Source organism: Rhineura floridana, chromosome 9, assembly GCF_030035675.1.
Source record: "Rhineura floridana isolate rRhiFlo1 chromosome 9, rRhiFlo1.hap2, whole genome shotgun sequence".
NCBI lineage: Eukaryota > Metazoa > Chordata > Lepidosauria > Squamata > Rhineuridae > Rhineura > Rhineura floridana.
In genome coordinates this window covers 48,063,678-48,207,856 of record NC_084488.1, presented here as the reverse complement: position 1 = coordinate 48,207,856, position 144,179 = coordinate 48,063,678, and the positions used below count along the sequence as shown (strand labels likewise).

The 144,179-nt window shown below is 42.0% G+C and overlaps 1 protein-coding gene and 1 long non-coding RNA gene across 2 annotated transcripts; both read right to left on the bottom strand.

The window, feature by feature from the left end:
* Positions 1–28,598: 28,598 nt before the first annotated feature.
* Positions 28,599–70,213, bottom strand: HPGD (15-hydroxyprostaglandin dehydrogenase). The gene is made up of 7 exons (XM_061584517.1): positions 69,495–70,213; positions 68,314–68,437; positions 66,002–66,108; positions 47,785–47,881; positions 41,776–41,852; positions 39,962–40,125; positions 28,599–30,970 (listed from the first exon to the last, which is right to left on the bottom strand). Exons 1-7 carry the CDS (start codon positions 69,585–69,587, stop codon positions 30,832–30,834), a joined length of 801 nt encoding a protein of 266 aa, XP_061440501.1. The 5' UTR covers positions 69,588–70,213; the 3' UTR covers positions 28,599–30,831.
* A 5,354-nt stretch (positions 70,214–75,567) lies between these two features.
* On the bottom strand, positions 75,568–104,389 carry LOC133364193 (uncharacterized). Its single transcript, XR_009757873.1, has 3 exons — positions 104,319–104,389; positions 76,628–76,701; positions 75,568–75,659 (listed from the first exon to the last, which is right to left on the bottom strand). It is a non-coding gene; the product is annotated as an uncharacterized LOC133364193 (long non-coding RNA).
* Positions 104,390–144,179: the final 39,790 nt, after the last annotated feature.

The window sequence follows — 144,179 nt, the reverse complement described above, 5'->3', positions numbered from 1 at the left end:
GAATTTCAGAAGAAAATCACCCTGTGCTTTATAGATTACAGCAGAGCCTTTGATTGTGTAGATCATGAAAAGCTATGGAATGCTTTAAAAGAAATGGGGGTGCCACAGCATCTGATTGTGCTGATGCGCACAAGAGGATACTGTAAGGACAGAATATGGAGAAACCAATTGGTTTCCAATTGGAAAGGGTGTGAGACAGGGGTGTATTTTATCACCCTACTTGTTTAATCTATACGTTGAACGTATCATATGGAAAGCGGGACTGGACCAAGATGAAGGAGGTGTGAAAACTGGAGGGAGAAATATCAATAATTTAAGATATGCAGACGATACCATACTCAGCGAATGCTGATGAAAGTTAAAGAGGAAAGCACAAAAGCAGGATTAAAGCTGAACGTCAGGAAGACTAAAGTAACGACAACAGAAGATTTATGTAACTTTAAAGTTGACAATGAGGACATTGAACTTGTTAAGGGCTATCAATACCTTGGCACAGTCATTAACCAAAATGGAGACAATAATGAAGAAATCAGAAGAAGGCTAGGACTGGGGAGGGCAGCTCTGAGAGAACTAGAAAAGGTCCTCAAATGCAAAGATGTATCACTGAACACTAAAGTCAGGATCATTCAGACCATGGTATTCCCAATCTCTATGTATGGATGTGAAAGTTGGACAGTGAAAAAAGCGGATAAGAGAAAAATCCACTCATTTGAAATGTGGTGCTGGAGGAGAGCTTTGCTCATACCATCAACTGCGAAAAAGACAAATAATTGGGTGTTAGAACAAATTAAACCAGAACTATCACTAGAAGCTAAAATGATGAAACTGAGGTTATCATACTTTGAACACATAATGAGAAGATGTGATTCACTAGAAAAGATAATGCTGGGGAAAACAGAAGGGAGTAGAAAAAGAGGAAGGCCAGACAAGAGATGGATTGATTCCATAAAAGCCACATACCTGAACTTACAAGGTTTGAACAGGGTGGTTCACGACAGATGCTATTGGAGGTTGCTGATTCATAGGATCGCCATAAGTCGTAATAGACTTGAAGGCACATAACAACAACGATTAACAGGCAGTTGTTGGTGTCACCCAAAGAAGCATTTGTACATTTACTTGCTAGTTACTGCAGTTCTTTATTTGCCAAAAAGTATTACCTCGAAACTTGACTCTTGCATCACAAATGTACAGCAGAGCTACATATTTACAGAAACAAAAGCAATCCCTGTTCTGAAGAGTTCGTGACCTGCACAAGGTAATCCAGTGACTGTTGGAAGTATCACCTGCATTGCAGAAATGGTAAACGTGATGAGAGGGAAACTGGTGATTGGTTTATGACAGAAACTATCAGCAAGCCTAAATGGCACTAAGAGAAACAGGATCACATTGGCGGTCAGAAGGAAACAGCATATGAGCCTTCCCACATTATGATAATAACAAGCACTCTGTTGCATATTATTTTATGTCAAGAATTTAGACCCTCTGGAGCAAGGATTCCAAACCCCTAGAGGAGGTTTGTCAATATCTCTCTCTCCTGGTCTCCAAGGGAAAATATATTCCTTTTAAAATGATAGAATGTTCATTAAAACATTGGGACATTCTTAGAGCCACATTCACAGGGTAATGTAGAGAGTAGCTCAGACTGAGCATGATGTGTGGAAGACAATGAAGACAATGAAGTATATTGAGATGTTGTTGGATTCCAGTTTCCACCAGCCCTAGTTCAACCACATCAGGGGAGCCACAGGTTCCCCATCCCTGGTCTAAGCCAGTGGTTCTAGAATGCTTTAAGGAGGAAGTGGGTCACCAATGGAATACTGCTTGTCTCCAACAGCTGTCCTTTCTTACCACCTTCATATGCAGCAGCTTTCTGTTTTTTGTCTTTTCTACTCCTCTGTCCCTGACACTTACTGTGTAGGCCCAGTTGCCCACCAAGAGTGCTACAGCACATCCCCGTGTTATATCCCAAAACAGTATTGATTGATTGATTGATTTTGTGGTATTTTTGATATTGTGGCTTCAGTGTTCAGGGCTGCACTTGAATTTTTCAGAAAGGTCAAGTTTTCATTGTGTGATATTTTAAAAAATAAAGTTAGTTAAAGCCTGAGATACTATCAGGCTTTCAGTAGGCAAGCAGGCAGACTCTCTGTTTCTTTTCATTTCCTTGACAGGATGGATGCCAGCCTATTTTCTTTGCAGAATATTTGTTACTTCAGCACCAAACAGTGTCCCATTCTCTGAGTAATTTGTGCATATCTCTACCCACCCCGCCAAAACATGTCCCTGTTTTAGCTAATTGGCACTGACCTGAGTGCCTGTCCTCTTTGCAGAAGGCCCATACTAGTTGAAAATTATATTTGGGTCTATTTTAAAGCACAGTAGAGATAGTCCTTGTTCTTCTAACATCTGTTAGACAAGGGATAGCCAACATGGTGCCCTTCAGTTGTTAGACTACAACTCCCATCAGCCCTGATCGTTGGCAGTGCTGGCTGGGGCTGATGGGAGGTATAGTCCAACATCTGGACAGCGCTATGTTGGCTACTGCTGTTTTAGATAGTATCTTGACAAAAACAAAATTCTAGTGTCAAAATACATTGTGATGAGTGCTGTTGTCTATGTATTCCACTACATGAGGAACTGGACAGGAAAGAAATAACACAGCAGAAAGAAATGGGAAAAAGCAGGCGACAACTTATTGGGTTCACCTTATAGCAGGCATGGCATCTAGGCAAGGATCCTATTTCTGATAATTTGTAGGCTGTCAGAATGGTGTGGCCCAGCCTGTCTGCTGGATGAATGTTAGAAGGTGGGAGGATGTGGCCACCAACCACAAAAGTCATCCCTGTGATTCTTGCCCTCACGCTTGTGATGCTGCAATGGAACCAGATCCTGAAATGGATTTGCACATGCCCCATATTTATGAGTCCTCTTGTATGAATCAGCAAGGAGCCCTTGCTGCCTCAATGCTCGTGGATGCTGCCTGATGTCCTAGTGCCAAAGTTCAACTGTAGTAACAAGCTAATATGCAAGCAATAAATCTCTTTGGGCAAGAAGTATAGGTACTTACAGAGAATGCAGATAAAATTCCTTACCAGCCCCATCAACCAGTACATAACAAATCTTTAGCAATGTGTAGCACAGGTCAAGAAAGGAAAACAGCAATAATGGAAATATAGGGAAAAGCTAGGTAGATGGGTAGGAATTGACATTGGCTAGGTCCTGGTTTGGCCTGCCTTTAAATAGACCATGAACTGGGAGCCAGTGACTCTCTAGATCAGTGTTCTTCAACCTTGGGTCCCCAGGTGTTGTTGGACTACAACTCCCATCATCCTTGGCCATTGGCTGAGCTGGTTGGGGTTGATAAGAGTTGTACTCAATTACAGCTCCCATGATACTTGACCATTGGCAATACTGGCTAGGGCTGATGGGAGTTGGAGTCCAACAACGTCTGGAGGGCCACAGGTTGCCCAACCCTGAAAAAGGCTATGAGTAAACCAAAGCCAACTTGATCCAGGTCAAGTTACACCCTTGTCCCCAGCTATAGCCTGATTGGCCAGGGAAGTGGAAGAAGGGAGCCTCATGCATTAAGCCAAGGCAGAGCCAGCTGGTGGCAGCTGCCCACCTCATGCATGAAGCCCATGCCATCCTGATGTTGGATGCAAAGTTCCTCTGGTGCAAGCAGGGAACCCTGCCATGATGCCATCTTCCTCAGATGAGATTAGCACAAGGAATAAGATGGAGACCAGAAAATGTGTTACAGGTAAGTAAATTTAATCTCTGTTTTCTCTTACAGGGTTACGTTTCTCAGCTTTCCAGTCCATCCATCATCAAGCTGCCTTACAGTTGCTTCACTGTTCTCATGGACAGATAAGCCAAGCCTACAGGGCAGTGTGATGTGGCAAGGCAAATGTTCAGAGCTTGTTCTATTTCCTTACCCTGCCCCCCCATCCACACTCCTTCCACTTCTCCTCTCTATGACTCCCTCCCCTCCTTTGCCCCCTTTTTATATCCTTAGCTGTAGTCAATACAGGTCTCCAACAATCAGATGGGAGGAAGGGTTGGCCACTCCTTAGGTTAGCAGTTAACCACTTTGGTGAGGCATGTGCCTCAGGGGCATGTTTCTCTTTATGCCTAGGATCATGTTATCAGCTCTGGGCCTTCAGTAAATGAGTCAATGGGCTGCTCACATGCTGTTCTTCAATCTTTTTGGAGAATTTGGTTTTCTGTAGTCAATGGTGGCTCACATGCCAGAGCTGCAGGGAGCTACTGATAAGGCATTGTTTATAGAAGGATATATTCTGAATGGCAAAAATTGGACTACATTCTATAGCATTAGTAATGTTGGACAATATATTTTATAAAAGTGCTTTTAAATAATAGTAGGAGTCAGTGTGAGAGTGGCTTAGATTCAGGAGCCTCACAAAAGCCAAGAGATGAGTCACTTGCTCCAACAGAGAGAAAAAATAGGTAATAAACACGACCCTAATGTTTAATTTTGTCCCTATCTTCAACAAGGGCAAAAAGGAGGAACCAGGGAACTACAGACCAGTCAGCCTAACATCAGTCCCTGGAAAAACTCTGGAGCACATTACAAAGCAATCAGTCTGTAAGCACCTTGAAAACAATGCAGTGATTACTAGGAGCCAACATGGATTTATGAAGAACAAATCCTGCCAAACTAATCTTATCTCATTTTTTTATTGGGTAACCTCCCTTGTAGACTGTGGGAATGTTGTGGACATAATATATCTCGACTTCAGCAAAGCTTTTGACAAAGTGCCCCATGATATTCTGATTAACAAGCTAGCTAAATGTGGGCTAGGTGGAACAACTATCAGATGGATACTCAAAGAGTGCTTATCAATGGTTCCTTCTCAAACTGGATGGAAGTAATGAGTGGGGTACCACAGGACTCGGTCCTGGGTGCAGTGCTCTTCAACATTTTTATTAACGACTTGGATGAGGAGGCACAGAGCATGCTGATCAAATTTGCAGATGATACAAAATTGAGGGGCACAGCTAATACCGTGGAAGACAGAAACAAAATTCAAAGGGACCTTGATAGGCTGGAGCATTGGGCTGAAAACAACAGAATGAAATTCAACAGGGATAAATGCAAAGTTCTACACCTAGGTAAAAGAAACCCAATACACAGTTATAAGATCGGGGATACTTGGCTCAGCAATACAATATGTGAGAAGGATCTTGGAATTGTCGTTGATCACAAGGTGAATATGAGCCAACAGTGTGATGTGGCTGCAAAAAAGGCAAATTCTATTTTAGGCTGCATTAACAGAAGTATAGTTTCCAAATTGTGTGAAGTATTAGTTCCCCTCTATTCGGCACTGGTTAGGCCTCATCTTGAGTACTGCATCCAGTTCTGGTCTCCACACTTCAAGAAGGATGCAGACAAACTGGAACAGGTTCAGAGGAGGGCAACAAGGATGATTAGGACTGGTAAGAAAGCCCTAAGAGGAGAGACTGAAAGAACTGGGCATGTTTAGCCTGGAGAAGATAAGACTGAGGGGAGATATGATAGCACTCTTCAAGTACATGAAAGGTTGCCACATAGAGGAGGGTTGGGATTTCTTCTTGATAGTCCCAGAGTGCAGGACACATAATAATGGGCTCAAGTTGCAGGAAGCCAGATTTCGACTGAACATCAGGAAAAACTAGAGCCATACAACAATGGAACCAATTACCTAGAGAGGTAGTGGGTTCTTCAACACTGGAGGCATTCAAGAGGCAGCTTGGACAGCCATCTGTTGGGAATGCTTTGATTTGGATTACTGCATTGAGCAGGGGGTTGGACTTGATGGCTTTATAGGCCCCTTCCAGCTCTACTATTCTATGATTCTATGATCATGGTTATCCTTCGGGCTATTTGGAGGATAGCAATGCATGATTAAAGATGGGTTAAAGAGTGGAAAGCAGCATTAACAGACTGTTCCCTAGCTATGACATCAGTACTCTTAAAATATATGCATAGGGTTCTCCTTAAAATGGCTCCTGCACCATCTTCTTCACCAGCTGTTCTGATGTTCACTGCAAAAGTCCATCTGGCATTGGATTTTGTAAAACCGGAGGATAAGTATGTACCTAGATTGCAGTTTTTAAACATTTATTTTCTGCAGAATATTTTTATTTATTTACTCTATTTATATTCCATCATTCCTCCAAGGACCTAAAGGCAACAGATATGGTTCTCCTCACTCTATTTCATCTCAGAACAACCCTGTGAGGTCAGTTAGGCTGAGAGATAGTGACTGCCTCAAGGTCATCTAGTGAGTTTCATGGCCAAGTGGGGATTTGAATCCTCATTTTCCAAGTCCTAGTCCAACACTGTAACCACTGCGCACCATACTGGCTCATACTGTGATTCGTCTATTAGAGAAAAAATAATAATAATAATAATAAAATTTTATTTGTGAGTCGCCTATCTGGCCGAATTAACGGTCACTCTAGGCGATGTACACTAGCACAATAAAATACAATATAAAACCAAAGACCACATTCAATAATTAAACTAAACAGCAGTAAAAGCTAACCCATCCCCGAAATCCCATAGGCCTGCCTGAACAGCCAGGTCTTCAAGACCCGGCGGAAACCTATCAAGGAGGGGGCATGATGAAGATCGAAAGGAAGGGAATTCCAGAGGGTGGGGGCCACAATTGAAAATGTCCTCTCTCTGGTCCGCACCAGCCTAGCTGTTTTAACTGGTGGGACCGAGAGAAGGTCTTGTGTGGCTGATCTTGTCAGGTGGCATAATTGGTGATGCTGGAGGCGCTCCTTTAGATAAACTGGGCCGAAACCGTATAGGGCTTTAAAGGTCAACACCAACACCTTGAATTGGGCCCGGTAGACAACTGGTAGCCAGTGTAGATCTACTAACACCGGAGTGATGTGATCATGGTGACGGCTGTTCTTAATCAAATGTGCTGCCGCATTCTGTATCAGTTGTAATTTCCGGACCGTTTTCAAGGGTAACCCCACGTAGAGCGCATTACAGTAGTCTAAGCGGGAGGAGACCAGAGCATGTATCACCCGTGGGAGCAGATGGGCAGGAAGGTAGGGTTGCAGCCTCCATATCAGATGAAGTTGATACCAAGCCATCCGGCTCACTGCTGAAACCTGAGCCTCCATGGATAGCTGGGAGTCAAGAATGACCCCAAGGCTGCGGACTTGGTCTTTCAGGGGCAATTTTACCCCATTAAATACCAGGTCTATATCTCCCAACCTTCTCTTGTCCCCCACAAGCAACACCTCAGTCTTGTCGGGGTTCAGTTTCAGCCTATTCCTTCCCATCCATTCACTTACGGAGTCCAGGCACTTGGACATGGTATCCACAGCTAACTCTGGTGAGGACTTAAATGAGAGATAGAGCTGAGTGTCATCCGCATATTGGTGACACTGCAGCCCAAATATCCTGATGATAGCCCCCAGCGGCTTTACATAGATGTTGAATAGCATGGGGGAGAGGATAGAACCCTGTGGCACTCCACAGTTGAGAGGCCAAGGGTCTGAAACCTCATCCCCCAATGCTACCTGTTGATGCCTGTCAGAGAGAAAGGAACGGAACCACTGTAAAACAGTGCCTCCTATTCCCAATCCTTCCAGGCGATCTAACAGGATACTGTGGTCGACGGTATCAAAAGCCGCTGAGAGATCCAGGAGGACAAGAAAGGTGAATTCTCCCCTGTCTAATGCCCTCCTCATATCATCCACCAGAGACAGTAGGAGGACCACTCCTGAAGAAGCCCAGAAGATCCTAATAATTTTAGACCAGTAGCAAATGTCCCCTTTCTGGGCAAGGTTCTTGAGAGGATGGTTGCCAGCCAGATCTAGGTACTCTTGGAGGAGACAGATTTTCTAGATCTATTTAACTGGGATTCAGGCCTGGTTTTGGTACCAAACTGCCTTGGTCACTCTGTACGATGACCTGTGTCAGGAGAGAAACAGAGTGTGGCTCTGTTTATCCTTCTTGATCTTTCAGTGGCTTTTAACACCATCAGTCATGGTAACCTTCTGGGGCGACTGTCCTAGTTGGGTATTGGGGGCACTGTGTCACGGTGGTTCCGTTCTTACTTGGATGGCCAGCTCCAGAAGGTGCTTCTTGGGGAGCATTGCTTGGCTTAGTGGGCTGTTCAGGATGGAGTCCAGCAGGGGTTGGTTCTGTCCCCCATGTTGTTTCATATCTACACGAAACTGCTGAATGGAGTAATATGAAGTTTTGGAGTGCGTTGTCATTAGTATGCTGATGACACACAGTCCTGTTTCCCCTTTTCATCTTCTGCAGGTGAGGCAGTAGATGTGCTGAATCAGTGCTTGGTTGTGATCTTGGACTGGATGTGGGCCAGTAAACTGAAGCTCAATCCAGACAAGACTGAGATGCTGTTGGTGGGTGGTTCCTCTGATAGGTTGAGTGGTGTGCAGCCTGCTCTAGATGGAGTCACACTTCCTCTGAAGGAGCAGGTTCGTAGTTTGGGGGTTCTCCTAGATCCACTGCTATCGCTGAGGCACAGGTAGCCTCAGTGGTGCGGACTGCCTTCCATCAGCTTATGATGGTGGCCCCACTCCAACCCTATCAGAACAGGGATAACCTTGCTATAGTAATCTATGCTCTGGTAACCGCAAGGTTGGATTATTGTAATTTGCTTTATGTGGGGTTGCCTTTGAAAATGGTTCAGAACCTTCAATTGGTGTGGAATGCAGCTACCTGATTGTTGATGGGTTCAAGGTGAACAGAGCATTTAACATCTATCCTGTTCTGATTGCACTGGCTGCTTGTATGCTTCTGACCCTAATTCAAAGTGCTGTTTTTGACCTATAAAGTTCTTTACAGCCCAATATCTTCTAGAACGCCTCTCCCAATATGAATCTACCCTGACCCTTAGATCTTTTTCTGAGGCCCTTCTCCAGGTCCCCCCTCTGAGGGAGGCTTGGAGGGTGGTGACAAGACAGAAGGCCTTTTCAGTTGTGGCAGCTTATCTGTGGAATATGCTCCCCAGTGAGGTCCACTTGGCGCCTTCATTAGCATATTTTCGGCGTTTGGTAAATACGTACCTTTTCTCTCAGGCATTTGATAGATTGAGATGTTTTGTTTTAATATGCTGCCAAATCATATTCCATGGGGGTGCTATTGCTATTGTTTTGTTGTTTATTATGTTTTTATAGCGTGTTTTATTTTTTTTTGTTTTAACATTGTATAAGTTGCTTGGGGACTTTCGGGTATCAAGTGACTAATAAATCTAATGAAGAAGAAGAAGAAGTGAAATGAGCCTAGCACGTCTTGGATCCTGACTGAAGTGATGAGAATACTTGAAATAAAAGCAATATTTTAAAACGACAAAATATTTCATGCTGGGCAGAAATATTCAGTCAAGGTTTTTTTGTTTGCACATTTAGCGAGGAAACTGTTCCCAAAGACTGTCAAATCTTTGGGGGTGGTTGCAAGTTGGAACACTTTCAGGTCAGGGGTACTTATAATTCGACAAGGTGGCCAAGGGCTTCCTCCCCCCCTTCATTTCTTTTAACTCAAAACAAAGCTAACCTCCTGGTCTGAGCAGTGGCTTAGCTATGCTTGGCACTGGTCCAGCTGCCATTCCTTTAAAAATGAGGGTCAGAATGTACCATGGGAATGATGCAACATTGTGAGGCATTTCTGAGGGGGAAAAATGGCTGCCCCTATGGCCCACCTTTTCAAAGGAGTTGCAGTCGAGCTGACAAGTTAAGTTCTTCTTACTTAAAACAAAGCTAAATGACAACTTAGCTTTATTGTCAGTTGAAAGAAAGAAACCCTTGGCCGCCTCACTGAAGTAAGTACTCCCACCCAAAAGTGCTGATCTTTTACTCATCCCCCATGAAAATCTGTGAAAGTGGTGTAGAGAATTCTGACCAGCCCCAAGAGCCTTATTTTAAGAATAGTTCTCATTTCCATAGGATTAAACATGTTTGCCTAGGGCAGGCATACAGCTACTGAATTTGATAGAACTATTCAAGATAAGAATTGACACCTGGTCAAAATGCTATTGTTTAGAAGTGTATTTGTTCTGGGCACATATGAAATGTTTTGAGCAACCTCTATCTCTTTTTATCTTTTCTTGACGGCATCTGTTACTATTTCACTTATTGATTTTGATTGAGTTTGTTCAGTGTTACTGCTCTTTAATGGCTCTTTAGCTATGAGAAAATTTTGTGAATATATTTTTCATTATGGCTTTCTGCCCTGAATCCTTGATCAAGATGGAAAGTGGGGGAGTAGTATGAATGCTGTAATAAATAAATAAGGTTGTCCCCTATTTTGTGCGTGTGGTTTTTTTCTTTCTTTTTTTTTAACAAAAGATCAAAGTGCTGTACAAAGCGATCAGTACAAAGTAGTACTAACATCTAAAGCCAGCCCCACAACATTAAATCACATAGATTCAAACAACAATTAAGTAGATAAAAGAGAACAATCGAGTGCATTAAGTCACATCCTGGAAATCAGGTTGAAAGAGGACAGCTTTGCACACCTTCCCAAATACTTGCAGTGGCAGGTTTGACAGGAGAGCCTGTTCCGTAACACTGGCACTCCTCTTGGGAAAGCAGCTGTCAGCTGTCTAAGCTTCCTTCAAAGATGGGCCAGAGCCTTCACAACTACCCTCAATGGATGTGGGCAGGGATTAATTAAAACATTTGATTAGAGCCTCACTTTCAAATCCCCAGACAATCTTGAAGCTCACTGAATGACCTTGGGGCGATCACTATCTTTCAGCCCAACCTACCCAGGGTTGTTGGAAAGATAACGCAGGAGGGGTGGGGACTGCGCACAACATAAGCAGCACACCTTGGAAGAAAAGGTAAAGAAAGAATGTATTCAGGACCCAGGCTATGTGCGGAATTACAGATTAAATGCAAGTACCATGAACTGTTATCAAAAGCCAGCAAGCTGCCAGTGTGGTTTCTTTATCTTCAGTTATAGCACATTCTTTGCTCAGAAGTAAATCTAACTGGCTTGAATGGGGCTTTCTCTCAGGAAAGTATGCATAGGATTTGAGCTGGACTCTAGCTTTTAGTTAATTCAATATTTACCTATTCCCAAACCTCAGTAACAGTGACCCTAAAGGAAGAGGACAGAAGCTCTGTTCACAAGTTTTCTCATGCAAAGGCCACTCACATGTATTATTATTTGATTTCTTACCCACCCTTCACCACAAGGTCCCAGGGCAGGTTACAACAATTTTTTAAAAATACAATATTAAAACAAATTACAATCAAAATAATAGGGTGAGTCCTCTCCCTCTTTGCATACACACTCACACTCACTCATATACTCAACTCACTCATACACACACACACACACATCTCAGATGTCAAAGGGCAGGATACATCTTCAGCATGTGACAGAAACTACATAATAAAGGCATCAGATGTACCTCTGTAGGGAGGGGATTCTGCAACTTAGGAGCTGTCACAGAGAATGCCACCCCATGAACTTCTGGAAGCAGTGGAACTATCAAGAGGATCCCCTCTACTGATTTCAACTCCTGAAAGGGCCTGTAGGGAAGGAGGCAGTCTTTCAGATATTTGGGGCCTAAGCCATTTTTAAATACTAATACGAGCACTCTGAATTGTGTCCAGAAATGAACTGTCAACCAATGCAGCAGTTATAAAAAGGGGACCATGCTTCTAGCCCCAACCTGACATTGTATCATCAATCTTTTTTTGTGTTGAATAGAAGTCTTTGCATGGGCATTTACTCATAAATAGGAGCTCCATGTGAGCCAACCATCCGATTGTGTGAGTGCCACATAAGCAGCTGCTCACGCAAAGGGTTCCTTTTTCAAACCTCCATGCTTAAAACCCAGAGGTCGGGGGTGGTACAGCAATGGGGATGCAACATCAGGAGGGGGTCTAGAAGTGTAGCCCCACTCCTCCTGCTATACAAGAGCACCATGCACATGGATAAACATGTGACTAGGGCTAGAATCTGGAAGGATTTTATTTCTGATTTCTCTCTCCAGTACATATTTTATACATGAGCACTGCAGGGAGCTATTCCCCTTATTTTTTGGATCCCATCTTACCTGTTTTACTTTTAAAAGCCACACTTTTGTAGGACCAAACTGAGAACACATCTGCAGACATCCCTTTAGAACAGTGGTTTTCAAACTGTGTTCCCCAGAGGTTCCTCATGATAAGATTGGTAATGGTGCTTCTTAAATAACAACTTGTTCCACCACTATCAGTATTACCTAGTAAGGTGCAGGAGAGTGCTGAATGTAGTCTGCAGTGCACTCAGTTCATCTGGGGCAACAGAGGACCAGCCTGGCCTATGATAATTAAGTAATCACCTTTGAACATGCCTCTGCAGTGCATAGAGATTCCATGGTAGATGTGTCAGGTCTCAGCAAAGAACTCAATATAGGAAGCATTGCCTGAAGTTAGGTTTGAAAACCACTGCATTAGAAAACCATTTGAGAAGCAAGGCATGGTGACAGAACTGTCACAGTGTGAACCATTAACATACATTTAAACCTGCTTGACAGTATCAAACAAGGCTATAGAATCTTGACAACCTCCATTCTGCTGGGGTTGTTTGGGATAAGTGATGAAAGTGGCCATGCCATATTGTGATGCACATTATATAACTCTGGGACTTTAGCTATTTGGTTTTGTGTATTCTCTATAGAACGAAATAACAAGCAGTGACCAAATTGCACCTCTGGCAGCAAGCAAGTTCTTTTCTTAACATCATCCCTGGTTATTGGCCAACACTGGAGGGCCAAAGGTTCCTCACCCCTGATACAAAGTGTGGGATCATGAATGAGGTTAAGAGAGCACCTTCCTCTCTTACAAGCCACACATTTTTTAATTTTATTATATTTCTTACCTGCTCTTTACCACAATAAAATATACAACTATAAAATAAATAAAAGTTACAACCATAAAACAGTTGTGAAAACATTTAAAAACAGTTCCATACATAAAACAATTCCATATATAAAAACAATGCAAACATACAGAGGTGAATTACTAGAGAAGACATCTTTAATAGGTTTTCACAGATGTCCTCTAGTGTGACAGTCAGCAGAGCTCCATCCAGATTTTATTTGTTTAAAATTATTATAAATCTTCAAACTGAAATTAAAATTTTGTTTAAAAAACCCAGTTATTCTGTTGCAGCAAAGGTGATAAAAAGGCTTGTAGCACCTTGAAGACTAATAGATTTATTGTAGCGTAATCTTTCCTGGAGTCATTTCATCAGATGCAAATTATGAACTGGACCTTAGTTCACAAAAGCTCATGTTACTGTAAATTGCTACAAGACTGAGTTTTGGCTTGTAGCTCCTTTGGCTGTGATAGACCATTTCCCCCCCCAACTCTGACTTTACATGCTTACAACAACAAAAAATACTCAGATTTAAGTCATTATTTCTTTTCATTAAGATATCTAGGCACTATTCCTTGAGTCCACCGCCTGCTAAAAGTGAATATTCTAGCAGAACTGCAAAAATAAAATAAAGATCTTCTTAATCCACTTAGAGGAAGGTAATGGTAAACCACCTTCGAATATATCCAAAAAGATTCATAGGGTCACCATAAGTCACAATCGACTTGAAAGCATATAACAACAACAACAACAACAATCCTCAAGGGGTAGCCATGTTAGCCTGTTTCAACAAAAATAAAAAAGCCAATCTTGTCACATTTTAAATGTGCGAGTTAGATGTGACACAGGAGATCCCTGATTATAACTTTTTTTAAAAAGTTCATAATATTGGTGCTCTTCCTCCCAAATCTGATTGGGGGGGGTAACCCTTCTCTTCAAGCTGTTTTCCCAGTTAACCCCCTGCTCCCACTGCTATTTGCCCTGCAGGGGAAAACAGAGGGACTAGAAATTATCTCCTATACCATCTCTACTTGCACTCTCAGATGTATGAAGATCCATCTGCCGATGCTTCCTTCTGTTATTGCCAATTACTGACTCTGTGAACAATAATTTTACTTATCTTGTATACATTTGAGCTTAGCATAGACCAGGGTATCTGAGAAGCCATTATAGTCCACCCCATCGCTTAGATCTGTGGATGAAGATCTGCTGCTGGTGCCACACTTCCCTGGGGCACTAGTTCCCTGGAATTCTCTTCCCTCAGAAGAGAAGCAAGCCCCAACATGGTTAAGTTTTCAAAGTTCATAGGAAAAAATGTTCTTTTATCCCAATCCTTGCCAAATTAGTCTATTTTATTTTTGCAGGTTTTAATAACTGTTGATTTTTATGTCTTAATACTGTTTTCTAATCTGTATTATGTTTTATACTCTATTTCTGCACACCATTTGGGTACAGAGTGCTTGATAGATAGATAGATAGATAGATAGATAGATAGATAGATAGATAGATAGATAGATAGATAGATAGATAGATAGATAGATAGATAGATAGATAGATAGATAGATAGATAGATATTTTTGACTCCACTGTTTAAATCCAGGTGCCAACTGAGGCTATTATTTAATGCAGTCTGAGAAAATGACTATGTAGTGGGATCCTATGCACGCTTACTCAGTTTACTCTCCAGTGGGTGGTAGTCAATGCTACTCAGAGTAAACCCATTGAAATAAGTAGACATGACTAACAGGTTCATTAATTTCAGTGGGTCTCCTCTGAGCAAGACTTAGTTGAATATAAGCCATTGGGTTTGGAAATTATTTATTTATTTACATTTATACCTCACCTTTCCTCCAAGGAGCTCAAGGTAGCATACATAGTTCTTCTCCCCCCCCATTTTTATTCTCACAACAACCCTGTGATGTAGGTTAGGCTGAGAAACTGTGACTGGCCCAGTGTCATCCAATGAGCTTCATGGCTGAGTGGGCATTTGAACCCGGGTCTCCAGATCCTAGTCCAGCACTCCAACTGCTATGCCACTTTGGCTCTCTTGACTGTAGCCTTAGTCTATGAACATTTATGCCACAATAAATGTTAGACTTTACAGTGCCATAAGATTCTTTTTTTGTGCTTGCATTTTTGAAGGTAGAAGCAAAACATTATTGTCAAGGAAGAAGAGCTTAACTCCAAGCAAACAGTTCTTCAGTCAGCCTATTTGATTCCTGACAGGACAACATCAGGCAGATAAAATTCATGCAATGCAAATTCCTCTGTTTTCTGAAGAAAGAGGAAATGAGGATAGCCAGGTAAACTGAACTGTGAAGCAAGCTCCTACTTGCCACAACAGGCAAATTCAACACTGGAAAGTATTAGAAAAGGGATTGAACAAAATAAGACAGCAAGCTTCATAATTACATTATCTATTATGTACTCACAGAATTGATGTGCCCAGTGTCAAAAATGAGGTAGCAGAACTGAAGAAGATACAGAAAAAGACATGTAAAATGACTCAGGGTGGATCCATCTTCATTATTTGTTCTGCATTTGCAATCTTTTAGTGTCACTTTGGAACTCCCTGTCCATTGATATTAGGCCGTCTCTGTCACCGTATTGTTTTCAGCACCTGCTAGAAATTTTTTTGTTCCAGCATGCCTACCCAAGAATGTAATTTTGACATGTGATTTTAGCAGGTATAGGTGTTTTAAAATTACTGGTTTTATTTTATATTTTAATTTTTTATGTGACTTGTTTTTAATGTTTGTTTTTTACTGGTATTTTAAATTTATTTATTTATTTATTATTTGATTTATATCCCGCCCTTCCTCCCAGCAGGAGCCCAGGGTGGCAAACAAAAGTACTAAAAACACTTTAAAACTTCATAAAAACAGACTGTAAAATACATTTTAAAAAAATCTTTAATTTTTTTTAAAATGAATAGTTTAGATTGTCTTGTAAATTGCTTAGAATCTTTTGTTCCAGGATGTGGTAAAGGTGTAAGAAATTGGAGTTTCTTAGTTTTGAAAAAAGACGACTAAAAGGACATATGGTGGCTGCTTATGAAATTGTGAATGGTGTTGAGAGTGTGTGAACAGAGATAAAAGTACTCTCACACAAAGCTAAGATTCAAAGGATGAATTCCAGCTAAGGATCCTTTGAAACTATTGCTATTTTTGGGTGGGATTCAGTCACATATCAGCAAAGTCAGATTGTACAATTAAAGTAGGTTTGGAGTTCTTGCACAACAAACCCATCCCACCCGCAAAATTTAACTTTTTGCTATTAGGAAAGTGACAAGAAAATGCACCAGAGTGTGTGGAATAACATTTGCCTGGCGGCGTTATTTAACCTCCTTGCAGACATATCAGAATGAATGCTCAATAAATAGCCACTGTCATCTCACCTCCCTACAAACAAATCAGGATAAAGGTGCCAGTAAACAGGTTGCCTGGAAACAAGTAGCTCATAATCAGAAATTGAAAATGATTTAAGTCCATTGATTTCAATGGGACTACTCTGTGTATGACTAACATCATTTATTATCACCCAAAGTAATATCCATGTGATGGTGATGGTTCAAGAAGTCACTAATAAAGGACTCAGGAACTGTTTTTTTTATGATTAGATAGTGTTTCATGAAATACCACGTAACTTCTCAGCCAGGGGCCATTAATGGGGTATTTCTGAAGGGAAGCCTTGAGAAAGTATAGGAATAGTCCTATTTGTTAGATATAGTTCATAATCCACTCTTGTCAAGCAATCATGCTCAACGAAAAATGGTTTGGTTTCTGGTTTTTTGCATGGGTAGCTCAGGGTGGGCTGCACTTATGCTTTCCAACAACTCAAGAATGTGACAGAACAGGACAATTTCAGAAAGGAAAACCAGATTTTTCTTCTGCAAGATACTCAGATTGATTCTGTAGTCATATATTTGTACCTCCAAGACTCTGGAAACTAGCTCAGCCCTGGTGGACCCCACCTCTCCATCAGGAATAAGGGTAAAGGCACACTTACTGTTCTGCTGGTTCTAGTGCGTCTCCACTTCTCTGTAATGAAAATGGGGGCACAAACCCCACCCCTTTTTACTGTAAAACCTGGTAGGATCAGCTTGAGTGTTTTTTTAAAAAAATGCTTCAAAAAGATTTTGCAACTGATCAGCAGATTGACCCATTCCCCCTCCAAGTGTGGCCAGTGGAAATGCTTTCCTGTAAGAGACAAATGTGACCACAGCGTTCGAGGGAGAATTTAGATTCAGGCTGTGTGAAAACACTTTAAATCCACTCTGGGTGGACCTGAAGCTGAACAAATCGATATTTATGCCCGCAGACCCAGAATGGAATGCCTTTTGCATCTTTAAAACTAATTAAATGTTTTTTGTTAAAAAAGCAAGTAGGTAGATTTGCATATCCACAAACATGTTTACAAAACCTTATAGTGCCTGCCAAAAACTATAACCAGGCATGTCCCAATCTGACTTTATGAGTCAAGAGACTTGGCAGCTGTTCCATAAAGACAACTACTGAATCAGATGGCAGTTGCATTTCAGAGCTGTTTGCTTAGCTCCTTTACAAGGATGGATTTTTGAGAATTGTTACAGAGTAAAAAAAAAGCGGGGAAATGTCCAGACTGTAGATTTGGATGAGGATTATTATATCAGGACGTCTAAACTCTGTTGTTACTACCAGTTAGTATTATAGATTTATTTATCCATAGCCAAGATCAAGGAAGAAATGGTCCTTCACCAAAAGCAAGGATTGAAGAGGAGAGCCATTGCTATGGGGTGGTAAGGTAGGAACTGGAGGCAACAGAAGAGCAGAGAAAGCAAAATTTGTGATGGTCTGGGGAAAGCTTTGGTGAAGACAGAGTAGGGGCAGAGACACACTCATTGTTCTGCCAGTTCCAGTGCATCTTTACTTCTCTTTTATGAAAACAGGGCACACAACGTTAATCAACCCCCACCCTTTTTTACTGTGAAACCTGGTGAGATCAGCTCAAGTGATTTTTTTTTAATGAAATTCACTTCAAAGAGATTTCACAACTGATCGGCAGATCAACCCTTTGTCCCTCCAGGTGTGGCCAATGGAAACACTTTGCTATAGGTGGCTATTGTGTTCACAGCCTAGGTTTTGCTAAGGAATCTGATGGTGAATAGGAAACTAATTTCATGAACAAAGACAGAGATGCTTTTCAAGCATAGGTGGCAGCAGCATACTGGAAGTTTCAGAGCAAGACAGAGAGAATATGGCAAAAGAGGCCTTTTGGAGATGAACTTTGGTGGAGCTGGAGGGGATAAAGTGGGATGAGAGGGAAAGTGGGCAGAAAGGACAAGCTAAAATGTAAAAACTAGAAGCCTGGCTTTGATGTAAAAGGAAAGTACAATGATTAAGGGTATGACTGCAAACATGAGAGATGTTTTCAGCTGGTATGCCAGGAGCTGACTAAAGAGGGAAAACAAGGATAGCCCGCCAGAAGGTCAGTAAAGAGAAGATTACTAGCCTAGACACACAATAATCAGAGGACAGATAAAAATGCTAAAGGAGTAGGTGCAGAGAGGTGTAGGCTTATCTGAGACATGCTGAGAAGGAAACAAAATTTGTCAGTGCATGTGAGGCAAGGGGAGGAAAATGAAAAAGGTGGTCTCCTTGCTGTCCTCCAGGAGTAATTTCTCTCACTTGCTACACTTAATCCTTGCACCTGAAGTTTTGGAGAAGCTGTAAAGGAATAGCCATATCACTCAAAATGTTGGAGCTTACAACCTGATCAGCAATAAATAGTAATGCAGCCTTGTATTTTATTCATGAGCCTGGTAGCCATGGCCCATGGGTGAGAAGGATGCCGGTGACTGTACATGGAATTCCATGCAGGCAAGTGAGCAGGCTGGCACAGGAGGAATAGAACGTTTTGTCCCTTCTCTGCATTCAGTATAGAAAGCAATCAGGCCGCCAGAGGAGGGAAGCTCCCTCCTCTGTAGCTGGCACAGAAATGAAATGAAGTGGCTGCCATAGGTGGGATGGAGCTCTCTGCAGGTCTAGGCCTAGGTCTAAGGGCAACCAGAGCAAAATGCTCTCTGATGGCCTCCCTCTTCTCCCAGTGGGTCCACTGGACTTACCTAGCATAGGTGGCAAGCAGCAGCATAGCAGAATGGCTGGGGCCCCATAACTTAAATTACCCACAATGCCCAGAGTAACAGTATAATGGGGCATTGTGGTGGCTATCTCAACTGGCAGGTACTGCTCAGACCAGGAAAAAAAATAAAAGGGTTGGCAGGGCAGGAATCAGCAGTGGGAATTGTGAGGGGTCCTAGCAGCTGCCCAACCATACCAAGGACTGACACTTCCACTGGCTCTCCATTCTTCCTTTACCAGCCTCCAGAAAGCCAGTAGAATGTTCTCAGGCTAGTAACTTTGTGTGGTTATTTACAAGGCTGGAGTAAAGATTTTTTTAAATTGGCATGTTATTGGGTTTACAGTGTAGAAAAGCCAAGGAACCATGGACAGGAAGTGCAACAAGAAACTTGGTCTCCACTTATGCACATATTTTGTTTTTTTTTACCTAGGCATGACTGAATGGTCATTTGTGCCTGTAATTTTTTTAAAAAGAGAATTGATCTGAATATGAATAATGGTATTTTTACATTGATTTTAAAAAACAGCAATGTCCTCAAACCTGAAACCAATACTGTTATGAAATTAGCTAGCACATGCCTGAGCAGAGGTTTCATGCTCCCTGAAGAATTTGTAACTGATATAATCAAACAAGTTGTCATAATTGAGAAAATAGTAATAGGATAAAAAGTGCCTCTTAAATTCCGAGAGCCAATAGAGAGGCACAGGAAGACTTGGGGGAGGAATAGTATCTGTCAGATGAACTGACAGACAGGCTGGAAATGCTGCATTTTGGAAGAAACTTATTGGAAAGGACCAGTGGAATCATTCATAGGAGGGAAAAACAGGTTTGGAGCAGGGACACTGTTAGCCTGAGGGGACAGCCAGCTCCTCTTCTATCCAATCTATTGCTGTGGTGGATTTATTGGACCATGATTGCTCAAACGTGTCTGCTTGGAAAGTGGCCTCAAATGCATGGACATGTACAGACTTTCTGACTGTAAAACACAGGCAGATTTAGAAAATAATAGTTCTTCTAAATAACATACTGATGATGATGGTGCTGGTGGTCATGGTTTCTAAGAAACATTACTCCTCATTTAGATGCTTCTCTCTCTCTTTTGTAGTTATTTTCAGAAACAGTTATAAATGCTATTGTTTAGCTCTTAATTGTATTTTATCAACACTACATGTATATCAACAGGGGCAGAGCAATCCAACCCATGGGAAGCCAGTGGAGGGAGGCTGGAGGAAGAGGAGCCAGCAGGAAGATCTGTGGCATCCAACTGCTGTTCGGGAGCCTCCGGGCCGGCTGAACACTGGCTCAGCCAGAACAGCTGCATGCTGGGACCAGAAAGCACGAGCTTTCACTCCCAAATACTCCTATGGGGGAGTAAGAGCCACAAAATGCTAATCCACTCATCTGCAGCATGCACAGGAGTCTGCGGCTGGAATGGCAGAGAAAAAACTGGGGCCCGGCAGAGTGCCCATTGCCATGGCATCAGCAACAGCCACCCGCAGGAAAACACAGGGGATGCATCCTAGGCAGCCTGCTGATACCCACCAGAAACAGCTTGAATCTCCACATGGAGTCCCTGAGGAGTGCTCCGGGATCAGCAGCAGTGGAATACATGCACACACCATGGAGTCGGGCGATAGAGTGGCAGCCACAGCAGCAGAGACCCTGGCAGCAGAGCACAGTGGCATACACACACACACAGCATGCATGCCCAACACCCTCACTGCCAATCGCATGCACAAAGAGGCAGAGCAACACAGCGTGATCGGCTAAACAAGCACGCATGTGTAGGTGACGACCACTATTCACCAATGGCACACAGGCACAGGCAGTGCGCCACAATGCAACTGGGTAAATAACTACACATGGAATCCACCACTACACACACACACACATCACATCTGCAGCATTCACCCCCTCAGCACCCCACCACACAAGCTGCCACGAGTCACCCCAAAGAGCACACACCACACATGGGAAGATGCAAAAAGAATGTCTATTGAAAGGCACCAAGCACAGACACATCAACACAGCCCTGGCACAGAAAGCAGCCAAAGAGGAAGCCCCCCACCACACAGATTCTATTGCACATCCTCACGGGTGTCCCAGGCCTGGGCAGCCCCACGGATGGACACCCCATGCCACCACCACTCCCTCCTCCTCATTACCCTTGGCAGGGCGATCCTGACTGCCCCCACCCACAGCCATCCTTCACACACCCACATCCCATGTCTTTGGACATGGCCAGTTCCATCACCCTGCGCAGCCTCCAGCAAGACAGTCATCGCGGGACACCTCTGCCGTCACCACTGCTATGCCATTCTGCATCTGCTGCATGCTCTGGTAGAGGGCCTGATTAGCCCATGGCAGCTGGCACGCCTCCACCCACTGAGGTCTGCATACCCTACAGAGATGCCATCACTGCCCAGAGCTGTGTGGCCACCTCCCCAATGCCCTTGTGGATGGCATGTATTGCATCCATCAAGGCGGTGGCAGCTTCTTGCTAGAGGTGCCCAGCCTCACAGCAGCCATCCTCCACATGAGCTCGCAGTGTGGCCCCTGTGCATGGAAGCGGCTGTGTAGGGTGAGGGCGCCTGGCCATAATCTCTCCACATCATCCAGGCTAATGACCTCCACGGGCACCCATTCCCCATCACCCCACTCATCAGGCAACCCCTCCCCCTCATCCTCTTCTTCCTCCTCCACCACCATGCCCTCTCCCACCTCAACATCCCTGATATCACGGGCAGGGGCTTGCAGGGAAGCTCCAGATCCCTGTTGCTCAGGACAGGCTGAGCATCCCTCCCATCACCGTCTGGTGAAGGGAACAGAGGATGGGCAGCAGCTCCAACAGGCGGAGCGAGCCACCTGGCTGTGACTGGGGGGAGGGAGTGGTATGGCTATAACAGGGGCAGCACCAGCTCCAGCATCTCCTCCATGAGTTGGGCAGGCAGATCCCACCCAGAAGGGCTCGCGGGGGAGAAGGTGGCAGATAGGAGGGCAAGGTATGGGGTTCAGAAAGCCCCGGCAAGGGTATCATGCACGGGCCAGGTGCCTCCCATAGATTGGGAGCTGTGGAAGCTGGAACGGGAACAACATGAAGGGTTTGCAGCAATGTTTCCTGTGGCAGCTGCCGCATCAGCATCGCCACCTCCGGAGAGCCATGGAGCCTGCATTTAGAGCACATTAAAAACAACAACATCTTGGAGAAGGTGTCGTTCCAGTGGTTGCAGCAGGACTCTGGTGAACACACTGCCTTACCCAGAGTGCTGTTTTTGGCAGCGGTGGCAACAAACCAGTTGCACAACCACTCCTCTGCTGCACCCCGTTCCTGGGTGCAGAGCACAGTCCGCGCATCAGCCATCAGTAGCTAGTACAGGAGGGATTTTTCCTCTGCATGCCAGTTGTACTCATGCCACCTGCACTGCTCTAAGGGAGTGCTGGGGCCAACTGGCCCTTCCCCAGCATCAGCCATAGCTGTCTGGAGTCAGTGAGGCTGCCAGCCAGGCAATAGCGATCCACAATAGTGTGCCTGCTACCAGCAGTTCCACACACATACTGCACAGGTGCCCTGGTCCTGTATGTCTGTCTTCCATCCCATGCCTGCAGGGCTGCAGAGGGATGCAAAGGCTTCTGCGATCAGGCCCTCTCCATTGCCTTCCATAGTAAATTTCGCCTTAGACCGGCCTCTTTCCCAGCGGAACTTTTCCCTGACTCGGAGGCCGCTCCGAACATGAGCTGGATGTGGCTTAAGTCCCCTCCTCCAACATGTCCCCGGACTGGCCCTTTTCTGGGTTTTCCACCAGCTTCTGTCAGGCTGGACTTGCCCTGCGGACCTCCGGCTGGGCCCCAGCTCCTTCACAGCTGAGCCAGATGAGAGACTTCTGCCAGCACTTGACGGAGCTGGAACTCTGCTGCCTCAGCCAGGGGTCTGCCATATCCAACACCCTCAGCCCAGTGTAAATATGAGTTAGATTGCACCCTAAGTGATTGAATTTCTTTCTGTTAGCCACTTTGTCAATGTGGAAAGATCCTAAAAAGGCAAATAGAAGGCATAAAAATACATTTTCAAATAATAGTTCAGTAAAAGCGAGTGCTGTAAATGGTAGATTAAGTTAAGTCAGTAGGTGCCAGCGCAACACATTATTATTATTATTATTATTATTATTATTATTATTATTAGCCAGTAGTAGCAGAGGACAGCAAACAAAAGCACTAAAAACACTCTAAAACATCATAAAAACACACTTTTAAATATATTAAAACTAAACGTCTTTAAAAACGTATTTTTTTTAAAAAAAAGCTATTAAAATGTATTAAAAAGCAATTTCAACACAGATACAGACTGGAATAAGCTCTCTACTTAAAAGGCTTTATTCTGAGCCCATGGTTCTGAAACCCACTTTGCCAGACAGTCAACTCAATCTCTCTATTTTAATCAGAACTATTTTATCAAACCAGAAAAAGCAAGGTATAGAGAAACTTCAAAGAAAACGTAGTGTCTGGGGGTGGTGAACTAAGGATGGTGATGATGATGATGAAGGTTGATGGCAGGTAATTATATTGTAGAATTGTTGAAGAGGTAGATTCAACAGAGGAGAGGTAACTTCTGAGAGAGAGACAGCTTCTGGAAGAGGCAATTCTGGCAGAGGAATAACTTCCGAGAGAGAGAGAGAGAGAGACAGAGACAGAGACAGAGAGAGAGAAGAACATAAGAAGAGCCTGATGGATCAGGCCAGTGGATAAAAAAGGAGTGTTGACCTCTGAGGCTGCTAGGCCTGCTGCTAGCTTCACTGATGATGGAAACAAACTGCGGCAGGTTTTGGAGGGAAAACTAACCAATTAATGAGGGGGTGATGTCACTTGACAGGACGTTACTGTAAGGCTAAGGGAGCATAGAGACAGACCTTAGAGTTCCATAACTCTAACCCAGCCTTTCCCAACCAATGTGCCTCCAGATGTTGTTGGACCACAACTCTCATCAGCCTCAGCCAGCATTGCCAATGGTCAGGAAAGATGGGAATTGTGGTCCAACAACATCTGGAGGCACACTGGTTGGGAAAGGCTGCTCTCACCTAATAAATACCTTCTTTAGCACAACTGAAGGAGTCTCCCTGCAGAGGCAGCACAGCCTTGTTGAAAGGGGAAGGTCTTCAGTAAGCGCTGAAACAGAGATGGCACCTGTGTAATATTTAAGGCACCTACTGAAGATCTAATATTTTAGGGGAGGGAATTCCAAAGGGTAGATCCCACTACACTAAAGGTCCACTTCCTATGTTGTGCAGAACGGACCTCTTGATAAGATGGTATCAGCAGGAGGCCCTCACCTGCAGAGTGCAGTGATCAACTGGGTATATAAGGGGTAAAACGATCTTTCAGGTATCCTGGTCCCAAGCTATATAGAGCTTTGTAGACCAAAACCAGCACCTTGAACTAAGCCTGGTAGCTAATAGGCAGCCAGTGCAATTCATTCAGCAGCAAGATGACATGTTGCTGATATCCTGCCCCAGTGAGCAGTTTTGCTGCTGCATTTTGCACCAGATGCAGCTTCCAGACCAACATAGAATGGCAGCCCCACATAGAATGCATTACTGTTACCAGTGCATGGACAACAGTGGTCAGGTTATCCCACTCCAGAAACGAAGCTGGTAAAAGACACTCCTAGCCACTGAGGTCACCTGGGCCTCTAGCAACAAAGATAAATCCAGAAGCAACCCCCAGACTATGGACCTGCTCTTTCAGAGGGAGTACAACCCCATCTAAACCAGGCAACTGACCAATTATCCAAACTCGGGAACCACGAAGGCACAGCACCTCTGCTAGGTTTCAGAGTCAGTTTATTGGCTCTCATCCAGCCCTCCACTAACTCCAGGCATCGGTCCAGGGCTTGCATGGCCTCTCCCGATTCAGATGTTACAGAGAAATAGAGCTGGGTATCATCAGTGTACTGCTGACACCTCGCCCAAATCTCCTGATGACCGCTCCCAAGGGCTTCATACAGATGTTTAACAGCATAGGGGACAAGATTGTACCCTGCGGCACCCCACAGCACAACTGTCCAAAGACAGTCACCCAATGCTATTCTCTGAAAATGACCCTGGAAATAGGATCAGAACCACATTAAAACAGTTTCTCCGATATTCATCTCATCAAGTCAGCCCAGAAGGATACCATGGTCAATGGTATCAAAAGCCACCAAGAGATCAAGTAAGAATAACTGAGTCGCATTCCCTCTGTCCTCCTCCTGACAAAGGAGGCGACTGATTCAGTCCCAAAACTAGTTCAGGTAGCTTTTCTAGGCTCATTACAGTCTGTCTTCAGACATAGGTACAGCATGGAAACACCCTGACTGATTCCCTTCTTCAGGAAAGAGATGGGGGTGGTGGTGGAAAGAGTGCTATGCTGCTGATACTTCTAGACCAGGGGTGAGGAACCTCTTTCAGTCCTAGGCTACATTCCCTTCTGGACAACTTTCCAAGGGCCAAATGCCAATGATGGGCAAGGCCAGAAGCAAAAGCAGTTGGGACAACAAATACAAATTATACCTTTGTACAGTAAGCTAGTTTCTATATACGCTCACAAACCCCTCTCTGTCTTTTATCCAGACAAGCAAGAAGCATTATCAGAATTCAAGGACACATTCCAACCAGCCAAACACCCTCAGATGCAAAGCTGGGCCAGTGAGGGATGTGGCATGGGAGAGGGTGTGTAGCCTGGGTAGAGTTTTGAGGGCAGATAGAGAGGCCTGAAGGGCTACACATGGTCCCCAGGCTTGAGATTCCCCACATCTTTTGATACCATTGATTTCTCCGCATCTTTTGATACCATTGACCACAGTATCTTCCTAGTGGGGCTCAACAGGTTGGGAGTAGGAGGCACTGTATTACAGTGGTTCTACTCCTACCTACAAGGTATTTACCAGACAGTAGCATTAGGACACTGCTGCTCAGTCCATGGGATCTGGGCTGTGAGGTCCAGCGAGGTCTCCCACAGAATCTAACATTCATATGAAACCACTGAGGGGTGTCATCTATATGCAGTTGACACCAAGCTGTATCTCTCAATTCCATTTGAATCAGGAGAGCCTACACAACTGCTGGGCTGGAGGCATTGGTGGGCTGGATGATGGCCAATACACTGAGGATGAATCCCAATAAGATGGGGGCTGTGTGGGTTGGTAGCTCCCAGCTATGAGAATTAGGCAGATGACCTGTTGTGGATGAGGTAGCACTCTCCCTGATGGAGCACGTATTCAGTGTGGGAGTGTTCCTTGAATTGAAGCTGTCACTGGAGTCCCAAGTGGCCATCTTGTTCCCCAGCTACAGCTATTCTTGGACCAGGATAACCTGCTATAATAGTCCATGTTCTGATAACATGCTGATTGAATTGTTGCAATACTGTTTACATGGGGCTTTCCATGAAGACAGCCCAGAAACTACAGCTGGTGCAGAACACTGCTGCCCATATGTTGTCAGGGGCAGTGGAATGAGATCATATTATATATACTGTGAAAGCACTTCACTGGCTGCCAGTGAGTTACCAGATCCAATTCAAGATGCTAGTACTAGTTAACAAAGCCCTAAATAGCTCAGGTCCCAGTTACTTGAAGTAATGCATTTCCAGTACCAATCAACCTGGGTTTTAAGACTGGCTGGAGGAGGCTCTGCCCTTAATGAGTACACCCCATGGTGGGCGGCCCGTGATATTTTAGGAATTCCCTCCCAGTGGACATCTGGTTGTCCCCAGCATTACTTTTGTTCAGGGCTTAGTTTTAAAAAGTATTTCTTTATGCAGGACTTCAAAGAAGAGTAGAAATGGATTTACCTGCCTCTTTTATTGCTGCCATCTTGTATTTTAATGTGTTTTGTGATTTTAGTGCTGCACGTTATTTATGAAGGTTTGCCATCCTTGACTCTCTTGTGAAATGGAGGGTGATACAAGAAAAATAAACAAAAATAAATAACTGAACACCACTTGAGACAGTAACAAGCGAAGGAGCTTAACCATCTTTAACTCTTAATTTGAATGCACTGACTTAAGCATTCAGGGCCTGTTTGTAGGCTTCCCACAGGCCCCTGGTTAGCCCCTGTGTGAACAGGATGCTGGACTAGATAGGCCACTGGTCTGATCCAGTAGGGTCTTCTTATGTTCTTAACCAATTAAGTTTTTATAGTACATTAATACAAAGAATTCTAGCTATTTGTAATTTGAGGGATATAGTTGAAAATATCATGATAACACAGAGAAGGCTGAAAGTTATGTAAGACCTATTTTCCATCTAAAGAGACCCAGAACTTTCCAAATATCAAAATGGACCTGTTTTCCCTATGAATGTGCACATATACACACACTTGTACATGCAAACACACACATAGAGGTAGTGCCAAACAACTCCCAAACCAGCTAAAACTTTTTTTGGTTAGGCAAGCCTATCTAGACGTGTAATTTTATTATATTTGTTTTAGAACAAATTTTATCTAGTTTGATTTTCATTTTATTAAGAATATTTTATATTGTTTTTCTGATCAAACAGTATATAAATATTTTTTAAAAAATAAAAAACAAACTCTCCTGGCTCATGGTTTCTCTGAATGTCATCTGTAGAAGCTGTTAGTATTAGGCACTGCTTTGTCAGACATGTACTCAACCCCCCTCCATATCTCTGTATCTCCATTTTTCTCATTTAACAATGCAAGGGGATATGTGGGAATGGGATAGGTTATGTTACAGGTCTGGTCTGGTCTTAAAATTCCTGATTATGATTGCATTCCAATAGTATCCTAGAGAATGTTTATCTTCATTAGCAGAAATGAAGTAGGAACATGTGTATTAGTCTAAGGGGCAGTAATGTACAACCATGTATGCCACCTTGAGCTCTGTGGAGGAAAGGTGGTTTAAAAACACAATCAATCAATCAATCAGTCAAATGTTGCTGGACTCCACCTCTCATCACCTATGACCATTGGCCATATTGGCTGGAGCTGATGGGAACTGAAATCCAACAACATCTGGAGGGCACCACATTGGCTACCTCTGCATTAATTGTTCACAATTTTTAGGGGACTGATACCTTGACAGCATACTGCAAAAAAAAAAAAAAGCTTTATACATTTCCTGTGACAGTTTCCTCAGAGTATCTTTCAACACACATTGTTGCCTCGTTTAGTATTTTTCCCCTTTGTGTGTATATGAAGACACTTCTGCTTTTAACTTCCCCCACCAAAATGTATGTGCTCTTCATTTTGCATTGTTAATTTTTCAATCCATGCTTCCTGAGCCTTCTCAGAGAATAGCCAGAAAAAGGTGAGGTCTTTTCAAAGTGTTTCCTAGCCCAGAGAAGGCTCCCCCTTCAGTCTTCTCTGTTAACTTGTCTTTTTGAAACTTACCCAGGAGAGGGGTGTCGTGAGTGGGAAGTGTCTGACAAGGAAAGCTTCGGCAGCTCCATAAACCTTGTCTTTAAGGCCTAGTGTCATTTCTGAGCTCTTCTGAGCCATTGTCAAAGGAGTCTATTGCTCCAAGGGTGCATGGGTAATGGAGTTTCTAATGCCTCCCTGGTTAATACATTGTCAAGTAGTGAGAAGGAAAGCAGCAAAAGCAAAGGGATCTCTTCTATTAATCAACATGTTTAATAGCATGTTTTGCAGACAATAGTCATACAGTCCACATAAGCTATGAGACAGATTTTTGCACACCCATCTACCCCAAACCTATACAGATAAAATTATGTCTTTGCATGTTTGTACATTTATAAATCAAAATCAGTAAATCCGACCGTAATCTAACTTGCAGGGTATATTCAATTTACAAGGCAGGTGTTTCTCCACTGCTTTTTGTAATGAGCCTTCTTTTTGTAATTAACTTTTTTCATTATAACATGCATTTCAGGGCAACAGAAAATCTTCTGCAACAGAACCTTGTTCTTCTTGGTTAACCATCTTCTGCTAGTGCAGCAACAGCCCTTTCTAATAAAATTAGAAAAAAAATCTCGCCTGACACACAACAGCCTAACACAAAAAGTAGGGTGCTTGGGGACTTGTTCCCAGTGTCCATACATTGATTAATGGCTCGTGGGTAGGCTAAACAATAGTGGATCCATCCACGGAACTTGTCACTCCACCAGAAACAAGACAACCATCACCCCCAGGACTACTCTCATCAAAAGGTACTTAGAATCTTGCTGATATAACAAGTTTTCAATCTATATAAAATGTAATCTTATGTTTCCAAAGGTTTTCTATTAGGTTGTTGAGTTCAATCCATTCCAAAGGTGCCCTTGTGCTAGCCTCAAATCTCTTTTGTTCATGGATAATGAAACAGTGTTCTGTAAAAAAAGTGGCTCCACATTCAAATGGAGCCCTCTGGAATTTTAGAGAAAATTGTAAGGGAAGGAAACATTTTAAAATGCTAACATTGCTTGTGCATTTGAGCATTTTAAGTATTTTGCATTTATTGTGTAGCTTTTGAGGGATAGAAGTAAAAAAATGACGCTTTCTAAAAAATTAAGCAGTCCCACTCCCAGCATATTATTTTCTACAGAAAAAAGAAAATGAACTGGTCACTCTGTTAAGTATTAATGGATGACAATTGTTTCCTTTTGTGTAACAAAAGTACCTTGTTCACATTATGGGGGGAAAAGGTATGCTTGAGCTACGACCTGGGAGACCAGGGTTCAAATCCACACAGCCATGAAGCTCACTGGGTGACCTTGGGCCAGTCACTGCCTCTCAGCCTCAGAGGAAGGCTATGGTAAACCCCCTCTGAATACCGCTTACCATGAAAACCCTATTCATAGGGTCGTCATAAGTCAGTATAGACTTGAAGGCAGTCCATTTCCATTTTGAGCAGACTGAAACTTAAACTATATAGCCAAACTGATTTGAAAATGTATTTTGTTTGCAGTAACTACACAGACCACTTTCAAGGTTTCTAAAGCACTGGCTTCAATAATAATATCATTCAGTAGCTCTTGATGTTAACCCTTTACAAGTTTGTTTAAAAAAAAAACACCACCAACCAGCAACTTGTAATAGGTCCTCTTTTGATTTTAAAATATAAGGTACTAGTAGCCTCGTACCCAATGTTGCTCTGAATTTCTAAGAAGTAAACAAACAAATATCAGTGCAGTTTTGAAATTTGTGGTTAAAATCAGCGCAGTTTTGAAAGGTTTAGGGTCATCTACATGGTGATTTAGTGTGTGTTTGGTGCTACTCACATCTCTTTTTAATTTGCATGGTTAACATGACGTTACTGACAAACAGAAGCTATCATACTGTTTTCCCCCTGTAAATCTGTACTAATCCAATCTGCTGATAATACAAAGTTTAGAACAATATGGCTCCACATATCTTTGAAGATGTTATCCTATATTTCACACCATGGATTGAATCTAGAAACAGACTGTGTTTTGCTTTGTATCAAATTCACTACATTACTATTCTGTGTTTTTATATATTGGCAATTTGGGTAATACTGAATTTCATAAATTTAGTCCATGTCAGTCTCACTAATTCCCCCAATTAAGCAAGACAGGATTGGCATTTCTAATTAGGTCTGGCACTATTTTTGCTATAGCCCACAATCTCCTGTAAAGATCCCCAAATTTAATAGGTCCCTTTACTCTTCTGCTAGATAAAAAGCCTCCCTCCTTACATTAAGAATTAGGCTTCTAATATTAAGTTTCTAATATCAAAAATCATGTTTGTGTATATCTAATCCTTCACATAAGGAATATTTACAGCAATATTTAGAACACAGAGACATTGTTAACATTGCTGTACAACTAAAAATATCATTTTAAGATGAAAATAACATTTTTCTTCAAAACAGTCACAAAATAGGATTTACTGCTTTTCTGTTTGAAATGGTACTGGATTGTAGTCATGAAAATGAATTCCTTGGTTTGTTGTGATCTTCATAACTGTTCCATTTAATGAATCATCTTCAAGGATTTGTATCAATCCCTTGGCAATTAGTGTTGGGCTATAAATGAATTTAAGTGATAAGAATCAGATACAGTTCACTACAGATGCACAGAATATATTTGTCAATCACAGGACTATTAAAGTAGCGACAGAAACACAATAAAGCTGCAATTCTGTGCAAGGCTAATACACTGGAGACCTTATGGTATCAATGAGACTTGGATCCAATTAATCTATATTCCTATTCATACAAACATAATAGTAGTGAACAGACACTGCACTTGATCATTCAGTTGTTTCAACATGTGCTCAAATCACCATTGAGCAGGAATAAGAGGAATAAGAGAAGTGACTGCAGTCAATCCATTTGTATACTGAAAGTCTAGATTGCAAGGTGTTCTCCCGCCACATGACCATTGTTGTTTGTTATATTGCCCCCTCGTCTGCATATTTGGAACTGCTTTAAGTTCTTATTGTAGATCTGCTAGCAGCTAATCAAGCCTTCACATCTGTTACTATGCATTGATTGGCTGTTCCTATGAAGAATATTTAATCCTTTTTAGGCAAGTTTTCCTCATAAGAAGAAAAATCTCTATCTGGCCAGGTTCTTTGACATGCTGACTTCTAGCCTAGAGGCAACCTGGCCTGGTCTTTTTTCCTCATCCATACCATCTCAGATGCAGCCATCTGTTGATCTTTCTACAGTTAAGTATTTGATCATTTGCATTTATAAATTGTTTGCTGTTCACATAGTCTTCAAGATATCAATGAAGTTGAACACAGATTTACATGCAAGTGTAGGTTGGATGTGAGTTTAGCTGGCTGATTGGATATGAGTTTTGCCTAACATATGCTAGGCCAGAACACAAGAATAGGCCCAGTGGCTCTCATTCAGACCCCAAGAAGATTTCCATCTGGTACTTTCATAGCCTCTAATTCCAAGAATTACACATCTCAGAAACTTTCTTCCACACACACCAAGCTGTGGGCAAATGGACCATTGGTCTCACCTGAAGGGTGATTTTCCTATGAGTACGGACATCACAGCGGTTTTAGCTCCACCTATCATGCGAAGGCAAGAATGTCTTTGAAGTCAAGACTAGGGGCGTCAGGCCCCTCCCACTCTCCAGTTCATTCGCAGTGAGTCTAAGGAGAAATATCTAAAAATACAAGAACAAGGCCAACCGGCCTGGCAGCAGGAAAATAACACAATAGTACCATGCATAGTAACATGACTCCAACATAGCGGTATAACAGAACTAGAAGTCTTGACTTCACTCTTAAATTTAAATATAATAGCGTAACAGTAACATATAATACATTAGAAAATATATAGTCATCCTCCAACTGGGAGGGTCGTGATGTCCGTACTCATAGGAAAATCACCCTTCAGGTGAGACCAATGGTCCATTTTCCCTATGAGTCCGGCCATCACAGCGGGATGTACCACAGCAGCCCATACAGGGAGGGACCACCCACGTGTTAATCCTCATTAAGAACCTGTTGCAACACTCGTCTGCCGAAAGATGCGTCAGCAGAGGCATAACGATCAATTTTATAATGCCTTATAAACGAGTGTGGGGTAGACCAGACTGCAGCCCTACAAATATCGGCAACAGGAGCATTAGTGGCAAAAGCAGCCGAAGTGGCAGCTGACCTGGTAGAATGAGCCGTTATACTAGCTGGAACTGACAGCTTCAGAGACTCATATGCTAAAGTAATACATGCCCTTAACCAACGGGATAAAGTAGGATTGGAAACTTTATGCCCCATAGACCTTGGATGAAAGGATACAAACAGAGACTCCGTTCGTCGAATCTCTTGGGTCCTAGACAGGTAGGTCTTGAGAGCCCTCCGGACATCTAACAAATGCCAAGCCTTTTCAAGAGGATGGGTAGGATTCGGGCAAAAGGAAGGCAAAACAATGTCCTGGTTGCAATGAAAAACTGAATCGACCTTGGGACGGAAGGAAGGATCAGTCTTCAGCACAACAGAGTCCTTATGGAAGACGCAGAGGTGTCGAGCAGAAGACAATGCGCCCAACTCCGAAACGCGTCTGGCAGATGTGATTGCGATCAGAAACAAGACCTTGAAGGACAGTATACGTAGGGGAACAGTCCTGATGGGTTCAAACAGAGGGCGTTGCAAAGCCTGCAGAACTTTCGGCAAACTCCATGAGGGGAACCGATGGACAGCAGCCGGAGAGCGTAGGGCGACTCCCCTCAAAAAACGTTTGATGAACGGATGTGAGGAAATATGATCTCCAGGAGAGGACACTGAGAGAATGGACGACAGAGTGGACGCATGTCGACGTAGAGTGTTGGGTCGAAGTCCCATCATAAAGCCGCTATGGAGAAATTGGAGCACCTGATGCACAGTGGCCTGGGATGGATCATGGTGGTGGGACTGACACCACTTGGAGAAAGCCACCCAGGTATGTTGATAAATACGAGTGGTAGATGGCCAAAATAATATCAATCACAGCGTCAGACAGTCCAGCTGACCTCAAATGTCCCCGTTCAAACACCACGCTGTTAGATTGAGCCAAGTAGGGTCCTGGTGCAGTACTGGACCCTGGGATAGAAGGTCTGGCCTTACTGGAAGTGTCCAAGGATCCATCATTGACATTGCCAGAAGATCTGAGAACCACGGTCGGCGTGGCCAAAATGGTGCTATCAGAACCAGCTGTGCCCTTTCGGTTCGCGCCTTCCTCAAGGTTTTGGCTAACAATGGTATGGGAGGAAAGGCGTACAATAGACTGTCTGGCCACGGTGTTGTCAGAGCATCCACTGCTTCTGCTGTTGAGTCCAGGTATCGGGCAAAGTACCTGGGAAGCTGGCAATTGCGACTGGAAGCAAACAGGTCGACTGAGAGGGCGCTGAACCGACACTGGAGACGATGGAAAATGGCTGGATGAAGTTTCCATTCTCCCGGAAAGACCCGTTGTCTGCTGAGCCAGTCTGCTGTCACATTCCAAATCCCTCTGAGATGTTCTGCTTTCAGGGATTGTAGATGTTGTTCTGCCCAGACAAAGATGAGGGAGGCTAAGTCCTGCAGAGGACGAGACCTGGTGCCCCCCTGTCTGTTCAAATGTGATTTTACACACGTGTTGTCTGTTCGAATGAGCACATGATGCAAAGGGAACAGAGACTGAAAATGACATAGAGCTAAGTGGACAGCCTTTAGTTCCAGCCAGTTGATGCTTTGAGATTGCTCTGCGTTGGACCAAACCCCCTGAACGTACTGGGAGTTGCAGTGGGCTCCCCAACCTATGAGGCTGGCATCTGTGGTTACAACGGTTCTGCAGGGTTCTCTGAACGACGTGCCCTTGGAGAGGTGTTGAACCTTGGTCTACCAGCGGAAGGAGAGGCGCAGTGCAGGGCTCAAACGAACTTTGCGATGGTTGGAGCTGGCAATGTCTTTTTGAAAAGGCAACAGAATCCATTGCAGGGGCCGAGTGTGGGCTCGAGCCCATGGCACAATGTGGATTGTAGAGATAAATATCCCGAGCGCTCTGGCGAGAAGCATGACGTCTGCGGATGTTTGTTGCATCAGGGACCTTGCGATGCTTGTGATGGCAGTGATGCGATCTGGAGCCAAGAAGACCATTGCCTGCAGGGTGTCCAACATTGCCCCTAGATGTAGTAGGCATTGGGTTGGTTGGAGATGGCTTTTGTCGAAGTTGACAAGCCAGCCGTAGGCCTGCAAAACATTGAGGGTGATCATTAAATGATGATGAGCCAGCTCCTCAGACTTGGCCCGTATTAGCAGATCATCCAAATATGGGTAGATATGAACCCCTTGGGTCCGGAGGTAAGACACTAGGATGAGTAGCACCTTGGTAAACACTCTTGGAGCAGAGGAGAGGCCGAATGGCATCGCTCTATATTGAAAGTGCTGGTGGCCAAAAGCAAACCGAAGAAACTTTCTGTGGGCTATGCAAATGGGCACATGGAGATACGCTTCCTTAAGGTCGATAGAAGCCAGGAAGTCTCCTTCATGCAGACTCTCCATAATGGAATGGAGTGATTCCATTTTGAACCTGCGATATGTTACAAAACAGTTGACAAACTTGAGGTCCAATACCGCCCTCCATGATAAATCTCGTTTTGGCACAGCAAATAGGAGTACACCCCTTCCGACCTCTCAGTTGTGGGAACTGGCTCTATCGCCGCTATGTCCAAGAGGTGGTGTATAGCTGTCTGCATGATGTTGTGCCTGGCTGGTGCCCTTGGGCAAGGAGACGGGTGGAATCTGTCTGATGGGGTTGCCCAGAACTCTATGGTATAGCCATAACTGAAAAGGTCCCTGATCCAGGAGACCGTAGTAAGGCGCAGCCATCGATCTTCAAAATTAAGTAATCTGCCACCTATGGGGAGGGCGTTAATACTACTTGCGTAGGCGAGGGCCTCCCTTATATGAGGACGATGAGTTGCCCCTGCGCCCTTGGTACTGACCTCTGCCCTGGAAGCGTCGGTTCCAGGAGCCCCTGAATGCGTTGGGGTCATAGGATCTGAAGTCGCGGCCTCGTCCTCCTGGCCGCGTTCCTCGAAAGGGCTGGTTAGAACGGAAGGAAGGAAATCGCCTGAAAGGCCTGTGGTCGATGTTCTTGACTGTGGCCAGAACCGGTTTGTGGGCGTCTTTTGGATCAACCAGCACTGCCTTTAGAGCTTCCTCGCCGAAGAGTAGAGATCTGGAGTAAGGAGCCCTGGACAGGTTCAATCTGGCCGCTGAATCAGCTTGCCAGTGGCGAAGCCAGAGGGTGCGTCGAGCGACTATTTGAGCCGTCATGGCTCGTGCCCCTAATTGAGTAGCATCCAGAGTGGCATCGGCCACAAAAGCTGCTGTTTTACGCAATTTCAATAGCGCTCTTCTGAGGGCGACAGGATCAGGGTTAGCGTCCTCTAGAAGGTCATCCAGCCACATCATAGATGCTCTGGAGAAAATGGAGGCTGAAGCGGAGGCACGCATGGATAGGGCAGTGGCCTCGTGGTTCTTGTGGAGGGCGAAGTCTATTCGTCGCTCAGTAGTGTCCTTTAGGTGGGATTCCCCTTCCCTGGGCAATAGAGATCGTGAAACGAGGCGAGCGATTGGTTCATCTATGCCAGGGACGTCTAACTTGGTGGCAAAGTCTGGAGCTAGGGCGTAAAGCCTGTCAGCCAGGTTCTTGAAGCGTCGAGCTTGGAGTGGATGAGCCCATTCTTCAGAGGCTAATTTGGCAATTGGGTCCGGCACCGGAATGTAGTGTTCAGTAGGTGCAGGGGATTTGAGGACCTTGGCCCCTTTGATAGCTGGGGCGGACGAAGTTGAAGGCGCAGTCTGGAGACCAAGGGTATTAACTACCCTGCGTGCTAGCGGCTGATAGTCTGAGGTATTAAACAAGCAATACGATGTATCCTCCTCATGATCTGAATAGTCACTCCAGTCGTCTCCTTCAACATGGTCAGTGAAAGTTGACTCCTCCGCATACGAGGCTTCGTCCGTACATCTGCCTCTGGCTACATCAAAGGGATCTGGTGAACAGGAAGAATGAGCTTCATGGCACGCACGTTGGTCCATGTTGAGTGGGGGTATGGCAGGAACTTGTGGTAGTGACTGCATTTGGGTGAAAAATGCCAGCATGGCTTGAAGTTGGGAGAGGAAATCAGGAGACAGCTGCAGACCGGATGTGGCAGATGTATGTGCCTGAGGAACTATTGGAACAGATGTTTGGGGCGGTAAAACGGAGGGAGGTTCGTTAGGCGAACACTGAGCGGGAAAGCCAACAAACTCTTCCTCGTCAGAGGCAGCAGCAGGGGAATGGAGAATATCGCTTATGTGTGCCTGTGCTGTGGTGGTGGTTGGCACAGAGACATAACGTGGGCGCTTTGGTTTACTATGGCTGGAAAGATGTTTTGTCTTAGCCAGTGCTTTGGCATGTCTGGTCTTAGTCGTGTTAGGATGTTGTGGCTTGGCTGATTGTGGCATGCCTTGCTGATCTGGCACCATATGGGTTGATGGCGACATGCCTGGCTGTTCTGCCATCTTATATTAACTTGGGTGCAGTACACTGCCACGGAGGGGGCAGGATGTAAAGACCCAAACTGGCACAGCGTACGACCATGGAGGGGGTAGAATACACTGGCAGATGGCGAAGTGCACTGCCACAGAGGGGGCAGAATGCACTGAGGTATCAGCGTTAATATAATATAGGCTGTTTTAGAGTTGGCACACTCAGATTAGTGCTGTAGGCTGGGTTTCAGGCTTGGTTCACGGCCCCAGAGGGGGCAGGATATACCAATATAAATCAGATTTAGTACAAGTCGGCCACTAAGAGTAAAGCTCCAGCCTTGATAATACAATCCAGCCACTAGGATTAAAGCTCCAGCCTTGATAATACAATCCAGCCCACTAGGATTGGAGCTCCAGCCTTGATAATATAATCCAGCCACTAGGATTACAGCCACAGTAAAATTGTGTGTAAGTCAGCCCTGTGTAAGTCTGTCTGCAGCACATACAACACACATACGGATAGATAGCCTGCAGGGGAGGTATCCGAAGGTTAATAAGGGTAACAAAAAAGGCGGGAAATTTGAATTCAAAAAATGGCGCCCGGAAAAAAGAGCGGGAAAAAATGGCGGAGAGAGAAGGAGCAATGGCGGCCGTCTGGAAGCGAACTGGGGGAAGGGCTGCCCAGCACAGTCTCGCAGGAGGAACCGCGGGGCCGAAAACCGCACTAGCGGCTCTAAAAAACCCCCAGGAGGGAACAGGCGGTAGGGGAAATGCGGCAGCCGCCGCAGAGGGAGCCGCCGTCGCCGTCTGCAAAGCCCTTCGCGGTGGGAAATTAAAGCCACGTAGCGAGGGTGAGCTGAGGTAAAAGGGAGAGCTCAGGTAAAGGCACTAATGAAATAGCCGCAGCCACAGGTTTCAGTGGGGCGAGAACAGACCCGGGCAGGCTAAAACGGGTGACGGGGTAACGGCGGGAGCCACAGCCGCAAGCTCCCGCTGAGATCAGAAGAACCGCAGCCGCGGTCTTCCGAGAGCGTCACGGAGCGCGGAGAAAAGGCAGCCCAGCAAGACAAGCCGCTAGAAGGGAATTGCAGCCGCAAGTTCCCAGGGGAAGCGCAGAGCCCAAGAGAAAGGGAAAAGCGAAGGGACGAGGAGGATCCACAGCCGCGGTCTCTCCTAGGGGTGGGGAGTAATCCAAAAGGGGAAACAAACTGCCCGGGCAAGGGAAAAAGGCTCCCCAAGAGAATTCCCCAAATTTCGGATACAGTTAAACGCAGTTAAACACAATACGGAGGGAAGGAGGACACTTGGAGACACACAAGAGACAATACCTCCGCGCCCTGTCAAACAAACACACAAACAAACACCAAAAGAACTTAGCTAATCGCTAAGCTATATAGATCTCAATCTTGTTCGTAGAAAGGCAAGAATGAACTGGAGAGTGGGAGGGGCCTGACGCCCCTAGTCTTGACTTCAAAGACATTCTTGCCTTCGCACGATAGGTGGAGCTAAAACCGCTGTGATGGCCCGACTCATAGGGAAAAGGGTTCTCTAACTCCTTCCTCACAGTATAAACAAAAGTTTTGGCGGGGCTCTCTTATTATGTACCTTAGCTGCTGATCTCTGAGACATGGTCCTGTGGCTCTTTAATCTACTGCCCATCTAGTACAAACAGCAACAGAGGCTCTGTCAGAACAGGTTCCCTGTCTGTTAACTAAGTCTGCAGAGAGCTGGGGAAGAGACCCACATCACAAGATTTTTGGCCTGTATCTCGTGAAGTCTCGCAAAATTTGACTTTTTCTCTGGGATCTTGCAACATTTCAAATGAGAGGCAGGAATGAGGCCTATAAAGACTTGATTCCTACTTCGCCCAATCATCAGTCAGGTTAGGTAATGCAACAGGAGCTGTACTGGCTGATGGGAAGAGGGTGGTCGGTGCTGGTGGATTTGTGGGACTTCAAGGTATTTGGCTGTCTCCATGTATCTATGCATGGCATCTATTATGGTACTTAGGGCACAGAAAACCCACCACCAATTTTGGCAGTTGATGAGGTGAGGCTATGTGCACCTACCAACATTTGTTCTTGTGGGTCATTTGTAACTGCTGGAGGTAACTCAATCTATGTCATATGTGTCCCTCATCAAATATTTTTCAAAGCCATGCCACCTATATATCATAGGTGACTGCAACTTCCCTCATGGGTGAGCAATTTGCACCTTCACCCACTCCATCCATTTTGCAATTTCCCTTAAGAATATGTTCCATGCTTGTAAAAGAACTTGCTATTTTTAAGTTCCCCTCCTTGCTATTCAACCATATTTTCCCACTTTTTTTTTTTTTTTTACAACACAGCCTTTCGGATATTTGAAAATGGAAAATCCCATATGAACCAGTAACGTCTTTGTTTTGGGAGTGGGGAATCAAAGCCTAAACCAATAGGGCAAAAGAGAAGGAGACACTGGACCAACATCCTGCTTTCTGCATGTATACCTGAAACTGGTACGTTTTGGTGTGATATAAGCCACAGCCCTCTGTGAAAGGGATTTTCATCATAGCTGTTAATGAGTGACATTGTAGTCATCTCATTTCAAAAAGGATATAATCGATTCATCATTCCCTGTAATAACGAACTCAGGTGCCTGAACTGATCTGTTTGTAAGTGAAACAGGGCCATCCAAAAATAAGACTCTGATTACGATGTATTTGAGGGACTCCCTAGGTATGTGAACATAATGTATTTTTGTAAATTAACGAAAATAATTCTTTAAAAACAATCTGCCTAACAAGACTATATAGAATGCTGATGGCAGGGAAGGGAAGGGTCTAAAAAAATCCAGACTGTAGCCTTAATATCTAGCATATTTTATAGGCACTTTAAATAAAGTTGTGATGTGTCTGATATGAGCAATTGGTGCCTCTTTGTCTCCTTTCTCTGCAACTCCCCTGATACACTTTAAGTGCTTGAGTCACAGGCAAACAGGAGTATAGCCATTGCTAGTATTATTGAACAATTTCTATTTGCCTAAATATCACAAGTAGCACTGTGCATACTTTACTTACTCCAATACACCATAGAATTTCATCATATCTTTAATCTCTTCTTTGTATCCTACATATGGACCCATATTTTCTTCCTTTTCAATTGATTGAAGAATTGATGTATTAACAAAAGCAGGACAGATCGTATTTATTCGTACTCCATAGTTTGCTATTGCAGCAACCATCTATAAAAAAAGTCAGACATGTTAAGTGTTTCTGGGTGTGCGGGGAGACCATATTGTAGAGAACCTGCATTGCATGCAAAGGGTACCATGTTCAATTCCTGATACCTCCAGTAAAAATAATCAGGTGTCAGATTAGGTGAAATATCTGAAGAGCCTCTGCCAATCAAAGTAGGCAATACTGGCTAGATGAACAGTATTTGCCTGACATGTGGTATAAGGAGGCTTCCTATACATAGGAATGTTCTTCCATATTTACACATCTTACTTAATTTAATCAACAAAAAACATGAGTACCACATTACCAAACCTTATCTCTTTATTGTAGTTTATATTTGCTTTTTTTTATGGCAATTGGCATAAAATGTGGCATTGTGTGGTCTTAATTTGGTACATGTGATATTTTAGAGTTGAAGATGGGAAGTTATCTTACAAATTGTGCTTTGTTTTCAACTGCATGATGTTCAGCACAAAGAGGCCTATGCTAAACCATGATTTCAAGGTTTGTTTTTTAAAACATCGTATAAACTTGTGGTAGGTAACCTGGTAGTCAGATCTGGCTCACTTAATTGATAGTTCGCCTGCCACTTTTCCATATCTTTCTAACATGCAAAGCAGCCCTTTACTTTAGCCAATCTCTTTATCGCTTACTTTAGGATCAGTAATGTTGTGGCAAATGTTGTGGTCACAGCCACACATCCTCCCTTTTTTTCTTTTGCTGCTAGGTTGAGAATGAGATCCTTGTTAATGCCTTCCTCCACAACAAAAGATGTCTCTAGGAGCCAATCAGCATGAAAGGGGAGAGTGTCAGCTACTGAAAAGAGTCTTCTCAGTGGCCGACTCACCTCCTTTCACTCCAACTGGCTCCAATTAGCAAGAAAGGACAAGGAAGCAAGTTAGAAAACTCTTCTGTGGCTAGCATATTCCCCTTTCATGATTGCCTTGTAGGACACTGAAGACATTGGGACCCTCCTCCCAAAATAGTAAAGGGTCTAAGACCCCCCAAGACCCTGGATGACTACACCCCTGATTTGGATGGGGGGAAAAACATGGTCAGGAACACACAGGCTGTGCTACTTGCATATCTAAGAACCAAACTCTCACAGGACCAACAGTATGTGGGTCTGGAGTTTCTTCTTACACTGATGAAGGTAAGTGAGCAGGAAGGGATAGACTTGGCCCATTGCCTCTCTGATTGGTCCTCAGTTGACCAATCCAGTTGCTGGCTACTCATAAAAATAATGATCAGTGATTAGGAAACATATATGATCAACACTTGCCAGTTTGCCAATGAGATACATATTTAAGGCAGGCAAGTGTATTCCTGTGACACTAAATGGCCAAATAAGCTAGCTATTGTCTCAAAAGATGTTTCTCAGAAGTGGAATTAGCCCGTCCTTTGTGGATTTATGTTATTACTAATTCAGGTGCATTTCTTAGCACTGTTTTCACTTTAATAAGCTGGGAAACATTCAAAAATCCAAGCAATAAGATTCTAAAGAAGCAAGAGTGGTTTTATTTGTAAAGCACAGTTGCTTTGAATAGCTAAAATATTTAGATAATGCAGTTATTTTATAGCTGAGAGGAGGGGAAATGGGAAAGTGAGTTTGTCATGAGGGAAATTATGAGAATTCTTCAGTTGCTTATACTCACAGCTACTGAACGTGTAAATCCAACTACCCCATGCTTTGAAGCACAGTACACTGGTTGGAATGCAGCAGGCATAAGTCCTTTAACAATGGAAAGAAAAAAGGTTACAAATATTAATCAAAAGCAGCATCAATTCCGATAACTAATACACAGCTAAACTAATAAATAAATGTAAGCCTGCATAGTTAAAACATTCTGTCTTTATATTTTTATTTTGAAGTTTGACTGACAATAGAAGGTGGGGAAGATGAACTGTTATTGTTTATACCACTTCTTAGTTACTTTTCCAGTTGAATGGGCATTCAAAGCAACAAAGAGAACAGTTTAAAAGTGAGAAATATAAAATATAGTTCAACTGAGACCAGGGCAAATATAAGGACTGTTTTCCATCATAAGCACAAGCCATAATTTTTCAGAAAGTGGCTCACTCTGCATTTGTTGGTAGTGCAAATGGTGAACAAAATAGTATTCTGTGCTCGTGGCAAACAATTCACTGGGGGGGCAGGCGAAGGATTTGCAAGTCCAATCAGAGTCTAATCAAGACAAAAATGTGAAGCTAATGCATATGCATAAAGCAGGTCTTGTTAGATAGCTTGAAGCCCATGTACCTGCAAAGATCCTCTGTGTGCTCCCTCTTATACCTTACTCAGGTAAGGCAATATTTCATTGATCAGTACTGGGCTGCTACTACTTTAACATAATGCTGTTCTGGAGAATTGTGGGGAATTTAAAATGGCATGCAGCCACCTACTACTCTGCCAGGGATCTAGCAGCTGCCTGAGGAATGCTAGCTCCCCCTCAGCAATGTGACTGGTGCTGACAGTGTTGCCATTTTGGCACCAGGTTAATATTTATTTTAAGGATTTTACTGTGTGACCTCCTCTCTTACTGTTGTTTTGTATTTAGCAGCCTCATTATTTTGCTATGAGGTTTTATTTTTTAGAATTTTATAGGGCCATATTCAACTAAATTCTTGTGCTGCTGGAAGAACTTAAACTAGTGTAAGGGGATTTCTGCTCCCCTTTCTTCTCTCCGTGCCCCCCACCCTCCCTAGATAAGTTACAGAGGGTTGGGGGAACCCCAGAACAGATTTAAAGGTTGTGCAGGGGGAAAGGGGGGGACTGTTCCTTGTTTTGTGCTGATGGAACATTCAATTTAGCAATATGTTGAATACAAACCATTGTGTGCTTTGTTTAAACTATGAAGCATACTCCACCCTAGTAGCTGAAGAAAAGGTTATAAATACTTTCAGACATAAATAAACAAACATGGATAGGATCAATGTGTAAATATATGTTTTTGCATTGTTGAATTTGCATATGCTACACCTTACAGAAACAGAGAATTTAGACTTTAACTACAATTCTTAAGGTATTTACAAATGGTTAAGTCTTGCCCAGTTCTTTCTTAGGAAAGTGGAAGTTAAGAAAATAAAACGTGAAGTCTATTGTTCTCATGCGTTTGGCTGAAGCAAGACCTATTCACTTCTCTGTGGTGTGTGCTATTAAAGTTTTAGCACTGGGGTGGGGTTTGTTTTGTTTTTTACTGGTATAACTTCCCATGTTTACTTGAACTGGAAATAATAATGTTTAATGAACACATAGTAATAACACCCACTACAAGAGACAGGAAGTTCAAAGATAAGACAGATTCCAAGTCCTTAACTTCTCATTATTAGCATAGCTATCATACTGCATATCCAACAGTGCAATTATTTAATTATTATTTTAAGTAAATTTGTTAGTAGCTTAGTTCCACCAATCTGTAGGTGACTTAAAACGAGCATACAAAAAGTTTAAAACCACCACCATAAACAAGTCACATTAAACAACTAAAAACTACAGCAACCTCCTGTATTTTTTTCCCATTTGGTTGACTAACAATACTGATTTTTTTACTCAATATTCACTTTAAATGAAATTGAAATTATCTTCTTCAGGGCTCGATCATATTTCTTAGACTGAGATTTAATGCTATACATTCCTGTTCGCAGACATATATGCCACCATAAAAAATACCTTAGTCTCTGAGAAGTATTTACATCCTGTGAGAAGCATGTATGTATGATAGACAGGAATCAGCAAAACATTGGATGTATGTCAATGAATATTGATTACTTGGATTAGCTAATTTCCCCAATTTTCTCACTACTAACCTATAATACCAATTTATAATGAGAATTTTGTAAGGCACAGGTAGGTTGGGGGGGGGAGGGAATTGCCCATCCTACAGATGCCCAAGGGACACAGCCATTTATTATTATTATACCAATAAACCAATTCCACCTGGTTTCCACCTCTATTAAGAGGATCCTAAATATCTTGATAAGGTGCACATGCCTAATGTTTGACACCTCTATGGTAAGAAATTACAGATCAATCTTAGTAGGTGGTATGATCCCAGTCCAGTAAAGACCCCAGTCTACAGTAATGCCTCAGTTAACAAAGTAGATGTGTTCCTGGACATTACATCTTTAATAGAATCTTTGGTATCACTGATAGGAATAACTTGGAAAGAAAAGGGATGTGTTGCTACAACCACTCATAGATAGTGGAGGCAGCTTCAACAGGAGCTTCAAAGGGTGCCTCCTCCTCTGAATCGTATTGGATTTTTCCCTCAGCCTTGGGAGAAAGCAAGAGATCTCTTAATGCAAAGCAAACACACAGGCTTGTCGATTTCACCCTAGCAAAGCAAAGGCACAGTCTTATCAGTTTATTGATAGCAAAGATACAGGTTGGTCAGTTTCACCTTAAAGCAAAGGCTGTCACAGGCTTGAAAGTTTATCCATAGCAAAGCAAAGCTGGTCAGTTTCACCTTTAAAAAAAGCCTTTTTTAAAAGGAGCTTCCTTCCTGGAGGATGAGGTATTACTGAATAAGACTTCTCCATACTTTGAAGGCTGCCTGCACCATATTTTTTATCATAACCTCCATGGGGAATCAAGAGCCATCTCTATAGTTATAGTAATGGGAAATGATAGGGTTAAATTCTAAGTTTTTACAATATTTGGTTGGAGCTAAAGGACAGTATTCAACTAAATAATAGCTAAATTATTAATTCCTACTGGGAGGAAGGGTGGGATATAAACAAACAAACAAACAGTTTTACTCATAAACTCCTAGGGTTAATGCCCAACTCTGTGGTCGGGCTATAAGTACTGCTTTATTTTCCTTAAAAAGCCCTACCAAAAGTTTGCTTTCAGTTACAATAATGAAAAGAATTCCAAACAAATATTTGTGTGATTTTTTAAGGCTAGATATAATGAGTATAATATCCTTTCCCATCTGAGAATAGCCCTGTTTTGCTTTATTGAGGTTGCTGGATACATATCCATCTATTTGTTCTTCCTCTGGGTACTTTTTTTTTTTTTGGAACAAGGCCCTTCTCCACGGGATGAAGCATCACAGGACAGCATTAACTCTATGTTGGGGACAAAAGGAGCAAACATTTTTGAGGATTTGAATAGCCTCTTAGAATTTTTGAAAAGACTTGTCTGTCTTTCCAGTGCAACCAGGTTTCTTTTATTAGGGGCTTGTGCTAAGGTTCTTATTGAAGGAATCATTCAACATCCCTAGATATGTTTGAGGCTGGTGCCTTTTAAGTAGAGGATACCATGTCTGCTACGGGATAAACTCCCTCCTTGTCAATCTTATAGCCATAGGATTGTACCCAGCTAAGTTTTACCCAGAGTAGACCCATTTAAATTAATATATCTAGTCATGTCCATTATTTTCAGTGGGTCTACTCTGTGTATGGCAAACACTAGATACTACCTTAAGTACTATTCTTCAGGCCTCCGGAAAAAGCTTTGTTGTGTCAAGGGTAGTCCTGTTTCATCCAAACGTTGAACTATTCTCTTAAGTATTGACAGGTGTTGCTGATTTCCCCCCCCCTGCGATGAAGATATCTTTAATCTTCACCACTACTCTGAAGGTCCTATAAGAGGATTTCTGTGTCTCTTTAGAATATGCTATGTGCCAATGGAATTTAAAGAAGACTGCAAAAAAATCAGCACAATAAAAACTCACAAGGGGGTAGTGGTACTCATGTTTGTCCTCAACACTGTCTCCTTGTGTACTAGCATAGGAAGACCATAGCAAGAAGTAACAAGAAAGCTCTGGCCATTTCCTTTGATACTGGTGATCTATATCAGGTCTTAGCAAGGGTAAGACATGGGAATGTGGTACAAAACAATCAGGAATCAAGTTTCAGATCCAGGGCAGCAAACAAGGACCAGAGGATCTGAAGGCAGGTGCTTAGGCAAAGTCAGGCAAAAGTTGAGGTTCTCCCTGTACACCAAGGGGTCTATCACCTTCCCCCTCAGATCCCAAAAGATGTGAAAGGGATACCTGAGATATGTGTGGTGAGACTTGATTGGGTGTCTGGTGACAGCTGCCACTCAGAGTTGTGGGTGATAAGCCCTTAAAAAGCGATCATAAAACCAGTTTTCTTTGTCTTTCACCTGTTATTATGAAAGCCTGCAACTGACCATCCATGCAGCTTTATACAGGAGGACACCAAAAGTCTAACTGTAAGTAGGCAGCTTACGATCAGGTAGACAGACTGAGCAACGGAAGCTCCATTTTATTCTGCTTCTTGTTGTTTTTTCTTCCACCTTTAACTTCTTTATTTTTAATAAACATGATATAAATTGGACAGTTGGGTTTGTGTGCTTAGTTGCCAAACTCAGAGCTATTCAGATACCTCCATGTGCCTAAGGTGCATGGGACCCCTGTTACTGGGTAGAAGGATTCTAGTGTGCTAAAGAAAAGTAGACTTTTCAGATTGCTGGGATCAATAGAGGGAGAACTGGGTGCTGGCTCAAGCCCCCTAATAAATTACAGAGGGATTGGCTGGACATGCAGGAAGCGTTGGCCAGGGTCCTTGGATCTACTACTAAATTGGCTCTCCCAGATTCTAGAAAAAGTGGTGTAGGAAGTGGTGGCAACTCTATTGAATGATTTGAGGGCTCATTTACATGGTGGTTTACTGTGTGCTTGCTGCTACTCACATCTTTTAATTCATATGGTTCACATGTTGTTACCAGCAAACAGAAACTATCATGCCTGTAAATCATTCCCCCCTGTAAATCCATACTAACCCAATCCACTAATACAAAAAGGGAAGAAAAAAAGTATTCACTCCATGTCTCTAGTGCTTGCAGATGCTTTGCTCCGATGCTTTTAGGTGGATGTGTCAATCGTTACCCTCCACAACCACTCCCTCCTCCTCCCTTTGTTCATTTTATTTCCTGTAGCCTGACAACTTCCAGCTGCTCTCCTCCATTCTGCTGGCCTTTTTTATGTTGCTGTAAACAGTGCTTTTATTTTCTTTTTCCCCTAACCTGTGTGCAAAAGCGTAACACTGCTGAAACAAAGATTTGTATTTCAGCTGTATCCTACCAGGGAAAACAGATATTCGCACTTCCATATTTTTTTTAAAGGAACCCATTGCAGCATGCTCAGTTGCCAAACAACCAGAGGGAGTGGAAATGTTAGAGGGCATGATCATTAGGAAACTATGTGATTAATCCTTCCCTCAGTGTGAATAGAAAACACTGTGTTTGCAGCTGGCATTGAGCCTTTACTCTGGACGGTGCCAATAGAAAATGGAGGTAAAACCAGCGTCTTTTGTACAAAGTAATACTCCTGTGTGGATAAACCCAGAGAAGCACAGCTGGTCTACCTTGCAAAGCAGTTGGGCAAGGAAGGGAGTAAGTAGGCTATTCTGAATCTCCCCTTCCATCACACTCCTTACAGATATAAACTTGTGTGCCTTCCTTAACATTTCTGATGCATCAAGTGAAAACTGTTCTTTTCCCCAAAGCCTTTGGTGGATTTTAATTACTTTTGGATTTAGTTTTTCTATTATGGTGCTGGTGTCATTGGATTGGTGTAATGTCTTAGTTGGTTTTTGTATTGCTTTTAGGAATTTCATATAATCTGCCTGGACTTTAACCTAATAGAAAAACAGAAAATAACGTTTGAAACAAATAAGCAATATAATCTTCTTACCTGCTAGTGATGCTACATTAACAATAACACCTCCATTGCGTCCATTTTGAGTTTTCATGTATTCTAAGCCAATGTATGTTCCTCTAATCACTGAAATCTAATACAGGAAATACAAAGATCACACTTAGTACCGTCTGTTTGGTAATAGTTTTTAAAAACCACTCTTTCAGTGCATATCTTGAACCAGTTTAGGGATACCCCTGTAGTTGCTTTCTTTTGTATTCCTTATACCAAGTTCTCTATAAACATACTTCTCAGTTGTCATTACATTCATCTGCCTCCTCTCTTGCAATGTCTCTTGTTTTCATCACATATTTGTGGTGGTCTATATTTCACAAAAATTCTGGCAAATGGATATAGAGTACGTTGTAGTGCCTGACAAACTATCTGTAAAACAGCTTCACACATGTCAAGTACCATACCCTACGTAGTTTGAAATCCTATGACGGGTCGAGAATTGGATGTGGCCAGAGAGCCATATCCGGAAGTAGCCAGCTCTCCACAGGCTACTGTGACAGGCAGGCAGTGAACCTTCCTGCACCTGATATCAGGCATGATAAAGGTGTGCATTGCTCTGCAAACTGACTTGGTGAGTCAACCTTTGAGGCTTGGCAAACCTAATTAGGCCTGTGTACCAGAGTTCCCCACTACTGCCCTAGAACTGTCAAACCTCTTATCAATTTCACTTCTTTAGTGAAGGGAACTCTCAAAGATTGCGGTAGAATTGTGTGTATGTGTGTGTGCACACATACTTCATCAATGCTCTTTGCACAAGTTCTTCCAGCAAGTTGTTGTACATTGTGTGCAAAGGCTGCAAAAAGCACGGCTGAAACTGGCAAGCTTTCCTCACCACCACCGCCTGAGCATTTTGAATTTCTATTCAGCTTCTCTGCAGTGAAGAGCTTCCCAATGTTGTTAGTTTTGCCTTAAGGGAGGAGTAGATAATATGCAATATCTTGTTTAAATTCCAATGATTATCTAGTTCCAAATGTAAAAGTGGAACCAAGAAACTTCAGTCTGGAGAACACTATATAGGTAAAACTGGCTAAAGGGCTTCAAATCCGCATCAGTTTTACATTTACTGTGAAAAAACTTTTCTGGACTAGGGCAGAGGTGGAGAGAAAGCTTGTCAGTTCTCATCACTTTTGCAGTCTTCACCTGATGGCTAAATGATGATTAATTAACTGCCTTCCACATGTGCAAAATACAATAAAAACAGCTAAAAGCAACACAGAAAACAGCAGCAGATAAGCACAAAGTAGACACCCCATGTCATAATTAGACAAGGCATAATTAGCACTGAACCTTCCATGCCTGGCAGCTGGCTGTACAAACTTATGCATGCACAGGTGTTTGAAAATTTCACTGATATCCAAGGCAATTCACAAACTTTTCATGACTACTGTACCACGGGTTGTAATATCAGAAAAGCACATGTAAAAGTAGGGATACATTCTCCACAATCCTAGGAAAAAATATTGTCTAACTTCAGTGTTACAGCATTTGCTGCAATAGTCATAACCATATCCAGTTCCATCAGTGAGTTCACAAAAATCAACAAATGTAGGCAAAGGAGAAGTGTAAATCTGAGAAATGTGGTTTCTGTAACTGCTGCCTGGCACAATGGTCAAGATTTCAACATGTTGTTCACTGAAATTGTCAGTCCCAGGAAATCTAACTTTCTGTCTAGCAGATTTGATTTTTACTACTTCCTGGTAGCTTTTATGAACCAGATGTGTGACTCTATATGTGGAATTACCAACTGAGTAGGTAGGAAGACGTTTTTCTGTGACAGCAAGTTAATTCTTAATATTGTCAATATAGACAGGAGAATGTGTTTGCACTTCACTTGTTAAGTATTGTAGACTACACATGAGGCCCTTCCCCTGGCCATTTTAGACAGATGCAGCTTATTCTTTCTAGGGAGACAAATTATACTATGTTTTTGTAGCTTGAGTGCCCAACATTGAAAGCAAGCTAGTATATGAAAAGATGGATTATTCAAGAGGCTTGTTATCCATTCCAATTGCAGATGGGCATCCACATATGTATGGTATATGTATACATGATACTCTTTCCGTCTGAGAATACTGCTGTTTGACAAGTCAAAAACTTTGCAAGCAATGTGAGAGAAATGCTCCTAGGCCAACGGGACTCCCCATTCCCCAAAAGTTGAGTCTCTTGCAGAATGAAAGTAAGACATTACTGTGTCACCTGCAAATGAATTCTTTAAATGATTGGGGAAAAGTGTCTGTGTGGGCATTCTTAGCTATTATGTTTTGGGTGAGAACCTTGGGAGGTTTTGTAATTGCTGGGCGTGTTGGAGTGAATATGCTACAGTAATTTGTAAGCCTAGCAAGCTTCCAACCTCTATAAAGTTACTTCATACTGCATGAACTGACAACATTTTTGGGACCTACCATCCTTGAAAAACTTTCGCTGTTGATCAACATTAAGGCTCTAATCAATCACCTACTATTCTCCAGGTCTTTTGAGGCTCTGTGCCTTGACTGGACTGGGTTGATTGTCTAACTTGACTCACTCTCTCTGGCTTCATGCCTCTCTCAGCTTTGCTAGAAATGAAGAGGCTGCTGTTGGAAATGACGTGGAACCTATTGTCCTCTTACAGCAGAGGTGGGGAACCTTTTTAACTCCACGGGCCAGATTTTTAGCAGGATCTGCTTCATGGGCCATATTTTACAGGTGGGTGGGCAGCCTACCACATGTCAGTCACACCACATCATTGTAATATGTAATGACTGACAGGTTGGTTGTCCTGCTCACCTGTCAAAATCCCTTGCACAGGGTTCCCAAGAGCTGACAGCCGGTTGGTTGTCAGGCATCCAGCATGCAAGAGAAAATCTAGAGATATGGACCCTAGTACTCTGGCACCTGGCATCTGTAACTGCTACCCATCAACAGCCCTAGAACTCAAGTAATAAATACCCTTTGGCTCATCAATACTGTGCTGTTGCACATTTTCCTCCCTGTTGATAGATTTATTTCCGATCCTCTTTCATCTGCCAAGGATAATATTGCCATCTTTCCTGTGTAAATGTCTGCACTGTTTTCAACACAAATATCTGAACAAACTATTAATAGCTTTAGCGAATTTTGCATATATTAACATTAAGATGTCAGCTTATTCTGTGTGTTGTTTGTCCCATTGTTCTACAGCACACATTTGTTATTCTTTACACAAGTAATAGCTGATGATCCATTCAAAACTAAGTATTCTCATGTTCTGTTAATTTCAGTGGAAAATATCCCATTTAAGGGCAGGATTTCTCCCCTTACGTTTTAATAGAATCCAAAATGTAAAAATCAGTAGTTATTTTATTTGTTTTAATAAAGCTGCATTGTCTTCCTATGAAGATTTTCAAGGTACAAGATAAGCAAAATACAAAAAATAACACAATGTATTCAAAATTATCAATTAAAATCACAGTAAAACTGCATAGAAATCAAGACTAGTTCAGGCAGCTGTGGGGTCTATTTAAAAGGCAATGTTTTGTCTCACCAGGTTTAGTTTAAATCTTGCATGATGAAGCTCTGTGTGATGCTAGTAAGGTGTGAATGAATAAATGAACTAAGATTCACAAATGTAAGTCTGCAGCCAGTTTTTGCCTTTATTGTGTGTGTAAGTAGTTTACATAAGGAAAATAACAGATGTATAAAAAGGAGCAATTAATGTTTTGCTCTACCAGTTAACTGAATGAAAACATGCCTGAACAGACAGTAGGCAATCAAAATATGATTCCTTTAAAAATGCCTTTAAGCATTTCCATTTCTCCTCACAGATTTGGCTTATGTATTACTTTTAAAAAAATAGCCACATAGCAATTCAGTAAAGAGCAGGAATACATAAAACATTGTTGAAGTCACTGCCTTGATCCTGAAAAGTTTTAAACATTTAAGAAGGAGTGTAATTATCACTTCCAAGTGTAACTTACTTTACTGATTTTATGTCCTACAGCAAATGCTCAGATGATGCAAATAGTTTTAAGATAGGAATCTTGCTTTGCAATTTTTAGTGAAGAATTGCTTCCCCCCCACTCATATTTAAGTTTGCTAAGATTTGTTTATCCTTTTCTGCTCATTCTTTCCTTGCTAATTAACAGCTTTTTAAAAAACGTTGTTTGGAAGACATGTGTAACCACAACTTAATCAAACAGGCACTTTAAAAAGCAGTGCTAAATTATATACATTGGGAGCTATGGCTGAACAAAATTTCAAAAATAAAGAGCTAAGACCATGGGTACATTTAAACAAAGTGAAAAGCCATAGTTTGCTGCTGTATGCATGAGTTGTGAGTCTTAGTTAAGAACATAAGAAGAGCCTGCTGGATCAGGCCAGTGGCCCATCTAGTCCAGCATCCTGTTCTCACAGTGGCCAACCAGGTGCCTGGGGGAAGCCCGCAAGCAGGACCCGAGTGCAAGAACACTCTCCCCTCCTGAGGCTTCCGGCAACTGGTTTTCAGAAGCATGCTGCCTCTGATTAGGGTGGCAGAGCACAGCCATTATGGCTAGTAGCCATTGATAGCCCTGTCCTCCACATGTGCTCTCCTGCCCTTTCTCCATGTGCAAGGAAAAGAGATTAGAAACTTCTGTTACTGTTTAGTACCAAACCATAGTTTGCTACTGCACGTCCTATCCCAGCCTCACTGCTATCTGGCTCATATTCTCATCTTACTGGCAAGGCAAGAGGGGTTACTATCCCAGCTCCCGGATCGTCTCACTGCCACCGCTAATGATGCCCTTACTCAGAATGAGAGGAGAGGGCTTTTTGTGAAGCAAAAAGAAGCACAGCTGCGAGGAAAGGCTACTTTCCCCCCTCCTTCCTGGCAGCCAGCCTGCCTGCTTTTCTTGGCTCCTGCTTCGCTGCCACCTCCTTTTAAAAATTATTCTTATTTGCAAGGCTGCCCAGATCTCGCCTTTGGCCCAGACAGAGCAAAGGAGCAGTAAGGAAGCTCAGGACTTGCTCACCTCCCATCTCTGAGACTAAGTGTGTGTGCCTGTGTCCCCCCTTTCTTCCACCTACATTCCGTTCCCCCAAACTCTCTCCAGTATGCTGCAGCAGTTGAGAGTTTCCCCCCTCCCACATGTCCAAATGCATGCATGCCTGCAAATGCTTGCAGGAGGGGCAGATGTGTTTGTGTGTGTGCTGATCTGTCTTCTGCTTAACTCTCATTCCCAAAGTGCACACTAACCAAGTTATCAGTTCTGATGATCATCCCAAGGCCTAAAAGCACTAACCCCCTCCTCAACCTATCCACCCTTTTGTCTTCACAATCTAGTATCCCCACCACTACCATATTGCTGCTTCTTGATAACAATGATTTTTTAAAAATTCAGCAGGTTGGCCGAGGCTGGGGTCCACATACGGCAGCTAAAATTTATTTATTATTGCATTTATATCCCACCTTTCCTCCAAGTTGCTCAAGGTGGTGCACATGGTTGTGCACATGGTTTCCCCCCTTCCATTTTATCCTTAAACAAACTCTGTGACATAAGTCAGGCTGAGAGACTGTGCCTGGCCCAAGGTCACCCAGTGGGCTTTATGGCTGGGTGGGGATTTGAACCTGGATCTTAGCCCAACACTCTAACCCAGTGGTTCCCAACCTGGGGACCGGGACCCCCAGGGGGGGCGTGAAGTAATCCAGAGGGGGCCATGAACAGTAAAGAAATGAATTATTTATTAATTTTTTTAAAAAGTCTTCACTCCTTCTACACTGTCTGCTTTCAGCTGCCACTGCAGGTGACACCTCCCCCTTGCTCCAAACGAGAGGGGAGGCCTTTTGCTGAAGCGCCAGAGCGTCTTTCAGGCGCACTAAGGGCAGGCATCTACCTATAAAATATATGGCAGATGCCAAAGAAGGCTGAGGGTGGAGCTACTAGGAAGAGGGGATTACTATCACTGATTCCCGTCTCCTTGCACTACCGCTACTGGCAACGCCCTTACTTAGAATGAGAGGAGAGGGCTTTTTGTGAAGCAAAAAGAAGCAAGCTTGCAAAGAAAGGCTGCTTTCTTCCTTCCTTCCTGGCAGCCAGCCTGCCTCCCTGGGAGGAGGGGGTCGCAATTTTTTTTCAGCTTATAAAGGGGGTCCCGTGCTTATAAAGGTTGGGAACCACTGTTCTATGCCATGAATCTATGGTCTCTTCAAATCTTTCAGGCTATTAACATACTTTGTTGTGAGATTTAGAATGGAATTCTAATCATGCTTACTAGGGGCTTACTTGTGACTCCCTCAGTGCGAATGCATGCTAGGCTCAGAAATAAAACACTCTAGTGTAAACAAGTTTTCTTGACGGGACATTCTAATGCCAATTATATAATGAGTGTCCACAGGTTACCTTCAGTGAATGTATAATCTGTGTACACAAATAGCTGGACAATACACTTGTACTGTTTTTCACATGTAACATTTGAGTGGAGTTGTGCACACAATAGTTGAGCTATATAAGTCAACAAGTGTACCCTCACACAAACACTTATACATGTGTAAAAAAAACTTGTACCTGTGTTCAGCAATATAACATGTGAACATGTCTATACTATTATTATTATTATTATTATTATTATTATTATTATTTAGTTGCATTTCTAAACCGCCCTATAGCTAGCAGCTCCCAGGGCGGTGTACAACATGATAAAACCACAATATTTAAAATACAGCAAGTGTGTATTGTGCAAACAATATAAAACATTATATAAACAAAGTAAAAGAAAACTAGAAATAAAATAAGCAAGATTAAAAGCATAAAATACATTAAAATGCCTGGGTGAAGAGGTGGGTTTTTACTATACTAGTACTACTATAGAGCAAGTCTATACTTACAGTTGCATGAATGCAACTCTTTTGAGCAGTCTATTTTCAAATATTTAATTTTATTCTGCATTTTCTTGTGCTGCCTTATCAGATACTAAAACACCATTCTTCCGTACCCTTCCTCTTCTTTGCAAAAACTTACGAAGGGTAAAGATAAGCTATAAAACATTATGGTCTTAAAGGGTACACCCTCTTCTGTATTTGTTTTGGTTTATAGTGTTTTGTACTGTACTGGTTTTTGTACTTTAACCTAGGACAATGACCCTATTTAGGTTGTGGTTTTTTTATTTGAATTGTGCTTTACATATGGAGGCAATGTCAAAAGCAAATAAGCATGTAATCATTTCTGGAGGTCAGCCAGGTTTCAGTAGAGTACTGTGACACTGTGCTAACATTGCTTACTGCTGGATTTATGTGCCAGAATTTTTTCATAATCGTATCTAGCAGCTGAGGTGCAGTTCACTTTGTCATACTAAAATAGCAGTACAGGGACTAGTACAGGGAAATTGAGACTCCATCATCATGATATTAACATTGATGGTGGCTTAGATTCTCTTTATTGGTTAACTATATGGAATTTTGCCAATTTGTTCACCAGCTGTGTAGAGGGAACAAGGGTTGAGTAACCACATGACCATCATTATCAAACTGATTCAGATTAGCATTACCTGAAATGGTGACTTCTGTTGCTACCTTATAGCAAAAAGATTAACTGTCATTGATTCAGCTAATGAAACTGGTAAATAATATCAATTATTAAGTATATTTATTTTTATGAATATTTTTAAATTCTGTGCAGAGTTGGGATTTTATTAACAAAACATTATTATTTTAAATAAATTGGCCTGTTGCCCAATCTACCTAAGCCTGTGGTCCTAGGTGTGTAAATACATTCAAATGAAGTATGGGATTTTCTTCTGAGTAAGCATGCACAGGATTGAGATGAAACTATTTTCTTGAGGAAGGCAAAAATAATTATGGAATTTAGTAATTTATGTAATTTTTCAAAACCAATACATAAATATGTTACATAAGGTATTTGTAAAATTAAATATAATGTGTTCAGGGTTTAGAAACTATAAGTGCAGCTGCGTATATGTGTTTCTAACAAATGCAAGCAACTTGAACATTTAATTTTCAAAGTGTTAAGCAAGGGTGTCATGAACTGAACTTAATTTAGTCCTACTAACTTTACAGATCACATCTGCAGAAAATATGAATAAAGTAACTATGGTTATATTAATTCTTACAAGTTATTGATGGCAGATGTGGCAAAATTAGTGTATCACATTTTTGTGATTCTAGTCTATTTCCTAAAACAGAACAAGACTTGATTTAGGCTGCAATCTTAAACACACCTATAGATACTATCCTATGCATGTTTATTTGGGGATCCCACTGTATTCAATTGGGCGTACTCCTTAGTAACCGTATGTAGGATTGCAATCTGACTTGGGAGTGAATCCCACTGAACTCTGTGGAAGAGAATTAGAGCCTGCTGGATCACAGAATAATAGAGTAGCAGAGTTGGAAGGGGCCTATAAGGCCATCAGGTCCAACCCCCTGCTCAATGCAGGAATCCAAATCAAAGCATTCCTGACAGATGGTTGTCCAGCTGCCTCTTGAATGCCTCCAGTGTCGGAGAGCCCGCTACCTCTTTAGACGGGGCTGGCCCCAGGCATGCTGAGGCCCTTGGGCACCAGCCTGTCCCGGGTGCCGGCACTCCCCTTCTGTGATTTGCGGCAGGATTGGTACCATGGATCGCAGGGCGGGAGATCCCAAGCCTCCCCCCATTCCCCCACTCTACTTACCTTTCTCTGTGCTGCTCATTCAGTGGTGCGCCTGCATGCCCAGGTTTGTCATCAATCAAGATTGTGGCAGAGGTTTCCCTAAGGGGCTGAAGTCTCTGCCGCCATCTTGGTTGATGGCACGCATGCGTGCTACATGTGTGCTACATGTGTGCATTGCTGCCATCAACCAAGATGGCGGCAGAGGCTTCAGCCCCTTAGGGAAACCTTGGCCGCAATCTTGATTGATGGCAAACCTGCGTGCACAGTGAGTGCAGCAGCAAAAAACAGCAGAGAGAAAGGTAGGTGAAGTGTTGGAATGGCGGGCGACTCTGAAGCTCCTGCCCTGCTATCTGCGGCAGCAATTCTGCTGTGGATTGCAGAAGGGGAGCGCAGGGGCCCCCAGGGGACAGGGCCCTCAGCCAGTGCCCCATCTGGCCGCCCTTTAGAACCGGCGCTGTCTCTAGGTAATAGGTTCCATTGTCATATGGTTCTAACAGTTAGGAAGTTTTTCCTGATGTCCAGTCGAAATCTGGCTTCCTGCAACTTGAGCCCATTATTCCGTGTCCTGCACTCTGGGGCGATCAGTAAGAGATCCCGGCCCTCCTCTGTGTGACCCCCTTTCATGTACTTGAAGAGTGCTATCATATCTCCCTTCAGTCTTCTCTTCTCCAGGCTAAACATGCCCAATTCTTTCAGTCTCTCCTCATAGAGCTGTGTTTCCAGTCACCCCATTATCCTTGTTGCCCTCCTCTGAACCTGTTCCAGTTTGTCTCCATCCTTCTTGGAGTGCGGAGACCAGAACTGGATGCAGTACTTATCCATGAGGCCTAGCCAGTGCTGAATAGAGGGGAACTAATAGTTCACGCGATTTGGAAACTAAACTTCTGTTAATGCAGCCTACAATAGCATTTGCCCTTTTTGAGCCACATCGCACTGTTGGTTCATATTCAGCTTGTGATCAACAACAATTCCAAGAACCTTCTCGCCTGTTGTATTGCTGAGTCAAGTATTCCCATCTTATAACTGTGTATTTGGTTTCTTTTTCCTAAGTGTAGGACTTTGTATTTATCCCTGTTTTTTTTTTCATTAATTTTTATTCAAAGTTTCAAAAAACAAAACAGAACAAAACAAAACAAAAAAACCAAAAAAAACCAAATTAATAACTAATACAATAAAATAAAATGTTGACTTCTGATTTGTCGCAGATCAGTTATAGATCTATAATATATAACAAACCTGTCTCTTAATATATTACACAATCACTTTCCTCCAGTAGTTATCTTAATTAATCATCAAACCTCATTAACATTACTTTATTCTTTCCGCAAAAAGTCAAAGAGAGGCTTCCACTCCTTCAGAAATATATCCATCAATTTTTCTCCAAATAAACATGTCAATTAATCCATCTCATCAAGTCTGCTAGGTCCAGTAGTTTCAATAGCCATTCTCAGTGTTAATTCCATCTTTCACCTCCATCCTTGCACCCATAATAGTCTTGCTGTCATAGTCACAGTAATCATATAATAAAAGTCTGATAGGAATTTCTTTCATCACAAATATTTCCTTGCCATCAATTCCAAATGTACCACTGAAATGTTGTTGTAAAGCTGCATCTCTGCTCCTCCTTTCCACAGAATGCACCATCACATCTCCTGAGAGTTTTTCCATTGTCACACATCTGGAATTAATTCTGTAAACTTTCTCCATTTCAAGTTCCATCAAATCCTTCCAGTCCAGGAATTTTTTTGAACCGTTGATATCTTTATCTCTAATCTCTTCACCAATTCCTTCAAGGACAGCGCTGAATTCCAAACAGTGATATTTGTCTCCAGGATCCATCACAGCCATAAAATCCAAATCTTTTTCCAAGTCCATATTTGATATATCTATTCCAATCTCCAGGGCTTGAACCTTTCCTTTAATTTTTCTTTCATCTTCTTTTATTTGTCCAGCCGTATCTTTGGTCTCATCCACCTCCCCTCTCACAGAATCCTGAATTTCCATCAGCTCCTGTCTCATTTTGCCAAATTCACTTTTCATCTCTTGTCTGCTCTGTCTCAGCTCCTGTCTCATCAGCTTAATCTCATTCATTATTTTCTGAAACATATCTAAATAGAGAACCCCTTCCTGTACATCCAGGGTCTCCGCCACCTTCTTGATTGTCATTCTTAACTATTCCCAAGCAAAGAACAGTTTATTTCTTTTTCCAGTCACAAAGGAGTTAATCCTCCAAGCCTGCTGACATCACCCTCTAGACAGCACAAACCGCCTTATCTCTTATGTGTCCAAAAGTGCAAAACAAATTTAGTTCACAGCATCCAAAAAATTAATGGCATAAAAAGCAAGCAGATTCGTCAAAAAAAAAAAGTAGACCAGAAAAAATGGTCTCAAATGTCATAAAATCAGATTTCCTCTTTAGATTAGTTGCCCCTCATCCGTTTATATCTTTAAAATGCTCAATTCCATGCCAGCTTTTTGCAATAAAAAACAAAGATAGGCTATTTCGATTTTCTTCTTAATTCCGTGTATATGAGAGAAAGTTATAACTCACCCAGGGATTCTTTGTTGCCGATCCTTAACAAATCTCTTTTACTGTAACGATAACAAAATGATAAGAGTAGATAGAAGAATGCTTGCCTGTTAGAATACGTTTTTCTTTAAAGAAAAAAAAAGTCTTGCTTAATCAGTTTGAGCTTGCTTGAAATTCCTGGCTCCGTCCGACGTTGCTGGCAGTTCCTTCGTTCCTAATGAATTCAAGTCCCCCAACAAACACAACGAAGCTTGTGGATAATCTCTTCGTTTCTCCCTTGCCTGGGAGAAAGTTTTTACCAGTCAAAAAAAACCCTTTTGGCTGGTTTTAAAACTGAAAAAGCTTCCTCTGAGACGAGAGCTCGCACAGAGGCAAGCACAGGCTAAGCAATCCTTCCCGGAAGTGAGTATTTATCTCTGTTGAATTTCATTCTGTTTTTTTCAGCCCAATGCTCCAGCCTATCAAGGTCCCTTTGAATTTTGTTTCTGTCTTCCATGGTATTAGCTATGCTCCCCAATTTTGTATCATCTGCAAATTTGATAAGCATGCTCTGTACCTCCTCATCCAAGTCGTTAATAAAAATGTTGAAGAGCACTGGGCCCAGGACCGAGCCCTATGGTACCCCATTCATTACTTCTGCCCAGTTTGAGAAGGAACCATTGATAAGCACTCTTTGAGTACGATTCTGGAGCCAATGGTGGATCCATCTGATACTTGTTCCATCCAGCCCACATTTAGCTGGTTTGCTAATCAGAATATCATGGGGCACTTTGTCAAAAGCTTTGCTGAATTAAAGATATATCATGTTCACAACATTCCCACAGTCTACAAGGGAGGTTACCTGATCAAAAAATGAGATAAGATTAGTTTGGCAGGATTTGTTCTTCATAAATCCATGTTGGCTCCTAGTAATCACTGCATTGTTTTCAAGGTGCTTACAGATTAACTGCTTTATAATCTGCTCCAGAGTTTTTCCAGGGATTGATGTTAGGCTGACTGGTCTGTAGTTCCCTGGTTCCTCCTTTTTGCCCTTGTTGAAAATAGAGACAATGATAGCTCTCCTCCAGTCATCCGGCACTTCATCAGTCCTCCATGATTTCACAAAGATAATAGACAGCTGTTCTGAGAGTTCTTCAGCCTGTTCCTTCAATATTCTAGGATAGAGTTTATCGGGCCCTGCCGATTTGAACTCGTTCAAAGTGATTAGGTATTCCTTGACAGTTTGTCTATCAATCTCAAGCTTCAATCCTGCCCCTTCTACTTCATGTTTCCCGGGAGGGTCATAGACCCTTTTTTGGCAGAAGACTGAGCCAAAGCAGGAATTGAGATCTTCTGCCTTTTCTTTGTCATCTGTTATCATTTTGCATTCCTCATTGAGTAGCTATGCCACCGTTTCTTTTCTCTGTCTTTTACTATGGATGTACCTGAAGAAAGCTTTTTTGTTGCTTTTAGCATCCCTCGCTAACCTCAGCTCATTCTCAGCTTTAGCCTTCCTGACACCATCCCTGCAATTCCGTGATACTTGCCTGTACTCTTCCTTTGTGGCCTGGCCTTCTTTCCATTTCCTGTAGGTGTCTTTTTTTGTTTTCAGGTCATCTCTAAGCTTTTTGTGAAGCTACACTGACTTCTTCTGCGCTCAACATCTAACGCCCTCCTCCGAGTGCCATCTCATCAAGAAGCTCGGAGGGTGGTGACTAGATCTAGGGCCTTTTTGGTGGTGGCCCCCGAATTGTGGAACAGTCTCCCCGATGAGGTGCGCCGACGCTGCTATCTTTTCAGCGTCAGGTGAAAACCTTTTTATTCTCCCAGGCATTTTAAAGTGTATTTTAATCTGTTTTTAAAGTGTATTTTAACTGTACTTTTAGTGTTGTATTATGATGCTGTTTGCTTTTTGTTGTTATTTGTTTGTTTTTGGTTTTTGACTGTATTATGTTTATTGTAGTTATATATTGTGTTGTTTTTATCTCTTATGTACACCGCCCAGAGAGCCGTCAGGCTTAGGGCGGTATATAAATGAAATAAAATTAAAAAAAATAAAAATTAATAAATTCTTCTGCTGTTTCCCCCCTTTTTTCCTTGTTGAAATTGCTTGCCATTGAGCTTTTAGAATTTCCTTTTTTAGAAACTCCCACCCATCTTGGACTCCTTTTCTCATTAGGGTGGCTTGCCATGGAACCATGCTTACAATTGTTCTGAGTTTATTGAAATCAGCTTTCCTGAAGTCCAGGATGCGCGTATGGCTACTCTCAGCTTTTGCTTCTGTTAAAATCAAGAATTCAAGTATGGCGTGGTCACTTTCCCCCAGAGTTCCTGTAACTACCACTTCATCCACCAAATCATCTCTATTGGTTAGAATCAAGTCCAGGATAGCTGATCCTCTGGTTGCTTCCTCCACTTTCTGTAGGAGAAAGTTATCTCAACGCAAGTCAGAAATTTCTTGGAGGGGCCGTGTTTGGCAGAATTTGTCTCCCAACAGATATCGGGATAATTGAAGTCCCCCATTACTACTACATCATGCCTCCTCGAAACATTGGCAATATGATTTTCAAAAGCTACATTCTCGTCTTCTCCTTGATTAGGTGGTCGGTAATAGACTCCAAGCACTACATTCCTTTTATTACTTGCTCCATTAATTCTAATCCAGATACTCTAGGTGGAGCCACCAAGCTCATCTTCCTGTATTTCTGTGCAGGGATATATACATAGCGCGACTCCACCTCCCTTTTTATTCCTTCTGTTATTTTTGAACAAGTTATATCCTTCAATTGCTGTATTCCAGTCATGGGAGCCATCTCACCAAGTTTCAGTTATACCTATCAAGTCGTAATTGCCCTCCTGTATTAAGAGTTCAAGTTCGTCCTGCTTGTTTCCCATGCTCTGCGCATTAGTATACAGACATCGAAGACCGTGTGATTTATGGCTTGGTTTCCTTACTACATTTTTCTGAGGACTGTTACTGGGCCCTATTAGAGCCTATCTCTCTGTTCCCGTTACTGTGCACAAGCCTTCATCAGTTGTTACCACCAAGTTTATGTCTGCCTCCCCCTTAGGATTCAGTTTAAAGCCCTCCTGATGAACTTCTCCATGCTGTGGCCGAACACATTCTTCCCAGTCCTTGTGAGATGCAACCTATCACTTGCCAGCAGTCCATCTTCCAGGAAGCATAGCCCGTGGTCCCAGAATCCAAATCTCTCACATCGGCACCACCTTCGTAGCCATTCATTCACACAGAGTATTTTTCTTTCCCTTTATACTCCTCTTCTAAGAACTGGGAGGATGGATGAAAAAACTATCTGGGCCCCAAAGTCCTTGAGTTTCCTTTCCAGAGCTTCAAAGTCTGATGCCATTTCTTTATAGCTCTATTTGGCAGTATCATTTGTTCCCACATGGATGAGGAGAAAGGGATACCTGTCAGTTGGCTTGAGGAGTGATGGCAACCCTTCTGTCACATCTCTAATCCATCCTCCTGGTAGACAGCATACCTGGCGAGTCCATGGATCTTCTCTGCGTACTTGGGTTTTGATCCTACGCAGTAGGGAGTTGCCCACTACTAGTACTCTTCTCTTCTTGTTGTGGGGTGTGGTTTCATTGCCCCTGCTTGATTGAGCTTCAGCCTCTTGCTCGTTGTCACATGGGATCTCCTGTAATTCTTCCACCACAGGCTGTCCTCCAGTCTCATCCTCGAATGGTTGAATGTGGTTCCATAGTTCCACTGGTGAAGGGTCATTTAGTCCAGCATCCTGTTCTCACAGTAGCTAACTAGATGCCACTGCTAGGATCATGCTACATGTGTAGTTGTTGTAGCTCCTTTTTCCAAACACCATACATTCTTCAGAGCAAAGCAATATTAAAAAGGACGTTTTGTGTAATTTATTTTATTCATTTAAAAACATTTATATACTGCTTAATATTTCGGAAGTCTGAAAGCAGTAGAATATTGGATGCCAATCAATCATAGAATATCCTTTTCAATTTGAATAATTTATTTTGTAAAAAATTGCAGTTTATAACAGTGATGCATATATTAAGTCCAAAGAGCAACAATGCAAGGATACACAAGCTCATTCTCCAAATGTTTTCAATAGTAGAGGATCTATAAACTGGGAAAGACTGTCTAGTTTTAAAAAAACATGCTTTCGTTTCGTTTCCAATGAACAACAAAAATCTTTATCTTAAGATATTAAGTAATCTAATGCTATCTAGTTTTCAACAAGGTATGACTGAAAAAAGCTGGTAAATGCTTTCCAAGTCACATCAGTGAAGACAAATCTAAGTGCAAAGACCTTTTTTTTCCACTGAGATGGATGAGTTCCGTGAGCATATCAGAGAACACACAGGCTGTGGTTCAGGACATATATAATAACTAGGGACCTCTTAGTACCCAGTTGGACTGAATGAGAGAAGCCCCTCAGTAAAGGTGAAGGTAAAGTAGTGGTTAAGGTGCTGGACTATGACCTGGGAGACCAAGGTTCAAATCCCCACACAGCCATGAAGCTCACTGGGTGCCTCTCAGCCTCAGAGGAAGGCAATGGTAAACCCCCTCTGAATACCGCTTACCATGAAAACCCTATTCACAGGGTCGCCATAAGTCGGAATTGACTTGAAGGCAGTCCATTTCCATTTTTCAAAGGTGTTTACTGGCTACAAAAGAAAGTTGCATTCCAAGTCAGATTTGTGCTTGTTAATCTGTCTCTGAAGTAATATTGGGAAATATTGTTTGCAATGTAACTATAATTCAACTTTATCATGTAAAAACTACAGCATACCAAAATATGGAATTTATAATTGCATTATTGTTTCAAGTGCACTTTTACATGCTTGTTATTTGACTAAGCCAAGTGTAAACTTCTTTCTGAACACAATTCTATATACACTTACTTGGAAGCAATCCTGCTGGAAGTGAGTAAACATGTATAGAATTGGTCTCATTCTTACTGTAATGCAGGTTTTGTGCAGTATGTTGTCCACAGTAATTTCAAATCTCATTATGTTCAGTGTGGCCTAGCCTAGGTTATCATACACAGGACAACTATCTTAAAAACATTATTGAGCAGCAATCCTACCTGTTCTCATAAGGAGCCAATGCTAAAAAATAGTGAGACAGAAGAGATTAGCTTCCACGTACCTTGGTTGACCACTCAGACACCTCTGTGTTGACTTATTTAAGAAGCCTGCATTGCAGGTGAAGGCTAATAGACATCTGACTGTCACAATTTGTTTCTGACACTGTATGGAGCACTTTCATACTCAAATAGGACTGTGCATTTATTTCTTCTGTACCAAATAAAATGTAACTCAGTCAACTAAACAATTAAACATCTTGTGGCAATTGTTAGATGTAAATGATTGCATAATAAATAAAGATAGCATTAGCAATTGCTGGCAAATACTGGATTGCCTCATATTTGTTCTCCAACTTTGGATCAGAGTACCAAACATTAATGCATGTCTTTAGTCAGATGCTGAATAAACTGAACATGATGGCATGTTCCGGGCCAGATTCAAAGTGTTGGTTCTTACCTATAAAGCCCTTAACGGCATCGGACCGCAATACCTGGCGGAACGCCTCTCCCGCTATGTACCTACCCGGTCGCTGCGCTCGACGTCGAAGGCCCTTCTCCATGTCCCAACGCATAGGGAGGCACGGAGAACGATAACTAGAGCTAGGGCCTTCTCAGTGGTGGCCCCCGAACTATGGAACGCCCTCCCTGATGAGATACGCCTGGCGCCTTCTTTGTTATCTTTTCGGCGCCAGGTAAAGACCTACCTCTTCGCCCAGGCATTTTAAAAATTTAAAAATTTGAATTGAAAATTGAAAATTTTTAATTATGTTTTATTGTGTATTGTATTTACATCCACTTGTATTTTAACCTGTTTTATTATGCTGTACACCGCCCTGGGAGCTTATTGCTATAGGGCGGTCTAAAAATGTAATAAAATAAATAAAATAAATAAATAAATATACAGATATAACCAGCTTATGTTTAGGACTGAAGACTAGGGGGTGGATTCTTGGCTCTGATCACAAGAATCCAACCCATTCTTTTTACAAGGAATAAGAAGCGAGAGACAGGAAAATCTGAGGAGCTTCATAAGAATCCATTTTAATTTTCTAGCTTTGGTCAGAGAGGCAAAAACAAAAAAATCTGAGTATGCCTGTATCTTTCTTAATTTGCTTTTCTTAGTGAAGGAGACAACAAAAAGTCAACTCAGGTATCCAGCACTACTTGTGCTTAGGGACCAAGAAAATGTTAGGATAGCAAACACTGACAATTTTTCAAGGGAGTTATTAAAAACTGTAGTACTAGAATAGTTGCTCCTAGTAAACATTAGATTGATATGTGATAACTAGGAAAACCTGACTCGGTATACAAGCCTCTAGCTAAACATATGGGTTTTGGTTCAGGTGGACATGCAGCAATATACATCAATGTTTTTTGAAGTAATTTCTGCTTTTAAAACCTTGGGTTAAAGAACAGTTGGCACTTGTAAGTAATGTCTCTTACTAATGCTATCCATTCTTGGGAATAGGTATGTATTTATTATTTTATTTATATCCCACCCTTCCTCCCAGCAGGAGCACAGGGCGGCAAACAAAAGCACTAAAACACTTTAAGACATTATAAAAACAGACTTTAAAATACATTAAAACAAAACTTTAAAAACATTTTTTTAAAAGCTTTGAAGAGATCTTAAAAAAGGTTTAAAAACATGTTTTAAAAAAACGTTTAAAAACATATTAAAAAGCAATTCCAACACAGAAGCAGACAAGAGTATGCCACTGAATCCAGAACTTATTCTAAGTTAAGATGTATAGGATCAAGCTGTATGGTTCTTATGCACTTACTAAAAACACAGCCAATATAAAGCATAACTTTCTTACTCAGACGCTGCAATACACACCTACCTGGGAGTAAGTACTATTGAACCCAATGGAGCTTACTTCTGAGTAGACATATATTGGTTTGCAGTCTGAATTCTTAAATATAGCCCATATTCCTCCCTTTAGAAAACACTGACATTTGTTAAAACACCCATGGAAATATTTAATGCATGAATTAAACTTACCAAGTTAATCTGTATAGTGATTTCCCAGTTTTTTTCATTATTTACTCCAGCATTGTTAACCACAATATCCAACTTTCCAAAATGTATATCTACCTTCTTAAATGCATCTGTAAGTAAATTGGGGTAGGACACAAATATATTTTTTTTATTTCCACACAATTCAGCATTTTAGAATGACGGCAGTGAAACAATCTGAAGTATAAATTTTACTTAAAAAACCAATACATAGGATTATACTCATGTATATGATTTCCTTAATTCTTTATCAAATATACTTGCTTTGTATTGTAACACTATCAACAATGGATAAAGTGATTCAAACCACTTTAAATGGCTCAGATCCCGTTGGTGTGTTAGTCTTTATTGTTACTGACTATTGCAATGGTTCCCCAACTATTTTTCCCCCACAGACCAGTTGAAAAATGCTGAAGGTCTTGGCAGACCACTTAATTATTTTTCTGCCTGCTTTAGCAGTTATGATGTGCTGTGATAGGTGCTGTATGATTTTAATTGCATTTTATTTCTTATAGTGTATTTTTGTATTACAATTTTCATTCCATAGAATTCAAATTGTAATACAATAAAATATAATATAAGAAATAAAAGAAGCAATAAAAGGCAATAAAATCAATATGAATATTTCAAGGGGCATGCTACAGACCACCTGAATAAAGTATGTGGACCACTGGTGGTCCATGCCCACAGTTTGGGAACCTCCGTACTATTGTATTGAACACACTCATAACCTTGCTGAGTTACTTTAGGAAAAATCTTGCCTTTCCCTAGGTGATCAGTAAGTTTTTGTAACGTCATTTGGATAGATGCGAGGAGGAATGACCACGCTAAATCTGACTTTGTTTCATTTCAGAGCAAAGCATTACATAGTGCTAGTGTCTGTGAAGGTGAAAAACTGCATTAGTGAAGGGGTATTTGTTTCCATGTGTTGGAATTTATCCTTCCCATATGAACAGCAGGGACCTCAAGCGGATTTCAACTTGTGTTAGCAAATATGAGCCAGGTAATTAGCCAGCCTAATTCATCCAGAACAAAAGGAAATTATTTGCGTTTTGGGGGAATGTGGTTATATATACACGTATTCTGTAATCCAATCTTAGGTTAAGAAAATAAAATATTTCTTTTAGAAGCAAAAACTGACTAAATTTCCAACCCGATTCATGGGTTATTATTATTATTATTTATTACATTTGTATACCGCCCCACAGCTGAAGCTCTCTGGGCGGTTTACAACAATTAAAATCATTAAAAACAAATATACAAATTTAAAAACTTCTCAAGAAGTTTCAAAAGAACTATTTTCTCCTCACATCTCTAATAGTCCACTATAGTTTAGGATAATTGATAGCAAAAATATTTGCATCAAGAGTGTACTAACTGCTTCCTTTTTAGGTACTGTCAGCTCATCCTTTAAGCTCTGCTATCTAGAAATGCTTTATTTATACCACCAGTCACAGCTGTGTGGATGGCTTTCCCTATTGGGAGGTGATTTTTTTTCCTGAGTTTGTTGGTTCATTCAATACTTTGTGTGGACTCAGACCAATTACTTTATTTTGAATTGATTATAATTGGGGCAATGAATGACTGTATCTTGACAGTCCACCGTCCCATTAGCCAAGAAGACATGCGCTAGTCTACTCTTTTCTGACATATGCTATTTTTTTCTGTGCAGAGACCATTTTTCACCCCAATTTATGTTCTATTCAATAAAAATACAAGAGATTTAAATCATTAGTCATATAGTGTAAATTATAATCAATCTGGATCTTATTAAACTAATATTGCAACTAACAAATCCTTAGAAACCATTTCCTATCAGATCTTTCTTATCTATTGGTTTATTGAGATAATTTATTGTTCCAATTTTTGGGGTGTGTGTGTGATCTCATAACCGCACATTCCTGTTACAAAAGTACTCAGAAAGATAAGAAAACAGCTGATAGAGTTGACAACAACAAAACATTCAGACAAAATCTTTTGTGGAAGACTCTAGGTCAAAAGTGTTTAGGCTTTCTGTGTTATTTATCTGGACTGCTGAACAGATGTCTGAAACAATAACTTGAATTAAATGTCATCAGTCCCTGAAATATGGCTTTCAACACTGGAAAGTCCCATTGATGCCACTTAGAAGTCAATTTACTTCTAAGTGAACAGGCATAGGATTACACCCACACACAGCTCTGAACTCCCAGAAGACTTGATTCCTTCTGTCCCTAACAGCTGCCTTCCAATCTGCAATGTATATACAGACTACTGTATATTAAAACAGGACAAACAGCCATGAAAAAGTACTTTACCTTTTAGCTTTTCTTCATTTGAAACATCACAAGGAATAAAGATGGTCCTCTGTGCATCAAATTGGTTGTCAAAGGCATCTTTGCTTTCTTTCCCTAGTTCTGCATTCAGATCTAAAAGAGCTACCTGCATGAAAAAGATAATTACAAGATTAGGTCATTCATCCAGTATAGGAGAGTACAGGTGAGACAAGAAATATTTAGGGAGGAGGGAAGAGCAGTTTTAAAGGGTGATAAGTAGACAGAATATCTAAGTGTACACATACAGCTTTATGTGATGAGGTAATGTGTGTAGAAATTACGCATACATTACATACAGTATACAATGTATATTATACATACACTATACCTAAATGTTCATGTATGATCCATCCAGTCAACCTAGGTCCCATTAATTTCAAAGGGAAGGTTAAGCATATGCTTACCTTCTTTCCTGTTTAAATCATTAGAGCTGTAAAGTGCTTAAATATTCGCTGGATGCTCTCTCCATATGTTTAACAGTGCAACGTAATGGATGTTTTTACTCAGGGGTAAATCCCACTGTGTTCAATGGGACTTGCTGCCTAGTAAGCATCTTTAGAATTGCAGGGGGTGGGGAGGACACAAAATAACTCACTAGGGAATACTCCCATTTAACTTAGTGGGGCTTGTTTCTGAATCAACAACATATATACATTGAATGAGAGTGTATCCATCTATATATGTGTATTGTTTGTTTCTATAGATACAGGTAAACACATACACACCCCAGGTGTATGCTATTCACACCACAGAAAGATGCACATGTATACTGTACCGAATATACGTGTGTAATTTTTTTCTAAATTCATTCAAAAGTAATGAATACAGATACAGTCATGGATGCAATTAAACACGAAAATGTAGGTATTTTACACATACAGACCATGTTTTGAAACACTTGATTCTCTCTCTCTCTCTCTCTCTCTCTCTCTCTCTCACACACACACACACACACACACACACACACACCAGCTGCGCAGTCCACAACAAACGCAGGAGGAAACCAATAGCTTCGAGGTAGTTGCCGTGTGAACAACAAGGAGGAGCCAGGTCAGCCCCGGCGTTATCTCAGAAAGGCTTTTGTAAGCCCCCGCAGGCGACTCGAGAGCAGAAGGAACGAACTCGCCCTCTTCGGTGCGCTGTAACAGGGAGCCTCCACTTACCTTGCAGCCCTTTTCCAGCAACGCTTGGGCGAAGGCTTTGCCTATGCCCTGCGCTGCCCCAGTTACCAGAGCCACTTTGTCTTTCAGGTGCATTTTTACTGCTTTTTTGTTTTTGCGCACGGGAGCTCTCTCTCGAGTGCCCTGTCTCTCTGGTCGTCTCTCCTCAGGCAACTGGGGACTATTATTTCTCGTTCTTCGTTTTAATCTCCCCACAACCTCGAGGGTTTTGTTGTTCTTTTTTGCAGGCTTGGTTTTTGTTTTGCCTTTTTGAACGAGGCGGGAAGGAGGGAAGCGTCTGAGGTGAAACACGAACGGACAAGAGCGTGTTGAAGAAGCCGAACTTGGTGTCACCTGCACTGGCGTTGCCTCCCGCCCTTTGTCCCTCCCCTCCTCCACCTCCAGCCTTGGTTCACGCTTCCCCTTCTGGAGCGACTACTCTCTCGGCAGTGCTGACAGCAGCCGTCTGCTTGTCTGTCCTGATGTTTTGCTTCTGAGAAAGCGCTGCCATCAACGCCCAGGGAGCCCAAGAGATAAAGTGCAAACTGGGTGGTTCTGCCAGCAGTAACCATTGTCTCCCGACCCTCTCAGCTCGTTCTTTCTTACAGTCTCCTTTTGATAAGCAAATAAAGACCTGAACTGTTCATATTGTGGACTAGCGAGCGACCCTGATTGCTATTAATCAGTGTCGCGTGAAAACAAGGATTCTTTTTTTCTTTTAAGGGTTTGCCCTCTTCCCTTCCCCCCTTCAGCAGCCGCTGAAGTCGTGCACGTTTTCCTTATCCCAATTTACATTATGGGCAGGACAAAGAATTGAAACTGCTTAGCAAACCAAAGTCCTAGGTCGGAATAGGGAGGAGGTGCCTGTAGTTTCTCCTCAGAGACCATCAATGTGGGTGTGGGTGCCTGTAAACAAATACTTATTATTATTAGTCAGATTATTAGTCATTCAAGAGGCAGCTGGAAAGCCATCTGTCGGGAATGCTTTGATTTGGATTCCTGCATTGAGCAGGGAGTTGGACTTGATGGCCTTATAGGCCCCTTCCAACTCTACTATGATTCTATGATATTGCTGTCATGGCTTTCTTCACACTTACAAGCCTTGGGAGATACCAAAAATCAGCATCCACTTAAAAAAAGAAATTGTAGGCATTTGATCATTTTATTTTAAGCAAAAGTACATCCCCATTTCTGGGATGATGAATCAATAGTACATTAGACACAATCAGGACACAAAAATTAAATAAAATGCACAGAGCTGGAAAATTTGAATGGGCAATAATTTCCTGAGCAAAAATGTTCTATCTTCAGTGTTGGAAGCAGTACACCTCTGAACGCTGCTTGCTGGGAATCACAAGTGGGGATAGTGTTGCGTTCAGGGCCTGCTTGCACGCTTCCCATGGACACCTGGTTGGCCATTGTGAGAAGAGGATGCTGGACCAGATGGGCTATTGGCCTGATCTAGTAGGCTCTCTGTATATACCATATATTTAAAGCACATTCCTTGAACCCAAGAATTCAGAGAACTATAGTTTAGCCCTCACAGGGCTACAATTCCCAGCACCTTTAACAGTTGCTAGGATTCTTGGGGAGGGGGGGGGACGTGCTTCAATCATATGGTGTGTATGCAGCTAGTCTTTGAAAACTCTTGCTGCCTCTGAAAGTATTTCAAATCTTACTGATATATGAGCAGTTTATAAATATTTCATATCACATTCTGTCTGATCCTAAACACATTTCAGCTGTGTTGTAGAACATACTGCTAGACCCAAATGTCAAAAGCAAGGAATACGATGCTGTGGAACTGTAGCTCTTTGAAACAAAGATTGAGATAGAATATTTCAGTGTAGTGGAAGTGTGTTATGTTTTAATTAATGACACTTCAAAATAAGATGTATTACACAACTATATATAAGAATGAGATTAATAAAGACTACCAGAACCAGAGCCAATATTTAAGAATAATTTCTTAGAACTTTAGTTGTTGATTTAAGTTTACATGTAAGGAGTTTTCAGATTAGGGCTCTAGCTATATTTTTATAATTTCATAAACATCCAGCTTTCTGTTCTGCCATTCGAAGTTATGTTCTCTGTAATCCTAAAGATTCTATTAGTTTACACTGGGTTAATATCTTTTTTTTTCTTTTGACCAGCACTGTAACAACTATTTATACTAAAGCAAATACGCCTTCCTGTCTAAATAAGAAAAAGAAACCCTGGGTTATGGGTTTATGTTAATTTCTGGCATAACTTTATAGCCTTTAATTCTTACCATTTTAAACTTGGAGGCTGGGCCTGGCAACCAAGAGGTCTTCTGTATCTTTAAAAGTTGTGCAGGGGGAAGGGAGAATTTTACCTTGTGGTTTTTCCCATTACAGGGTTGCAAGAAAACCTACACTTGGCTGAATTTTCTTTTCTCTTAAAGATACAGAATCATTCTCAGGCCCTGAGCCTGGCAACCCTATTTTAAACCCTTCTTTCTGAATAGATTATATATATAATATATGCTCCAAACGCTGTATCACCTGTGTGTACCTCAGGGAGACAGCCACTTTTACAAGCACTAGGACAGGCAGGACATATTACATCAAACAGAACATCACCTGCAGGTCCTGCAATATAGTTTACATCATCGAGTGCAAAAGACCAGGGTGTCATATCCAATACGTAGGAAAGACCACAACTGACCTACACATGCGCTTCAGGAACCACAAGTCAGCAATTTTGACAAAAAAAGTGGAGCAACCAGTTGCAAAGCATTTTAACATCGAGGGTCACAACCTGTTGGACTTTTCCATTACAGCAATAGAGATGCCAGCAGATCCAGCATCATTGACCAAAACGGAGAACTTTTGGATTTACTCTCTGGACACATTGGCACCACATGGCCTGAACCTGGAGGACAGTACCAGCACTACTTAGCTTCTGCAAATGAAGCCCCTCTGAGCATTCCATCCTCAAAGCTCTATAACTGCCACCTTGGTAACAGCATTTGTATGTTGGCAGCTGATGAAGGCAGAAGCTGAAACGTTTTGTTAATATAATAAAAACCTCTGTTTAGTTAATCACAATTACGTCCATATATATATATGGGTTATATCTTTTCCAATAATTTTGAGAGCTCTTTTTGCTTACCACATCAATCAGAGAATGTAATATTTGTGATGGGCCTGGAAGGTTTGGCCTAATTAACACCATTAGTTTCCATTTTCAAAAGATAAAGATGCTATTTGGCAGCCAACAAAAATGGATATGGACTGCCTTCAAGTCGACCCTGACTTATGCCGACCCTGTGAATAGGGTTTTTATGGTAAGCAGTATTCAGAGGTGGTTTACCATTGCTGTCCTCTGAGGCCGAGAGGCAGTGACTGGCCCAAAGTCACCCAGTGAGTTTCATGGCCGTGTGGGGATTTGAACCCTGTTCTCCCAGGTCATAGTCAAACACCTTAACCACTACACCACAATGGCTCTTAAGGAGGCCAACAAACAGACTAAAAAACAGCCTAGGTTCTAGTGGTGTTTCTGCATCTTACATGCTTTTGTAATGATTGTCCTATTTAAGGATACAATGCCTAATGGGTTTCCATAATAAAGGACAGGGCCAGTACTTTCTTCTCTTTGGTTCTCCTTCCTGCTTTTTAAAAATGTATTTAAATTATATATAACAAATCTTACAGGGCAAGCCCTCCCCAAGGTAGTACATAGTAAAGAAATAAAACTACATCTGAATTATTTTTAAAAAAAGTAAGCAGAGTCAACAAAAACTAGTGACAAAATCACAAAAAGGTGTGACAGAATAGAAAACTTTAGGGCTCACCTAAAACCTTTAAGTGATAGACAAACAAATTTATTAAGTAAAGGAGTACCAAAGATTTAAAGTTACTACTGAGAAAGACCTGTTCTTGGTACCCATCAACCTGATAGTTCCTCATGACAGGCCAGAGAGAAGAGTATTTGAGGCCATTTTAGAGTTGGTTCCTATTAGTGAGTTCTTGCAAATAATCTGGACTCAAACTATAAAGGGCTTTAAGGGTTAAAACTAGTACTCATAATTGAGCTCAGAAACATAGCCATTATAGTGGATGCAGGTTCTGTGTTGTATGCACAGGCAGCTTTCATCTTGACATTTGTTAAAAGAACATCTTGTGGGCCAGAGCTGCCCCAAAGGCCACAGGAAATGGTAGCCAGCTCATTCTAAGCGTGATACAGTAAAATAAACTAAGTGCACCTTCTTTTTTTTAAACCATAATGACCACAATTCTGGAGAAAATATTGACATAGGGACTGCAAATATATAGATGCACCCAATAATTAGATTATATTGTGGTTTATAAGCATAATATCATAAATGACCAGCTTGTGCAAAGAAGGCATCTGAGTTTCACCAATTCTCCCTACCCAATGCAACCTGCCATATTGTCCAAAGCTGCTCCTGAGGTTTACGGGATGTCTGGAACAGTAAGGGATATGGCACAGAGGGCTGCAGTGGATGCAAGGATGGTTGGATTGGTGAAAATGGAGTGCCTCACCTTGCATTAGCAGAAGTGCTTCTGCTAGAGCAAATCCACCACTGGATAAAACCCTTTGTAGATTCAGTTGTAATAAATGTGAAGAAAAAGAACACATGTTTTGTAAGCAATATTTGCATCTAAGAATACTGAAAAAATAAAGTTTGTAATCAGACAAAGCAACGAGGCTAGAGCTAAAATGCGCATTATTAACACAGAGTGTTAGCCAAGTTATGGCTTTATGACCTGAAAAAAAAATACTGTTAAAATGCTGAATACCTTGTGTTGTCAAAGCAACATGAAATGTTACAGATTCCTTTTTCAGTCCTTGAATGTTCACTGCCTTTGGCCTGTTTCACTGTATATTCATGAAGTAAACATATCCAAGGGGATGCAGATAAGAAAAGCAAATGAAAATCTCTTGGAAGGAGAAAACTGGGTTTCCAGACACTGTATTTCTAGAGAAAATTTAAGAGCACCTATATTGTATTAAACTGTCTACACTCAAAAGTAAGGGAGATTTTCATGTACTCTTTTTTTCAAGTTTATGAAACAACTATTAAATTAAAATAATTCCAGATGTCATGTGTTCATTTTTGAGAAGTATAAAAAGAGAGAGTTCTATGTGGCAAGTGAAGTATATTCTCTTCTACTGCTGAGCAGGCACATATAATTAAATTATTAAAGATGCATATACTTTGGAAAGTTTTACCAGTGTTTATGGTTTAAAAGTGCATGAGAGTGACCTGTTAATTAAGCCAACTAGCAAAAATAAGTTTAAAAAATCCACCATTATAAGCCTCAAAATTCTATACTGTATAAAAGCAGCACCATTCCACTAATAACCTGAAACTTGGCATATATTATCTACCTGATGGCATCTACGAATGTGCTAAAGTTCAAATCAATCTTATAAAACTTGCAACAGGTACAGCAAGTTAAACTTGCAACAGGTACAGGCATATCATACACATCTTTCCAATTTTGGTGAAAACTACTAATGTAGTTTATTCAGGCTTGCTGAGGAAAGCAATCTTCATTGGTTTTGTGAAGTTCTGACTAGCGATTCAAAAGTTATTAAGGTATTCCTTCCCATTAAAGCTATGGCAGCAACTACAGGCAAAATAAGGCAGGGCATGCACAGATTGATTTTTGAAGCAAAACTTGTGCTAGGACTACAGTGTTTGCAAAGAGATCACTTACAGGATGCTGTGTGCAAAGCCTATTCTTTCAGTTAGGGAATATGTCAATGTGGTGCAATAATTAGATGAGAGCTTTTGGGGGGGCTGTGGGTACCTGAGAAATTAATGGGGAACCACACGCCAACCCCCCCACTGCACAGCCACTCATCCACCCTGCACCACATTGAACCTCCACACATACATTGCCCCACACTGAAACCCATCCCCAGATTCTGCTAAACATATACCACACACACTGTCTCACAGTGAAACTTACTCTCAATACTCTTCACCACACGCTGAAACCACACCCCACACTGAAACTTTGCCACATCCATACACCCTGAATCAGGCATGTCTTAACTCACGGCAGCACAACAAGGCACAGATGCTTCATAATACAGTATAACCCAGGACTAAGACAATGCGGGCATCTTTGCTGGTCTCAGGCACTTCTTCCTCCCCAGCTGAATTTGGGCCTGAAAGAACACAGAAAATGTGGGTGTATGGATGGTAAGGTGAAAGCAAGCACAATTTGTGACTTTGCATTATACTGAACAAGGAACATATCTGTTAAGGCATTAGCCTTAGCTCCAATTTCCTGGGTTTATGGAGCTTGAGTTAACATAAAAGAGCTTAACTTTGGTCTTAAATTAACATATTTTTAAAGCGTTTAATAACTTCAAATTATATAGAAGAAAATTAATATATTATTTAAAGTTCTTTGAAATATTATTGCCAAGTGAAGAAGGTAGGTAGACAGGATATTTCTTGCTCAGTCCTATGGGCTATGATGCTGACAAATACATCCACAACCATGGGATGCCCTTCCCCCAAGATTCACTAGAATCTGAACACTTTTGGAATCATTGTATAGTTTTTCTATCTGAGATAAAGCTGATAGAAGGGTTGGAATTTAAATATCTGACTTGCATTTCCCCCCCTGTATTGACTATCTGCTATTGTATATATTTTTATTACATGATACTGCCCACAAACGTTCAGGATGGAATAGGCAAAATCACTGCCATAAAGCTATGTTTGAAAAGATTCCTCAGAACAGATGGGAGCAGGGCAGCATTTGAAAGTTTTGAATATATTTTGTAGCAACGTAAAATCAAATATAATCCCAAATAAGATAATTTACGTGTTTTAATAAATTAAATGTGAGACCTGGAGTCTAACTGTACTAAAAATAGGATCTCATCTGACCTTTTCAAGCTTCCTCTTCCATTCTGCTTAATTCAGTCAATTATGACATTAAGATTTATAAATCTGAATACAATAGAGTGGTGAGTTTGTTTAAACCATGATACATGGAAAGAATATTATTTCGGTTCAACAGAGTAACAGAAAAGAAATAAACTCCAGGCATGTATGTTCCTATGAGTGACAATTTATGTCCAAAGTGGAAGAAATGCCTTTAGAAAATTCTGAATATCATTACCTGATTATATTCTTTGATGTGTCAGCATGCTAGTCTTTAGGCAGCTGAAAACAGTAGTTATAACAGAAGCATTGCTGCAGAAGTATTGTAGAAAGACAGATGTACAAGTCAGTTTTATTTTATTATATTACGTAATTATTTAGATATCTACATCCTGCCTTTATGATAAAGGTGTACTTAAGACAGTTGTACAGAATTAAAAAAATAACTAACTCTATATATAAAATACAGTTCTAAAACAGCTGTAAGAAATCCATAGCAGCAATAAAACACAACAATAAAACACACCAGAAACAACAGATAAATGTGTTGTTAAGGGCTTGTATTTCATAGGTCCCCTGGCTTGCAGTGTGTATCTGTCCCTGTTGCATGCCACTGTGCAACATCTTATCACAAAAGTGCCTCCAAGTGCAGCACTTTACATTTCCTCCAGAGGAGGCTTTTATATATAGATATAGTAGTCCAGTTTGCATATGGCTTAATGCAAAAGTGTGGGTTCCCTATAAGGATGGGCAAATCTCTCAACTGGTTTCTCTCAGTTTCTCATTTTTCTACTTTTACGTTCAGTTTTCCACATTTTCACATCAGTTTGTGAATTTTTAAAAACAAGTCGTCATGAAAATTCATGAAAATTCAATATATGTGAATTTCTTCTAATATATGCATCTGTATGCAGTTTTGCCTAATATACACATTCTTGCAAATCAGTTTTCCCCTTATATAATGCATTTTTGTATGGTGCTTTCACTAATATATGCATTGTTATGCACAAATTACCCTAGTATATGTGTTGTACACATTACATGGCTGGAGAACCACATTTGGATAAATGTGAATTTTGAAGGATGGCTGTGTTTCAGTTCATGTATGGTTCTGACAAGTTCAAACGAGAACAGTTTGCCTCTAAATGCAAACTGCGTTGAATTCTCCCTCATCCCTAGTTCCCAGATCGAAGATCATGACAGTTGCGCTCATCCCCTGGTTCTGATGCTACTGTGCAACCCAAGGTTCAGTCATGGTTTGGTTTAGGATTATGTATAAACCAGGTCAATAGTTGTGTTTGGATGTAATGCAAAAGGTTCTGATATCCTCCTTAGGCTGGTGAAAGAAAAAGAGGGAGGGAGGCACGCAGGGAGAAAAAAAGATTGTATTTGCATGAGTTGGTTTACTGGCATGACTACAGAAAAAGACTGACCATAAGTTGGGAACATTTTTAAAATGAAACTTTTTTCTGATTAATTAATGTAAACAGGGGAATCTCTACCCAAAACCTGTAGCTTGATGTTGAACAAAAGAGAGCATAGCTAACCTTGTTATGCTACTCTGATTTATACCCTGCAGGAAAACCATTTCTTACTGCACAGTTTAGTTGCAAAATATGAAATCAAACTTCAGAAAGTTTGAGGATAAGGCATGTAGAAAAGAAACTGCTTGAAAAGCTAAAGATTATACTCTTAAGTAGAGATGTAAAATTTCTGGAAATTTTGAAGCCATGGGAAAAAAACAGTTTTTCCAATGTTTATTGTGTGTGAAAAAAATGGAAATTTTCAGAAATTTTCACTGCCTCTCAGCCTCAGAGGAAGGCAATGGTAAACCCCCTCTGAATACCGCTTACCATGAAAACTCTATTCATAGGGTCGCCATAAGTCAGAATTGACTCGAAGGCAGTCCATTTTCATTTTATTTATTAGATTTATATACCGCCCGACTAGCGATAGCTAGTTTACTGGTTACAAAAGAAAGTTGCATTCCAGGTGAGATTTGTGCTTGTTAATCTGTCTCTGAAGTTACAATTTGTAATAATTATTTGAATAAAATGTACTTTTAATATACCAAATATACTTTTATGCCAAAACAACTTGTACATAATTACATTTTATGTTCCTGAAGTAACAAAGTGACTTTCAATCTATAAAAAATGCTAATATTGAATTTTTTTCATTTTTTCTGAAAATTTCCATTTTTTTTCACACACAAAAAAATTGGAAAAATTGGTTTTTCCCCATGGCTTCAAAATTTCCAGAAATTTTACATCTCTACTTAGGAATATAAGTGTAGTTTGTAAAGGGTGCTGAGAAGAGACTGCTGTACCACTGACAGAGCTCCAGTGGCCAGACTGGCTTAACAGTCAGCCGCTCTGACTGAAGCTCTATGAGGGAACAGGGCATCTCCTAGCAACCCTCACCACCCTTCACTAACTACACTTCACAGGATTCTTTGAGAGAAGCCACGACTGTCTAAAGTGAAATAAAGGTCTGGTGTGGATGTGGCCAGTGACAGCTTTAGTTTAAATTTGGGCAGGAGACTACATGTGCCTGCTGTACAATAAAAAGTTGGGGGAAACACTGAAAAATGCTGTTCACAGTGTTTTCCTTTTGGAAAGGAAAGGGCCCTCCCCTCTGTCCAGTCCCCACACAAGCAATCTCTTTACCTCCCCCTCACCATCCCCTTCCTCCCTCCCCCCTCCCCTTCCTGCCCACTTCCTCCACTCTCTGACCCTCCCCAGGTCAGTTTCACCTATCCTAAGCATGATTGCACAGGAGTAAATCTCACTGAACTCAGAAAACATGCAAATGATCAAACCTGCCGTCCCCTCCTCCTCCCTCCTATCTTCTTCTTGCCACTTGCTTCAACCCTCCACCCCCTACCTCCTACTAATCCCCTCCTTCCCCTTTTTTCTCCTCTCCCCAATGGTTAGTTTTACCTATCTTAAGCATTATTGCATGGGAGCAAATATTATTTATTTATTTATTTATTATTTGATTTATATTCCTCCCAGCAGGAGCCCACTGAATTCAATAAGCATGCAAATGATCAAACCTGCCCTCTCCTCCTCCTCCCTCCCATCACCTCCCTCTTTCCCCTTCCCTCCCCCTTCCTTTGCCCCTCCCCATCCGCTTCCAATCCACTCCTTCCCCTGCATCCTCCTCCCACTCCCCTCTCCCCTCCCTCCTTCCCTCTACACTCCCCTCCCCCATGGTCATTTTTACCTATCCTAACCCTAATTTCATGGGAGTAAAGCCCATTGAACTCAGTAAGCATGCAAATAATCAGACCTGCCTTTTCCCCTCCTTTCTCTTCCTCCTCCCTCTCCTCTTCCTTCTTTCTCCTCCCCTGCCCATTCCAGCCCTCCCTCCCTCCCTGACAGTTTTACCTATCCTAAGCATGATTGCATGGGAGTAAGTCCCATTGAACTTAATAACCACGTGAATAATCAAACCTGCCCTCCTCCCCTCCCCCTCTTGCCTGCTCCCATCCACCTCCTCCCCTCTGCCCTTCCTTCTCCTCCCCTCCGCTCCCCTCTCCATCCCACTGTAGTCAGTTTCACCTATCCTAAGGATAATTGCAAAGGAGTAAATCCCACTGAACTCAATAAGCATACAAATGATCAATCCATTCTCAGCAAACTTGCACAGGATCCCATTTCTTATCTCCGAATTAAAAAGCAGAGAAATTCACTAATAGGCGGGGAAAAAAACACTTGTGGTTTAAGAACGTACCTATCGCCCACAGATATTTCTATCAAATTTTAAAAGCAGGGAAATTGGGTAGCTATAGTGAATGCACCAGGGAAGCAAGAGAACTGATCTCCTCTCTGAGATCTTGTACTGTCCTACACATTTGTCAAAATGCAAACACAATTTGGGTTGGTCTTTCCCAGTCCAATCCACTTACTGTGTAGCTTGGAAGAATTTGGTAACATGTGCCTCTGAGCATATGGGGAGTGGTGGCAACACCTGCAATCAGCCCAAAGAACAGAAACAAGACATAGGCTGTGCTGATCTTGTTTTAGCAGGGAGGAAGCAACAATGTTAAGAAGGCTCATAGTTCATACGGTCACCTTAAATATGTTTGATTTACTTTGTAATTTTAGTGAAGTTTCCTATTGTAAATCATTCTCTTTTGCTTCTGGTTCTGTGGATATGTGAAGTACAGCAACACTTTGCAACACTAAAAAAACTCCAAAAACAATTGTGGAATAATGGCACTGACTATTCTGTGGAATAGTTTCCAATGGACATGTGGAGTTTCTCAGTTTGCACAAGTTAAAACAGTGGGAGGTGAAATATATTCTAGCAAAATTCTAGCTGTGCTCCTTGTTTTTAATTGACCATGCCCACCTTTCCTTAAGTAGAGTAGTTTAAGCATAGCAGGCTGAAAACATGCACCTTGGGCAGGCCAAGTTTGCTTTTTTCCAACAGCTAGAGCCATTGCTTAAAAAGTAACATATTGTCATCAGTCTGATTTTACATCAAACTGCAGTTTCAGATTCAACTGTTAATGCACCCAAAATAGAAATAGAACATAACCTCCAGTTTGAAATAGAAAAGGCTGTCTTCACCATCGTATGACATTGATCAATAAAAAGGCTTTGAAATTAATAAAAATAAATTTGACACAGGTTTCTAGGATGAATTATGAGGGAAATACAATTTTTGTATATTAGATTCTCTGTAGAAACAATAGTAACACAGGAAAGAAGCAAAGTAAGAACCAGGGCTGTGGAGTCGGAGTCGTGGAGTCAGAGTCGGAAGCAATTTTGGGTGGAGTCAGAGTCGGAGTCGGAAGCAATTTTGGGTGGAGTCGGAGTCGGTAGAAATGTACTGACTCCGACTTCAAAATAAAATTAATATTTTAATTTTAATTTTAATTTATTAATAATACATTAATATACATTTGCCATTTATGAAGGAGTCAGAGTTGGAGTCAGACAGTAGAAAAAGTAATATACATTTGCCATTTATGAAGGAGTCGGAGTCGGACAGTAGGAAAATAGAGGAGTCAGAGTTGGAGTCGAAGGTTTGACATACCGACTCCACAGCCCTGGTAAGAACACCAAGAACCATACAAAAATGTAATTCTCCATCTTTGGAGATGGGAGGTGTTGCCACTACTCACCATATGCTATGTTGGCTATAGGTATGTTCTTAAACTGCAAGGGTTTTTTGCCTATTAGTGAATAGTTTTGTTTTGTATCAAGGGTATAATTGAATGATGTAATTTTACATGCCCATTTCCAGAGCTTGGAAAAGTTACTTTTTTGAACTACAACTGCCATCAGCCCAATCCAGTGGCCATGCTGGCTGGGGCTGATGGGAGTTGTAGTTGAAAAAAGTAACTTTTCCATGCTCTGCCCATTTCTTATAAATGTTGAACACTCTTCTAGCAGAGCAATTGGCCTTGAATCAGGAAATATTCAGGGAATAAAGTGAACTTCCTCCACTGTAACTGTGTTATTTCAGCTGAAGCTGGTACTCTTCCTTTACAGGCTCCCCCCCCCCCAGTGCTTTGGGAATGAAAGTACATAACATATTGCTGTTCCAGCTGAAAATAAACCAATCTCCCCAACATGATGTTAAGACTACTTATTCTTAGGAAGGCTTTCCTTAGGCTTCTTGTAGATTGTCTACATGGGAATTAGTGAAAGTTTATATTTTATTTCTTAATTATTGTTATCCCTTAGGGCTGTTTTAAACACTCATTGGTGAGGGATCCTACACGTGTGGTGGGGGAATGAGTACAGACACTGCTATTACTGCAGTACTGCTTCCCCCCCACACACACATAGGATCTTTGGTGATAGAATGTGATATGCAGCTGCCTTTAAACCATGAAATGGATAGACTTTTTCATTTATATTATTTCATCTGAAGTCTTGTAATAGGTCATTTCTATTGGGGTTTTAGCTAAAACTAAATTATGGTGAGGACCAAAAAGGAAGCTTGACAAATTTTCTTCAACCCAGTTCAGAAATGCAAATATAATAGAAGTAAGTCAAATTGGTGAGCCAATGTGGTATAGTGGTGAGAGTGTTGGACTATGACCTGGGAGACCAGGGTTCAAATCACCACACAGCTATGAAGTTCACTAGGTGACCTTGGGCCAGTCACTCCCTCTCGGCCTCAGAGGAAGGCAATGGTAAACCCCCTCTGAATACCGCTTACCATGAAAACCTTATTCATAGGGTTGCCATAAGTCGGAATCGACTTGAAGGCAGTCCATTTCATTTTTTCAAGTCCAATTGAAGCAAACGGGAAAGTCTTTCAAGTAAATGATCTTAGAATGAGGATGTAGTTTTGATATACATTATGCAACTATTTCCCATCAGTTCAGTACTATTTTTGAAATCAGATTGTCTACAGTAAAATGCAGTAAGTTAATTCTTTTGGGGTACAAGATTGAACTTGTTCATTTTATGTAATATGTATCTATGATAGGAATTCAGAATACTTCTGGCATCTCTCAAACAAAAGGATTGCTTTCCTGCTTGTGTTGAAATCTAAATATAATTAGAAGCATTTAGAGCATTTTTTAATGAGAACGGAATGGAACAACTCCAAAGTTTTCTTGTAATATGTTCATAAATATGCAGAATGTACATAACAGTTGAAGATTTTGTAATTTTTCAGAATCTGCATATTAGTTTAATCTTTAAGATCTTGTTAATTGTAACTTACCAGTTACATATACTACTAATAAAACCAGTTTCTGGGTTTCTGTTGGATTAATTTTTGTAGAGGTTGATTTGATTGGGGCCAGTGAGAGGGGACTATAGTGGTTTTTATTATTACCATTTTTGTGTTAGATTCAGTTGAGCTACCAAATGTCCGTTTTTAAAACCTTGTACTGTCACAATCCCATCTCAAAGCACATTTCCCTGTTTGTGGTTTTTATCTGTCTGCCTCTGTGGTTAGAAAGTAGCTAGATCAGCATGCTGGGAGGGAAGCTTTTTTTAATCACTATTCCTTAGCTGACAATGCTACCCACAGGGACAACCTTATCTGAGGTTTTCCCACAGTGTATATAGCCATACTGCTTATTCTCCACTGAACCAAAAGACTAAATCTGGCTAGCTTGAGAAGGTAGTCTGACTCATAAACTAAACTAATGAAAACATTCAGCCTTAATGAGTTGATTATATTCATGTTTTCATTTTAGGTAGAGTGTTATAGCTTTATGTAGCTTTATTGAAACAGCTACATCTCAGCAAATAGATTAATTTAGAATAATTTCTTTAAAATCATAATTTTAAAATTTAATTTTTTCTTTTTTCTGTTTTTTATACCCTGGTTTTTCTTATATTCTATGTGCCATCTAAATGCACCTATTCTGTTTTCTTTTTTTCTTTCTTAAACGCAAATGGAACAATAAGGATTTATAAATAAATAATAATGAAAATCCAGCCAATATTTACTGTGCTATACAAAAGCACAGAGGCTGGTTGCCTGTTTCCTTTTCAAGTGCTCTGCAGAGCAGACAGATTAAGGCAGATAATCAAGTCAGTGTCTTCCCCCCTGCTGCTTAAAATCAACGCCTCATTCCCCCCTGCTGCTTATTTGCAAGGTAGATATCTTGGTATTCCATACGACCAAAGGATATGTATAGCTGGTTGTACTGTCCCTGACGATGTATTTCATTATATTGTAGACTGCCAATTGTTTGATTATCCAAGGGCAAAATTTTTATTTCCAATTCTCGATACGCTAACTAATTTTAATAGTTTTCAGAAAGTACTTTTATCTTCGCCCCAGCCGGACGTAGTAATTTCTACGGCTAATTTTGCCTTGGCCGCTAAGAAACTCAGAACCAGTTTTATTAAGACAAATAGTTAAAAATTAATTTTTTCACATTTTAATCATGAAATGTATCTGTGCTAAATGTTATGATTGTACTGCTCTTTTGTAACAGCCTATGGCCTATGGCTACAAATAAAATGAAATGAAAAAAATGAATGGTTACAATCAATACCTCATTCACCTCTGCTGCTTTTTGTCTGTCAGTTACAATCAACACAATGAAAGAACAAGGAAATGTAAACCCAACCTACAGAAATAAATAGCAATATAAAATTAAGTTTGTGTATCTGGGTCTAAAAAATATTGATGCCAAACACATTTCTACCCTGAATGGTCAATATAGATACAATATATGATTCAATTTTGATACTATATACATAGTTTGCTATTGTGACATAGCATAATATAATGACCTATCTTCTCCTGAGAATTTATATCCTTTGATGGATCTTAAATGAACATGTGATTTGCCCAGTTATTTCTACTAACAGGGCCTTTTCCAAATAGTAATTCTCTCACAGGTCAGTCAGCAAGCAACATCACTTACCTCTCTTCTCACTGGGCCCCCAGGTGGCATTTTAGTAGTGAGCAGGCAGTGTTGCTACTTTTGAATGGAATCCAAGGTTGGCTCTCATTCACAGTGGCCACCTGCATTTTAATTAACCCCAAATCCGAGACCCAAGCCCATAGATGTATAAAACTTTCATCAATCTATGGCCCCTCGGCATTGCATATTGGGTAAATTAAAATGGCAGGTGACCACTGTAAATGGGATCCAGGGTGGCAGGAGCAAGGAGATTGGTAAGGTGGCACACTTGGGTCAGGCCAGTGAGGGGTCCACCTGAGCTGTTGGGGCCCTCAGCCATTGCCAAACCTGGCCAACCTGACACTGGGCCTGCTCCCAGGTAAATGTGCAGCATTAGTTATAAGAAAAATCATTACTTTAAGTAAGGTTGTGACATTTGAATGGTTGTTGCATATGTTATAAATCATATAGCAAAATCAGTATATACAAATGAGACTGAAAACATAATGTTGCTGTATGAATGTTATAAACATTGGAACTCATGCTTAACCACTGAAATAGAGGGAGTGATTTTGTGTAACAACTAGCATTGTGAATATGTCATCTGAAACCTAGAAATACTACACTTGCTTGAAAATCCTGCTCTATGAACAGTATTAGAGGCGGTTTGGACATTAATGACTAAAAATTCCTAACAGGCAAGTCAGAAAAGCACCTTAAGAAAAACAGACTAACTTGTTGTGCATGTTAAGTCAATATAGACACTAAGGAGACGTTTCAGATTAGGGAATGAATAACATCTTAGAATAACAAAAAACTAACTGTAAAGTTATAGGACAGTTTTATGACAAGAGACTATGTTTATTTTTTCACATGATTTTCTCAATGAGTGGGATTGACCTTTTAAAGGAGGCATTTGACTGCACAGGTTTTACTTTTACAAAATAAAAGATGAATTCTTGTAAGTTATAGAAGTTGTGAAATTCTGCATCTTTAATTTTAGGGAAGTCCTGACATTTGCTGTATCACCTGCCTGTCCTAAAAAGAAAATGGGTTCTAAAACTTTAAATAAACGTGATGCTTCATAATTCTAGGATACTGTTCAGTCCTTTAAAACTGGCATATTCTATTTATTTTTATCTCTAGAAAAATGTATTTCTTCTATATATAATATTTTTGTTCATTAGGTTTATGTGTTTATTTACTGATTCACTTAGAAATCTAAATAGTTGTAACTGATTTAATTCGAATAAGAATTGCAAAATCTGGAAGATGTCTATGAACTAATATGAACATGTCTCATTTTTTAAAAGTTCATAGCACTTACATAATAATAATAATAATAAATTTAATTTTTGTGTCGCCTATCTGGCCAAAACCACTCTAGGCGACGTACATATTAAAATTCAATAAAATACAATATAATTACAGAATAAAATACAATGCAGTCAACACTAATGCAGGCGTAAAACTATGTAGGGCAATCAGAAACAATAAACAATCACAGAAAAATTAGCCCACCCCGGAGATCCCAAAGGCCTGTCCAAAGAGCCAAGTTTTTAAGGCTCGGCGAAATGTATCCAGGGAAGGGGCATGGCGAAGATCAAACGGGAGGGAGTTCCAGAGAGTGGGGGCCGCCACTGAAAATGCCCTCTCTCTAGTTCCCACCAACCTAGCTGTTTTCATTGGTGGGACTGAGAGAAGGCCCTGCGTGGCTGATCTAGTCGGGCGGCTTAATTTGTGGTACTGGAGGTCCTCCTTCAGGTAAACTGGGCCGAGACCGTATAGGGATTTAAAGGTTAACACCAACACCTTGAATTGGGCCCGGAAAACAACTGGAAGCCAATGTAGATGAAATAACACTGGTGTGATGTGATCGCAGCGGCGGCTGTTTGTAAGCAACCGAGCCACCGCATTCTGCACCAGTTGTAGTTTCCGGACCATTTTCAAGGGTAACCCCACGTAGAGCGCATTGCGGTAGTCTAATCGAGAGGTGACCAGGGCATGTACTACCAGTGGGAGCTGATGAATAGGGAGGTAGGGTTGCAGCCTCCGTATGAGGTGTAGTTGATACCAAGCTGCCCGGCTCACTGCCGAAATCTGCGCCTCCATGGACAGCTTGGAATCAAGAACAACCCCGAGGCTGCGGACCTGATCCTTCAGGGGTAAACTCACCCCATTAAGCCTCAGGTCAACAACACCCAACCTTCCCCTGTCACCCACAAGCAGCACCTCGGTCTTATCAGGATTAAGCTTCAGCCTGTTCCTTCCCATCCACCCACTCACGGATTCCAGGCACTTGGACAAGGTCTCCACAGCCAACTCCGGTGAGGATTTAAAAGAGAGGTAGAGCTGCGTGTCATCAGCATATTGGTGACACCGCAGCCCAAAACTCCTGATGATAGCTCCCAGCGGTTTTATATAGATGTTAAATAGCATGGGAGAGAGGATTGAACCCTGTGGCACTCCACAAGTGAGGGGCCAAGGGTCTGAAACCTCATCCCCCAATGCTACCTGTTGATGCCTGTCAGAGAGAAAGGAACGGAACCACTGTAAAACAGTGCCTCCTATTCCCAATCCTTCCAGGCGATCTAACAGGATACCGTGGTCGACGGTATCAAAAGCCGCTGAGAGATCCAGGAGGACAAGAAAGGTGAATTCTCCCCTGTCTAATGCCCTCCTCATATCATCCACCAGAGCGACCAAGGCTGTTTCAGTTCCATGTCCAGTCCTGAAACCCGATTGGTATGGATCCAAATAATCCGTTTCATCCAAGTGTGCTGACAACTGGCTAGCCACCACTCGCTCAATGATCTTGCCCAAAAATGGCAAATTCGAAATGGGGCAAAAGTTGTTCAAGACTTGGGGATCCAAGGAGGGTTTTTTCAAAATGGGTTTTATAATTGCCTCCTTGAGGGCTGGTGGCAGTACACCCTCTTTCAAGGATGCATTTACCACCGCCCTGATCCCTTCACCCAATTTCTCCTTGCAATTCATAAGGAACCATGATGGGCAAGGATCAGTCAGACAGGTGGTAGGCTTCACCGTTGAAAGTACCTTGTCCACATCCTCAGAAGGAAGAGGCCGGAACCAATCCCACTGAACCGGATTGCAACTGGTCAACTCTGGATCTTCTACTGCATCCACAGCGTACGGAATCGAGTTCTTCAGGTGTTCGATTTTATCAGCAAAGTGCCTTGCCAATTTGTCACAGGAAGCCTTAGAGTGCTCCAAGGGTTCCTGAGCAACTGGACCGACCAGGCTTTGGACCACTTGGAACAGCTTCCTGGGACAGCACTCTGCAGATGCAATAGAGGCAGCAAAGAAATCCTTCTTTGTTGCCTTTATTGCCACCTGGTAGGCAGCTATTGCTGCTCTAACCTGTGTCCGAACATCTTCAGAGCGGGATTTCCGCCACCGGCGTTCTAGTCATCTCACCTCCTGTCTCAGACTTCGCAACTGGGGTGTGTACCACGGTGCGGTCTGAGTTCTGTTCAGGGGGAGATGACGTTTCGGAGCCACCGGTCTAATGCCCTGGTGATTCCCTCATTCCACTCCATCACCAGGGTTTCGACCGGGCGACCTTCAGCAGGTTCCAATTCCCCCAGCGCAGTCAGGAATCCATCCGGATCCATCAGGTGCCTGGGGCAGACCATTCTAATAGGTCCTTTACCCCTGCAGAGGGTGTGTGGCAACGAGAGGTCAAAGTTCACCAGATAGTGATCTGACCATGACACGTGGGTAAAAGAAATAGCCCCCAACTTCAGAACACTCCCCGCCATTCCCAAGACAAATACAAGGTCGAGGGCATGACCGGCTACATGGGTGGGCTCAGTGTTACTAAGGTGCAGTTCCCAGGAAGCCATGGTTTCGAGGAAATCCTGAGGGGCTCCGATGAGAGTGGTCTCAGCATCCACGTTAAAGTCCCCCAACACTAACAGTTCTGGGGAGAGCAGTCGTACATCCGAGACCACCTCTAGCACCTCGGTCAGGGAGTCTGCCGTGCAGCGGGGCAGGCGGTACACAAGCAGGATCCCCAAACTGCCCTTCGAGCCCAACCTCCAGAACTGAGTTTATATCCTTTGGCTTTATTTGTATGCCAACTTTTTATGTCATATGCCAAATTAAAACTACACATAATACATATTTAGTTCCATGTACACCTAGGCTGTTATCCCACCTCTATCCCAATGTTGATGGCTGGAGTTGGGGGGGGCAGGCTGAGGATAAAGTACAGGTTGCTCTCCACGAGCCTTTGCGTTGCTGATAGATGAGATGAGAGGGCTTCTGTGACAGAGGCCTGAAACAAGGTATTCCAGAGACAGAGTGGGCAAGTCATGGATTTGCTAGATCTGATCCCAATCCAGCACTCAGAGAAGGAACTGACATGGGTCCCTCTGCTGTGCCAAACTGGAGCTGGTGCAGCACCCTGCCCCCTCAAAAGCCAACCGCACCCTCCACCATGACTGATAGAACTTCAGATCTGTGGTGGTTGCTCTGATTTTCTCTCAGTAGGGTTAGGATTGCTCCTCCTGTCCATCTCTTATATTCCCTCTCTATCATCATCAGAACCAGCGCCAAAGGCCGGCCAGGTCGGGCCCTGGCCAAGGGCCCCACAGCCCACAGGGGCCCCTGAAGAAGCCCTCATTAGGGTGAGGGAGTAGCGCTCCCCTTCTGCTATCTGTGGTAGGCTCCCTGCCATGGATCGCAGGGAGGGAGCTTTCAGGCCACTCACCTGTTCGCTCGCTCCACCTACCTCTATCTCCTGTCTTCTGAGGCTGCGCACACTGCATGTGGAGGGTTACCATCAACCAAGATGGCAGCGGAGGCTTTTTTAAGGGGCTGATGCTCCTACCGCCATCTTGGTTGATGGCAGACATATGCGTGCATGTGCGTGCAGTGTACGTGCATGCATGCCATCAACCAAGATGGCAACGAGGACATCAGCCCCTTAGAGAAGCCTCCTCTGCCATCTTGGTTGATGGTAGTGCGCACAGCACTTACAGCAACAGGAGACAAAAGAGAGGTAGGTGAAACAGGCAGGAGCCACGCATCCAAGGCAAGCTAGTGCCCAAGGGCCCAGTCATGCCTGGTGCCGGCCCTGATCATCATCCCGTCATTCACTAAAGGTCCCAGGATGGGTTACAACAGTTTTAAAATACAGCATTAAACAGTTTAAAAAATCTAAAATAACATGAAAAAATAGGGTGGGTCCTAAAAATATACATCTTAGGTGTCAAAGGCCAGTATAAAGAGACACATCTTCAATATTCACTGAAAATCATACAGTGAAGTTGCCAGATGCACCTCAGCAGGAAGGCAGTTCCACAACTTAGGGGTGTCACAGTCAGAGAATGCCCTCCCCTGGGCTACAACCACCCAAGAGTGGTGGAACCAGAGCTTGGAAAAGTTACTTTTTTAAACTACAACTCCCATCAGCCCCAGCCAGCATGGCCACTGGATTGGGCTGATGGGAGTTGTAGTTCAAAAAAGTAACTTTTCCAAGCTCTGGGTGGAACTACCAAACGGCCCCCTCTGCTGATCTTAACACCTGAGAGAGTCTTGTAGGGAAGGAGGCAGACTTTCAGATATTTGGGGCCTAAGTCATTTAGGACTTTAAACACTACCATGAACTCCTTTAATTGGACCTAGAAACAAACTGGTGACCAATGCAGCTGTTTTAAAACGGGTTATATGTAATTTGGCTGCTGCTTTTTGGCCAGCTGAAGTTTCTGAGACATCTTCAAGGGCAGCTCTGTGTAGGGTGCATTGCAATAATCCCATCTGGAAGTTACCAGAGAGAGCATGGAGTACTGTGGCCAAGTCTTCTCTGTCTAAAAGGGACTGAAACTGGTGAAACAGCCAGAGCTGGAAAAAGGCACTGCTAGCTATTGAGGCTACCTTAGCCTCCAATGACAGTGTTGGATCGAGGAGTGGCCCAAAACTGTGAACCTGCTCCTTCCAGGGGAGTGCAACCCCATCCAGAATAGGATGTCTCCCTACCTCCTGGAAATGAGAACTCTGGACACATAGCACCTCAGGATTCAGACTCAATTTATTGGCCCAGTCCATCACCGCCTCTAAGCACCAGTTCAACACCTCAGCTGCTTCTGCTGATTCAGATGGAATGGAGAGGTAGAACTGGATGCCATCAGCATATTAAGGGCACCTCATTATAAATCTCATGGTGACTGCTCCCAGTGGCTTCATATAGATGTTAAACCGCATGGGGGAAGAAGATGCAACACAACAGGACAGTTCTCATGGTGCCGAACAAAAGCCTTCCATAGCTGCTTTTTGGAAGCGACTGTACAGGTATGAGTGGAACCAATAAAGCACAATGCCCCCAACCCTCACATCCCTGTGGTGCTCTAGAAGGATACCATGGTCAACAGTATTGAAAGCCACTGAGAGATCAAGAAAACGAACAGGATCACATTCTGCCTGTCTCTCTCTCCTGTCAAATGTCATCAGCCAGGGCCACCAAGGCTGTTTCAGTGCCATGGCCAGGCCTGAAGTCAGACTCCAGCTGAGCCAAGTAATCAGTTTCCTCCAAACATGCTTGAAACTAGACTGCCACCAGCTTCTCAAGCATCCTGCCCAAAGTAGCACACCAAGTGGCATGTACCAACACATCTGCAGCAGCAGCAGCATAAGTAAAGCCACCAAGGAAGGCAGTTCTATGATGCTGTTTGTTAATTGAAGTTCTACTACAGCTAGTTACAACTGTCAATCATGAGTACATATTTCATTGATATAATTGATTTGATAATAATCTGGAGATTAATACTTGGCTCTACGACAAAGTTTAAACATCCATATTCTTCAATATTTATATCTACCCATCTAATTAAAATATTTACATAATGTTCTCCATCTTATTAGATTTCAGGGTGGTATACAACATAAAAGCCAGGATACAGTAAAACACAAAGATAAAAGCAGTAAATAAAATCTTAAACAACAGTGATAACTCCTTACTTGATTAAGGCTGCAGTTCAACACATATATCTGGGAATTCAGTAGGGCTTACTTGTGAGTAGACACATACAGGATTACCTATATGCCAGTATGAATTCCTATGTAATCCCCCCCTGGCACTTACATGATAGCTGTGATGGTAGCAGCTGAACCTCTTTGGGGAGGGCATTCCATAACCAGGGTGCCACTTCCAAGAATTCCTGTCCCTTGTGAATGATTGTCACACCTCAGATGGGGGATGGAATATTCTGTCAATTTTGGTTCTCTCAATTTCTCATTCTTCAGATCTTAAATTCAATTCTACACATTTCTGCAGCAATTTGCAGTTCTTTTTAAAAAACTAATTAAAGCTTCTGAACTCTCTTTGAGAGCCATCCCAAATATAACACACTGCAGTAATTCAAACAGGAGGTTACAAGGGAAGTTATGGATCAGTATGGCCAGGCTATCCCTGTCCATAATTGGCAGTTATAAATATAAGGCAGTTGTGCAAAGCTTTTTCATTTGGAAGAGGGCGCTGCTGCTGGGACAGTAGTGTCAAAAAGGATCGCCTTTAACATTACCTGCCAATAGGATTTGACCCTCCACTGCTGGTTTAATTTTCTGAGACCACGTGCTACAAGATCCCAGAAGTATTTTTCATTCTTACTAATAATAGCTTGCCCAAGATCTTTCCAAACTTTGATAAATGTAATCCTTCTTTTTCCCTCTAAAGAGGTTCTTGTAAGCATGTCTGTGTATTAAAAACTCCTAATTTGCTCATCAGATTTATTTGTCCTTAGAGATCTAGCTGCTTTTACCAAAATCTGTTTGCTATTTCTGCATTCTGCATCAAACCAAGATTGTGTATAAGGTTTCAACTTATGGTGCGCAGATTTTACCAAAACGGGCCTTAGGTTTTCTATCAAGGCCTGATATATGCTAATAGCATTGCCTTCCTTATTTATGAGTTCTCCTCTCAGCTTCATCATGGTCTGATTCCCCAAAGTTTGCCTTATTTCATCTGCCACAGTTAATGACCATCTAATTCGCCTTTCCCCAATATAAGTACCCTAAGTAGGGTGAAAAATTGTGAGTTTACTGCTCTTAATATTACCTACCACTATTTATTTATTTATTATATGATTTATATCCTGCCCTTCCTCCCAGCAGGAGCCCAGGGCAGCAAACAGAAACGCTAAAAACACTTTAAAACATCTCGAAAACAGACCTTAAAATACATTAAAACAAAACAACATTAAAAACATTTTTTAAAAAAAGCTTTAACCAATGAAAAATGATCACTCTCCACCCGTTCCTCTAAATGGAATGATTGTACCTTTGAATAGATGTTATGTGACATAAAGACATAACCAACTGCGCTATCCCCCTTCTGGGTTAAGTAAGTATAATGGCCAAATGACCTATCCAATGGCCCACCATTTAAGCACTGTAGCTGATGCTTGCATACAATATTATAAAGTGTTTGTCCATTTCTATTAATGAAGCTATCCTGTGAATGTCTGTCTGAGATACTTACATTATCATTCTTCTCATCTAAGGCAAGGATTTTATGAATTTGTTCACTATTTCTACCAATTCAGGCATTAAAATCCCCACACTGCTTAACATCTGCTCTAGGGATTACTTCCTCAATACGTTGTAACACTTGTTCTAACTCCTGCCAGACTTCTTTGCCGTGTTGATTCATGGGTTTGGGAAGCATATATACGATCACGCAAATGACTGGATTAACTCTAGAAATGTTTGCTAATATAGTCTGAATATATCCATTATTTGTTAATGTTAAGTCCCATATATCCGAATGTGTGTCGTACAGTCAGACCTCCACTTCCACACCTGGAAGAGCCACTATTTTAAAACCTTGGAGGTGGAGGTGGAACATCCATGAGCCAAGTTTCTTGAAGGCACAACAAATCAAAAGTTTGCATATAAGGGATAAATTCAGAGTCCATAAACTTATTTAACCAGCCTGTCATGTTCCATTAAAGAATACATAATAAATGTTCTGAATGTTTTGCTATTAACCTATCTTGGTTAAGAGACCTGCAGTGTCTAAAAAAAACACTACCATTATGTATCTGGACTGGAGTCATGTACCTGTGCCAACCCCCATTCAGTGTTTGTTGCTGGTTTGGGGTGAGACTACCCAGTTCATGTGATTCCAAGTATCTATAGGACGTCCCTCGCTTACTTGTGCATATTGACCTGAGGTATACTCTATGGCTCTCAGGAGGGTCTCTAGTCTCTATCTCACCATTTGTCTGCAGGAGGTCCTTCCGATCTGGTGTTGGAGTGGGGACAACTTAGTTGGGCAGTTCTCCATCTGTAGATTGGGCTATTCCTGATCCATCTTTTCTTTTGTCTACAAATCTAGGTAACAATACTTTAAAATGAGAAGACTGATTTGCAGCTGTACTTCCTGTATTTTGTTGATTGCCTCTCTGTATTTGGCTTAACTTGTCCTGTAACTTTTCTAATTTATTCATAATCTTGTATTGTTCCTTATCAGGGAGTTTATGAAAATCAGTTATCAGATCCTCCTCTGCTGGCTCAGTCCAATCCTGCTTGTCTGTGACTAAGACCTTATGGGCTGGTTTGCTCAAATCTGTCACTTGCATGGGAACCTCAAGATTGTCTTCCACTGCTGTTATGTCTCTAATAGGGATACTAATTGAACCATCCCTCCGAATTGGGTCCTCACGGCCATCCAAATTTGTAGTGAACCTAGTTGAAGGAGGAGAAAAATATTCCCTCCCTGTATCCTCCTTTTTAAAGGGCAGCAGGGATCTTTCTTTCTCATAAACATTGCTGGGATTCTTCGAGAACTGAAAATTAGAAGAATTTTCCTAGTGTGCGTTGTTAAAAAGACTCCTAATTGATTTTAAATCTATAAAGCCTGAGGGTAACCCTAGTAGTAGTGTCAGATGTCTTTTAGCCCAAAAAAACCAGACCCCAATTGGGCAGAGGTCCCTTATATGGGAATAAGTGAACCATAACTTCTCATCGTCTCAATATCAAGCTGGTTGAAGAAATAGGAGTTCTTATTTCTTTGTCCTTTGGTGGATTATTATAAAATGCACGCTTAGTCTCCCCCTGCCATTTCTGATGATGAGTATTAAAAGGTGCAGGTGTGTGAAAGTTCCTATTAAAGAGGCAATCCAGCTTCTCTGTAATGTTATCCAGTCATTCATAGATGGATTGGACTGTCCGGATGATCAGTAGTGATTGTTCCACCAGCAGACCAACTTTCCCAGGTGTCAGTTTCTGTTCAGATGGTAAAGGAGAAGGAGAAAACACACTACTTGCCTTTCTGTCCTTCACCTCAGATTTATGGTCAATCACTTCCGCACATAGGGGGTCAAAATGATTCCATTTCTCGGGGCCAGAGTCAGGTGTTTGCATAGGCCGGAAATACTTATCCATTCTACTTTGTTTTATTTTTATTTTATTTATTTATTTGTTTCATTTATAGACCGCCCATAGCGAGTGGCTCTCTGGGCGGTGTACAAAAAGGTTAAAATACAAAATATCAACAATAAAATCAGACAACAAACAATAAACACAAGCAGCAACTAAAGAAAAAAATAAAAAATAAAAAATTAAATTATAACATAAACGCTTAAAATGCCTGGGAGCATAGCCAGGTCTTAACCTGGCGCCGAAAAGATAGAAGCATAGGCGCCAGGCGTACTTCTTCGGGGAGGCTGTTCCACAGTTCGGGGGCCACTACAGAAAAGGCCCTAGATCGAGTAACTGTCCTCCGGGCTTCTCGATGGGTTGGTACCCGGAGGAGGGCCTTAGATGCTGAGCGAAGTGACCGGGTAGGTTCATAGCAGGAGAGGCGTTCCACAAGATATTGCGGTCCCACGCCGTGTAAGGCTTTATAGGTCAAAACCAGCACCTTGAATCTGGCTCAGAAACAAATAGGTAGCCAGTGCAAATGGGCCAGAACAGGTGTTATATGTGCTGACTGGCTGGTCCTTGTCAGCAGTCTGGCTGCTGCGTTTTGCACTAGCTGAAGCTTCCGAACTGTCTTCAAGGGCAGCCCTACGTAGAGCGCATTACAGTAATCCAGCATAGAAGTTACCAGAGCATGAACAACTGGAGGCAACAAATTATCACCCTTATCAAAGCTTCTGGTTCTTTTAAGTTTTCCATCTCTGCTGGTACAAGAATCAATTCGTCATGGTTCCTGAGTGTTGTTTTTATTCAGGTTGAGCTGGATTGTAGTTAGAGAGATTAGGAAAGGGGGGAGGTTACAATTTATAGTTCAGTCTCCACGCTTTGCTTCTTGGAACTACAGAACCAAGAAGGTTGGGTACAATACTGCAGATGCCTGATGCTGAGTTATTTGATCTCCTCAGCTATGACAATGCAGGATGCATTCGAACGTAAGATCCAGGATTTAGTTTTTGGCAAAGATGCTCAAAAAGATCTTGAATATATAAAGAATTGTAAGTCTGCCATTTGGTATGCTAAAATCAAATCAGACCACGAAAGGGCTACTTATTTGCGGGAATTAACTTTTTTCCCTGTAAGGTGTGCTTTCACTCAGCTCAGATTTCAGCTGTTGCCCACTGAATATCTGGCTGGTAGATGCACAAAAACCTATCCAAAGATTGCCTGTGTATATGTGGATCAGGGCAAATTGAAGGTATGGAGCATTATATCCTATACTACTCTTTATATAACTCACCGAGGGCCAAGTTCATTCTTCCTTTTCAGACTTCTTTAGAAAGCCAACCAGATGAGCTTAAGATCACATGGCTGCTGGCAGATACAGATAAATCTGTCACTTATAGAGTAGCCTTGTTTGCATTAGCCACAACAAAGATCAGAATGGTGTCCCTGAAACACATCAGCGTTAAAAGCTAAGGGGAGCTCAATTGAGTGTGCTCCTAATCTAAACAAACATAGCAAATTCTTGTTACTCTCTTTCGTAGTTTCAGGGTTTTATCAGATTAAAATTTAATGTTTCATAAATGTTTTACAATGCGTCCTTTTGTATTTTTTTATATTGTAATGGCCGTTGGCTAAAAACAATAACAATAAAGTTGTTAATAATAACTAGTAAATAAAATACTAATATGGAAAAACTGTAGCGTATGGGTAAAATGATGATATTCAAACTCCAGTTCAATAATACACTGTACTGGACCAAAGAAAATAATATCCTGAAGATAGTATTGTGCTAAAAATAATACACTGGTCTCAGAAGGCAAGGCAATCATTCAGCACCAGTCTGTATTGGTACTGGAACTATTTTAAATTGTTTTTATATATGTAATTGTTTTTTAAAATTTTATTGTTTTTACATATGGAACTATTTTTAATTGTTTTTATTTATTTATTTATTTTATGGTTGTAACTTTTTTTAAAAGTTGTAATTATTGTTGTAATCCAATACTTTATGTAATCCTGGGGCTTTATGGTAAAGGGCAGGTAAGAAGTCAAATAAATAAAGAACTCTTACTGACATAATGAAGGTGTTTGTATTTCCACAGAAAACTAAGTCCTCCCCTGAATGACTTGATTTTTCGCAGACAAATACTTGCATCCAAAAAACTGTCATATATTTTTTATGCTCAGCAATGCCATTCATTTAAATTATAGTATTGAGGAACTGAAGACTGGTGGCTTCTGATTTGTGGATATATGTATACAGAGAAAATCTTAGAACATTAAATCCCTGTTGGCAAGGTATGCATGTTTTTATTGCACAGCAGAAAAAGGACAGAAGATAATTGAACATTTCCTAGAAAAGGTTATACAAGATGAAGAGTTTTGCAAATGTAGGTGAAGTAACAGTAGATTATTTTATTCCAGTCTTTTTCACTATGTGGTACCAACAATGGATTTATTCACATATACTAGAATATAACAGCAGATTCATATATTGGCCAACTTTTGGACAGAACAACATCACAATCCAGTTCTCCCCCCCACCCTCTGACCTTACTGTGAAGATTCTTCAGAATTTCCTGTTAACACCTTGCCTCAGTTTCCTGTCTGTTTAATAAACACACACACACACATTCTCCCTCGTCCACCTACCCTTAAAAGGACCAAAGGCCTATCTAGTATACTAGTATCTAGTATAGGACATGGTTTCAAACAGATGCCTATGGGAAGCCCAAAAACAAGAAATGAGAGCAATAACCCTAACCCACTAGTTCCCCAGCAACTATTTACAGGGTTGATGCCACTGATTTTGCAGGTAGCATATAGCTGTTCACTTCTCATGTTGTGCCTGAGCCCTGAAACTGCCTTTCTCACTTTAAGAAAGGGCCAGAAGGTGTGGCCTGGGAGTTACTATACAGAATTATTTCTTCTGTGTTTATTTGGTACCTCATGTTCAATACACAACAAAGGTAAGTTTAAACAAAAAGGTAAATAGGCTGAAGTAAAGAAGCCTGCACAGTTACGTCTCTTGGGCAGAGAAATGAAAAGCCTGGAGATGTTTACCAAGCTTCAGTGGTGTGGGAGGGAGCAAGGTTTCCCTGAGATGAGCTGCCCAGTGTCTATCACCAGAGATGTTCCTTGTGAACTGGTGGGAGCATTGCCACCTTTCCTCCCTACTGTTCCAGGTAAGTCCCACTGGTCTACAGATCCTAGCATCTCAACCACTGTGGTAGTTCCTGCCTTGCCCTCCCTCTGAAGAGGAAAAAGAAAGGACCCTTTAACAGGGATGGATTGGGCATTCTCTTCCTAGATCTAAACCTATTGCTGACCTCTAGGATGCTGTCAGCCACATCCCCTGTCTGTATAATTAGGATGGTATTGTAGTGTCCAAGGGTTGAACTAGTAGCTTCATTCCCCACTAGACCAACTGTTTCGTGTTGGCTCCATCCTGACTCTCAGTCCTGGATTAGGGCACCTTCTGTAGCCATCTTGACTAGTAGCCATTGATAACCTTATCCTACATTAATTTGCCTAGTTACACTCTGCTGTGCATACCCCAATCTTCAAGCAACGAGAGATTTCCAGGGGTTCCAGCGCTTACGCAGGATTTGGTTTCCTTGGAAAGAAGGTTGGTGGAGTCTGTGGTGTCTTTAGGATATATAGTTTTATTTACAGATATGTACAACCCGAGCATAGGATGGAGGGACTCACAGCAATTATACTCCTTGCTTCGCCATTAGGTTTCTAGGGAAGCACCACAAAGCCATGGGTTGGGATTCAGACAGAGAGAGCAGTCAGGCTTCTCTGTCTCTTCCCAGCTCCTGGCTCCACATCAGACTGACTAAACACACAGGCTGCCTCTTGGCCATAGCCATGTAAGGGGGGAGGACTACCCTCCTGAAGGAACATCACCCCACTCGTTCCCATAACAACACATCTGTTCTTTACCAAGTCTTTAGATATGTAGTTTGGATACTTGACAGACTTGGCCACAACCCATTACCCTAATAAAGGAACTGGTTTGACTAGTACAACAGATTACTTTATCTCTACAGACCCAGAATTACAGATATCCATACCAACCCCCCCAACTCTATAGCTTCTTTTCCAGCCCATTGCCTACTCTGAATCTAATCTTCAGGCATCTTGGTTCTGAGTTCTCAGTCTCTTATTTATATAGCCTCCCGACATCTGAGAGGTTCTTTCCAGTCATAAGCCCAGTGGAGGCTGATCCATTACACCAAGTGGGGGAATGCCTCACCAATCTGCATCTGTCTAGGCAGCCCCCACCTACCTGCCTTTTTACTTCCAACCAATCCAGAGAGTGGCACTGCTTGATGGATTCCTCCTGCTCCATCTCAGTGTTGTAGAACTCATCAGGGAAGAGGATAGAGACAAAAATAGGGCATCTCACTGGCTCTCATCCCACCTACTGTTTGGACTCCCTGCCCTCTGCCCTACCAGTCTAAATGGCACCAACCACCACTGCCTAAGCCTGTCTCTATGCAAGGTTAATCCAAGCCAAGCTGATAAATGAAAAAGACTGGAAACTGTTTAGTTTCCCTGGAAACGGGATACTCCATATGCCACTTATCACATGGAGAAATGAATGTACATAGGCAGAGGAGACATGGTAGCAGACTCCTTCCAGACTTTTGTACATTTGTTTCAATGTATATTTTAAAGTTTATTACAGGTATACATATGTAGATTTACTTCAGACATTGACCTGAATATAATTACTTATACTCAGGATAGATTCTGCATCTGCCAAAATGTCACTGCAGCAGCTGTACATAGATAAATATTTGAAAAGGTTTACAGCAGAGATTAATCAGTGTGAGGCTTCACTGCGACAAGTGCTGAACAACAGTAATTTCAAAATAACACATGCTGGGGACAGCAGTATGTTCTATGCTCCCAACTATACATGCTCATTTGAATATTTAAAAAGGCTAAAAGATTAATATTGACAAGGATTGCCTCTCTGGGTATAGAAAAATCCACTCCTTTCCAACATTTAATAATTGGTGTGAAAATGAGGCCAAGGTTCCATTGACTGACAAGATGTATTATAGATAGCTTGAAAATCTATAGTTATGTCATTTACTGACAATTATCTGACATGCCTTCCATCCTTTTGGCAAACATCTATCATTTGTAAAGAGACCAGAATTTAATGATATTAACTTAAGTCACATTGATTACTTTAAGCTGCTGCTGAACACTAAAGTAATTTACTCATTCTCTGGCTCATGACTGGTATATTAACTTGATTTTAATCCAATTTAGATAATTGTGTTTTTGTTTCTGCCACTATTCCTGTATCAAAAAAACAAGACTATCATATTTCATATACTGGAAATATGCTGTCTTTATGTTGGTGTTCGTCAGTACTTTCAGTGAGAAGTTGGGATTCTTTAGCACTCTAAGAATTGATATCACTTGGCAAAGGGGAAACAATATATACAGTAACTGGCAGAGATCCAAATTTCTTTCAACTTTAGTAACCTTAGGAGGGCCTGGCAGAACAAGATGTATCTGTATCATTTTACTTGTTTATATTTATCTCTCCTGACTTTATCCCTATGATCAGTCACTCAGCCCATTTAAACAAGAAACATTTTACCAAACCTATTATGCAAGTTTTAAGACAGGGATACTAAACTTTAAGACAGGGATACTAAACTTTGAACTGTGTTTCTGGCCACAGTTCAAAGTGCTTGTGGAGAAATCATTATTTTTAAGGTTATTTCTGAGGTAAAGTTTTGTTTTGAGGAAATGTAAAGCATTAACTATACAGTAGGGCCCCATTCATATGGCAGGTTACGTTCTGGACCCCCGCTGTAAAGCAAAAACCGCTGTAAAGCGGAACCCATTGAATAGAATGGCGCATGATGCCCGAAAACCGCTGTAAAAGTGGAACAAGCACCGTATGAGTGGGGCTTTAGTCTAATTGCGTCTAATTGAGACCGCTGTATTAGCGAGTCGCTGTAAAGCAAGTCGCTGTAAAGCGGGGCCCTATGAACTGTCTATGATTTCTACTAAGAACTGTTTAGATACATGGTATCAGAATGTGCAGGTGGCTGGCTGACAGTTAGCAGCCATATTTATATAAAAAATAAAGATAGCTTTGGGAACGATGTCCTGCTTATATACGCAGAGACAGAGAATTAAACATGGTAGGTTTTGAGTGGCCCAGAGTGAGGGATAGTGGATTATAGTAGGTGGCAGGGTTATGGGATAATAGTGTAAATTTCCACAGTGCTGGTATCAACCTATAAAGCCCTAAGTGGAAAATGATCCCCAAAACCTAATCTGACAGTGCATTTGATTGTCAAAACGATGACATCGAGATTGCTAAGGAGGCACAACTTCATCATCAAAGTGCCTAGTAAAAGATCCACTGTCAGAGTCTAAGGGATCCATGGGTCCATTTAATGGAGTCAATATTAACAAACTACAAACAACGCAGAAAAGTTCTGCTGGACAGCTATTCAAGGTTGCAATGAAGATATTGACCTTTCCTGGGCTTCATAGGAAGTCTTGTGCCATCTGCACTCTAGCCATTGTCCAGCCTGTTTCAGAGGCCATGGTTCCCTATAGTATCAATGGGTATTATGGGCTCTACAGTGATAGAAAGGCCACTCAGGAGTGATTGTATTGATGGCTTGCCACATCTTGCCATTCTATGGTGAGTCTAGGGCCTTGACAGGATCACCAGTTCTGTTCACTGAAAAATCCCCCAGAGCATTCAGGAATTAATCAGACTCATCCATTAGTATCTGGGAATGGACAATCCGAATGAATCCCCCCCCCATGGAGGGAAACTGATACTGTAAGTCCAAATCTTACCATGAATTGGTCAGACCGTGGCAATAGGGTTGATCAATCTCACTCTATATTCAGGTAATCCAGTCTGCTCCAGGAACAAAGACTATGTCAAGGATATGTCCTACACTATGTGTTGGGATGATGATGATCTAGACCCATGGTTGCATTAGTGTGAATGCTGAATTCACCTAGAACCATCATCCTGGATCCTTCCACAAACACACCTTGAGACCGTCCCAGCCTCCCTGCCAAACTAACAGTTTGCGTTCATGCCGCATCAGAAACCAGGTGGGCAAAACTGGGTCAGATCTACTCTACTCAGCTCACCCACCCAAGTATTAGTGATGCACACCAGGCCGGATCCATCATCCGTAAGGATAAGCAAGAACTTTTTGCAAAGTGTAAGTCACTGTTTTCTCTGTCCTGCCTATTGTACTGCTCTTTGTTCATTAAAAGCAGGTCTGAAAATGCCTGTTGGCTCTGCTTACTTACATGACCCCCTTGATTACCTAAGAACATAAGAAGAGCCCTGCTGGATCATGCCAAAGGCCCATCTAGTCCAGCAGCCTGTTCTCACAGTGGCCAACCAGATGCCAATGGGAAGTCCACAAGCAGGACATGAGCACAACAGCACCTTTTCTGCTTGTCATTTCCAGCAACTGGTATTCAGTGGCATTCAGCCTTCAACACAAGAGGTAGGTAGTACATAGTCATCATGGCTAATAGCCATCAATAGCCTAGTCCTTCATAAATGTATCTAATATTGTGGCAGAGAATTCCATAGTTTAACTACGCACTGTGTGAAGAACTTTTGTTTGTCCTGAATCTTTCAACATTCAGCTTCATTATGAGAGAAGAAAAACTTCTCTCTCCTTTCTTCATACTACATCGTTATATACATCTCCTATCATGTTCCTTCTTACTCGCCTTTAAACTAAAAGTCCCCAAATAGAACATATTTTACAACATATATATTACACACACACACACATGCGCGGGTGTGCACCTTTCTAAGAAGAAATACTGCATTTCATTCTCTAATTTTGATGATAACATCTGTGGGGAGGCAGAATGTGGAAAAAAATACATGTACTGAGAGTGAAAGCAAGAGGCTGTGGCAGGTATACAGATAATATGTTGTTCTGTTCCTCCCTGAGTAGTCAGAGGTTCTGCAGCTCTGGATATATCATCTAGGAAAACTGCTTGCTTTCCAGGAGACTAGGCAAAAACTACAGCAGTAAGAAACAGGTTAAAAGGTTCCTTAGGCCCACATAATCATCATAAAATTCATTTACCACAGTTCCTCCATATTATTGCAAAGGCACTTCACCCACACTATTTGACAGAAATAAATTTGTGCTTACTATATATTAGCTAGTGAGGAGGAGTAACAGCAAGAACAACAAGGTGGAGTGCTATATAAAAAGCTAGGTGTTGTTGATACTGGCTAATTCAGCTGGATTTCTAGCCTGTGTTCGTACCAGATTTCTTTCCCTAAGGATGAAGGTATTCCCTTTTCCCTTTATTATTCCATGGGTTTGCTCTGCCCTGCATTCCACTTCATGTAAGCGGGGAGTGTATTTGGAAAGTTTTGAAGGGTGGGCAAGTTTTCCATTTTTTAACCTTTAAATACAAGGTGGTCAAGAGTTTTCCTTGTCTCTATTTTCTTTTAACAACAACAACAACTTGTCACTTGAATCTGCGACTTGGCTATTGTCAGCAGAAAGCCTGCAGGTTACAGAATGTCCCTGGGGAAAAGATGGCTCCCTCTGTCCGTTCTGGCTAATAACTTTGGCTCAGGTACAATTGTATCAAGATGGATTTTTTTTCAGTGTTTTATTAATGTGCACATGCACATCATCAGTGACCGGAGGGAGATGTGAATGAACAGAAGATAAAGCTGTTGCAAACCATACATGAACAGTACTCAGTACAAAAGTTGGAATTAAAAGAAGAGAATTCCATGGAAAATTCCCAATATATTGGTTTCCCTTTGGAAACAAGATAATGTAATTCAGAATGCCCAAAGCTGGAGAGAAATTTAAATGAAGATTATTTTGGAAGCCTCCATTTCCCTTTCCCTCTCCTGGCATTGTCCAGCAAAAATTGATATACTTTGCACTGCATCCCAAATAGAGTCATTGGTTAATGCTCCACTTCTGGGTTTGGTGACACTAAAGCAAGCTGCTCATTAAAAAGGATCCTGTTTCATCTTGATGGTTTGTAATAGTGTCTAACTAGACATTGTGAAGAATATGTACACCATAAACCGCTGTAGGTGACAGTCTAGTTGGGAAAAGCTCCATTTTCAGCAAGACTGGAACCCTCCTCATAAGATGATCTACCCCATGCCCTGAGCAGTACTTACTCAGAAATAATTCTTCTGTTTTTGTAGGTGTGAATCACATAAAAAGTATATGAAGAACGTTCCAGGAGGAGTGATGCAAAAAGAATGGCTTGCTCCTCCTTCTCCTCTTCCTTAACATGAACTGGATGGTGCAAACACACCCTAAGAGAATATCTTGCTTCTCACATCCAGGTGTTTTCACAATAATGCAATTAAGAGAGCTAGTCCTATTCAGTAAACTAGGAAAGTTGCCAATAACATTTTGGCATGATGATTAATTTGTATTAGCTCAAGAAGTATCATGCAAGGTTTCCTCTAACATTGCTGTCAAATGAATGATCAACTGAAGCAATATATCAAACACATTATCTCTATCTCTTTCCCCCTTTTTGTACATAGAAACCAGGACATAGTCTAACTGCTGTAGCCTGTATGTGTTAGTCTACTAATGGCTTCTACAGTGTGTGTGCCAGCAAATGTTGTCTTTAAAGTATTAGTAAAGTAGGGAGGGCTTCAACATAATATCCATTAATAAGAAAAATACACATATATTGAACCACCAGTCATATAACTAGACAGGTGAAAATGGTATTTTGTGGATCCAGGTCAGGAATGGTGATTATTTGATGTTCACCCTCCTGCACACATCAGTCAACATCCTCTGTGTGGTTCATGGTCTCATAAACTACACTGCAGTGTGGCTATTCTTGGGAAGTCTACTTACAAGTTACGTCTTTGTGGAATGTCTGTCACCAAATGTTAAAAAAGTAAACTGGCTGAAACTGTGATTAGAAGTATGTTAGGTACAGAGTCTTGATTTTGCCTGGAAATATGTATAATGGAAGAGTCTTGGTGTGATTATTCCTGCTTCTGTGGCAAGCAGACACAAGGTTTAGCAAACATGAATTGTGAATATAGAGTACATATAAAAGTAGTCTGACTACTGTACACCTTCTATGAAGTTATTTGCTTGCAAAAGCATAGTCCTTAAGATAGGTCAAAGAAAGACCATATGACCTCAGTGAAATTTGTTTGGTTGTGAAAAATAGAATCTACATTCCATAAATATTTCATCAATCCATACATCACATATTACCCCTTAAAAACCCTGATCTGAGACATGTTGCCACATGCAAACAAGAAGGCAAACCAATGGTGAGGAAACTGCTGTGAAGATGTATAATGCATCATCCAATATTTTCTTTTTAAATAAAAAACTGCCCTTAAAGGCACACTGGTTCAGTAGAAGAAGTGGAGGCTGCATTGCCCTTTACCTTTCAGCCATTTTTTGCTTAATGCTCCACTGGAAACTGCTATTACCACACAAGAGTCAATATACAAACAGACATATCTTTTTGTGTGTGTGGGTAAAAAAGTTTGAGGGGAGGTGGGTTTTGAACAGAAAACAGTTGGAAGGCAAAGGGTTAAACAGCTCCTCCCACATTTCTTTCTCTGCTAAAACTCACAACCTTTGGTTTTAAAAAAGGAAGAAAATGTCAGAGAAAAGATAAGTAGTTCAGTTTAGATCATTGGCCTTTTGGGCGCAACAAGTTCACCCAAGATGTGCTTGTAGGCATGACTGTACTTTTGCATTCTTCTTCAGTGGGGACTATCCCAGTCATGCAGCTTTTAGTAAACAGTTTACAAAAATATGTAGAAATATATCTGAGGTTAAAAAAAAAACCCAAACTGATAGGCATTATTTTTGTAAGTCAACACAGAATCAGTGGGTTCCATCTAATTGTGCTCCTTCATGAATGGAATGAGTCCTGCCATTAATATAAGAGGTTTAATTAAGTGCAGAGCTCCACTAATGGAAGAGGAAGTCAATTTCACTGATTCCCCTTCCTCCTGGCTCCACCATAACCTTTCATGCCAACCTTTTGAAACATTTTCAGGAGTTGCAGAGGAAAGGGGGAATCAGCAAAATCCATCTTCTATTAGTAGAAGGTGGATAAAAAACTCCTCTACAAATGGATTCAACCCTGTATTTTAAAATGCAATCCTTTAGTTATGCATTTAATCATGCTAATATAGAACTGTAACAAAATGTTGCAGTATATTACCATTCCCTAAAAGAAGTACTCACTAATAGACAAAAAACCTTGCGGTTTAAGAAAGTAAATTTAGCCCACAGATATTTCTATTGAACTTTAAAAAGAAGGGAAATTGGGCAGCTATAGTGAATGCACCAGGGGAGCAGGAGACCTGACCTCCTCTCTGACATATTGGACTGCCCTACAAATTTGTCAAAATGCAAACACAATTTCGGTTGGTCTTTCACTGTCCAATCCACTTCCTGTGTAGCTTGGAAGAATTTGGTAACATTTGCCTCTGAGCATATGTTGAGTGGTGGCAACACCTGCCATCTCCAAAGATGGAGAATTATATTTTTGTATATTTGTTGGTTTTCTTCTTACTTTGCTTCTTTCCTGTGTTACTAAAGTTTCTACAGAGAATCTAAATAAAAAAAAAATATTTCCCTCATTATTCATCCTAGAAATCTGTGTCAAATTTATTTTTATTAATTTCAAAGGCTTTTTATTGATCAATGTCATATGATGGTGAAGACAGCCTTTTGTATTTCAAATTGGAGGTTATGTTCTATTTCTATTTTAGGTGCATTAACAGTTTAATCTGAAACTGCAGTTTGATGTAAAATCAGACTGATTACAATATGTTGCTACTTCAGCAATGACTCTAGCTGTTGGAAAAAAGAGGATGCATGTTTTCAGCCTGCTATGTTTTAACCACTCCATTTAAGGCAAGGTGGGCACGGTCAATTAAAAACATAGAGCACAGCTAGAATTTTGCTAAAATATATTTCACCTCCCACTGTTTTATCTTGTGCAAACTGAGACACTCCTCATGCCTACTGGAGACTATTAGTCAGTGCCATTATTCCACAATTATTTTTGGAGTTTTTTTAGTGTAAAGTTTGCAAACTGTTGCTGTACTTCACATATAGAAATAAAAGAAAATGATTTCCTATAGGAAACTTCACTAAAATTGCAAAATAAATCAGACATATTTAAAGTGACCATCTGAACTATATAAACTGTCTTAAAACGTTGCTTCCTCCCTACTAAAACAAGATCTTCTTTCTATTATTTGGGCTGATTGCAGGTGTTGCCACCACTCACTATATGTTCAGAGGCACATATTATTAAATTCTTCCAAGCTACATAGGAAATGGATTGGACTGGGAAACACCAACCCAAATTGTGTTTGTATTTTGACAAATTGTAGGGCAGTACAATATCTCAGAGAGGAGGTCATGTGTCCTGCTCCCCTGGTGCATTCACTATAGCTGCTCAATACTCCTTCTTTTTAAAGTTTGATAGAAATATCTGTGGGCTATAGGTAAGTTCTTAAACCACAAGGTTTTTTGCCTATTAGTGGATTTCTCTGCTTTTTAATCTGGGAGGTAAGAAATGGGATCCTGTGCAAGTTTGCTGAGAATGGATTGATCATTTGCACGCTTATTGAGTTCAGTGGGATTTACTCCCGTGCAATCATGGTTAAGATAGGTAAAAGTGACCATGGGGAGGAAGAAGGGGAGGAGGGGGAGGGGAAGGAGAGGATTGGAAGGAGATGGGGAGCAATGGGCAAAGGAAGAGGGAGGGGATAGGAGGGTGGGTGGGTTTGATCATTTTCATACTTTGAGTTCAATGGGATTTATTTCTGTGCAATCATATTTGAAAATGGAAATGGACTGCCTTCGATCCCAACTTACTGTGACCCTATAAATAGGGTTTTCATGGTAAATGGTATTCAGAGGTGGTTTTACCATTGCTTTCCTCTGAGGCTGAGAGGCACTGACTGGCCCAAGGTCACCCAGTCCGCTTCATGGCTGTGTGGGCATTCGAACCCCGGTCTCCCAGGTTGTAGTCCAACACTGACCTGGGAGAGGGGCAGGGAGGGCAGGAGGAGGGGAGGAGATTGGGTGGGTGGGCACTGGGCCGAAGGGAAGCCCCTTTCCTTTCCAAAAGGAAAACGTGAACTGTATCATTGCTTTTCAGCGTTTCCCCCACCTTTTTATTCTAGAGCAGGCACATGTAGCCTCCCACCCAAATTTAAACGAAAGCTATCCCTGGCCACATCTACATCAGGCCTTTATTTCACTTTGGACAGTCATGGCTTCTCTCAAGCAATCCTCGGAAGTGTAGTTAGTAAAGGGTGGTGAGAGTTGCTAGGAGATGTCCTGTTCCCCTCACAGATCTTCAGTCAGAGTGGCTGACTGTTAAACCAGTCTGGCCACTGGAGCTCTGTCAGTGGAATAGGAGTCTCCTCTCAGCACCCTTCACAAACTACGCTTCTTTGGGTGAAGCCATGACTGTCTCAAGAGAAATCAAAGTCTGGTGTGGGTGTGGCCCCCTGATTAGGCAAGCCAAGCAGCTGGAAGTCTGGCTTTTACAACACTGACAGTTGGTTCTTACTGAGCATGCCTGACACTATCATTCAGTTCAGTGCTAAATTTCTTAAATTAATTAAAAATCAGCCAGGCATTTTTTAACTTTTAAACTGCAGAAGATGAAGGTCAGAATATGGGGCAAGGTCAGTAATAGGATTACAGGTACTCTGTGAACATGGCTGATTTTTAATGAATTTCAACAGATTATGAGAACTCTCACAGAAAAAAGTCCAGTATGGGTCTGGGTTTTTTCCCCTCTTTTTAGACTTTGAACTCTCTATTCTCTCTGACTGTTTTGTATATAGCCATGAAAATTTAGAGGGTTGTTAAGCAAGCGTTTCTGAGTTCAGGACTGTAAGCTTTGTAAGGTTTTGTTTTGAAATGAGTTTAAGGGAAGCATCAGAATGGCATGGGGGTATTTTCAATTTAACATTGCGGAATGTGAAAAATTCACGCTGGCTATAATATACAGTCACTCTTGTGGCTGTATAATTGCTACAAATGAAATTGTGGTGCTGTTCAGGCTTGACAGGGGCATATTTCATAACCTATTGTCAAGAATAGCTAATTATGGTCAAGCTGGAATGGGTCACCAGAGAGAATTCTGGGAGCCCATGATTACCTAGGACTCCCTACTGGGGGAGATCCTCAGCTCAGTGTCAGACAGGCAATTTGCAACCTGGGAAGGGGGATGTAACTGATCCCTAGCCGTTATTCCTTATCAGCTTCCTGGGATTAGAAGTCAGGAAGAGGGGGTGCTGTAGAGCAGAACCCCTGGGTGATGATGTTTAGCTCCCTTATCTTCAAAGGCTTCAAAGGAGTAGACCCCTGCAGGGACAGGATATGACTATTTGCTTCCCCCCCTCCTTGTTGATGGTTAAACCCCATAAAAAAGGAAGGATAAACTTTCAAGGAGAGTTCCCTATTTTCCATCTACCAGGACTCACTGAAATATGACAGAGAAAGCCCTTTCAGGAACCAGGCTGATCTATGTAAGTATAGGACCTAGATAGTAAGTTCTTTATTTTACCCTTTTGTCTGTATTGAACCTCTCTCCTTTTGTCATGCCAATGTACCTCGTGTAACCCATCTGAGAGTGATAGCTTTCAGGAATCAAACTATTGTTCTCTTTGTATATACCATGCTGTTTACCTTTAAATAAACTATCCTTTTATAAATGGTGTGTATTGGAGTGGAACTAAGGATTCTAAATCTAGTCCTTTGACTGCTGAATGCTGCTGTTACTGTTAATTGACTAGGGTTAATCCCTTGGAATTTGCATTTGGACTCTGAGGTCCCTTCCCTCAGAGAAAGGAACTGGGAGGAAGGGTGGTGGCAGTACTATTGTGAGTAATTACTCCAGAAAGAGGGAGAGTTTTGCCTGAGAAGCAGAGACCCAGTAGAACTGGGACTGTTCTCGGAAGCAAAGACCCCCCTTTGGAGAACTAAGGACAAGGGATCCCAAGGGGACAAGTCTTTGACACTTATTAGGATGTTTGGTGTAAAGAAAGACTTTGTCTAGTTCTAGATTTTTGAAGTTTGGCAGGCATACATGAGGAAGAGATACATACCAGAAGATCATATGCTAGGCAATGCCCAAAGATTTAAAAATAAAATAGTCTCTGGCTGTAGGGTTATATCTATTAAGAACTGTAATCCAATTGCCAGTCAGCATCAACAAGAGACATGTTACTTGTAGTAGAAAAGGACTACATCTAAGAAGTTTAGATCTTGTGTCAAAGACTAGTAGGTTTTTCCTGTAGTGTTTTCAGTATTGCCAGCTAGTTATGGAAAGTAATTTTTGCATCTTTTCAATCTGATACTACTATAAGTAGTAGTAGTAGTAGTAGTTTGCTGCTGAGGCTAATTATGTACAGTGTACTAAGTAAGACCAATAACATTATTGTAAAACCTGCTGAGGGAGACATGCCTGTCACCACTGAATCATGGATATTTTCTAGGTAAAGGTAAGTTTTTTCATGCTGCTTTCTTAATAGCAGTTGCCAACATCACTAGGTGTATGTGATGATAACATATTTGCTTTTCATAGGCGTAGTCACAGGGAACATAATAAACCTACCTAATAAATCTAAAATGTAATAGAAAATCTCCAAAGTACAAATGTTTACATTATTATATTAGGAGGTGCCCCTTAGTTCAAAACAGGCAACACCCTTACTATTATGTGTGTATAAAGGTAAAGGCGTCCCCGCACTTGTAGTACGAGTCATTTCCGACTCTTAGGGTGACGTCTTGCGACGTTTACAAGGCAGACCGTATATATGGGGTGGGATTGCTAGTTCCTTCCCTGGCCTTTCTTTACCCCCCAGCATATGCCGGATACTCATTGTACTGACCACGGATGGATGGAAGGCTGAGTGGACTGTGATGTTCCTATATTAATGTATATATGGTAAGTGTTGGTTGTTTAGAAGATATATGGTAAGTAGTGAAAGAGGAGGGGGAGTGAATGGGCAGTAGAATGCTAGATGATTGGCTGAGTGTTTAAAATGGCTGAACGTATAAAAGGAAGAGTGAGAGTGGAATCAGGGGGGGAGAAGAGAACTGAGTCGGTTGCTTGGTGGGGTTTAGAGAGTTGTTTACCAGGAGGGAGGTGGAGTTCGGATTAGTATTGAGTAAAACCATATGCTTATGTGCCTTAAGAAGAAATCTTGTTAATCTTGTTAGCTTTGTTATCTGTAATAAATACTTAATTTGGTTTACCAAAGGCCTGATCCTTGGCTGGGGTTTCACAGACCAGAAGGGAGGGTAAGGTAATGACCAAGGCTGAAGGGGAACTGTAACAAATGGTGGCAGCGGTGAAGAGAATAACAATATCAGTATTCAGAGTCTCTGGGAATACTAGTATTAGGACGTTACTGGTGGTTGCCTAGCAGGGGGATCTGTTGAGATCTGTGCTAGAGCGGGGAGAGAAATCATAAGAGAGAGCGGTCCAGACTGGTGGAGTCCCTGGTGGTGCCTAGTGACAGGCAGTAACCACGAGCAGGTAGGAACCTGACAGGGAGAGCCAGGGAAGGACGCCTCACATGGACCTCGACCCCTTTTACCGGATATTCGACTTCCTCCTTCTGTTGGAATCGAACTCTGGCCGTGAGCAGAGCTTTCGGCTGCGTTACCACCGCTTACTACTCTGCGCCACGGAGGATCTTTTATGTGTGTATGGTTCATCTTATAATAAAGTTATTTCAGAAAATGAAACTTTCATTTGTGTTTGTGTTGATATTTTTATAAATTCTGCAGGAGAAGGGCAGGTAATTTTACATTCTAAGTAATATGCTAAACTGTTTTCATCTTTCCCACTCAGAGTGGAAGTACAGTAAGTCATAATCTGAGAAGTTCTTGTTTGGAAGGGATGGCTAATTTAGCATAATTCAGTTACCTGGCTTGCCTTGTTTCATGAAAAAGAGACCTTTTAGCTAGGATTGTTTAATAGCATGATTTCTGATGCTCATTTCAGAGTTCATTTATGAGTAATTCAAAAGAAAGCAAACAACGTATCCTTTTTTTAAAAAAAGTTTATGATCTTTGTTCATAGTTTGTTTTCTTCCGCTTGAAGACTGCTAATCGGACTGTGCATTCCACCACAGGAGAAATGCAGCCAATCAACCTTATTTTTGCCCCAAAGGGCATCTCCTAACACTATGACATTTTGTCAGTTTTGACTTTTGTCAATTTTGCTTCTGCTATCAAAACTGAAGAAATGACATTGAAAGAATTCTTTCAGATCCAACAGAAGGGGTGGAAGGAGCACACACACACAACAAAGCCTAACAAAAGTTATGCAAAACCATGAAGCATTGCTGAGCCACAGGGGAAACGGTTCTTCTCTGTTGCTGTATATCAGATTTATTATGGGAAATCAGTTAAATAAAAATAACCCATTTTACATTTTCAATCATTACTGGTGTGGAAAGTTAGCACATTTTTATTTTTAATAGGCAGTTGTCACATGTGTGATGATGTTTTGGTGAGTGGACTTCTATCACCACTTCAATTTGCTCTTCGCCTGAACACAGCCTAGCCATATTGTTTCTGAAGGCTCCCAATGAGGGTGGTTTCCCCCCACTTGTTGCATGCTTGTTGCATGCTGAAGGCAAGCCTGAATTTCAACAATCCAATTCCAAGGAGTTGTTCTCCATACAGTGACTGTGGGGGGATTACCTTGTGATTGTAATTACAGTACATAAATTGCATTGGAAATAAATAAATAAACATAGGTCTTGCTCAAGACCTCTTCTTCATAATTTTTGTGATTTGATTGCTGCTGTGGTTTCTTTGAGTAGAGGGAAATGCATGGTTGTTCTGTTAATGGTTATAGTGGCTTATGGGACATTCCTAAAATTTTGGATATTGCCATCTCATCTGACCCCGTCAAATCAAGCAGTAAATTGATATAACTAAATATCACTCTTGTGCAAGACCTTGGCGTTAAACATTAAAGCAAAACATGGAAATGGATCTTGGTCCAAACAAAAAGACCAATAACCTCCATTTTGTCCATTGAGTAACATTGATAATGTTTGGTCTTGCAAAGCTCCTGTGATTTTTTTTTAAAGGTGCTCATGCACAGGTACAGAAATAATTGCATATGTGCCTAGAATGAGGAGAAGTGCAGGGTGGAGCAAGAAGAATTGAGAAGAGGGAAAAAGCCACAGCCCTGTTAAATTCCATACAGCTGTACCCACTGGGAAAATGGCAAGCAGCAGAATAGCAAATCAGTATCCAAACAGAATATGTTGAAAGTAACATGCCAATCAGACATAAAGAAAAATTGAGTCTCAGTTACAGTGTAATGGTTAGAGTGTTGGACTACAACCTAGGAGACCAGGGTTTGAATCCCCACACAGCCATGAAGCTCAATGGGTGACCTTGGGCCAGTCACTGCCTCTCAGCCTCAGAAGAAGGCAATGGTAAACCACCTCTGAATACCTCATACCATGAAAACCCTATTCATAAGGTCACCATAAGTCAGGATCGACTTGAAGGCAGTCCATTTACTTTTGTTTGGAGCCTCTCAGAATGAGACATAGGGATGGGGTGGGTTTCTGCAGAAATCTGAGCAGCTGCAAGAGCCTTGCTGGGTGGGTGTTTGATGGCAGCCATGGTCAGCAGTACGACAAGTGAGCCAGGGTCCAGAGGTGTTAATTCACTGCTCCCTGAGGCAGTTGCCTCAGTGTACCTCATAAAAGGGCCAGTCCTGAGCTTCACTGTGGCTAAGATTGTGTTCTTTAGGAATGAGGCTATAGAGATGAGATAAAACATGCAAAACTTTTTCTAGATACGGAAGTTTTCAGTGATGGACCAATCCCATATTCTGAGTTTGGTGCATTTTCAAAAACCTAAGGAAGAAAAAAAGGATTACTATGTCAGCACTCTAAACAGAGGTCATTAACAAAGTAGCATGAGAAAATGATATGAGCCAGGCTCCCAGCTCTAACCAGTGTTATCAGTGCTCCCATTTTCAAGATTTCCAAAGTAAACTAAAGTTAGTAACAGGCAAGTATTACGAACATACTAGCTGGAACATACTGAAGGAGCCATTTATCATATGTTTTTCTAGGAGTTGATAGTTCAGACCTACTGTTAAAATAGCTGTCCGTTGAAGGGGATATTTGAAACTGTTATGAATGAAGATAGCATTGTTTAGGAAATCTCAATATGGTAGTGTAATCAGGCCCCAAAGGAAAATTTCAACACATTGGGAAAAAATGTATGCCAACAGTAATTAAATTGCCTAATATTTTGTTTTAGAATTGAAAAGCAGCATTAATAATTTTTTATTTCAAATATCAGCAAAGGGTGCTTTAGGGAAACTTGTATTTACTAATGAAATATGACAGAGCAGGTTTCTTGCTGTTTAGGGATGAAATATGTGCAACTATCCTAATTATACAGCCACAAGAGTGGCTGCATACTATCGCCAGCATTCTGCAATGTTAGTTGCAATGTTAAATACCCCACATGCCATTCTGATGCTTCCCATAAGCTCATTTCAAAATAGAAACTTACAAAACTTACAGTCCTGAACTCAGAAGCGCTTGCATAACAACCCTCTAAATTTTCATGCCAATACACAAAACAGTCAGAGAGAATCAAGAGTTCAAAGTGTAAAAAGAGAATTCCCTCCCCTTAAATATTAGGCAGGCACCACCTCTGCTATCTTTTCAGTGCCTTTTGAAGACTTTCCTTTTTCAACAAGCCTTTTAAGTTGAGACCTATCCCAGTCTGTGTTAGAATTGCTTTTAATATGTTCTCTTTAATAATGTTTTAACCCTTTTTTAAAAAAGATATTTTTAAAGCTTTTTTTGATAATGTTTTTAACGTTGTTTTGTTTTAATGTATTTTAAGGTCTTTTTATGATGTTCTAAAGTGTTTTTAGCGTTTCTGCTTGCTGCCCTGGGCTCCTGCTGGGAGGAAGGGCAGGATATAATAATAATAATAATAATAATAATAATAATAAAATAATTAAATTTACAAAAGAGAGAGAGAGAGAAACCAGACCCCTTTTGGACTTTTTTCTGTCAGAGTTCTCATAATCTGTTGAAATTCATTAAAAATCAGCCATGTTCACAGGCTACCTGTAATCCTATTACTGACCTTGCCCCACACTCTGACCTTCATATTCTGCAGTTTAAAAGTTAAAAAAATGCCTGGCCGATTTTTAATTAATTTAAGAAATTTAGCATTAAAGTCAATCATAAGCCTGGGCATGCTCAGTAAGAACCAACTGCCAGTGTTTTAAAAGCCAGACTCACAGCTGCTTGGCTTGCCTAATCAGGGGGCCACACCCACACCAGACCTTGATTTCACTTGAGACAGAGTGCTGAGAGGAGACTCCTATTCCCCTTACAGAGATCAAGTGGCCAGAGTGGTTTAGCAGTCAGCTGCTCTGACTGAAGCTCTGTGAGGGGAACAGGGCATCTCCTGGGAGCTCTCAGCACCCTTCACTAACTACACTTGCCAGGATTCTTTGGGATCCTGTATCTTTAGGAGATGAGAAAGTCAGCCAAGTGCAGGTGTTCTTGCAACATTCTAATGGGAAAAACCACAAGGTGGAATTCTCCCTCCCCCCTCCACAACTTTTAAAGATACAGAAGACCTCTTGGTTGCCAGGCCCGGCCTCCAAGAGGTCTTCTGTATCTTTAAAAGTTGTGCAAGGGGAAGGGAAAATTCCACCTTGTGGTTTTTCCCATTAGAATGTTGCAAGAACACCTGCACTTGGCTGACTTTCTCATCTCCTAAAGATACAGGATCAGTCTCAGGCCAAGAAGCTGGCAACTCTAGTCCTGAATTACAGTGCAATCCTAACCATATCTATTCAGAAATAAGTGCTATTGAATCCAATGAGGCTTACTCCCAGGTAACTGGGGTTAGGATTTCTCTGTTGAATCCAATGGGATTTATTTTCACGTAACGGGTTAGGACAGCGATCTTAGTTTATTTAGAAGTAAATGTTTTCTTATAGGAGGTTCCTGATCCTTACGCCCCTGACTAGGGATGGCTGAGAGAGAAATGATATCTGGATTTGCTGGGAAGCCATTTTAGATGGAAGCTTGGGTCTATGCTCCTCCTCACCACCACTGCTAAAACTAGTTGTCAGTCAGGGACTTCAGTCAACAGAAGTTTAATATAAATTGAATACTGTTTTTTTTTTAACTTTACCCAACATTGCTGAGAAATGTTAAGAAACTGTTTGGAGTTTTCTAGTGAATACTCATTGCTTGAGTATTTTTTATTCTATTTTTAGTATTTTTTATTTTTAATAAGAGGTGGATGAAAATTTATGCGTGCAATGGCATTTTTTACAATTCCAAAGACTCATGAGATGCTTTTGTCTGTTTCTGTGTTGAATTTAGAGAATGAAAGCCAGCATTCTTATGTGTGTGCAGAAAGCTGGTATATTTGAACTTACATAACTCCTGCAGTTTGTTGCAGTACAGATAATATTTACTAAACCAAGCTGAGAGATAATAGTGTGTATATTGGACTAAATGCCCTTAAATCAGTGCAGTCCAAAGTGCAAATGAAAAATAATACCAACACCATAAATGAAGGTCATCTGACTTAATCCCACACTTCCTGTTAATTGTTCTAATTTAATAAGTAATCATCTAATTTACCTGACAGCCATATATTATGTACAAATGTACCTTTCATCTCTCTAATATATATTTTTGTAAGCCTCTAAGCCAACATGTTGTAGTTCACTTGGCCACAGACAAGAGGTGCTGCGAACTACAGTGTGACTGAGCCGTGCAGGGCTCAAAGCCATGGGGGGGGGAGGAAGGTGGGCAGCTGGATGAATGAGACCAAGAGGACAGTGGGAGAGTGAGCGGGCAGCAGTGGTGGGTGGCAGCCTGGGATACCTGCGGGGCCATTTCATGGGAGGCCTCAGTGTCACTACCGCAAGGCCTCCATTTCCTCTAGGCCATCATGGAAGGAAAGAAGGAGGGTTGCAAGACTGGGCAGGGGTAGGCAGCCTTGCCTTGGCACCCAGTGGGAAGGGGGCCTTGGCAACCTGTGGGAGGGGAGAGGTGCTTTGGCAACCTGGGGAAGGGGTTGGTGCAGAGCTCCTAATTATAGTATATATTTCCTCTCTCTACTCTCATTACCCTGAAACAGATTGGAAGGCCTACCTATTTCTCAAGGGTTGTGCAGATAATACTTCTTTATAATTTATCATCACAATAGTATTGTGAGGCTGATCAGAACTATTACAGTATTGTTGCGCACCACCCAAATCTCTGAGCCCTCCAAACTCACAGGACCCTGGATACCTCTCACAGCTGGACCTTGCTCAGGGTCTGCACCCACCATAGGAGCTTGATCCCACTCTGTGAGGCCATTATGGGGCACCCAAGGGAAAAAGTCACTTGGGGTTTTTATGTCAACCATTTCACCCATCTCTCCAGGGTCTGGGAGCTCCTCTTGGACTTGCACTCCCACCCTAGACTTCTCCTGCACTTTTCCTTGCACGCCATTTCTCCAAGTGCTGGTAGCTCCTCTTGGATTTGCACACACACTTCCAACTTTTCCTCCTGTACTTCTTTCATTGCCATTTCTCCAGGTGCTGGCAGCTCCGCTCTCACATGCAATTCCTCCTGCACTTTCTCTTTCACAGCTGGCACATATGGTGTGAAGAAATCTATCAGCAATAGCTGTTCTTCAGCCTGCAGTTCACCTTTCTCCAAGGCCCTTTCTTTCTCCTGCACCATTTCTTCAACAGCAGGCACACATGGAGTGGAAAAATCTATGAGCAGCATCTCTTCTCCAGCCTGTACTCCACTTTCTTCTGAGGCATCTTCTTCATTTTCCAGCCTGACCTCCTCCAATTCCTGGGGCTTTACTTCCAGCTTTCTGGCATCTACCCTGCTGGCAGGGTCCTGAATAATCAAGGCCTCTTCTTCTCTTGCCACTGACTACAACTCAACACAGTCCCTTTCAGCTGCCCATCCACTTCCTGGATCTCTTTAGCTACCCCCATCTGGGTGCTCTGCAGCTGGGCTCCTGGATCACTTTCAACCCCTTGTAGCAGCTGATCAGGCAGGGCTCTCACCTCCTCACATGGAGCCTTCCTTTTCTCTCCAAAGAGGCTTTCTGTTCTCTCTGCAAATTGTTGCTAGTCCTTCTGCCACTCTCGTTGCCTTTTTGCTGGTCCTCCTGGTGCCACAATTTCATCTGCTCCAGGAGTGCTGATAGTTCTCCCTCCATTTTGACTCAGGCACACCTTGCTCCCAAGAGTTCCTCCAGGAAACTCAGTCCCATGTCTGATAACAGTGCTGTGTGCCACCCCAATCTCCAAGTGGTGTGACACTTCCAGGGGTCCCTGTGCTTACCCAGGGATTGGTTTCCTTGGAAAGAAGGTTGGGGGAGAATATGGTGTCTTATAGGATATATGGTTTTATTTACACATATTCCAACCTGAGTTTAAGATGGAGGGGTTCACAGCATTAACGGTCTTTCAGATCTTGCTCCCCATTGCCCATACCTTTGGGAGTACAGAGAGCAAATAAGCTTCTCTGTCTGTCTCTAGTTCCCAGCCTTTTCTACGATTGGACTAAAAGCACAAGCCTCTCTTTGGCTCCAGGATGGGGGGGGGAGGCCTGTCTCCAGAAAGAGAGTTCCAATAGCTCCCTTTGGATATGCAGATTGACCATTCATTAAATCCATTAACTCATAGGCTAGCTTAACAAAGGAAACTAGTCTGACCAGTAGAGCAGGTTTCTTGCTTGCATATCCCAGCTTCAGATACAAGATCAAAGGCCTGAAGAAGACCCAAAGAAATCTGTCTCATCCCTCAATCCCAAAATAAAATGTTTAAATAAAGCTGAAAAGAAGCAACATGTCACAAGCTGGTATTTGAACGATAAAACTAATAATTATTTTATTTTATTTTTATGTCCCAATAGTCAACAAACAAAAATTCTTCATGGCTTCCTGTTATTTATCTTTCCCCCATCCATCCATTTTTGTCTTCCCCCTTTATCCTTTATCTACCTGCCCCAAAACTTCACATATAAAAGCCAAAGTTCCCCTGAAATTGGAGTATAGTAAACTAAGTCCTGCAAGTCTGTTTCAATATGGAGATTTTGTGACTTGAAGTTTGGAGTTCTTTTCACTGCAGGTTTTAATTGCAAAAAAACAGGCTACAAGTATCCAGTGATGTGCAGAACAAAGTGATGAAAATGTGCTAAAATTAGAGGCTAAAATTAACTTGGTTTTGGGCAAATTCATATTAATAAGAGACACCAACATAGTAACTGACAATATCTCTGCCAGGTGAGGATTATCAAAAGGAGAGGAAGGACAGTTCCACTGAGCCACAGTGACAGAAAAACAAATAGCCCTTCAACATTGGGAAGATCAGCCACAACGAGCATGGAAAACTGGATACAAGCCTTCTCCAAATAGCAGCCCATGAGGAAATTCTGCTCTATAAACTGCATAAAAAAATCTTCCAAGAAGTTTGGAATGCATTTCTAGAACTCTTTGCTGAGTAAAATCCATAACTGGAAGGAGTGGGAGGCACAATGCAATGCAGGGTGGACACTTCTCCAATCCCACAGCTGCTAATCTGGGACTCCAGCAGAACACTAACGCTCATTTACCTTAACCCTTTTCTGAGCATATGAATCTGGCCACTACATAACATGGCAAACAACTGAACATTAGGAAAAAAGGGGGGGCATGAGGGCAGAGGGAGGTTGGGGAACTGGGTGGGGTGGGTGGGGATGGAATTTGGGATTGTATATGTTTATTGTAATAATCTGAAAACCCTAATAAACCTTACATAAAAAGTGTAACACATTTCTAAGTATTTATTAAGGATTATTTAGGGCAAGTTTCTTTTTAATTTGAAACTGACAAATATTAATTTACCATTTTTCACTGCACACACAATAGCTAGATAGTCATGAAGCTAAAAAAAACCCTGACAAAATATCTTTTTAATGTGTGATGTGGAAGATCCATTATTATATCTCACATTGTCCTTTTCTTGTGTTTTCAAAAAGGAGGAAGCAGAAGGTAGATCAGGGCCTACTGGTAGATCTCTGGATGATTTGCAGAAGATTCACAAAGGTTTCTGACACGATCGCTGCTGAGTGCCCCCTTTGTCACTGTTGAGCACGTAGGTCACCTTGGTATTCCAGTGATCTCCCTGCAATGAAACAGGAGGGTTGGCAGCTGGAGCACAGGTGGCGCAAATATCAGTCTGAAGCTGATGGAACATGGGTAAAGCTGCACTATTGTGCCTAAAACCTGGCAGTAGTGGCGGTGAAGAAAGCCTATTTCTCTGCCACCATTGTGTCTGTAAGTAGCCAGCCAGCAGGCTTTCCCAAGTGATGAATAGGCTTTTGTCATCTGGCCAAGAGAGTTGCTACGACACTCTCGGAGGCCTGCTGTAACAGCGCTCTACATGGGGCTACCCTTGAAGATGACTCGGGGTCCAATATTCAGGAGCCAGATTACTGGCTGGGGTTCCCTTTAGAACTCATATAATCTCTGTTTTAAAACAGCTGTATTGGTTGTCAGTTCGTTTCGGGGCCCAGTTCAAGGTGTTCATGTTAATGTTTAAAGCCCTAAATGACTTAGGTCCCAAATATCTGAAAGACTGCCTCCTTCCCAACAGACCCTCTTAGGGTTGAAATCAGAGGGAGCCCTTTTGGCGGTTCTGCCACTCTCAGAAGATGGTGGCCCAGGAGAGGGCATTCTCTGTGGCAGCCCCTAAGCTGTGGAACTCCCTCCCCCATAAAGGTGCATCTAGCAACTTAATTGGACAATTTTTGGCAAATGCTGAAGACACACCTCTTTATCCTCGACTTCAACACCAGAGAGAGATATTTTTAGGGCCCACCCTTTTTCTGTGATGTTGTTTAGGTTGTTTTTAACTGTTTCTAGTTAGCCCCTAGGACCTTTGGGTGAAGGATAGGTATTATTATTATTATTATTATTATTATTATTATTATTATTATTATTATTATTATTATTATTATTATTATTGATGATGATGATGAAGGAGAAGAAGAAGAAGATCAACAACAAAACAACTTTTTCCAATCACATTAAACTACTGAAATGAAGAAAGTTTATTAGGACGGAAATTAGCTTTTGTGTGAAAGAACTGTAAGTGTAGTTCAGTTCTGGTTCTGGGAACAAATTCCTTAGCTCCAAATGTGCCCAGATTCCTTCAATTCAAGCGACATTTCTTTTACAGTATTGGTTGATCTTGGAATTCAAGTAAAAAACAAACTAGATTTGACAAGTCTGAAGTCTGCCCACCCTGGCTGTGGTTGTTGTGTTGGGGTAAGAAATCACACCACTTCCTCAAACTAAATCATACCCTTAAGCCCTGAAGCTGGAATTAATTTCTATTAGCCACAGAGGTGGATGAGTGAAAGACCACCAAGTACCTGTCTCTCCCCCCGCATTGGCAACTAATAGCTTCAAAGTGGGGGGCAGATGGCTGGTATAAGCCATGAAATTGGTGGGGGGAAGGTTTAATTCCCTCCTCCATCAGCAACATGGTCCTAATCCAAATCACCCCTCCCCTTCAGCTGCTATTAAGAAAAGATCATTGGGAGATATTGATGATGGATCTCCTGCATGAGGAGTAGTAGCTTGGCCCTCACATTGCTTCTCTCAAACATCACCTGTGAACATCTGATTATTTTTCACAGCACACCAATGAGAGACATTAGTCATGAAAATGAGCATTTTGGCCAAGTAGGCTAAAGTCAAATAGGCTCACTAAAGCCCATTGAATTTCTTATCTAATTACTTGTTGACTCATGCCCCAAATCTAAATAGATAAAAAAGAGAACAGTTATATAAGGATACATTCACAAAATTTGTAATACATTCACGTAGTTAAGTAAAAGTAGACAAAATGTGAAATGCACATCTGTCTGTTGAAATCACAGTTCGGGAGCATGCCCTGGTCTCTTTCCCATGTCATTTTCCCCACCCCATCTGTTATTTGCCCCAGGAGAGAAGCTGTTATTTGTGCCTATATATTGTTCTTCTCAGCCAAATAGCAGCTTCCAGGGAAGGTGGTCTTGTGGGCACTGGTACAGGAGGAAAGGGTTATTCCAGATCATCCACAATATAGTCCTAATTTGGATCAGAGGCTTCTGGAGCTACATTCTTTTTTTAAAAAAAGATGGTAATGTGATAATGCATTTTACATCTCAATCTCATATACTTTGACTTTGAAATATTTCCAGGCAGAACCATTGATATTTTGTCGTTTAAAATATTTGGCTTATGTAGAGAAATTGGCTAATTCAAACAGACAATATTACAAGACATGTCTACTGAGACTAGGGTTGCCAGGTCCATGGCCTGAGACTGATCCTGTATCTTTAGGAGAAGAGAAGGTCAGCCAAGTGCAGGTGTTCTTGCAACCCTGTAATGGGAAAAACCACAAGGTGGAATTCTCCTTCCTCCCTCCACAACTTTTAAAGATACAGAAGACCTCTTGGAGGCCAGGACTGGCAACCAAGAGGTCTTTTGTATCTTTAAAAGTTGAGCAGGGGGAAGGGAGAATTCCACCTTGTGGTTTTTCTCATTACAGAGTTGCAAGAATACCTGCGCTTGGCTGACTTTATCTTCTCCTAAAGATACAGGATCAGTCTCAGGCCAAGAACCTGGCAACCCTAATTGAGACATAACACTATTTAATTCAATGGAAGCTATTCTTAGACAAGTGTATATAGTATTGCAGCCTTAACCATTCTTTCCACAAGCTGTAACCAAGAACAAACCTTGTTTATAGTTTGTGGTTTGTTTGGAGTGAGACAAACCACGAGCCTGGGTTTGGACAACACATTTAAGCCAAACTGCACAGCAGCAGCAGGACTAGAGGAGGAAAAAAACCCAGCCACAATCTCCTTCCCAAGAACCTGCATGTTCATGTGTTCATGTTAACGCATGGCTTGGCTTAGCATTACATGTGAGCCAAATTTCTCTTTTATCGTGGTGTTTACAGAGCAAGAATGATGTCCATCAAACACTTGCTTCTACATAAATTAAAAAGGGTAAAGAAGGACTAGGCAACTGGGGGCCCAGGAACCTTCCCATTATTATATATATTTCATGTCATGTGTGTTCTAAAATACAAGCAGACCTCAATGAATAGCTGTGGTAACCCAGCAGGGATCCCTGATAGAGCCTTTGCTGCTGTTCATACTGACAGGGAGATAATTAACAGAGTTATTTGGCTGTGTCTTGGAGTGAGGTGCATAAGAAAGAAATTACTCTTGTCAGATTTCTGCTGATATTAACACTGGGAGGAAGAGGTAAAAAAACTCTTTGCCTATGTCATAGACATAGGAAATGTGAGTCTGTGAGAAGAGCCAAAGTGAAAAGGTTAGTGCAACCGGACCTTCACCCTTTGCTCAGTGCAAAATATGATCCTTGTTAAAAATTAGTTACTGACCTTGGACTTTTTGGCGAGGGTGTGGAATCTGTTGTCTCTGTTAAATTTTGGCTAGTCTTGTTTGCACTGCTATTCATCCTGTATTAATAATTGTTCACTTTGCTTACAGGTATTCCATTTTTCTTGTGGGCCCACTTCATTCCCAACTGCACTCCATTGGGGGCTTCTGGCCTACAGTTCTTACTTGAATGTATTTTTCTCACATTCACACTGCATCATGTGGTTTGGAGTATTAAAGCTCTCCCGTTCTCTCTCTCTCACTATCCTGCCCAGTGGAGCTCTTCAGAATTGTCTGGGAGCTATTATATGCTGGCCCCAAGGACATGGTAGCACCATCTGAGACCCAGTGTAATGAATTTGCTAGGCACTTCCAGGATAAGATCTTTAGCATCCGCCAGGACTTAGACTTCAGTGTTATAGCAGGTGAATCAAGCGAGGTATCCAGAGTATAGCCTTGTCCTGATTTCTTGGATGAGTTTCAGTTGGTACAGCTTGAGGACATTGACAAGGTGCTTGAACAGGTTTGTGCAACCAATTCTGTACTGGATCCTTGCCCTTCTTGGCTAATAAAAGCTAACAGGGATGGAACAGCCGGCTGGGCCAGGGAAGTAATTAATATATCTCTGCGAGAGGGAGTGGTCCCTGGCTGCCTGAAAGAGGCGGTAGTGAGACCGCTCCTGAAGAGACCCCCCCCCGAAGCCAGAACATCTTAATAACTATAGGCCAGTGGCAAATGTTCCATTCCTGGGCAAGGTCCTTGAATGAGTGGTTGCAGGCCAGCTCCAGACACTCTTGGATGAGACCAATTATCTGGATCCATTTCAGTCGGGTTTCAGGCCTGGAAACAGCCTGAGTCGCCCTGTATGATGACCTCTGTTGGGAGAGAGACGGGGGAGTGTGACTCTGTTGATTCTCCTTGATCTCTCAGCAGCTTTCGATACCATTGACCATGGTATCCTTCTGGGACAAGTGGCTGAGTGCACCTCCATCCAAAACAAGCTGCCTCTACAGTTCCTGAACATGAGAGCTATCCCCCAATGGTACCTTCATCTTACCAGGATTCATCTTCTTTATTAGCCCTCATCCATCCCATTATTGCCTCAGGCACATGCAGAGCCTTACCCGATTCAGATAGCAGGGAGAGCAAGTGAGCTGGGTGTCATCTGCTTACTGACGACACTACACCCCCAAGCCCTGGATTACTTCCTCCAGTGGTTTCATATAGACAAGATGGAACCTTGTTGGATGCCATAACATAATTGCCAAGGGCTGAGCACCAGCCCCCAATGCCACTAACTGGAAATGTATCCAATTCCCAGCCCACAGAGCCAGTCCAGGAGGATGCTACTGAGAGATCAAGGACAACCAACATGGTTGCACTTCCCCCATCTCTCTTTCAATAAAGGTCAAGACAACCCAAAATATTTCACTGCTGAAACCAAATCTGAAGACATAAACCATAGGAAGCTATCATGTTGAGTCAGACCATTGGTCCATCTAGCTCAGTATTACCTACACTGACTTGTAGCGCCTTCCTGGGTCTTTTGTCATCCCTGTCTCAGCACCACCTGGGGCTTTCTCCTGGGCTACAGCCTCAGCTAGATTGAAATGGGCTGAGATAATCCTTTTCCTCTAAGCACACCTGAAACTGACCAGCTACTCCCTCCTCCACCACCATATTAGAGAATATTAGTGATTGGGCAGTAGTTGTCGCAGATGGATTTCCCATCCATTTGGACCCTGGACCCCTATTTATAATTTAACCAAACATTTTAATGACAGAATTGACAGACCCCCTACTGTCTGATAGACTTCATCCACTTTATTTTAGAGCTTGCTGGCAGTCATTCCCATATGGGATTTGATCATTCCTTTATAATAGACCAGCCTGTGTCAGGCCCAGGATGTGACTCAGGAACCAGACCAACGGCTGTAGTTAATTCGTGTTTTATTAGGGTAATGTCCAAACAAAGACTGCGTTTTCTCATGAAGCAATACAGGGATACAGGTCCTGCGGCATTGGGAGAAAGTTGACAGAGCAAGGGACTTCTTCCCGCCTGTTCTTTAAGAAGGGGCCAAACGGGCGCGCAATCTTTCGCTCCTCCTTAACTGCCCCTCAGGTACTGCCCGCCTTCCCCCCCTTCTCTCCTGTCTTTTCAGCTGTCTGCGTGTGCGCGATGAGGGGGGAAGCATCACCCCCTCCTCTTCTGAAGTTTCCGATTCCAGGATGGGGGATAGGGGAGGGGCTGATGGTAAACTGCCTCCCCGCTTTTCGGCTGTGAGCAGCCCTCCCTCTTTCCCCTCTTGCTCTGAGCCTGAAAGAGGGGGAGGCGTGAGAATGTCCAGGGAGGGCTCAGGCTCCCCGTTGCTAAGCGACCTTATCACTGGCAGTTCCTCTGTTTCATCTTCGCTCCAAAGGGGGGAAGTTCCTCCCCCTTCCCTCTGCCATCCATCCGAATACTCTTCTCCCAACTCTCCGGGATCCAGCTCCCCGGGATTGGGACCCCAGCTCTGCCTTCCGACACCATCCCCCCTCCCAGGCTGTGCCCCCCTCCCCTTGTCTGGCTTGGGACGGTGGGGAAAACGTTGATGGAAAAGTTTTACCAATTCTGGAGCATGCACATCAGCTGCATCTTCCCATGATCTGTCAGCCACCCCATAGCCTTTCCAGTGAATCAAGTACTGCAGCTTGTGGCGTCTGATCCTGGAATCTAAGATCTCCTCAACTTCAAACTCAAGCTGCTCATTTACCAGGAGTGGAGCTCCGGGAGGTTCCTCTGGCCGTAACTCACTGGGAGGGGCGGCTTTCGTTAAGAGGGATCGATGGAACACAGGATGTATTTTAAACGTGTCAGGCAGCTTCAGTCGGTACGCCACGGGATTGATTTGAGTTTCTATTTCGAAAGGACCCACCCTCTTGTCTTGTAATTTTCTACATTTGCCCGGCATCTGGAGGAAGCGGGTGGACAGCCATACCTGGTCTCCCGGTTGAAGGGGGGGTGGCTCCTTCCTGTGCAGGTCAGCAACTCGCTTGTACTCCGTTTTGGCTTTGTTTAACTGCTGTTTCAGTGTCTGTTGCGCCGCTTGCAATTCCTTAAAGGAAGTTCTCAGCTGCCGGTACCAGCATTCCTTCTGAGCTGCTTGGAAAGACTTTAGGATGGAATCCATAATTAGCGAAGAACGGGGTTTGTTGAGTGCTGGAGTGCAGAGAATTGTTGTAGGTGAACTCTGCAAAATGCAAATATGATACCCAGTCAGTCTGTTGATAGGACACATAACTTCGTAAATATCTTTCCAAAACGGCGTTCAAGCGTTCCGTCTGCCCATCTGTCTGGGGGTGATGGACGGAGGAGAGTTTTAATTCCGTCTGCAACTGTTTCCACATTGCTCTCCAAAATTTGGCTGTGAACTGAGTTCCTCGGTCTGAGACTACGCTGTTTGGCAATCCATGCAGCCGGTAGACTTCTTTTATGAATAACTTGGCCGTTTCTTTAGCCTCTAAGGCCCCTGCACAAGGAAGAAAGTGTGCCATTTTGGTAAGTAGATCCACCACTACTAAGATGGCTGTCATTCCTTGGGACTTGGGTAGATCAGTTATAAAATCCATGGAGAGGTCCTTCCAGGGTTCGTGTGGGACAGGCAACGGTTGTAACAGTCCTGCTGGTGTCCCTGTTTGTGTTTTTGTCCGCAGACAGACAGAGCAGGACTTTACATAACTCTCAATATCCCGACGCATTTTAGGCCACCAGAAGTCCTTGGCCACGTTCTGAATGGTCTTGTAAATCCCAAAGTGTCCCGCTGTGATGGAATCATGACACTGGCGTAGGATTCTGAGCCTTAATTCCCCTTCTGGCACATATCTGGCGGTTTTGAACCATAACAGTCCATTTCTCCAGTGAAAGGTTACTTCTGAGTCTTGACCTTGTCCCGTCTCCTGCTGATATTTTAGCATGTCTGCATCTTCTTGTTGTGCCTTTTTGAGTTCCTCTTCCCATGAAGGCTGGCATACTCCCAACGTTAATTTCTCTGGCGGGATTACGTACTGAGGCTGGTCCTCGGATTCACTTTCTTTGTATTGTGGCTGTCTGGATAAGGCATCCGCTCTCTGGTTTTTGGCTTGGGCATGGTAAGTAATCTGGAAGTTAAACCTAGTGAAGAACTGGGACCATCTTATCTGTCTCTGGTTCAGCTTTCTGGCTGTTTGGAGGCTTTCAAGATTCTTGTGGTCGGAGCGCACTTCAATTCGATGAGAGGTCCCCTCTAGGTATTGTCTCCAGTTTTCAAAAGAGTCCTTGATGGCCAGCAGCTCCTTCTCCCAAACTGTGTAGTTCTTCTCTGCAGGCTTTAACTTCCGAGAGAAGTACGCACAGGGGTGCAGCTCCTTCCCTTCTTGGTCTAATTGTAGCAGGACCCCCCCGATGGCAAAATCTGAAGCATCTGCTTCCACTACGAAAGGGCGGTTCGGATCAGCAAAGCGCAGAATGGGCTCAGTAGCAAACCTTCTCTTCAGCTCCTCAAAGGCCTCGGTGGCGTTCTCTGTCCATTGAAACTTCTTCTTCCCCCTTAAACAGTCAGTCAGAGGAGCTGTTAATTTGGAAAACCCTGGAATGAACTTTCTGTAATAATTGGCAAACCCCAAAAACCGTTGTACATCCTTTTTGGTGACAGGTTGGCCCCAGTCCAATATGCAGCTTACTTTCCCTGGGTCCATCTCCACGCCTTCCGCTGAGATTCGATATCCAAGGAAGTCTAGAGATTTGAGGTCAAATCCACATTTCTCTAATTTAGCTTACAGGTGATTTTCTCTCAGTCTCTTCAACACCGTCTTCACATGCTGGTCGTGGTCTTCCTGGTTCTTTGAGAACACCAGGATATCATCTAAGTAACAGATTACATACGTGTCCAACAAGTCTCTAAACATGTCGTTCATGAATTTTTGAAAAATTCCTGGTCTTCCACAAAGCTCGAACGGCATGACCAGGTATTCATACTGTCCGTAAGCGGTCAAGAATCCTGTTTTCCATTCATCTCCCTCCTTCATTCTGATCAGATTGTACGCTCCTCTCAAATCCAACTTCGTGAAGATTTTTGCAGAGCGCAGTCGGTCCAGCAACTCTGAGATCAGGGGCAGCGGGTAGCTGTTGGGGATGGTGATCTGGTTCAATGTGCGATAGTCGTTACAGGGTCTGAGTTCCCCCCCTTCTTTTTCACAAACAATAGTGGCGCTCCAGCAGGGGATTGTGAGGGGCGTATGAATCCTCGCCTCAGGTTTTTATCCAGGAATTCCTTCAGGGCCTCCCTCTCATTCTCTGTGAGAGAGTAGATTCTCCCTGATGGGATGCTGGCTCCTGGCACTAGGTCAATCGCACAGTCGTAAGGGCAGTGGGGGGGTAAAGTCTCTGCCTCTTTTTCATCAAACACATCTTTGAATTCTTCATACTTTGGCGGCAGGGTCACTTGCTCGATCTCTTGCACTGCCCCTGCTAAGGTGTTCTTGATTCCTTCAGGTTGACAGTTCTCTTGGCAATACTGTGAGGTGAACCACACCACCGCCTGCTTCCAACTTATTTTGGGTTCATGCTTTGCTAGCCAGGGCATTCCCAGAATCACCTCAAAGTTCGAGAGATCTGACACGTATAGCGAAATGAACTCTTCGTGCCCGGGGATTTGAAGTTTCACTTCCTCCGTGGCTTGTGTCACCCCTCCTGACTTCAGGGGTCTCCCATCGATAGTCTCCACAGCTAGGGGAGCGTCCAGTTTCCACCGGGAAATTCCATGACGCTTGACTAACTTTACATCAATAAAATTTGTGGAGGCTCCACTGTCAATTAAGGCAGTGGAATTAAACACCACTCCTCTGAAAGTTGTAATCCAAATAGGCAAGACCAACACCCCCTTTGAGGGAGGTTGGATCGTTGGGGGGCCTTTATACAACGCTGCCCCCAGTCCACCGGCCTGCACGTGGACTGGGTGTTCTAGTTTCCCGACGGCTCGGCTTTCCCCCCTTTCAGTCCACAGTCTCTGGCCACATGGCCTGGCTTTGAACAATAAAAGCATAAACGTTCCCGGCGTCGTCTTTCCTTTTCTTCTTCTGACAGTCTTGGCCTAGCCCCTCCCTGTCCCTCAGTTGCATTACCTGCCATCCCTGCAGTGGGAAGGGTCTTGTTGCGGGATGCCGAGGCTGAGTATCTGGGGACCTCCTGCTTCCTTTCCAGGTGCCTTCCTTCCATCCGGTGATCTATCTGTAGGCATAGCCGGATGAGCCCTGGTAGGTCAGCGGGGGGGGGAGGTCCTGGCCAACTCATCCAGGATTTCAGCATTTAATCCACTCCGGTACATAAACATCAGGGCGGCATCATTGTAACCAGTTTCCTGGGACAGAATTTTAAAAGCGTTAGTGTACTCGGAAACAGTCCCTTTAGCCTGCTTCAGAGCGCCTAGTTGCCGCGCTACTGTTTCAGCCCTTTGCGGGTCTTGAAACATCTCAGTCATCTCCTGTATAAATCCTCTGTACCTTCCTAAGACAGTATCCTTTCTCACGAGATACGGAGTCACCCATTTTGCAGCTTCTCCCTCCAGGAGGCTAATCACGAAAGCTACTTTAGCCCCATCGTCTGGAAATTCCGTGTGCCTGACATCCAGATATAACTCACATTGAGCCACGAAGGTTGCCAACTGATCACTTTGTCCCACGTATTTTGGGGGCAATCCAATGGGAACCTTTACTACGGCAGCTGGAGGGGCTGTTCGCATCTGGTCTATCGTGGCCTTCAAGGTTTGATTATCCGTCTTCAGTGCCTTGACTGCTGCTAGCAGGGCTTGAACATCCATCTGCAAATCAGCTACCTTAGTCCTCAAGAGTTCCACTTCTTCCGTCTCAGAAGTGGGGTTCGTCCGCCCCGCTGCTCCCTTTGACATCTTGTCCCAGTCAAGTGAAGAGAGCGTTGAGGGTGATTTAGGTGGCTCTGTCAAGCTGTCAGGCCCAGGATGTGACTCAGGAACCAGACCAACGGCTGTAGTTAATTCGTGTTTTATTAGGGTAATGTCCAAACAAAGACTGCGTTTTCTCATGAAGCAATACAGGGATACAGGTCCTGCGGCATTGGGAGAAAGTTGACAGAGCAAGGGACTTCTTCCCGCCTGTCCTTTAAGAAGGGGCCAAACGGGCGCGCAATCTTTCGCTCCTCCTTAACTGCCCCTCAGGTACTGCCCACCTTCCCCCCTTCTCTCCTGTCTTTTCAGCTGTCTGCGTGTGCGCGGTGAGGGGGGAAGCATCACCCCCTCCTCTTCTGAAGTTTCCGATTCCAGGATGGGGGATAGGGGAGGGGCTGATGGTAAACTGCCCCCCCGCTTTTCGGCTGTGAGCAGCCCTCCCTCTTTCCCCTCTTGCTCTGAGCCTGAAAGAGGGGGAGGCGTGAGAATGTCCAGGGAGGGCTCAGGCTCCCCGTTGCTAAGCGACCTTATCACTGGCAGTTCCTCTGTTTCGTCTTCGCTCCAAAGGGGGGAAGTTCCTCCCCCTTCCCTCTGCCATCCATCCGAATACTCTTCTCCCAACTCTCCGGGATCCAGCTCCCCGGGATTGGGACCCCAGCTCTGCCTTCCGACAGCCTGTCCCATCCTTTGGGTCCCCAGATGTTGCTGGACTGCAATTGCCATCATTCCTGATCATTGGCCACGCTGGCTGGGGCTGACAGGAACTGTAATAGACAAAACTGCAACTATATCTTAAGTGGTATCGGAAAACAGTATTTATATATTAAGTGGTATAGAAATGTCTAAATAAATAAATAATGAATACACAAACTAGAAAACTAGCTAAGCCATATATTGTTCATTTATTTAATTACTGAATTTATATCCCACCCTTACTCCCAGAAAGAAGGAATATGATCCTTTGGGTCCGATTTTTCAGCAAAAAGCCAAATGCATCCTCTCCTGCCCAATCCATTTTGTCCCCCAACCACTTTGCTATAAATTTCTGTTTAGGGCAGCTATATAGACTGCACTGCAACACTGTATGTGGTATGATCCACGGATATTTCTAGTACCACTTCAGATACACTTCTTGGTTGGCCACGTTGAGCACCAGCCAAGAATCTCAGGGGCTCAGAAGAGCCTAACCTTGATAAGTCTCTGGAGGTACACTACTTTAGTAGGTCCCCTACCCCTGCAGCAGGGAACTGTCAATGCCAACCCAAACTTCATCAAGGAGTGATATGTCCATGGCAATGGAATAACCCCTACCAGTGCCAGATCATTCCCAATCTGCTCTGTTGCAAAGACTAGATCTAGATAATGCCTTGCAATATGTGTTGGACCCACAGTGTATTGATACAACCCCACAGTTGTCATGGCAACCATGAAACTCTGTGTGTGTCAACAGTAGTTCACTTGACAAGTCAAGCAAAGTTTTTTTTTTTAACCCGGGGGGTGTTACTTCCCAAACCTTTGGATTTATTTATTTATTTATATTATTGAATTTATATCCCACCCTTCCTCCCAAAGGGTTTTATGTTCAAGAGCTGAAATGGGAGCATGGGAAATTCCTGTGATTTGTCCTTTAGGAAAATTGGATATCTGGGAGCATATTTATATATGTCTATACTTACTCATGTATTCATTGTCATTCTGAGTTTTTTTAACTGGTCAAAATATTTTGCAGAAAGAATTTCAGAAATTAACTTGAATCACTAGATTATCATCGTCCTAAAGTAACACAAGGACCTCTTTCATAAGGACTTGGTCATATTTGACAGTGGCAGCATATCTTCAAATTGTACAATATTGGAAAGACTCAAGAAGTAGCTCTACTTGGGATGTGGTCTTGTTAGAGTAATTGACTTCAGAGTCAAGAGCTATCCAGAAGCCAAGGCAAGCTTGAGGATTTTTCAGTATTTTTTTATTTTACAGTATGGCCTCCCTTTTTTCTCAGATGAATAGTGACTTGCCTATTCTGAAGCCCTTAAGACTCATGTACAGATGCAGAGACTTTTAGGTAAACTGACAGCTGTGATGTGATTCTTTATGATGCATGGAATATCCTACCTCTCCTTATATTTGCTGTCATTTTTGTCTTTACGTACAGAAAACAATTTTATTGCAAGTTTTCAGACTTAATTTTTTTGTAGGGCATATGGTTTCAAAGAGAACTGCAATACAATAAAACTGGGTATATTTTTATTGATGATCTAATTTAGCTTGAAGGAGATGCTAAACTATGTTAAATTATCAAAATGTTCTGATTTCCTCATTCCTGGTTTTGAATTAAGTAAAAGTGATCCTCATTTGTGCTCTTGACTGACTCACTAGAGTGTGCTTTAGATGGAATACAGCTCCTAATTGGAAGAGGCACACATATTGAAACTACTTGATTGCATCATTAGCCATGCCTCTGAGAGGAGGATTGAAAGAAATGGACCTTGCTAAAGTGTTTTATCTCTTTGTCAGCAGAACTGCTGTTGTGAAAAAAGGCCTGATTAGGCACACAGTTCTCTCTAGCATGCACTTTCTCTTTTGGTGCCTGAACAAGGTTCATAATTAGTAATGTGATATCTTTCAGCTACAGTTCATTTGACAGTAGAAATGAAGTTCTATAACTTGACCATATATGATATTCTCTAAGAGGTAAGGAAAGAGAGCCATCTTGTGGTACACTTATAGTGGTACTGACAAATAGAACATGCTAGGAATCGAGTAGCATAAGGTGACACTTTCAGGAAGTGATAAAAACTATACAATAAATTCCAGGTGATGTTTCACATAATGTATACTCATTCTGGCATGGAGAGAAAGAGAAACAAATGTGCATGTAATGCTGAGCTATGTCCTCTGTTGTGCTGTTTCAAGTAAACAAAGATGAAAGTTCTGAGTGACTACTCACCTATGAAAATGATTGGATATCAATTATTGGTTTATTCTGTGTTGTATATCATTTATCTTTTTGGCACAGAAAAGATTTATAATAGTTATTAGGGTTATAGGGTTATTGCTGAGGGTTGGGGAAGGGGTAATTTTCGGGAGATGTGGGTGGATTGGACATCCCCCCTCCCCTTTGTAATAAAAAAACTAATAGAAACAGGAAGAAATCAGAAATTTAATCTGATGAAGAGTTCTGAAGAACTCAGAGACTTGCCCATTATTTTGTGGTATTTGGTTGGCCTAATACCGGTATTTACCTAACCTGGAGTTTGAAATTTCTCTTATGGGCCAACATAAGCCTTTACTTTTTGTAGACCTCAATGCTATGTTTTCAATGAGTATTACTATTTTAATCATTTTCAAATATTTCCCAAGTTTTATTACGTTTTAATACAAAGTTTTGTTGTAATACAAAAAAGCAATAGGGGGAGGGGAGAGGGAAAATATTTGGCTGGTGGTAAAGCCTTATGTGGTTGTATATCTGGGCACAGTCTGGACTCTGGAGTGAGAGAAGGGGTAGTAGGCATTCAAATGAGCCCCTTTAGGTGCTATGCAGGTAGGGACGGAAGGATCTGTCAATTTTGGTTCTCTCAGTTTCTCATTTTTCTATATCTTAAATTCAGTTGTCCACATTTCTGCAGCAATTTGTGATTTTTAAAAAAAATCCTCAGGAAAATTGTTCAGCATTTTCGTGTGATTTCTCCTAATAAACACATATTTGCATGCAGTTTTGACTAATGTACAGGTTTTTGCAAGAAGTTTCTCCTAATATAATGCATTTTTGTATGTTATTTTTACTAATCATTTTTAAGCACACTTCCTTAATATATGCACTTTTGTAAGCATTGGCTCGTTGGAGAACTGCATTATAAAATTTGGATAAGTCTCACTTTTGAAGGATGGATGTGTTTTAGTTCTCATATTGTTTCAGAAAGTGTGAATTTGATAGACTCAGCTTTAAATACAGACTGAACCAAATTCTCCCCAGTTCCTATATATCAATATCAGTTTGCACTAAGGCCTGCTGGGAACAAAAAACAATTTGTTCTCCATCTCTGGGAGTACAAAAAACAGTTGTTACTGAACACTGTTTCCATTCTTAAATTAAACACACATGTTCCTTGACAGGTGGAAAACAGAAATATAGGGAAACAGGAATAAAGGGAAAATAGGCAGTCTTAATATTAGCAGAGGTGGAAATTAATTTTAGGTATTTTGCTAGGTAAAAAAAGTCAATAGAAGCCAAACTGGGTAGCTTACCTAGTATTTGAAGGGAATGTTCTCTGAAATAATAAATCCCATCTTTACATGGGATATGATCCTCTTCCTTCAGTTTTCCTGCTGTTGAATACCTAAATTCAGTATTTCCCAAGTTATACAAAAAGTAATGGTAGCTGTGTTGGTCCATCATTCCAAAGGTTTTGATTTCTCCAGAGCCCAGGCTAGATAGTAAACAAAGCAAAATGTAAAGGGGAGAGGAGAAGAGAGAGAAAAATATTTGGCTGGTGGTAAAGCCATATCTGTCTAAATCTTATTTTCTGAGGGAATACTCCCTCCAGCTGCTAGGTAAATCTGCCCAATTTGGCTTCTATTATTTTTATACTTAGCACATAATCTAAAATTAATTTCCACCTCTGCTGATATGAAGACTGCCTAGTTTCCCTTTATTCCTGATTTCCACATATCAAGGAATGTGTGTATTTTGCTTAAGGGTGGAGACAGATCTGGATAATACTGTAGCTGGTTTTCCTGGTCACTGATATGGGGAATCGGCCATTCTTATGCTTCTTGTTCCTAAGAGACTTTAGAGTAACTTGGGCTGCTTTCACACACGGGGCTGATTGCGTTAGTTTAACGAATTCAAAAGGTAGCGCTTCTGTCCCAATTTCTAATATCCCTTTCACACTGCAGTGTTAGAATAGAAAATTTTGAATTAATTTCCATGTGAAATAGATCTTTAGTAAAAGCCAATGTTAAGTTGTCTGACATGCAAGGGTTAAGGGATGAAGGCCGACACTGGAACAACAAGTAAGACTCACATATTTTGTATCATTTTGTGGTGCTGTGCGTAACTATGCCAGGCCAAGACAAGACTCCCACCTATGTGCTTTATGCAATCTGCCTAGTGATAGAAGAATATATCTATGCTTGTGAGAACTGTAACTTTAGACCTCACTGGACTGGCAAGAGCTGCCTGTGAGTCTCCGTTTGCAAACGAAATAAAGCTTTGGTTTGAAACCTTGAGTCTCACGTTGTTTGAGTATTGGGATCTCATCCAGCGGTATGAACCTCGGAATTGAGTGTAACAACTTGGCGAAGCCAGCCAGGAGATTCCTCTGGTGACCCGTCGGCTCCTTGGGCTGCGCCGGAGAGCCAGGGGTAGAGCGCTCCAGGTTGTTTGAACCTTTTAGAGACTCGAGCAAACCAACGCCTATCCGGATGCGGATTCCTCTTCCCGACAAAACCCGGTAAGCATTGCGGGAACCCAAAGGGAAGGTGGGAGGATGAGAGCCTACTGAAAAGCCCAGGGATCCTGTGGGGGGTGGAATTCCCATCTGACCTGGTGCGTGAGTGTGACTGAGATGCAAAAGTGCTTGCGAAGCGAGTGTGGAGTCTGGATTCACGGTTCCGTCTATCCCGCGAGGGAAGCGGCTAGAGAAAGACGAAGCGAGAGAAGTGGTGTGTGCCAGTTGGGTCAGGGTTGTGAAGCAACCAGGTGAAAACCCCAAGAATGGGAGTAGGGGCATCCAAAGAAAAAGGAGGGACACCCCTTAGTTTAGTGTTAAAACATAAAAACCGGTTTTTGGGGAGATATGGGGAGGGAATAGTATCTAACAAGGGAATGAAAATGTGTTGCCAGAAGGTGTGGCCAAGCTGGGGAGTAGGCTGGCCAGAGGGAGGAACGTTTGATTTAAATGTTATTCGAGCTGTTTGTAAACAAACCAAGACAGATGGGTATGCAGATTCAGCACCATATGCTGAAGTGTGGAAAGCCGTGGTGGAGGCTAGACCACAATGGCTTGTTGAATATGAATGTATAAAACTTGGTAAAATAATGTTGGTAGCCAGATCCGGAGGTCAGAAGCCCAAGAACCCCTGCCCTATCCTATCCTCCCCGTTGAGGAGGACTTTTTATTGGATAGCTTTATAGTTCGACCCCTACCTTATAACCCATCGCTGGCACTTGCTAATTCCCCAGCAATGCCAGCAACGCCCGCCCCCGGTATACCTTCACCCCCACAGACGATGCGGCAGACTTGTGAGAAAATAATGGAGGACCTTTGTAAACAGAGCAAGAGAAGGCTAAAGCCCTTTATGAGTCATTAACTAAGGAAGGTTTAAAAGACTGGAAATGGAGGGGTAATATGGAAAAAGCATTTAGAGAATTAAAATTAGCCCTGAGCCAACTCCCAGTGCTTGCCTTGCCTAACGACCAGAAGCCCTATAGACTTTATGTTACTGAAAAGAACGGAGTGGCTTCAGGGGTGTTGGCTCAAAAGTGGGGCGACAGGTGGAGACCCTTGGGATTTTACTCGAAGATTTTGGACCCAGTAGCAAAAGGGTGGCCGTCTTGTTTACGTGCAGTAGCAGCAGCAGCGGTATTGCTGAAAAAGGCTGAGAAAATTGTTTTGGGAGCCCCCTTAAACATTCAGGGACCCCACGATGTTGCAAAAATCCTGGGATCAAAGGCAGATAAAGTATTGAATCCTTCCAGGCAAACAGCATACGAGCAAACCTTGACAGGAAGGCGAGGCTTGACACTTTCGGTTTGTAACACTTTGAATCCAGCCACACTTATGCCAGAGCCTGGTGATCTCCTACATGACTGTTTAGAAGTCTTGGAGCAGGATATTTCCATTAGACCAGGGCTGTCAGACGTTCCACTATTAGAAGCTGACCAAGTGTTTGTAGACGGGTCAAGCCGCATTTATGCTGGAAAATGCCTTACAGGAGCGGCAGTAGTAAAAGCAAATTCAGTAGTTTGGACAGGAAAAATTCCTGGACACTGGTCTGCCCAGCAAGCAGAACTATTTGCAGCAACGAAAGCCTTGAAATTATGGAGAGGGAGGAGAATAAATTTATACACTGACTCTAAATATGTGTTCGGAACAGCCCATGTGTTTGGAGTTTTGTGGAAAGAACGTGGCTTTTTAGGGAGTGATGGTAAGCCCATTCAAAATGGAGAACAGATTCGGAACTTTTTAATGTCCCTATTATTGCCAAAAGAAGTATCAGTGATGCATGTACCAGCCCATGGGCGCTGCAAGGACCCTATATTGAGACAGGGTAATAAATTGGCCGATGAAGCTTCTAAAGAAGCAGCCCTAGGAGGAGAGACGGACCCTCCTTTGGAAGGGGCTCTGCTACCTAGTTTGCCCTTAACCGAGTTGAAACCCATTTATTCTCCTAAAGAAGAGGAAAGAGCATTAGAGGCAAAAGCAAAGAAAAGGGCTGACGGATGGTGGCAAGTACCCAGTGGACATATTATAATACCCAGACCATTGTTAAGACATTTGGTGATTGCAGCACACAAAGCTACTCACTTGGGAGGAAGTGCTTTGGGGGATTTGCTAATGAGACAATTAATTGCACCAGGACTATATGTAGAAACTCAAAGGGCGGCAACTCAATGCCCCATATGTGCAGCACAGAACCCAGCCGGCATTAAACCTCCACACCCAATGGGAGGCAGACCTTGGGCATTTTATCCATTTCAATGTCTTCAAATTGACTTTGCAGAATTGCCCAGAACAAATGGGTATAGATATTTGCTAGTAATCATTGATCAGCTTACAGGATGGCCAGAAGCGTATCCTTGCAGAAATAACACAGCTGCAACAGTAGCTAAAGTATCGTTGAAAGAAATCATCCCACATTTCATGCTACCAGAAGTAATTGAATCTGATCAAGGACCACATTTTGTCTCAAAGATTGTACAGGGTGTTGCAACTGCTTTGGGAATACAATAGAAGTTACACACCCCTTGGAGGCCGCAATCCTCTGGCCAGATTGAGAGATGTAATCGTTCTTTGAAATTGATTGTGGTAAAGATCTGTAGAGAAACTAAGTTAAAATGGCCTGAGGCTTTGCCATTGGCTTTGACTCGACTTCGATCTACGCTAAGGGGTGAGACTAAATTAACAGCTTATGAGATGCTGTATGGCAGACCTCCTGATCTGGGTATAAGGAAGAGGCAAGGAGTATCTTTGATAATAGGGGAAACACATTTACGAGAATATGTAATTGCCCTGCAGTCTGTTTTACATGATGTCCATAGGTACGCCAGAGAATTCCAGAGGTTGCCATTGGAAGGTCCAATCCACCAGTTCCAGCCAGGTGACTGGGTCCGTGTTAAGAACTGGCAGAGAGATTCCCTAACTGACAACTGGGGACCATCACAACAAGTCTTGTTGACAACCCATGCCGAGGCAAGGAGGTAGCCAAGGACCTCCCACCAGCTGAGGGACAGGAGGAGGGTCCTGAAGAAAATTGGCTTTCAGAAACAGTGCCCGATTTCGGCTTGAAAATTAAATTGCAGAGAAAGCAGTGACTTTTGATATCTTCCAGCACCATCTAGTGGGCATCTGTAGAATTACTTAGTTATTGTTTTAATTTTTTTTTTTTTTCAATAATTTTTATTCAGATTTTCATAAAACATACAAGACAAAATCATAAAACATTCAAAGACAAAAAACATAATCAAAAATAGTTAAACAAAAAGAAAAAAAGAAAAAAAAAACAAAAATAAAAAATAAAGAGTAAAATATTGACTTCCCATTTGTCAAAGATCAAATCAGTTATAAGTCTATAATATATAACAATCCTGTCTCTTAAGTCATATTATAAAATCACTTTCCTCCAGTAGTTATCTTACTTAATCATCAAATCTCATAAACATTACTTTATTCTTTCCACAAAAAGTCAAAGAGAGGTTTCAATTCTTTAAGAAATATATCTATCAATTTTTTTTTCCAGATAAGCATATCGATTAATCCATCTCATTACTAATTATGATAATCTTATTGTCATAACCATAGTCAAAATAAACATTTCAATTAATCCATCACATCAGAATCTGTTAGGTTCAGTAATTTCAGTAGCCATTGTTCTATTATCTCTAGTAATTCCATTTTCCATCTTCCATCTTCAGTAGTCTTGTTAAGTCCAGTAATTTCAATATCCAATCTTCCATTATCAGTATTCCATAATAATCTTGCTGTCAAAGCCATAGTCATATAGTAAGAGTCTGATGGGAATTACCTCTATCCCAAATATTTTCTTGCCATCCATTCTGAATAGGTTGCTGAAATACTGCTGTAAAATCATATCTCTGTTCTTTTTTTCAAAATACACTGGGTCATCTCTTAAAAGTTTTTCCATTGTCACATGGCTGCAGTTAAGTCCATAGATTTTCTCTATATTGGGCTCCATCACATCATTCCAGTCCAGAAGATAGTCCATGCCATTGATAACTTTATCTCTAGAATCTTCATTAATTTCTTCAGAGATAACATTGAGTTCCAAACAATAGATTTTATTTCTAAAGTCCATAGACTCCAAATCTTGTTCCTGTTCCACGTTTGTTCCAATCTCCGGGATCTCCTCTCTCACAGGGACCCCTATTCCAGTCTCCAGGGTCTCCTCTCTCACAGGGACCCCTGTTCCAATCTCCGGGGTCTCCTCTCTCACAGGGACCCCTTCCAGGGTCACCTCTCTCACAGGGACCCTTATATCTTTAATCTCCTGCTTCATTTTACTCAATTCAATTTTCATTATCTCAATCTCATCCATTATTTTCTGAAACATAGTTATTTCCAGATTCTCAGCCACTTTCTTAATTGCCATTTTAAAAGAAAAATATAGGAAAACCACTTCTTATTTCAGCAACAATTGGGTTAATACTCCAAACTTGGTGACATCACAGTATAAACAGAGCAGACAGCCTTATCTCTCCAATAGTTAAGTAAACAAAATGCAGTTCCCAGGATCGAAACAATTAATGGCAATCGTCAAGAAACAGATTCGTCAAAATAAAATAGACCAAAAAGAGAGTAGTCTCAAAACAGTATAATATTTTTCAAAATAAAAATCTGGAATAGAAATCCCTCTTCTGTGTATATCTTTAGAATGCAAATCCAGGACAGCTTTTTGCAACAAAAACAGAGATAAGCTATTAATTAGTGCGTAGCAGAGAGAAGTTACGGCTCCCCAGTGAGATGTCAAAAACCGATCAATCTGGCAAATCTCTTTTAAACAGCAACAATTTAAGTCAAGTAAAAGAAAAATATAGAAAGAAGGGTGCTTGCCTGTTAGTGCGTTCTCTCTTAGAAGATAAGATGAACGTTCGCTTTAACAGATAGAGCTTGCTGTTGAAAATCCGTCCCACCTTCGTCGGCTGGACCTCGTCCCATAAATTAATGAGATCTGGTCGTCCCAACAAAAATAGGCTTTGAGGTTAATCTCTTCGTTTCTCCCTACCCGGGAGAAGTTTAATCAGTCAAAAAAAAGAAAAAACTGACTGATATATCTGAATAAGCTTCTTTTGAGGCAGGAGCCCGTCTCAAAAGCAGGCACAGGCTAAGTCACCCTTCCCGGAAGTTCCTGAATTACTTAGTTATTGTTTTAAGCGGTTCGGATAAAATATGTTTTTAACCATTTTATTGTTGATATCCTCTATAGGAGCAGAGGGAGATATCGTGGAGTTAACCAGAAATATTTCTAAAACGTTTAACCTGACCAATTGCTGGATATGTACCCCACTAGTAATACAGCAGGGACAAATACCTTTATACCCACTCCCTCTAACAGCTTTGGAATTAGCAGTGGATTATAGAAACAATCAAACCTGGGAAAAGGAGGATACTGTGCAAGTTACACGAAGAGTACAATGGGTAAATCAATCAGGTCACGTACAAGTGTGGAATAGCTCACTGGCCCATCGAGATTCATGGTATGGAAAACACTCCTTATCATGTAAGGCAGGCACCAATAGAAATTCTGCCTTCTTAATATGTAATCATACTTCCCAAAATAGTATCTCATATAGACCTTTTTATGGTTCATGGTATTCTACCCTTCAAGAGGGAGGTTTATCAGAATTTAATGGTTCCTTGACAAAGACTCAGACAACCATTTGGGCAGATGGAAAGAAAGCTCTCAAACACCATTGGTTTGTATGTGGGACAACTGCATATACTTCCCTACCAAAGGGATGGACAGGTTCTTGTTATATGGCTTATTTAATTCCACATGTACACATACAGCCCAAGGGAGACCATATATTTCGACCCCTGTATACAAACAACAAAAGGAAGAGGGGGAGCATATTACACCAAGGGAATCATCAATGGGGAAGTAAAGTTTGGACCCCCCAAGATTTAATAGATTATTATGAACCGTTGACCTGGTCAGCAATAGGATTACAAACATCCAGGCACTTGACAAATGGAGTGCTTAGGCTACAAGCAGTGGTCAAAATTGTAGGAAATGCAACTGGGGATGCCATAAAACTCTTGACACAAGAAATAACTCAGATTTGGAATAAGGTAATTTTACATCAAGAAGGACTGGACTTACTGTTAGCAAATTCTGGAGGACTATGTGCAGTCTTAAATACTAGTAAAGATTGCTGCATAGAAATAGATGCTAAATCTGAAATTGTTAATCAGTTAGTGGATCATGCTAATAGCATATGTTGGGGATCAACACTGGAATGGAGTGAATATCAGCTGGTTGTGGAATTGGCTCCCAAATTGGGGTTGGATAAGGCATATGTTTGTGATTTTTTGTATAATACTATTAATTTTGCTGCTTCTCCCATGTATTTTGCCATGTGTCAGATGTATGATGGAAAATGCGATGAAGAATTTAGTGCAAAGACAAATGATGGTCAGGTATCAGAAACTAAACCTAGAGGATTGTATGATTTAATTCTCTAAACGCTTTTGAGGGAGGATTGTTAGAATAGAAAATTTTGAATTAATTTCCATGTTAAGTTGTCTGACATGCAAGGGTTAAGGGATGAAGGCCGACACTGGAACAACAAGTAAGACTCACATATTTTGTATCATTTTGTGGTGCTGTGCGTAACTATGCCAGGCCAAGACAAGACTCCCACCTATGTGCTTTGTGCAATCTGCCTAGTGATAGAAGAATATATCTATGCTTGTGAGAACTGTAACTTTAGACCTCACTGGACTGGCAAGAGCTGCCTGTGAGTCTCCGTTTGCAAACGAAATAAAGCTTTGGTTTGAAACCTTGAGTCTCACGTTGTTTGAGTATTGGGATCTCATCCAGCGGTACGAACCTCGGAATTGAGTGTAACAGCAGTACCTATTGCGATAAGGAACAGTACTTTTTCAGCCGATATAGCGGCATTTCGTGCAACTGTCTTTCACGTGGCTTGTTTTCATCCCTCACCCATGCCCACTGTTCCTCACTGTGTAGGAGGTCTAAGATCTCATCCCATCACCATGCAAGCCCTCTCCATTTAGGATCTGACTTTTTAAATTGTTTTAGTTGTATCAAGACAGGGGTATGTGTGGGAAATGGTGCTGCTATCTGCACCGATGCCAGAATACCCGTACAACGTTCGTCAGGCAAAACAACAACAACAAAAAACCCCGCGTGGCTAAAGGGCGGGAATGCACTGCATGCTGGGATGCCTGTCACATGAGCAGCTGCACCTAGCAATAAACTCCTGCAATCTTCTGGGTTCCCAGCCTTGCTAAAGGATTAGTTCTGGTATCATTTATCATGGAAATTAGCGCTAAACTTCCACTACATTCCACTAGAATTCTGGGGCTAGTGTGTGCTTCGTGTGAAAGATCAAATATAATACACAAATTACCAAGTAAGAAATTGTCAGAATAACGGAATAAAGTGCAGTGTGAAAGCAGCCTTGATAAGTGCAGAGCACCTAAACAGCCTCGTTTGAATGTCTGATACCTCCCCCCTCACTCTATGGCTGTGGGCACACTCATCACTTCAAAAGCAGCCAGAAATGACGCCTCGCTTATGTTGGCAAGTAAAGGGTTCCTGAGAGTATTTTTTCCATGGCAGAGTTACAAGGCCAAGATGCTCAGAGTCTGTGCAGATCTCAAGGACAAGTATCCAAGGCAACCAGCTGGCCTTATCTATAAGACTTGGCAGATCTGGCCAGTTGGTGTGGGGGCAAGAGAAAGGAGAAAAGCACTTGTACAGAGAGAGAGCTTGTGATATATTCTATTGTCAGTAAAGTGACTCTTAAAACTTATTACTTGTCTGGCTCATTGCATCAACTGGAATCTAGCCTGTCACTATTCTGTTCTGCATCCTGGGCACCTGCTTGCGCCAGATACAACATCCAACAAGTGGTAGCAGAGGATGGTTTCGATGCACAGACGGATGTCCGAAGAAAAGCCAAAAGAGGAGTAAAGAGGACAAGCGTGTGAAGAGACGGCGAAACTGAAAGCTGAGCTGAAAGCTGTGAGAGAGCCGTGGGAATAACTGACTGAAGGACGGAGGTGAGAAGCTCTAATTACAAAGGTGGTGAACTGTGAAAAGTGAAAGTATGTCTGTTACGTTATCGGCCGGGATTCCCTTGGAAAGG

What these genes read in the sequence shown, in the direction of transcription:
- HPGD (XM_061584517.1), bottom strand. Translation starts at nt 69,587, where the DNA reads ATGCACCTGAAAGACAAAGTGGCTCTGGTAACTGGGGCAGCGCAGGGC. An exon ending in TCACTATACAGATTAACTTG is followed by an intron (nt 47,882 to 66,001) that starts GTAAGTTTAATT and finishes TTCCTGTATTAG; the next exon opens with ATTTCAGTGATTAGAGGAAC. An exon ending in AAATTCTATGGTGTATTGGA is followed by an intron (nt 30,971 to 39,961) that starts GTAAGTAAAGTA and finishes ATTCATTTATAG; the next exon opens with CCCAACACTAATTGCCAAGG.